Here is a 126,077-nt window from a genome sequence, read left to right as displayed (position 1 = left end):
ACAGGCGCCCGCCACCTCGCCCGGCTAGTTTTTTTTTTTGTATTTTTTAGTAGAGACGGGGTTTCACCGTGTTAGCCAGGATGGTCTCGATCTCCTGACCTTGTGATCCGCCCGTCTCAGCCTCCCAAAGTGCTGGGATTACAGGCTTGAGCCACCGCGCCCGGCCGTTTTTTTCTTTTTTATGACGAAGTCTCACTCTGTCACCCAGGCTGGAGTGCAGTGGCGCGATGACATTTTAAAAGCATGCTGCAAGCTTTTTCCCCTGCCTTCTTCCTCTCTCTCTCTCTCTACCTATTACGTCTTTCTTTTAATTATAAAGGGCCAGTATGCAAGAGACAACCCCTCCTCATACAGGCCACCATCTGTTGGCAGGAACACGATGTGCTCTGGCCGGGGTGGCCTCAGTTAACCAGTCTCCCAACTGCCAGTCAGTTGGAAAATCTCTTCAGCTTTCTCACTGGCCCTGCAGTGTCTGTCAAAGGCAAATACTGAGCCGGGGCACAGCAGTGTTTAAGTTGGAATCTGTGGTATGGGCAAGAATGCAAAGTTCCTCCAATCCACAATCCTCAAGTTCTCTGTGTGTGTCTCACCCCCAGCCAGTCAGCCAGCCCGCCAATGTCCCCTGGGTATCACCAGCCTCTGTTAACAAAACACGGACCCTGCCTTCCGGGGACTTACAGTTCACGTGGGGGGCCAGCCACGTACAAACCAGACTTCACACACCTGCCACCATGAGGAGTCTCCCTGTGCTCTGACCTGGCTGGGCAGGGGCACAGCTAATCAGGAATAAGAACGGAAGCAGACACTGGGAACCCGGAAGCCGTGGCGCAGAGGTGGCTTCGGCCGAGCCTGGTTTTCTGCTCCCTCCAGGGTCTCCTGCAATTCCACATGGCAGCTTGAGGCAGAGCGGGGGAGAGAATTCAAGATTGGCTGCTCTGCCCACGCCAACACCTCCCACTTCGTCAGGAGGGGTAGCCTGTCCAGACAGGGCTCCACTGCACATTCAGCCCTGACTAGGAGGCCTTGTTTCCCCGGGGTGGGCCTGAAAGGGGCCTGAATCCTAGAGGATGAGGGATGGAGAGGGGGCCCCAGCCACTTCCTCCCAGGATCCTCGCCTGACACCCCCAGCCCTGTGCTGTTGCCCATGTGGGCTCTCCCCCGTGGCTCTCATCACATTGCAAATGTACAATTCTGTGTGATGATTCCACGCCTGGGCTCGTGCCTGGCCCAGTCCCCAGCACACGGTGGAACCTGATACGTTGAGTGAATTAGTGGATGTGCTATGCTCTCTCTGGGATAGAGGGGGAGAAACGGGCCTGGCCCACCACGGGGTCCTGGTGGAAGAGTGCAGAACGCTACAAAAGCAGTAACTGGATGACTGAATCTGGGGGGCAAGGGGGCATCCGGGAAGGGCCCCCTGAGGACAGGAGATTTAAGCCAAGTTGAGATTTGAAGAATGGATTAGCCAGGCAAAACGTGGGCTGGGGGGCTGGGGAAAGAAGGTTTTCAGGCAGAGGGAAGTGGGGAAGAGGCTTTGCAGCGGTCAGGGGCTCAGGGAGGCAATGTGGACAGCAGAGGGGCAGGGGAGCAGGTGCTGGGACTCTGTGCGTCTGTGCGTCTGGACTCCCTGGAGCAGGGAGCGGCAACAGTGGGCAAGCTCAGGAGCCCTTCTGCACACTCATTCAACAAACAGCTGCTGGGCACCCACAGTGTGCCAGGCACCGTGCCAGGACTTACAGGCCACTCTAAGACTATGGCTCTGGATCCCAGAAGCAGGGAACACCCCAACAGCTGTGGGCCACCCACCCAGAGGAAAAGGTGAGACCAGCCGTGGGGCTTCAAAGTCTAGAATTAACAGCAACCGGCATCTGATAGGATGTGGGCAGGGCGAGAGAGACGTTCACGAATGGCCTGGGTGTCAGGCCTCAGCAGCTGGGAGGCCAGAAACCATCCTCATCCCAGACCCGGGGAGGGGACAGACCACAGTCGTGAAGTGAAGGAGAGTGCCCTTTGGGATGTTCAAGTCCACATGGCTCGGAGCCCAGAGCCCCCTTCGGGCGGGTGAGGCCAGGCAGTGAGGCGTTTACATCAACTGGCACCAACCACAAACAAGACAGGCAAACACCAGCCAAGCCCCAGTGGGTGAGAACTCTGAGCTCCCAAGGACTGGGAAATAAAACCACTGAACCAAGCTTATTATGAAACCAATCTCTGCGAAAATGGGACAGGCTAGGTGTTTAACAAAGTATCGCTGGCTCTCATTTTTTTCTGAACAGCTGGCAGCGATTATATTAAGTTTCCGTTTCGAATGGATTTCCTGCCAGTTACACATTTGTCTCCTCCCCTGCTGTACAACATGGGAAAAAACACGGGAGAATCGCGGGGCTGGGCTGGGAAGAGAGAGGGTACAACAGCCAGGTAGGAGCATGTGTGAGTGTGCACAGACCAGGGCTGCAAGCATCTTCACTCACTGCCGAAAGCAAAACCCCACGTGCAGTCTAATTTCAGGGCTCCACCTAATTACCAAACATCACGCTTCTAAAGAGAGTGGAGGCTGCATAGAGCTCAAGCTGGCAGGATCCTTAAATACTCTCTCTTCTCAGGCACTAAAAGGAGGCATCAGCTGCATGTCTGGGCTTTGAGGGAGTCATACCGTAAGAGCAGGCACACTGATGCTTTTGGAAGAGATTATTAATCACACCCTGCCTTGTAACAGTGCACAGAAGGACCCCAAGCAGGCCAGGATTCACAATGCAACGCAGTTCACTTTTCAACCTTTGTAGTTTAAGTGGAAAACCTAATGCTTCTAACAAAACTGCCTGATTTAAATGTTCTCACTTGCAAAAAACTAATAATGATTTTAAAAGGAAATACGACTCTCATTTATTTGCAAAGCACAGTACCAGCTGCTGGATGCGCCCTGTGCCCGAGCACCTAGGAGCCCGCCCTGGACTGGGCAGCCACATGCAGGCAGAGAGGGGAGGGGCCAGGTGTCCTCGGCCACTGACGTGGTTTCCACCTCGCGCCCTTTTCTGAAGACACACATCCTAGAGCCCAGAGAACTCAAGGGCTGGAGGGTTTCAGGCAAGGCTGGATTTCATTTCTATGTTAAAATTCTTAAGAACAGAAAAGTGGGCTGGGCGCGGTGGCTCACGCCTGTAATCCCAGCACTTTGGGAGGCCAAGGTGGGCGGAATATTTGAGGTCAGGAGTTCAAGACCAGCCTGACCAATGTGGTGAAACCCCATCTCTACTAAAAATACAAAAATTAGCCAGGCGTGGTGACGCGTGCCTGAAATCCCAGCCACTCATGAGGCTGAGGCAGGAGAATCACTTGAACCCAGGAGGCGGAGGTTGCAGTGAGCTGAGATCAGGCCACTGCACTCCAGCCTGGGAGACAAAGCGAGACTCCGTCTCAAATAAAAAATAAAAATAAAAAACAGAACAGTGGTCCTCAGCTTTATAAACACCTCCCTTAGCTGATGTGAAGGCCAGGATGTCAAGCAGCGGCCGAGGAGGACGCATCACAGCAGCTCAAGCCTGCTAAGGCAGTGTCTGCTGGAGGCGTGGCCGCTGTGTCCCCCCAGACCTGATAGGGCGTGGCCATTGGAGGAGGCGTGGCCGCTGCGGGTCCACCCAAGCGCGCTAGGGGCGTGGCCACCAGAGGAGGCGTAGCCGCTGCGAATCCACTTTTGCCCCGGAGAGTAACCGGACAGCGGAGGGGTCAGTTCCCGCCTTGCACGTGACAGGGGGTGAGAACCTGACCCCCAGCCTGACGCCGGACCCTGGCCTCCTGGGCCCACCGACGGCCTCCACTGAGGCCCGATCCCGCCCGCGACGTGGGGGACAGCAGAGGCCACCCCAACCCAAAGCGGCACCTCACAGGGCAGCCCAGCCTGCGACAAGCGCGCAAACTTCCTCAGCGGGACCGCAGCAAGGGCAGGCCTAGGGGTCCCTCGCGCTGCTCAACGCCGCTAACCGGCGCTCAGAAACCAGCGCTCTGCGGCACTGGAGAAAGCACCTCCCGCCCTCCTACAGGCTCTTGGCCAGGGACTGCCAGGGGAGGCGCCCCTCACGGACGCCCCGCCCGCCCCTCTCAAACATGGCGGCCACAGGCGCACCAGGGAAGAGCCCCTCACAAACATGGCGGCCACAAAGGCTTCAAGGGAAGCAACCCTCACGAACATAGTTGCCTGCCCCTCTCAAACATAGCGGCCACAGGCCCACCAAGAGAAGCGCCCCTTACAAACATGGCCGTCCGCCCCTCTCAAACATGATGGCCAAAGAAGCTTCAACGCAAGTGCCCCTAAAGAACATTGTGGCCCACCCCTCTCAAAACATGGCGGCCACAGGTGCACCAAGGGAAGCGCCGTTCACGAACATGGTCGTCCGCTCCTTTCAAATACGGCAAACACAGAAGCTACAAAAAAAGCACCCCCCGCAAACATAACCTCCCAGGCCTGCCATGGGCGTGGGAAACATAGCGGCTACAGGGGTGCCAAGGGACGCGCCCTCACGAACATGGCCTGCCACAGGACGACTTACTGCTCCAGTGTCCCAGCACTGGCCCAAAGCCCGCGAGCTGCGCCCGTCGCTTACGTAAAAGCCAACACTGTGGGGTCACATGACGAGGGCGCTGCGCTGTGATTGGCTCTGCTGACGTCGGACGCCGCCGCGGCGCGCTCTGCAGACTCCGGGTCGCCGCTCCGCCGGGACGCGTTGGTCCGGGGCGCGGGGTTCTTGGCTGCGGCGCTCACACTCATGAGGAGCCGGAAGGTGAGGGCTGGTACTGGGCTGCAGCTGCGCTGGACAGGGCGGGGACTCCGGGCCACCTGCTGTCTGGAGAGCCGGGGCGGGGTCACGGGGTGCCTGTGACCTAGGAACGGCCTCCGCTTGAGCCTCGCCCCCGGGAGAAGCGGGGGGCTCCAGGTCACACTCCCGGGAGAAGGGGAGCTCCCAGACCACGCCCCCGGGAGAAGGGAGGGGCTCCAGAGCAAGCTCCCGGGAGAAGGAGGGCTCCCAGGTCACGCCCCGGGGAAAGGGGGAATCCGGGCCACGCCCCCGCGAGGAGGGGCGCTCCCAGGCCACACCCCCAGGAGAAGGGGAGCTCTCAGGCCACGCACCGGGGAGAATGGGGACCCCGGGCCACGCCCTAGGGAGAAGTGGAGCTCAGAGGTCACGTCCCCGGGAAAAGGGGCCTCCAAGGTTATCGCCCCCCGCAGAAGGGGGGCTCCGGGCCATGCCCCCGGGAGAAGGGGAACTCCCAGGCCACGCTGCCGGGAGAAGGGGGCTCCGGTCCACGCCCTCGGGAGAAGTGGAGCTCACAGGTCACGTCCCGGGGAGAAGGGGGCTTCCCAGGCCACGCCCCCTTGAAGGGAGATTTCAGGCCACTTTCCCAGGAAGGTGGGGTGCCCTCTCCAGAACTGGTTTCAACTCCTGGTAGTGCTGGATGCTGCGGAGCTGAGTTTGTGCCCCTCAACTGCTGCCACTCCAGTGGAGGTCACACAGCGTGTGACCTCAGGTTGGCCCCATGTACTTAATGTGCTAAAAGTGGGGTGATGTGGGATCCACCCAGAGGGTGGTGAGGATTGAAGGGGGTGCCAGTGTCTGGCAAGGGTCAAGTGCTTACCGCGTGGGTGTAACAGTTAAAGGTGAAAGACCCTTTTCACAGTGCACTTGGCGCGGGTTCAGGTCCACCTGGGAGGCTCTGAGCTGCTTGGAGGCTCTCCTGGTTTGTTCAAATGGAGTGACCACTTGTGAATTCCAAGTGATCTTTGAACCAAAACTAGGCAGCATACACTTGGATCTTTTTTAAAACCCAGTCTGGTAGTTTCTGCCTTTTGATTGAATTGTTTAGCCCGTGCACATTTAATATTATTGATATACTGTAGTTAGGTTTACATATGCCATTTTACTTTTTCTTTACTTTATACAAGTCTGTCTTTTTCTTCCCCTATTTCTTCTTTAAGTGGATTAAAGTGAATATTTTCTAATGTAGCATTTTAATTTAATGATTTTTTTACTACGTTTCTTGAGTTTTTTCCAGTGCTTGCTCTGTGTTTTACCGTATACATCTTAATCTTCATACTCTCCATATACATCTTAAGCTTCAGATTTGTACTAGGTTAATTCCAAGTGATAAGGAAAAGTTACCGTTATAGGTTATTTTTGTGGTATTTTGTTATATGTATTACATCTGGTAATGTTACAAACTCAACAATACAGTGTGATCATTATTACTTTCTGTCTGTGGTCATTTCCTCAACCAGTAGGGCTTTGCCTTCACCCACTTTCTTTGTTTTGTTATTGGCAAATATAGTACATGTCTGTATATATTATATACATGTTATTGTATACAATTGCTTTTTAAAATTATGAGAAGGAGGTAGAAAAATAGGCATTCAAACTATCTTTATAAGAACATAATTACCTTTACTGGTGCTGTTTGTGTGGGCGTGTGTGGGTTTGAATTACTGTCTGGGGTCACTTGCTTTCAGCCTGACGAACTTCTTTTAGTATTTCTTGTAAAGTGAGTTTTTATTTTGTTTTTTTGTTTTGAGACCAGAGTCTTGCTCTGTTGCCCAGGCTGGAGTGCAGAGATGTGATCTCAGCCAACTGCAGCCTCCACCTCCCAGGTTCAAGTGATTCTCACCTCAGCCTCTGGAACTGCTGGGATTACAGGAGCCCGCCCCTACGCCTGGCTAATTTTTGTATTTTTACTGGAGATGGTGTTTCACCATGTTGACCAGGCTGGTCTAAAACTCCTGACCTCAGGTGATCCACCACCTCAGCCTCCCAAAGTGCTGGGATTACAGGCATAAGCCACCATGCCCAGCCCATTTTTGAAGTATAGCTTTGCTGGATATAGGATTCTTGGTTAACAGGTTTGTTTGAGTACTTTGAATATGTTTGAATATTCTCCATTGTTTCAGTCAGTGGTTCATTTATTGAGGTTCCCTTCTAAGTGGCTTTCTTCTTGTGGCTTTCAAGATTTTGTTCTCTTGTGGCTTTCAAGATTTTACCTTTGATCTTTGTATTTTTACAGTGATGTGTCTGTGGATCTCTTTGCATGTATCCTATTTGGAGTTCAGTTCATTAAGATTCCTGGATATGGGGTCAGGTACGGTGGCTCACACCTGTAATCCCAGCACTTTGGGAGGCCGAGGCAGGCAGATCACAAGGTCAGGAGATCAAGACCATCCTGGCTAACGTGGTGAAACCCCGTCTCTACTAAAAATACAAAAAAGTATCCAGGCGTGGTGGTATACACCTGTAGTCCCAGCTACTCAGGAGGCTGAGGCAGGAGAATGGCGTGAACCCGGGAGGCGGAACTTGAAGTGAGCCAAGATTACACCACTGCACTCTAGCCTGGGTGACAGAGCGAGACTCCGTCTAAAAACAAAACAAAACAAAACAAACAAACAAAAAGATTCCTGGATATGTAGGTTAATGTTTTTCTATAAATTTGAGAAGTTCTCAGCTGTTATTTCTTCAAATACTTTTTCTGCTCCTTTGTCTTTACATTTTTGTGGTTCTTATTATGTGTGTGTTAGTGCACTTAATGGTGTCCAGCATTTCTCTGCGCCTTGCTTTATTTTTCTTCATTCTTTTTATTCTGTGTTCTTCAGCGTGCATAATCTATTGATCTACCTTCAAGTCTGCTTATCCTGCCAGTTCATATCTACTATTGAGCCCTTCTAGTGAATTTTGTTATTTCAGGTTTTATACTTTTCTACTCCAGAATTTCCATTTGGTTTTTAAGTAATTTCTCTTTATTGATAGTCTCTTTGATGCAATATTATCTTATCTTTCTTCTTTATTCATGATCTTGATCTTTTTTTTTTTTTTTTGAGACGGAGTCTCGCTCTGTCGCCCAGGCTGGAGTGCAGTGGCCGGATCTCAGCTCACTGCAAGCTCCACCCTCCCGGGTTCACGCCATTCTCCTGCCTCAGCCTCCCGAGTAGCTGGGACTACAGACGCCCGCCACCTCGCCCGGCTAGTTTTTTTTTGTATTTTTAGTAGAGACGGGGTTTCACCGTGTTAGCCAGGATGGTCGATCTTGATCTTGTTTATCATGGCTAACTTGTCCTTTATATATGTATGAATCTAACATCTGGTCACTCTCACAGACAGCTTCTGTGGCCTGCTTTGATTCCAGTGTGTGAGTCTACTTTTCTGTTTCTTTGAGTGCTTCATAATTTTTTGTTGGAATTATGTCTTCATAATTTTTTTGACATTTTAGATAATATATTTTAGCAATTCTGGGTGCTGTCCGCAACCCTGGGGCTTGTCATTGTTGATATGCTTCTTTGTTTAGCAACTGAGTAGATTGTTTTGATATATATTTCCCCTGCCACAGTGTTCAGCCTCTGATATTGCTGGTGGGGGGTGGCACCCAGCTTTGGGTATGCCCACAGCCACCCTGGATGACAGTGGTTTTAGCGGGGTCCTTTTCCTCTTTCCCTGACCACATCCGGCTGTTAAACTTCACTAATGCCAGCTTATTGTGCTATTCTCAGCAACAGCCTAGGCATAAGTTGCTCTGCAAACTAATCCAATCAAATTGTGGCTTCTTTGAAGGGATATTTTCTAAGGTCAGTGTTTGATTAGTTTGTTCTAGGCCCAAGAGGGCTCCTCCCAGCCATGGTAGTCTCTGGTTCTCTTCTGCAAACTAGTTGGCCTACAACTTGGCCTATTGCTTGATTCTCCACTGCCCCCACCCCTTCATCACAGCCTCCGCTGTTCTTGAGCAAGTTCCCTTAGGCTTGAACTTCTCCACATTCCATTGCAGTGAATTTGGTGCCTTTGGGGAGACTTAAGAACTGTCTGTTTAGTTTCCTGCCTCTCACTCCAGGCAGAGCCTCTGAGCCAGGGCCATGCAGCTGAGGACAGTAATATGCTTCTCTCTGAATGGGGGTTGGGGGAGCCAGCAGCAGCCTGAGATCCCCCAAGTTTGCCTCCCCCGGCCTGGAACCACCTTACATCTGGGACAAGGTTGATGGGGCCCCAGTCTTCTTGGGTCACTGGGCGGAGCCTCCGGCAGAGGCTCAAACCCTGCTTGTAGAACGGAGCCAAGGTGACGCCTCCATTCTATCAATAGGGTCTGAGCAGAAAGGAATTCCCCTCTTCTCAATCCTACTCACTCAGGACCTAGTCTCAGCCACAGGTGGGATGAGAGCAGAAAGGGAGGCACTGCTGTCCTGCCTCTCCTGGGAGGAAACCCCGCCGCCTGGGAGCTGGGGAGGTGGCCCTGTGTTCTTGACTGCAGCAGGATGGCGCTTAAATGCCACAGACTCTCCATGTCCTTACCGAATGTATGTAGGTGTTCCGGAGCGAGTGTTTCTTCATTTGCTGGGTTCCCGTAGGACCATTTCCAAAGGCTCTCTAAATGGCTGTTGGGGGACTGCTCATCACTTTCTCTGAGTAGGAGGTGAGTGAAGCTCCTCAGGCCATCATGCTGAAGTCAGTCTCGGCCAGCCCTTTTGGGGAAACCGTGTTTCATGCTGAAGTCAGTCTCGGCCAGCCCTTTTGGAGAAACCATGTTTGTGCTTCTGACATACCAGTTATTAAACAATCTGCTGGAATCAGGAGAATCTCAATGATGAGAAAGTCTTTCCTTTTTTGGACTGCGAGAGCAATCCAAGCTGCCCAACTGCAGAGCAGGAATCTGCAAGCGAGACTGTGACCAATTCCTGACATTTTGGAGTTGACACCTTGGAGGTGGTTAATCCATGGTGAAACTGAAGCTAAGCTGCTCTTATATTTTGGCTCCTGTCAATCCGGAGGGGACAGCAAATGGCCTGCTCAGGTGTTTGTAACAGCCCATGCTTCCAGGCCCACCAGGTCGTCTGGCTTTTCTCTGCGGAAGGGGCCGAAAGGTCCACCTGATGAACCTGTTGCACGCAAAAAGTTCAGAACCACTGCTGCCAAGATGCTGACAGAAACTTGAGAAGCACCTGCTGTGGGAAAAGACCTGCAGGCCTAGAACACAGAGTGGTGACAGCTTCTTCATTTCAGTCCTCACCTCAGGCAGCTTTTGGGGGTCATATCTAGGGTGAGCTGTTGTGATGAAACAGAGATTTGGAGGCCAGGCATCACTTGTGTAACCTCATAAGCTCCTCACCCAAGTCGTCCTCATCTGAAATGTGCGTGCCACTCCTTTAAAGCTGCTCAGGCACCGAGGCGGGCTCCCCACACAGCATACTCCGCGCAGAGCAGCAAAGTGCCCGGAGGAGGACTCACAGCAAGGAGGAGAGGAGGGTCAGTGGCTTTCTAGGACAGAGATGTCTTTTCCCTACAATGGCGTTTTAGGGAGATGGGCTTATTTAGGACCCAGTGGGAGGATTTTGATGAGAGATGTTTATGGCAACTCTTAGCAAGTTCTGTAACCTCTGTTGTCTCAGTCCCCTTGGTGCAACTGTAACCATGACATCTGCGGGGCTCTCAGCAAAGCCCTGCCCTTGTAAGAGGACGGAGGCCCAGCCCCTCCGTGTGCTGTGGTAGCAGGAACTTCACCCAGCCTGTGGGTACCTGGTGTGTCCTGTGTACAGCTGGCAGGTGTCCTGGCCTCTGGTGGCTGCTGCCTGCTCTTCTCCCTCCTGTTTCAGACGCACACTCTGACTGCCACAGTATCACGAGGCCTTGGAGCTGCCACCCCATAGGGCTTCTGGAGCTGTCTTGGGCTATGGAGTGCATGGCAGAGACAGATTATTTCTATTTTTTTTTTCCTTTATTTCTCTTATCTGCTGTTGGGCAGGGCGCTCTTCATCCGTCCCCTTCTGGGTTCCAGTTCTAGGACCTGTTGGCAGCAGCTCCTGGGCCTTTCCTGGCCACGTCAACCTGCATTGCTCCTGTTTATTGCTTCTACTACTCACACTCCTTCCTTTCGAGTTTTCTAAGTGCAGTGTGATATTCTGGACTGGATTCTGGAACAGAAGAACATTTCATGGAGAAACTGATAAAATACAAATAAAATCTGTAGTTTAGTGAAGAGTACTGTACTGTTGCTTAGTTTTTAATGTTGACAATGTCCTGTAGTTGTTTAACATTAGTGGAAGCTGAGTGAAGGCTACATGGCAACTCTCTGTACTATTTTACTATTATTATTTTTTCACAGACTTGGTCTTACTCTGTCACCCGAGTGGAGTGCAGTGGTGCAGTCATAGCTCACTGCAGCCTCAAACTCCTGGGATCAAGCGATCCTCTCACCTCAGCCTCTCACATAGCTGGAACTAGAGGTGCACACCACCACACCTGGCTAATTTTTTTTTTTAATTTTTTTAAAGATGGGATCTCGCTGTGTTGCCCAGGCTGGTCTTGAACTCCTGGGCTCAAGCAGTCCTCCTACCTCAGCCTCCCAAGTAGCTGGGATTACAGGTATGAGCTATCACACCACTTTCTTTGTACTATTTTTTGCAACTTTTCTGAAAACTGAAAATTATTCCTCAATAGTTATTTTGAATGTTATGTCTTTAATTAATTTCTTTTTTGTTATTAGAAGAGTTTGCTTTGCATTCAGGATAAAAGAGAGGTGGACCAGTTTGTTAATGTTAAGATTTGTGAAACAGTAGCTAGCTGCTTTCAACTGATACAATAGAACTCTAATTTGAGGGAGAGAAACTTTGGTTTCCTCATGTTACCTTTTTCTAAGAACTTTGACAATGTATAAAAGTTGGAGATCCTTCTAAGGAAGGCATGTGCTGCTTATTCTAAATGCTTCGAAGTTGACTTAATTCCCACTAATGGACAAATGGTGGTTACTGGAAACATACAAGGTAAGGGGGACAGATTGTCCCAAGCCTCCGAGATCGTGGAACGAGTAGATCCTGTATCCTAATCCCAGGCACAGTTTGGTTTGGATTTACACATTCGGGCCACAGCTGTCTCCACAAAGATGATAAAATCCTGGAGTGGGAGGGGCTGTCTTCGGGTGTTTCTTTAGGTGGGAAGTTCTCGTCTGCACGGTCATGCCGCCTTCCTGCGATCGCTATCTGAGTGGCTCTCAATCTGTCAGCTCACAGGTGCAGTGCGGTCTTCGGCGCGCTTGAAAGCACGAAGTTGTTCAGCAGCCGGGTTGGCCTCTGCCCAGGAAGCCGCTGGTTCCACGTCTGCCAAGACAGCATGTCTGGTGAGCCCTGTTACCATGGAGAACGCCAAGATCCTGACTCGAGGGTCCATTTTTATACAAAATTGCCACTCCAAGATGTGTTGCTTTATAAAAATATCGAATGTTACTTGTCTGCCAGAGGGGGACTATTTCAGAAGAAAAGGTGACGGCACTGTAATTGCCTTTAGAGAAAGACACACTTGGCAGGCCGGGGCTGACTTTCCTAGCACCTCCCCACCCGTATGTGTGTCTAGACCAGGCTCTGATCCTAGCACCTGCACACCCGTGTGTGTGTCTAGACCCGGGCTCTGATGCTAGCACCTCCTCACCCGTGTGTGTGTGTCTAGACCCAGGCTCTGATGCTAGCACCTGCCCACCTATGTGTGTGTCTAGACCCGGGCTGTGATCCTAGCACCTGCCCACCCATGTGTGTGTCTAGAACTAGGCTCTGATGCTAGCACCTGCCCACCTATGTGTGTGTCTAGACCCGGGCTCTGATCCTAGCACCTGCCCACCCGTGTGTGTGTCTAGACCAGGCTCTGATCCTAGCACTGCCCACCCGTGTGTGTGTCTAGACCCAGCTCTGAGGCCACTTGTGCTCATTGCTCTGTTCTTAGGTGGGCTGTCGAGTCATGCTGGCCCATTGCCGTGCAGCCTCACCCCCAGAGGCTTGAAGAGAAAGGCAGAGTGGGTGGGGAAAGGAATCTCATGCCGTCTGCCGTCCACCCCAGCCCAGCCGTCACTTCCGAGGAGTGAGTTCCTGAACTTCCCGGTGAAGTAGAGCCGCTTCCCGGAGCCCAAGCTGAGGGGCTGGGGCTTGGCCATATGCCAGCATGTAGCACAGAGCTTTGCTCATAATGAGGTGCTTGGTAAAATTTTGTCAAAGTCAATTTAACAAATATTTCTTGAGCACCTACTGTGTGCCAAGCCCTAATCGGTGAATAAAGCAAAGACCCCTTCCTTCCCAGAGCTTATGCCCTGGCAGAAGTGAATGAAAGCTGGGCTCTTTTATTGTAATTGTGTAACATATAAATGTGTGCTTCAGAATTCGCCTCAGGAGCTGTAACACCACTAGGGAAACTGAAAGTGTAGGAGTGATGTGGGGTGTGTCTAAATTCAGTCTCCCTTGTATTTTGTCCCTTGGTGGCAGAACAGTGAAATGGCGATCTGTGAAAGTTGTGGTCACAGCATCTTCATCATTTCAGATGTGAGAAGAAATACTAGCCTCTGGATTGAATCCTGTTTTATTTGCTAGATGTGTCTGGTTCCCCTTACTTTTTTTTTTTTCTTGACAGACTTCCTCATCCCACAAAGCCACAGACAGGCGAACGTCCAAGAAGTTCAAATGTGACAAAGGTCATCTTGTGAAGTCAGAATTACAGAAGCTTGTCCCTAAGAATGACAGCACTTCTTTGCCAAAAGTGACACCTGAGGCCCCTTGTAAAAATGAGTTTGCTGAAAGCAGTGCCTTGCTTCCAGGCAGCGAGGCTGGCGTTTCTGTGCAGCGGGGGGCCGCAAGTCTTCCCCTCGGTGGCTGCAGAGTTGTGAGTGACTCTCGCTTAGCAAAGGCTAAAGACGGCCTGTCCGTGCCGAAGCACAGTGCTGGGTCAGGAGCAGAAGAATCCAATAGCAGCTCCACTGTGCAGAAGCAGAACGAGCCAGGGCTAGAGACAGAGGACGTGCAGAAGCCACCACTTCAGATGGACAACAGTATCTTTCTGGATGATGACAGCAATCAGCCAATGCCCGTGAGCCGGTTCTTTGGAAACGTTGAGCTCATGCAGGTAAGGGCGGCGCCTTCCTCCTCCCATGGGTACTCAGGCAGCCAGCCGCACTTTCAAGTCACACACTCCCCACTCAGTGCAGGTAAATAATGCCTCGACACAACATTAAACATAAATTAATCATTTTAACCCACGAGGAGAAAATGAAAACATTGGCTAATTGGGGGCCCTCCCTCCATCTCCCGAGCTGAGAATCACTGCCATGGGGAAAGGCGGCGGTGGGAGGGGGCCTCCCGCAGCCACAGGTGTGTTTCCATGAAATCAGGTTTGTGGTTTTTTTGAACATCCACCCCACGCTCGCTGTTGCTTTCTTTTGTTTTGAACCCAGCATCTTTCCTTTTTACCCGATCAGCCCAGTAGGGAGGAAGCTCTCATCTAGAGGTGAATGCTGGGACTCAGGCGTTTTCACGCGCCTGAAAGGGAAGAGCGGTCTGCGAGCCCCAGAGCTGCTGGATGGGGCACACTGCAGATGCGGGTGCAGATGTGTGTTGCTCGTGACTGAAGCCATGTTTTCTTCTCTAAGGACCTCCCACCTGCGTCTTCATCGTGTCCTTCAATGAGCAGACGAGAGTTCAGAAAAATGCATTTCAGAGCCAAAGATGATGATGATGATGATGATGATGATGATGCAGAAATGTAGAGACCATACAAAATGATGTCCTTGCCCTATTTCATACCATTAACAATTTGACAGTTTAGCACATTACAAGATTTATATAAAATGTATCTCCAAGAGAATGTCTTAATCAGACCTCAGAACTGACCCATCAAAGTCAATAGTGCAAAGCACTGAATACCTGTGGACGATACACTCGTGGGAACTCAAAGTCAGACAGTCTTTGAGGTTGCAAAGCTGCTGTACTGTGCCAATGTCCTTTCTTTTTTTTTTTTTTCTTGAAGACAGAGTTTCTTTCTTGTCGCCCAGGCTGGAATGCAATGGCGCCATCTCGGCTCACTGCAACCTCCACCTCCCGGGTTCAAGTGATTCTCTTGCCTCAGCCTCCTGAGTAGCTGAGATTACAGGCGTGCGCCACCATGCCCAGCTAGTTTTTGTATTATTAGTAGACACAGGGGTTTCACCATGTTGGCCAGGCTGGTCTCAAACTGCTGACCTCAGGTGATCCGCCTGCCTCAGCCTCCCAAAGTGCTGGGATGACAGGTGTAAGCCACCATGCCTGGCCAGTGTCCTTGTACACATACATACATGGTGATGGCTTGAGTCAGCTGCAGGGCAGTGGGCTCAGTGAGAGGGATTTTTGTAAAGACAGCTCTTCACTTCAGCTCAGTAGCTTTGGTCATAGGCAAGTTTGTTTTCCATTATCATAATTTGATCATACTTGTGATGAATTCAATGCTAGTTCTTAAAGAACTCTTATTTCTGTATGCAGAGCTAACGTTTACTTTGGAAATTTTGCAAAATACACGTAAGAAAGAAATAAAATATATTTTGAAAATATGTTGAAAGCAGTCATATGTTCTAAAACTGGATTCCTTTCTCAATGCCTGGGAGCTGAGTGGAGGAAGTGCATCCTGCCTCAGTCTTCTGCTCCCAAATGTTCCTAAGGCTGGGTCCATCTCTTTTTTTTTTTTGAGACTGAGTCTCTCTGTTGCCCAGGCTGGAGTGCAGTGGCGCGATCTCGGCTCACTGTAAACTCTGCCTCCCGGGTTCAAGCGATTCTCCAGCCTCAGCCTCTCAAGTAGCTGGGATTACAGGCGTGCACCACCATGCCTGGCTAATTTTTCATATTTTTAGTAGAGACGGGGTTTCACCATGTTGGCCAGGCTGGTCTCGAACTCCTGACCTCAGGTGATCCGCCCGCCTTGGCCTCCCACAGTGTTGGGATGACAGGCGTGAGCCACCGCGCCTGGCACGGGTCCATCTTTTAGACCCGTTCACCACTGAGGCCCTTGAGACAGGGCCTCTTCCCTTCTCTTGAGTGTACTTCCACGCCCACTTGTCTGCCGCAGAAGTGCCAGGCTTTCCTAGTGTGTGTGGTGGAGAAGGCCGGGCTCTGCTCCAGGCCATGGAGAGGTCCGTGTGCAGCTGCCTGACAGGAGCCGCCCTCCCCAGCCCCAGTGGCATCAGGGAGCACCTCGCTGCGTGTGCTCGCCCAGGGCAGTGGAGAGAAGCCGTCGGGAGCGCTGTCTCCATGGCCTCTTCCTGCCACCACCTGCACATAGAAGCCGAGTGGACCAACCAGGAGCAAGCTGGGGTCCCTGGGTGACGAAGGACGGGGAGAAGTTGCCTAGGATGCAGGAAGACCATGTGGGCCTTTTCATGAGGGAGCAAGTCAGTCTTGCTGGTTTGAGCTTTTATACGTTTCTAGTTTAATTACAAGAGCAGCTAGAATTAACGCTGTGAAAATGTCCTGTGAAGCACAGGAAGGATTTTCCATAATAGATGAATTGGAAGCAAAATACAGTTGAAGCGCCCTATGAGAAGTGTTTCTGCTCTTTACTGTTCAAACACTGCCCTCCCTGAAGGTGTCATTCTCCACTTCTAATGTGATCCTTTTCTCATGAGCTATGACCTTCACCTGCTTTGAATAACTTTGTGATTTATTGATCAACAAACTATAATTTGGAAATGTGTCTTGTAAAGTCATTTTATGATAACCAGGGAAATTAATTTACAACTTTTGCCAGGCACAGTGGCTCACACCTGTAATCCCAACACTTTGGGAGGCCAAGGCAGGCAGATCACTTCAGGTCAGGAGTTGGAGAACAGCCTGGCCAACATGGTGAAACCCTGTCTCTACTAAAAATACAAAAATTAGCTGGGCATGGTGGTGGGCGCCTGTAATCCTAGCTACCTGGGAGGCTAAGGCAGACACTTGAAGATCACTTGAACCCAGACACTTCAAGGCAGACTATTTGAAGATCACTTGAACCCAGGAGGCGGAGGCAGATCACTTGAAGGCAGGCACTTGAAGATCACTTGAACCCAGGAGGCGGAGGTTGCAGTGAGCTGAGATCGTGCCATTGCACTGCAGCCTGGGCAACAGAGCAAGACTCTGCCTCTAAATAAACAAATAAATAAAGTACAACTTTAGATTGCTACATGAATAACTATTAATAACAGCACCTATCTTGGTGGTGATGAGAATTTTGCCATCCTCTAAGCAGACTTCAGTGAGGTGCACGGTCCCAAACGATGATACACCTGCAGAGGAGATGCAGCATGCAGAGTGGAAAGTGCGTACATTCCTGGGGCCACCCCTGTTCACTCAGTTGTTAACCTGCACTAACAAGCACTCCCAGGTAGAAACTTTCCTAGTCTACATGTGGACTGTAGCCTGCACAGACCTAGGGGGACGGAACAAAGGGGGACAAATGAGGGAATAAAAGACAAGATACAAAAGAGTGTAATTGTGCTGATGCACAGCCCCTGGCACAGGCCGACTGTGGCTCTGCCTACAGTGCGCTTCCTCCTTAGCGGCAGGAAGGTCATGTCTTGTGGTCGTGTTCGCTGCAGCTTTGCTGTCTGGTTGGAGCCTGGCGTTGGGCTGGTTGAGGCTGTCCGCAGGACCCTACTGAGCTCTTCCCTTGGAAGCTTCTTATGGATGCCAGGATCTCCCGGCAGGTGACCCTCAGCCCCACAGAACACATAATTCCACACTCTTAGCTCCTAGAATTTTTCTCCCTCTTGTGTGAGAATGGACAGACCACACACTCTTTGTTGCAGAGGTTCAGCCATCTTTTCTAACCTGAGACTCTGGGTGACGTAACTCCTGATAGGCGATAGCTCGTTGTAACAATCACCAGCACCTCGCCCAGCCAAGGGCCCGGAAGCAAGAAAAAAAACGATGACCAAAACACCATGTCACAGCCAGGAGAGCCTTGCACACGTCACACACAGCTCAACAAGTCTGGGTTTCCGGTGTCTCACCTCCTGCAGAAATGAAGCCTCAAGTCAGAAAGGGTGACGAGGGGCACAGACAAGGCCCAACAGCAGCAGGGTGGCGCAGAAGGCCTGAGGGACACAAAACCTCCGAGGCCTAGTCTTGGGCAGTGGGGCAGCACTGTGGAGCCATGTGGTAGAGGGATAGCAGCCCTGAGTGTCCAGGGCAAGGTGGCACAGCACGCCCGGACTGCGGAGACGGAAGGACTTCCCTCAAGAATGCGTCTTGCTCCAGGTGCAGGGGCTCACGCCTGTAATCCCAGCACTTCAGGAGGCCAGGGGGGGTGGACCGCTTGAGCCCAGGAGTTCGAGACCAACCGGGACAACGTAGTGAGACCTTCTCTACAAACATAAACATAAATTAGCTAGGCATGGTGACACACGCCTGGAGTCTCAGTTACTCCGGAGGCTGAGGCAGGAGAATCACTTAAACCCAGAAATTCAAGGCTGCAGTGAGCTGAGATCACACCACTGCACTCCAGCCTGGATGACAGAGCAAGACCCTGTCTCAAAAAACAGACAGCGAAAGAATGTGTCTCTGAAAAAGGCCCACGTCTATGGCTGGAAAACAGAGCAGCTCGTCTCCTGAGGCTGGAGCGATGGAGCTGGAAGGGCCTCACAGCTGTCCAGGCCAGGCTCCTTGCTGCACAGGTGGGATCTGCTGGCTCCAGAGAGTTCTTCAGACCCTGCAAGAGGGATCTGAGAAGAGGAACCAGGCCCCCCGGTTCCCAGGCCTTGACTCTCCCACTGTTTGTCCTTCCCTGATCAGAGCAGATAAACACCACTGTACCATAGATGAGGCTTCTAGAAATATCCCACACAGGACTGGGTCATTTTAAGGTATTGCTTTAGCTCTGTGAAGAAAATGTAATAACGAAGTCAATTTGTAAAAGATCACGGACTCCTTATTTTTAATCCTTATTTTCAGCATCCTCAATGAGTGCAAACTTTTTTGACATGTCTATTTTTGAAAAATCTTTATTGCTTTTCCTGATTGTACAACAAATGTAAAAATTCAAATATTACAAAATGACTTAATTTAAAAAGTACATTTTAACATGTTATAAATGCCCATTTCAAAAAATTCAAGTACCATAAAATGCATGATGTAGAAAATGAGCCCTCTGTAATCCAGCCCTACCCCCGTATCCCCCAGGATTACTGCTGTTCAGATCCGCGTGTTTCCTTCCAGATCGTCTCTGGCACCTGCCACCCACATGGCTGACATGAGCTCCATATGATCTGAGATGATAGTAACGCTGATCAACGAGCAGGGTTCAGCTGCCAGTGCACTGAACAGCTTCCAGTTTCTACATAGAAACACTTTCCTCATAAAAGCTTGAAACTGCGACATAGTTTTGCACTATGTAAATCTATCAGGTTGAATCATGAAATTAATGAATGTTGACCATTTTTGGCCTAGAAAACGGCAATTTCATGTGGTTCAACATAATAGCTATGGCCCTACTCATAGGCATTGGGGGGTTTCCTACTTTTTGCCATTATAAACAATTCAGCAGGCCAGGTGCAGTGGCTCATGCCTGTAATCCCAGCACTTTGGGAGGCCAAGGTGGGCAGATCACCTGAGGTCAGGAGTTCAAGAACAGCCCGGCCAACATGGTGAAACCCCGTTTCTACTGAAAGCACAAAAATTAGCTGGCCATGGTGGTGGGTGCCTGTAATGCCAGCTACTTGGGAGGCTGAGGTAGGAGAATCGCTTGAACCCAAGAGGCGGAGGTTGCAGTGAGCCAAGATTGCACCACTGCACTCCAGCCTGGGCTACAGAGTGAGACCCTATCGCAAAAAAAAAAAAAAAATCAGCAGTGAATGTCCTTGTATGTTCTTTATGGAGCACAAACATCTTGCTCCCAAAGCATGACACCTCTCTTTTGGGCATATAGAAGCGTCAAGAAGGATGAAGCTGCCCATTTGCCATGGAAATGGAGACCCAGCAGAGAGCTGATGTATAAACAACTCGTCCCTCAAGCAAGAGTGGCCAACTTCAGCCATCACACCATTTCAGTATGGTGACCACGTTACGTGAGCAAACCCAACACAGGTAAAACCAGAGAACAGAAGAATTCCTCAGCTCAGAGACAAATCTTATCCCTACTGACCGGTATGACCAGGAACTCACAGAAATGCAGCGAGTATCCCAAAGCTGTCCTCTGGAAGTTGGGCTGTCAGAAGGTATAAAAAATGATTTCCAGGCTGGGTGCGGTGGCTCACACCTGTCATCCCAGCACTTTGGGAGGCCGAGGCAGACGGATGACCTGAGGTCAGGAGTTCGAGACCAGCTTGGCCAACATAGTGAAACTCTGTCTCTACTAAAAAAGACCAAAAAATTAGCCAGGCATGGTGGTGGGCACCTGTAGTCCCAGCTACTCGGGAGGCTGAGGCAGGAGAATGGCGTGAACCTAGGAGGCAGAGCCTGCAGTGAGCCAAGATCGCGCCACTACACTCCAGCCTGGGCAACAGAGTGAGACTCCGTCTCAAAAAAAAAAAAAAAAAAAAAATGAAACTCTGTCTACAAAACAAAACAAAAACAACAATTCAGAAATGTACTGAAATCAGATTTGCAGGAAACATGTTTTTAGGTTTTTTCCAGGACTACTGGAGTGACCAAAAAAAAAAAAAAGGCACCTGTTAAAATGACGCCCACATCAGGCCTGGAACCAAGACCAGAACATGGTGTGTACGTGTCACTAGCGTTTCCGCACAGGCCGCTTCCGCTTCAACCTTGGCTGGGGTTTGTAGATTCTGTTCGGGTCACAGTTGAGCTTGTGGATGGTTTTCTTATGGCAGACAATGTGCACTAGTTTTAGGTTCTCTGAGGTAAACAGCAGGCCATAAAAATACTCCCAGTCCACTTCTCTTCCGTCTTGTTCCTTAATTGCTTCCACCAGTGTAGGAATGATGGTGCGTTTCTTTTCTATTCTGCAAAGTAAGGTTAGAAACATCATTTTCTGTGGTCACGGTGCCACAGGCAACAGGTCACAGCAGCGCACTGCAGTCACAACTCTTCCCAAATTCCCCTAAGTGCCGTCACAGACACGCGGCCGAGCCAGCTGGCCAGGTCTGTCAAGCAGAGCCTGATGCAAGCAGCCTTGCTCATGTTACTTTTTAAAACTTGACTTGTGGCCGGGCACGGTGGCTCACGCCTGTAATCCCAACACTTTGGGAGGCCAAGGCGGGCAGATCACTTGAGGTCAGGAGTTCGAGACCAGCTTAGCCAATATAGTGAAACTCTGTCTCTACTAAAAATGCACAAAATTGGCTGGGCATGGTGGTGGGCACCTGTAATCCCAGCTACTTGGGAGGCTGAGGCAGGAGAATCACTTGAACCCTGGCAGTGGAGGTTGCAGTGAGCCAAGATCACGCCACTGCACTCCAGCGTGGGCAACAAAAGCAAAACATCATCTCACAAAAAAAAAAAAAGACTTGTGTCACTGTTCAGAATACTGAAAAGTATGTGGAAAATAAAGGGGGTCAACCACCTTCCCATCACTTACAGTCACCCACCATCAACAACTGGCTTAACTGACTCCATGTTTCATCCACATATAGATTTACCCCCCAAAAACATTACATGATAGGACATGAAAATTTTACAAACAGAGCCTTACAAAGGAAGCTGAAGTCACTTTTGATCCCACTTGTAATCTCATGTCCCTCCTTCCCCTCACAGGTAATCACTATTAAGGGTTTGCTAATGATCTTTCCAATCCTAATCTTATACCGTTATACACATATATGTGTGTTTAAAAAACTACATGAGGCCAGGCACAGTGGCTCACACCTGTAATCCCAGCACTTTGGGAGGCTGAGGCAGGCGGATCACCTGAGGTCAGGAGTTCAAGACCAGCCTGGCCAAGATGGCAAAACGTCATCTCTACTAAAAATACAAAAATTAGCTGGGCATGCTAATGTGTGCCTGTAATCCCAGCTGCCCAGGAGGCTGAAGCAGGAGAACTGCTTGAACCCTGGAGGCAGACGTTGCAGAGAGCAGTGATTGTGCCACCGCACTCCAGCCTGGGCAACAGAGTGAGATTCTGTCTGAAAAAAAGAAAACAAAAAACTACATGAGGCTAGGCGCAGTGGCTCACGTTCATAATTCTAACACTTTGAGAGGCTGAGGTGGGCGATCGCTTGAGGCCAGAAGTTTGAGACCTGCCTAGCCAACATAGTGAAACCCCGCTTCTACAAAAAATACAAAAAAATTAGCCAGGCATAGTACTGCACGCCTGTAATCCCAGCTACTACTCAGGAGGCTGAGGCATGAAAATCGCTTGAACCTGGGAGGCGGAGGTTGCAGTGAGCCAAGATCATGCCACTGCATTCTAGCCCAATTAGAGCGAGACTGTCCCAAGCACATACACACACCATGATATTGCTGTTTCACTTATAAACCATTTGGAAGACTGTGCAGTAACAAGCATAGGAACTTGCAAACTGACGAGGTGGGATTAGAGACCGCATAGCCAGGAGGGTTTATGGTGGGTGGTGAGCTAAACTGGTGCAGACCCCTCTCCCTGCAACCCACAGAAATGCTGAGCTGCAGTTGCCTTTTTTTTTTTTTTTGAAACAGAGTCTTACTCTGTCACCCAGGCTGGAGTACAGTGGCACGATCTCGGCTCACTGCAATGTCCGACTCCTGGGTTCAAGACATTCTCCTGCCTCAACCTCCTGAGTAGCTAGGATTATAGGCGTGCACCACCACACCCAGCTAATTTTTGTATTTGTATTTTGTATTTTTAGTACAGACAGGGTTTCACCATGTTGGCCAGGCTGGCCTTGAACTCCTGACCTAGACCTCCCACAGTGCTGAGATTACAGGCGTGAGCCACCACACCCGGCCAAAAGTCACCTTGTTAAAATACTTAGTTGAGATCAAAAGAAAGGGGCTCCCCAGCTGCCAGAAACCAAAGAGAAATTAGTGCACACAGGCAAGATATGGTTCAGGGGCTCACCAGGGTTCCAGTCCCTGATACAGGCCCAGGGGACCCTAGAAAGACAGGGAGGTGGGACCAAGACCCCTGCCATAGCCATTAAGGGGGATAGAAAAGCTTGAGCAGAGCCCGGTGCTTGGGTAAGAGGAAGGGAAACCCACTGAACCCATTCTCTAATGCGGTAGAAGCAGCCACCACAAAATGCAGTGGCTTCCGGGGGTTGGCCTGGGGGATCTTCTGCTGGTGTTGCCTGGTACACTCGGGGGCTGTGTCTGATGGAGGGTGGCCTACGGCTGGGCCCTTCTCCCCTGTCCTATTCCATCCCGAAGGGGTCAGGACAGGCTCCCTCACGTGGTGACGGCAGTGTTCAGAGGGGACAAGTCACCCAGGCAAGCAGGCCTCTGTTAGCTCCGTATTGCCTTCGCTGGTGTCACGTGGACAAGCCCGAATTCAGCGTGGGGAGAGAAGGCAGGGGAGCACACAGGGTGTGGACACCGGGAGTGCGTTCCTGTCCTCACCTTCAAGGTCATCTGCAGAACGCAGGGTGTACGGCCCAAAGTACACGACCAACAAGGCAGGGAACCACAAGCAAGAAATGGCAGGAAGTTGCTTCCAAACCACGGGGAAACCCTGGGCATCTGCAGGAATCAAATCCGAACCCACGAACAGCCACACTGAAGAGGCGCCGTGACATCCCGGAGCACAGAGGAGGCCTATGGGATACACTTCCCACCGAAGCCAGCTCCAGGCCCAAGCACACAGCAGCAGAAGCTCCACCAGAGCCACGCTGAAGGCGCCGTGACACACTGGAGCACCACGCAGGCCTACGGGATACACTTCCCACTGAAGCGAGCTCCGGGCCCAAACACACAGCAGCAGAAGGCTCCACCGGCAGGAGAGGCCGACCCAGCAGTGGCACAGGGCTGCCCACACGACAGGCCCTTTAGGAGCCCAGCACAGTCCACAAGGACCCTCGCTCCTGACACCAACTACAGCGGGGAGGTGTCCCTGAGACCACCTCAGACTCCATAACTCCCTGAAAGGACTCACAGATCCCCCAGGGAGCCGGTGGACTCAAGGTTATCGTTCCTTATAGCTGCAGATGAAAATCAGCCAAGGTTATGAGGCACAGAGGGCGCGGTCCAGGAAGGTTCCCATCCCAGAGCTTCCAGCTGTCCCCTCCCTGTGGGCTCATGGCCAGCCCTCACTTCCCCAAGCACTAACTTCCACAGCCCTCTGTGACAACACTGCCAACCGGGAAGCGCACCGGGCCTGGACGCCAGCCTTCACCGGGGCTCACACAGACGTGGCTGATGGCCCACGGGGCCAACCTCCGCCTCAAACCCTCTAGAGGTCAAGCTGCCCCAAAGCCCCCACCCTAAATCACCCCATTAAACTATCCAGTGACCCAAGGTCCCCAGGTGAACAGAGACACTCCTACCAGGCAGGACATTGCAAGGCATTGGAGTTTACCTCCCAGGGCTCGAGAACAAATGCCAGACCTCCCTGTGCGCAAGGCTGAATGCTTTAGTGTGTGACCATAAAACAAATATGCTTAAAATGGATGATTACTGAGTAAAGTGATTAAAAAGAAATGGAAATAATGAAAACAGACTGGCATAAAAAAGGCTTGTTTTATAAAGAACCCAAAAGCACTTCTTTTGGACTCTTTAGGAGCCCAGCAAAGGAAGTATGTATTCAGCGGACTGAATGGACACATGACAGCTGAAGAGAGAATTCCTGAACAATACAGGAGTGTCTTAGTGCGCTCCAGCTGCCAGAGGAAAGTACCACAGACGGAGTATTTACTCTCTCACAGTCCTGGAGGCTGAAGAGCAGGTGCCCGCAGGCCGGGTGCTGGTGAGGGTTCTCCTCCTGACTGGTAGATGGCCGCCTCCTCACTGTGTCCTTACGCGGTAGGGAGAGAGGGAGAGTGAGCTCCCTTCCCATTTTATAAGGACACCACTCCTACTGGATTAGGGCCCCACCCTCAGGACCATCATTATCTCCCAAAGACCTTACACCTGATGCAGTCACATTGGGGATTAGGGTTTCAACATACGAATTTTGGGGGACACGATGGAGTCCACAGCAGAAAGTCCCAGTGAGACAGCAGCCCAGACGCAGGCACAGCGTGAGGAGAGCAGAATGAGGAGGTCCAACACACAGCTGACGGGCACTCCCGGAAAACTAACTGCACAGGCAGAATCAAAGAGAAGCCACACCTCATCAACGTGGAAGCATTTCCCAAAACCAAAGACAAGCGTGTCCTCAGCACAAGGAATCCAAGTCCCAGGCAGAATTCAAAGGAAAGAGCTCTACCTACTTATCGTTTTCCAAGAGGAAGAGAAAAATCTAAAAGTACCATTAAAAAGGCAGAAAATTAGGCTGTCAACAGGCTTCTCACAAACAGATTCCAGAAGACAATGGAGTTGTTCTTCAAAGTACTGAAGGCAGGTATCTGTCATCCTAGAATCCAGTACTAACGAAATAGTTACTCAACAGTGGAAGCTGAACGGACCTTTTCGAACGCTGAGTAGAGTTTACCCCTCACAGCCACTCATAGAAGAAACACTAAGGGCTACACATCAGCAATCAGAAAACGAACCCAGAGGTGAGATGCAAGAGGCACTGGCAAATGCAGACGCGGGTGAATCTGCTGATAAATGGAAGTGTTGGCCATAAAACCACACCAGCACTTTGTGCAGGATTAAAATAAGGTGAGACAAGAACGCTGAAGAATACCGCAGAGGGTCACTACCAGGCCGGCCCGGGAGAGGGGACAGCAGCAGTGCCCTCTTCCAGTATCACTAACATTAGGGACACCAGGAACGTCAAACCACGCAAGGGTAGGGTGATGGGCAAGGGAAAGAAGGAAACTCAAGTCAGTCAAGAGAAGGCACAGAAGAGACCAGAAGAAACCAGAAGAAAGTGAAGATGGCGGCATAGTGGATAAAAACCCAGAGTAAAGCAGCTAAAATCCAATCTATGTATTCACCCAACAAAACGGTCAACAGAGATTCACTGAGTGGGCTCAGCGTGGTGGCTCACGCCTGTAATCCCAGCACTTCGGGAGGCTGAGGTGGGCAGATCACTTGAGGTCAGGAGCTCGAGACCAGCCTGGCCAACATAGTGAAACCCTGTGTCTACTAAAAATACAAAAATTAGCCAGGCGTGGTGGCGGGCACCTATAGTCCTAGCTACTCGGGAGGTTGAGGCACAAGAATTGCTTGAACCTAGGAGGCAGAGGTTGCAGTGAGCCAAGATTGTGCCACTGCACTCCAGCCTGGTGACAGAGACTCCACCTCAAAAAAAAAAAAAAAAAAGATATTCACTGAGTGGCCACCATGGCCAAACTCTATCCCACATCCCACACACTGGGGACGCAGCTGAGAGCAAGGGACCCCACAGAGTCATGTTCTAGGAGACAGTAGCTGTCACCACACCTGCAGCAGGTTCCCACTGTGGCTGAATGACAGAATCTCAGGTTAGATGAAGACAAAAAGGCCGTTACCCTTGGCTAACAAGGGATAAGCCCAAACCTAATGGCACACAAAGGCCAGAGGAAAGGGGTGGAAACGCCACAGGACCGAGAGAGAGCGGGCATAGAATAGAAACCCGGCACACCAGAACTGAGGTGCTGACTGTTATGAACACCCACAAACACTGACCAGTGACAAGGAAACAGACCACAACGAACGGCAGACAGGAACACAAGGCACCGCACACAAACACGAAAACATGTTCGACGCTAAAAGGACTTCTGAACAACCCATGGAGCGAAAACAAAATCATAACGTAAATCATGCAGTCTCAAAACAACTCCAGCCGGGCGCGGTGGCTCACACCTGTGATCCCAGCACTTTGGGAGGCTGAGGCAGGTGGGTCACTTGAGGTCAGGAGTTCGAGACCAGCTCGGCCAACATGGTGAAACCCCGTCTCTACCAAAAATACAAAAATTAGCCAGGCGGGGTGGCGCATGCGTATAATCCCAGCTACTTGGAAGGCTGAGGCATGAAAATTTGCTTGAACCTGGGAGGCAGAGGTTGCAGTGAGCCAAGCTCATGCCACTGCACTCCAGAGCCTGGGTGACACCGTAAGACTCTGCCTCAAAAAAAAAACAAAACTGAACTCCCAAGACACAGCTCATGCAGCCTAGGACAAACTACGTTAAGCATAGGTTAGATACAAAAGAGACACAAACTAATGAAGCAGCAAGAAGAAACCCACAAAGGTAGAAGGTAGGAATAAAAAAAAGCAAAGGTCAATAAAGTGAAGTAAAGGGCCGAAGACAGCTGTGAAGAGACAAAAAGGAAAGTTCTCCAGAGGCAGGGTTCACACAGGCCACGAGGACCCTGCTATGGTGCTAAAGACACGTCCCTAGGACTTCAGGAAAGGGGAGCTTTCCAGGCCCCACCCACCACAGCCCTCCCACCACAGCCCTCCCACCACAGCCCACCCACCACAGCCCTCCCACCACAGGCAGGATTCTTCTGGGCTGAGAAGTCAGGCCCACCCAGAGTCCACATGGACACTCCGCGTGCCACCTTCTGCCCAGGGGCCCCTGAACCGCACGGGCTCTGGGCCAGGCCATCCTCCTCGGACAGGCTGAGCCCCACAGCCTGCGCCCTTCAGCCCGAGAGGGAAGGTGTTCCAAGCCTGGATGCTCTCTGTGCAGGCCCCTGGTGTGAGGTGGCACTAAGGGTGGGAAGAGAAGGGGCAAGCAGCAGGTGGCAGGCCGTGTTTGGGCTCCACTACCGTGCACATCCTGGAAATGGGAGAGGCCTGCAAATTCTTCGCGAACCTTCCCAGCCATGATGCTACATAAGTCCAGGAAGGGGGACAGCATGCATTTTATTGCATCGTTAGCTTTTTTTGTTTTTTTTTTTTTCTTGAGACGGAGTCTCGCTCTGTCGCCCAGGCTGGAGTGCAGTGGCCGGATCTCAGCTCATTGCAAACTCCGCCTCCCGGGTTTACGCCATTCTCCTGCCTCAGCCTCTCGAGTAGCTGGGACTACAGGCGCCCGCCACATCGCCCGGCTAGTTTTTTGTATTTTTTAGTAGAGACGGGGTTTCACCATGTTAGCCAGGATGGTCTCGATCTCCTGACCTCGTGATCCGCCCGTCTCGGCCTCCCAAAGTGCTGGGATTACAGGCTTGAGCCACCGCGCTCGGCCTGCATCGTTAGCTTTTATTCTTAAATAGTTAAATATGTGGCACGTGGTGTCAACCCCCACAAACGTCAGGGCAGGCCTGTGGCAAACAGACCAGTGTCTCTGCAACCTTCTGAAGACCGGTGCTAAAAACGACATTTTTAATTAAAACCCAACGCACTTATCTGTGTGTGAGTATACATATTTAGGAAGCGTGAGAGAAAATATAACTGCAGCAAACACTTGGTGAAACATTCCTCTGACTCACGCTGTCCCGTCTGCTATTTTCATGTGTACTCTGTTCTAGGATGGCCTATTTCACTCTGTAAATGCTGGTTGTGTCCCCTAGGTTGACGTCCCCACCCACCATGATCTTGAAAGGGACAAGAGCATTTGGACGGCCGGGAGAAAACATTTTTGGGTACTTGGTGCACGTGGCAAGGGGCCCAACAAACCAGCAAAGAGTAGGAGAATCTCTTTCGGATAGACAGGGTAGGACAGGATTTCTTAACACACAAAAGGAACATCTGAGCACATTAACATTTAAAACCTGGGCCAGGCGCAGTGGCTCATGCCATAATCCCAGCACTTTGGGAGACTGTGGCAGGCGGTTCACAAGGTCAGGAGATCGAGACCATCCTGGCTGACACGGTGAAACCCTGTCTCTACTAAAAACTTCAAAAAAAATTAGCCGGGCATGGTGGCGGGCGCCTGTAGTCCCAGCTACTCGGGAGGCTGAGGCAGGAGAATGGCGTGAACCCGAGAGGCGGAGCTTGCAGTGAGCCAAGATCGCGCCACTGCACTCCAGCCTGGGTGACAGAGCGAGACTCCATCTCAAAAAAATAAAATAAAATAAATTAAACTTGTTGTGGGCCAGGCACAGTGGTTCATGCCTATAATTCCAACGCTCTGGGAAGCCAAGGTGGGCGGATCACTTGAGGTCAGGAGTTTGAGACCAGCCTGGCCAACATGGCAAAACCCCATCTCTACTTAAAAAAATACAAAAATTAGCCAGGTGTGGTGGTGTGCGCCTATAGTCCCAGCTACTCGGGAGGCTGAGGCAGGAGAATCGCTTGAATCTAGGAGGTGGAGGTGGCAGTGAGCCAAGATCACACCACTGCACGCCAGCCTGGGCGACAGAGTGAGACTCCATCTCAAAAAATAAATAAATAAAACTTATGAAAAAAGATATCATAGGATTAATGTATCCAGAATGTGTAAAGCATGCCCACAAATAAGACCACAGCCCAAGACAGAACGAGCAAAGGAAAGCAACACAGAAGACACAAGCGGCCACAGACTTGGAAAGAGAAGCTCAACCTTCCCAGTCATTGGGAAAATGAAAATTAGAGCAAGAGAATCTGTGTCTCACCTGTCAGGTTGGGGAAATGCAGAACACTGACACCAAGTGTCAGCAAGAACCCGGGAAAACATGAACTCACACGGATGGTGAGCATGTAGGCTGGGACACTCGAGAGCAGCCTGGCCAGGCTCAGAGAGGGGACAGCAGTGTCATTAGGACCCAGAACACTCCCTAGAGGGACTCACGCTCAGACACTGGGGGCACCTTACCCATGCTTGGATGCACACCCCAATCCCCGGGAACCTGGGTTATGTGTGGATGGGGCCTGAGAATCTGAATTCCCACCCAGCTCCCAGATGTTGCTAATGCTTGAAAGTGACCACACTTTAAATAGCACGGAACCAGACCATATGGGTTCATTCCATAGAGGGTTCATCCCAGGGATTTTTATAATGATGAGAAATTAGAAATAACCTAAATGCCTACCAGCATGGAAAGATGTTAAAATTAGAGCCTATTCAAAAAGTGAAGTGTTTTGCACCTGCTAAAATGAATGTGCCAAATCTAAGCATAGTGTGCAATGAAAAGGTATACTGCAGATGACAGCGTGGGCCATGGCGTAGGTGCATGTCAAACGCACACGCATGTGGTAAAGGTACAGCGACAGGGATCTGAAGGGCACACACACCTTTCACAAGAGCGTGTTCCTCGGGGTAAGGTGTAGGGGCTGAGTACGGACAGGGTAAAAGCTCAACTATGACCATAGTGTTTTACATACTTTAAAAATACCTCACTCCGAAAGCAATACAGGTTGAGTGTCCCCACCTGAAATGCTGAGGACCAGAAGTGTTTTTGATTTGGGATTTTTTTAGGATTTTGGAATATTTACATTACACTGACTAGCTGAGTATACTTAAAAAAATCCCAAATCCGGCCAGATGCGGTGGCTCATGCCTGGAACCCCAGCACTTTGGGAGGCCAAGGAGGGCAGATCACCTGAGATTGGGAGTTCAAGACCAGCCTGACCAACATGGAGAAACCCCTTCTGTACTAAAAATACAAAATTAGCTGGGCATGGTGCCACGTGCCTGTAATCCCAGCTACTGGGGAAGCTAAGGCAGGAGAATCGCTTGAACCCGGGAGGCGGAGGTTGTAGTGAGCCGAGATCGCGCCATTGCACTCCAGCCTGGGCGACAAGAGCAAAACTCCATCTCGGGAAGGAAAAAAAAAAAAAAAAAATCCGAAATCCTAAATGCCCAGATGAGCATTTCCTTTGAGTGTCATGTTGGTAAGCAAAAAGTTTTGAATTTTGGAGCACTTCAGATTTCAGATTTTCCGATTAGGGATGCTCATCCTGTACAGCCGTTTTAAGGGCATTTGAAGGCTTTTGTCTTCAAAAAGCAAGGGCAAGGCTACAATTATATTCAAGGAATGCATCTCAGTTTAAAAGAATGAAGTTTTCCAACCTGCCCATTTGTAAGAGCCACACAGCTCGTACAGCTACGAAACACTCCTGCCAGCTGAGACTTCTGCTCAGGCTGGTTCCACAAAACAAGCCAGCCAGGCATGGTGGCGAGCACCTGTAGTCCCAGCGACTCAGGAGGCTGAGGCAGGAGGATCGCTTGAGGCTAGCAGTTCAGGGCTTCAGTGAGCCATGATCCTGCCACTGCACTTAGCCTGGGCCACAGAGCAAGACTCTGTCTCTAAAAGAAAAAGAAAAAGGGGAAAACACCCTTACCTACCGTGACACCAGGAGCTCCCGCTTTCTAAGCTCGCCCTGGTTCGAACTCACAGAGGCTCAGAACCTCTGACGGCCGAGGGCTGGGACCTGTGTTCTGGGGAAGGATGCTGCCCACCAGCTCCATCCTCAGGGAGCACTGGCGGGGACAGGAGGGATGGCTCCAGGTCCAGCACGTGTACTGACAGTGGAGGGAATAGTGTGTGCCCACTCAGGAGCCTCCCATGCTGCCACCAGGCACCACTTCCCTAGACTGTAACACGGGCACAGCCCTTGAAACCCAAGGAGGCAACACCGTGGCAGGGACAGAGCTGTGGTAGGGACAGGGCCGTGGCAGGGATGGGGCCGCGGCAGGGACGGGGCCGCAGCAGGGACAGGGCCCCGCAGGCACTCTCAGGTCTGAACCTTGCTCTGTGAGCTTACATGTGATCCAGGTTCCAGGTGCTGAAGAGGATCCTGCTCTCCCTGTTACTGTAGGGGTTGATGGAGTGTCTTGATAAGCAGCTGTCCATGTCAAAGGGACCCTGGGGGCCAAAAGAGAACGAGGGAAGGCCAGAAAGTGAGTCTCTCTTTTTTTAGACGGCATCTCACTCTGTCACCAGGCTGGAGTGCAGTGTCACGATCTCGGCTCACTACAACCTCTGTCACCCAGTTTCAAATGATTCTCCTGTCTCAGCCTCCCAAGCAGCTGGGACTACAGGCGTGTGCCACCATGTCCGACTAATTTTTGTATTTTTAGTAGAGGCGGGGCTTCACCATGTTGGCCAGGATGGTCTGGATCTCTTGACCTCGTGATCCGCCCGCCTCAGCCTCCCAAAGTACTGGGATTCCAGGCATGAGCCACCGCGCCCGGCCGGAAGTGGGTCTCTTATACCATCTCCGTCACCAAGCAACATGCTCTGGATGTACAGCCCCAGCCAGAGTTCGTGTTGGAATGTCAGTCCCAGTGTGGGAGGTGGGGCCTGGTGGGAGGTGATGGATCCTGGGGGTGGATTTCTCATGAAGGGTTTAGCACCATCCCCTGGGTGCTGCCCATGCTGGAGTGAGTCCTCCTAGGATCTGGCTTAAAAGTAGCACCCACCCCTCACTCTTCTTGCACCTGCTTCCCCCACGTGAGACGTGCCTGCTCCTGCCTCCCCTGCCACCACAAGTGTGAGTTTCCTGAGGCCTCGCAGGCAGCTGAGCAGATGCCAGCACTGTGCTTCCTGTACAGCCTGCTGAACCGTAAGCCAATTACACCACTTCTCTTTATAAATTACCCACTCTCTATTTCTTTATAGTAAGGAGAGAATGGCCTAATACACCAAGGCAGGTGATCTTACTGAGAGGCACGCCCCTTGGGGGTTGGTCCCTGATCCAGGGTGCTTTAGGGAGATTCAGAGTTCTGCCTTGGCCGGGCGCAGTGGCTCACGCCTGGAATCCCAGCACCATGGGAGGCCGATGTGGGTGGATCACCTGGGGTCAGGAGGTTGAGACCAGCCTGGCCAACATGGTGAAACCCCATCTCTACTAAAAATACTAAAATTATCCGGGCATGGTGGCGGGCACCTGTCATCCCAGCTACTCGGGAGGCTGAGGCAGGAGAATCACTTGAACCTGGGAGGCAGAGACAGACTCATCTCAAAGAAAAAAAAAAAAAGAGTTCTGCCTTTGGAATCAGATCCTTCTTTTTCCCTCATTAACCCTAACAATATGTTCTGAGTTCCTAAAGAGGATAAGGTAGTTATTGTCACTGTTACCCCTGGGGTCACACACCAGCACCCCACCTCATGGGAAGTGAGGCCAGGAAGGTACTGACTTGGCAGGGCAGGGCCAGCGTATGAGAAGCAAGGACCCAGGCCCTAGAAGCTCCCTTTCCAGCCATTCCCCACAGCTTCCTGATGTTTCCCTGTGATCCCAATGCAGAGGCAGGGCTGCCTCACTGAAGGTGCCGTGGCCACGGCTTCCGTCTTCCCTGTAGCCCACAGCCCAGCACTCGGCACACTCATTTGTGCACAGACATCTGCAGAGCCTGTGCCTGGAGCCCCAGTGCCCACCTGCACTCTGTGCTCCCATAACCCTGGAGACTCGCAGCCTCCCCAGCAGAGCCCACTGCTTCCCACTGCCATGCCCGGGGCACCTGGTCCCTCCCAGCCCACTCCTGTGCCCCCACCTATCAGTCAACCCGCTTTAAAGCCTCATCGCCTCCCTGGGGCCACTCCCGACTAGCCCTCACACCCAGGACGCTGGCCGCGGCTCCTGCGGCCCCACGGCCTCCTCTGCCTCGCTCTTTTATGTGTCTTTCACCTTCCACTGTGCGGGACTCACCCTGCTGTCAGGGATGAGGATTTTTCATCTTTGCATCCCAACCCCTCCCACAGTGCCAGGCACAACGTAAGTACTCAGTGAGTGGTGAGCAAGCGCACTGCAAAGTCTAAATGTGAAGCTAACTTGGAAGAAGTGTTTTTGTGGTCAGAGCCCACCACCCCAGAAGGATCTGCCGGGCAGGAGCAGCAAGGAGCCTTGTCCCATGGAAAGAAGCCACTGGAGGCCGCGCCCACCACCCGGCCCCTGCCGCTGGACCCACTGAGCGGCACCCGGAAGATCACAGGCATCAGTGGACCTTACCGGGAATGCAACTGCAGTGTGCAAACACCAAGAGGCACCTCAAGTTGCTCCCCACCCCATGGGAGGGAGAGGGGTGTGCCCAGGACTCACCAGAGACACAGATGCATCGCCACTAAAGGCGACGCCTAGCATGGTGCAAAAGGGGCACCTGGGAAGGCAGTGGGGGAGCGTGGGCCTGATCTCGGCTTCCAGCTTCCAGAACTGTGAGCAGTAACTAGCTGCCGTTCCAGCCTCCCCGGCCAGGGTCATCTGTTATGGCAGCCGGGGCTGACTGAGACACCGCCCAGCCCTACCGAGACAAGCCCTGGGGCGGGGCCCTGCAGCCTTCTGCAAGCTCCCCAGGGACTCCTGTGTGCGCTGCAACTTCAGAGGCACTGGCTGAGACGCTGCTACCCTCCCTGGGAACATGAGGGCTGCACCTGTTCACAAGGCTTTGCCCAGGCAGGCCAAGGGCTGAAGGTCCCCACCCGCCTCGCCCCGGTGGGCTGCGCTCCACAGGCCAGCCGGGTGGCCCCAGGATAAAGGGCACACAGCTCACCTGGCAGGAGAACCAGCCTTCCGGTGTGCAGAGACGGCCGCCGCCCTTGGCTCCTCTGTCGAAGTAGCTGCCATTGTACTGCACGGACCGGAGCTTCTGGCACATGGAGCCGAGGACCCGCAGGAACTCCTCCTGAGCCTCCACACCCACCAAGGAGGGGCAGGAGCTCACCTGGGGGAACCAAGCAACATCGCTGCGCCTGGTGCACAGTGCCCCAAAACCCGCACTGAGGCTCGATCCATCCCACTCCACGGCCCTCTGAGACCCTGCCCAAGCCCAGTCCTGTGGTCAGAGGGTCTGAGTTCACATGGCCTTTCGGCCACTGCTGGGCTGTCTCACCCTGGGAGACTCTGACCTGTGAAACGGAGGGAACCACGCCAGCCCCCAGGCTGGGTGAGACTTAGATGAGATAACGGGCTGGGTGTGGTGGCTCACATTTGTAATCCCCACACTCTGGGAGGCGGATCACTTGAGGTCAGGAGTTTGAGACCAGCCTGACCAACATGGTGAAACCCCATTTCTACTAGAAATACAAAATGTTAGCGGGGCATATTAATGCCAGCTACTTGGGAGGCTGAGGCAGGAGGATCGCTTGAACCTGGAAGGCAGAGGTTGCAGTGAGCTGAGATTGCATCACTGTACTCCAGCCTGAGCAACAGAGTGAGACTCCGTCTCAAAAAAGAAGATGAGCTAACAAAGTCAGGCAGGCACGGCCGTCCCACCCTGGTCAGGCGGGGTGAAGAGTATCAGGATCAGTTAGCTCCGCTACAGGGAGCAGGCTGGGAAATGCACGGGAACATGGCCAGTCGCCAGGACCTCGAGGAGATGCAGAAAAACATAGGGAGTGCAGAGCAGCGTTAGCAACTGTGCCACAGAAAGGGGTGGACTGAGGGCACAGGGGCCGACCACGCAGGGCAGCACTGGGACAGGACGCCCATTACAGGGGCCTCCACAGCACCCTCCTCGTGCTAATGATGCAGCGTGGCATGGTGTGGCGTGGCATGGTGTGACATGACGGGGTGTGGCATGATGGGGTGTGACCTGGTGTGGTGTGGTATGGGGTAGTGTGACGTGTCATGCTATGTGATGAGGAAATCCACATTCAGATGGGGTGGATGGAAATGAGGGCAGAGCTGACTCCACCTTTGGGAGGGAGGAGGGAGAGGCGGAGAGGTTTGCAGACCAAGGATGGGCTCATGAGAAGGGCCTCAGCTCCCTGCTAGCGCCTGCTGACCTTGGTCACAGTTGGGCAAATGACAGCTCAGGCTCTGGGCATCCTCTCCCCTGTCTGCCCTGACGCTTGCCACTGCTGCCCAGGAAGAAGCCTCGTGGGGAGAGGAGGGGAGGCAGGCAGGAGCCACCACCGCCCCGCTCCCCAACCCCAGTGACCTCAAACACAGCTAAAAAGGCCCAGTGGGTGCTCACCCCCATGAAGGGGGAGGCACAGCGTCCATGCGCTAGCTTCCCTCACCAGAGCAGCCCCACCAGATCCATGCAAGCACAGAGTGTGGTCCTACCAACTGCCCATTGTGAGGACCACAAGCTTCCAGAGCCCACAGAGCTTGGCTTCAAAAACCCTCGAGCATACCCGGCCTTCACACAGGCTCACCTCTCTCAGGTAACTCCGGATCCGGCTCTCACAGCTGTATCTCAGATAGCCAGACTTATTCTGAAATCGGGACTCCAAGCCTGCAAGGAAAATGAGAAGACCCCCAAGTCCACAGGGCAGGCCAAGGGCCTCTAGATCTGTGTCCCACCCAGCTCAGGTGCCAAGCAGGGCAGAATATGAGGGTCATACTGCCTCAGCTTTTTGACAGGGTCTCGCTCTGTCCTCCAGGCTGGAGTACAGTGGCATGAACACAGCTTACTACAGCCTTGACCTCCTGGGCTTGGGGAATCCTCCTGCCTCAGACTCCCAAGTAGCTAGGACTACAGGCACGCACCACCACAGCTAGCTAACTTTTTACATCTTTCTAGAGATGAGGTCTCACTTTGTTACCTAGGGTGATCTTGAACTCCAGGGCTCAAGCTGTCTTCCAGTCTCAGCCTCCCAAAGTGCTAGGATTATAGGCGTGAGCAACCCCACCCAGCCAGATTGCATCATCTTGAGAAGTATTCTGATGGTGACACAGACAGTGTCCCTGTTTGGTTTTTGTTTTTAGAAGCATCTCAAATATCACCAAGGAGCTTCTGCCTGGCCCTCAAGCCCTCCTTTCCCAAAAAGGCTACAATCTCTCAGCATTGCCTCTGATGGGCTTACAACGCCAGGCCAAAAGCTGGAAGCAACCCAAGTGTCAGGGAATAGAGAGTGTGGTATGTACACACAGTGGACTGAATGGACAGAGCAGGGTATGTACATGCAGTGGAGTGAATAGACAGAGCGGGGTATGTACATGCAGTGGAGTGAATAGACAGAGTGGGGTATGTACATGCAGTGGAGTGAATAGACAGAGCGGGGTATGTACATGCAGTGGAGTGAATAGACAGAGCAGGGTATGTACGTGCAGTGGAGTGAACAGACAGAGTGTGGTATGTACGTGCAGTGAAGTGAATAGACAGAGCGGGGTATGTACACACAGTGGAATGAATAGACAGAGTGGGGTATGTACGTGCAGTGGAGTGAATAGACAGAGTGGGGTATGTACGTGCAGTGGAGTGAATAGACAGAATGGAGCATGTACACACAGTGGAGTGAATAGAGAGAGTGTGGTATGTACATGCAGTGGAGTGAATAGAGAGAGTGTGGTATGTACATGCAGTGGAGTGAATAGAGCGGGTTATGTACCTGCAGTGGCATGAATAGACGGAGTGTGGTATGTACATGCAGTGGAGTGTCATTTGGCCTTAAAAAGAAGGAAATTTTGATATATTCTATGACATGGAGGAACCTTGAGGACACTGTGCTGAGTGCAATAAGTCAGTTACAAAAGGACAAATACTATGTGACTCCATTCATATGAGGTCCCTAGAGTCATCAAATCAGAGAGACAGAAACCAGAACGGTGGCTGCCAGGGGCTGGAGGAGGGGGAATGGAGAGTGACTGTAACGGGGACACGGGTTCAGCTTTGCAAGGTGGAAGGAGTTGTGGAGATGACGGTGGGGATGGCCGCACATGTGACTGTCCCTAATGCCAATGACCTGTGCACTAAAAAATGGTTGAGATGGTAAATTTTATGTCATATGTACTTTATCACAATTTTTAAAATAATTATAATAGGCCAGGCATAGTAGCTCACACCTGTAATCCTAGCACTTTGGGAGGCTGAGGTCAGAAGTTCAAGACCAGCCTGGCCAACATGGTGAAACCTCATCTGTACTAAAAATAAGCCAGGCGTGGTGGCACGTGCCTTAATCCCAGCTACTCCGGAGGCTGAGGCAGGAGAATCGCTTGAACCTGGGAGGCAGAAGTTGCAGTGAGCCAAGATCGCACCACTGCACTCCAGCCTGGGTGACAGAGCGAGACTCCATCTCAAAAAATAAAATAAAAAGAATAAAAAGTCCCATCTGAGGGCTGCCCTGGACTCTGGCCCCACGTGAGTCCTTGCTGGGTGCCTTTCCCACGAGGCTGGAAAATGAGCACATTTTCTTCAGAGTCCCCCACCTCAACCCACAAGGGTACAGGCCAGCCCTTCGTTGGGGGCTTTTTGGAACCCAACTTCTCCTGGCACCTTAGGCTCTGAAAAAGGCTTTCCTCTGCCAGCTGCAGCCTCCACGCACCTTCAAACCACGCAGGTCCTCCGCCCAGGTGCAGCCCCCATGCACCTTCAAACCACGCAAGTCCACCGCCCAGGTGCAGCCCCCACGCACCTTCAAACCACTGCGGGTCCTCAGCCCGGGTGCAGCCCCCACGCACCTTCAAACCACGGCGGGTCCTCAGCCCGGGTCTCGGCTGCAATGTTCTGGCTGACATTGTGCAGGAGGTCGGCCAGCAGCCTCTGCCTCTGCGGGGCCTGCTCATCACACAGCAGCTGCTGGGCGGCCTGGACGAGCCCCGCGTGCGGCTCGTGAAATGCACTGAGGAAGCGCCCGATGTCACTTACATCTGCCACCAACGGGACAAACAAAAAGGTGCCAGTCCAGCAGAAGACACATCCTGCCCCGGTCACAAGAGCCTCCGACCGCATCTCCCCCCATTCCCCAGGGCCTGGCAATCACCAGGACTCAGACTCCCGGGTCTTTGTCCTTGCCCTGACACCAACGGCTGGGGACCACGCACCAGGGCGGCATGAGGACAGAGGAGGGGCGGGGTGTGCTTTAGAAGACAGACGAAAGCGCACTCAGAGAGACGGCTGCTTTCCCATTTGGCCTCCTCCCTCCAGACCACGCCGCCCCTCCTTTGGCCCTTCCTGGAGACCTTGCTTTCAGACCCTTCCAATCACTTTTCCTGCTCTCTCCTGGAGCCTTTTCACAACTCCCTGAAGCAGCGAGCTCTCCGGGCAGGCTCTTAATAGGGAGTCAGAGCAAATTCTACCCAGGACCTTAACAAAATGTTAGCAAAGAGAATTCAGTAACATGCAAAAAGAAGTATCACCACGGCCAAGTGGGAATGCAAGGCTGGTTCACACCTGAAAATCGATCAGTGCGATCCACCATGTGAGAAAAGTCTCATGATGACATCAGCAGATCAGAAGAAGACAGGAGGACACGCTGCAGAGTGAGGACTTGGGGGAAGCCCTTAGACCTAACATCAAAAGCACTGCATAAAAGAGAAAGTCCACACACTGAGCTTCCTCAAAACTAAAAACTCTTACTCTGCAAAAAAATGTTCTTAAGAGAATGAAAAGACAAGCCACAGGGTCAATATTTGCAAACCACATGTCTGACAAAGCACTCCTGTCCAGGTATTTTGGTGGCGGGGGAGGGTGACTTTCAAAACTCAACAGTAAATAAATAAATAAATAAATAAATAAATAAATAATCCAATTAGAAAATGGACAAGAGACATGAAACACTTCACCAAGGAGAATCTACAGATGGCAAATAAGCACATAAAAAGATATTTAGGACTGGGCACAGTGGCTCACGTCTATAATCCCGGCACTTTCAGAGACCGAGGTGGAAGAATCACTTAAGGGCAGGAGTTTGAGACCAACCTGGCAACCAACACTTCATCTCTAAAAAAAAAAAAAAAACGCAAGACCCCATCTCTAAAAAAAAAATAATTAGTTGCGCATGGTGGTGCACACCTGTAGTCCCAGTTACTTGGGAGGCTGAGGTAGAAGGATTGCTTGAGCCCAGGAGTTTAGGGTTACAGTGAGCCATAACTGCCACTGCACTCCAACCTGGGCAACAGAGTGAGACCCTGTCTCTATTTTTACAAAAGATATTCAGATAGTCAGCATTGTTAGCCATTAGGGAAATGCATATTAAGGGCGCAATGAGACATCACCACACTGCAATCGGAATGGCTAAAATTAAAAGTAGCGACAGCACCAAAAGCTGGCGAGGCTGCATAGAAACCGCACAGTGGAAAGGTAAGATGGCCACTCTAGCATACAACTTGGCAGTTTCTTTTCTTTATTTTAAGTAACTTTATTGAAATATCATCCACACTCCTTACAATTCACCCATTTAAAGTGTACAATTAAGAGGCCAGGCGCCATGGCTCATGCCTGTAATCCTAGCACTTTCGGAGGCCGAAGCGGGCAGATCACAAGGTCAGAAGATCGCGACCATCCTGGCCAACATGGTGAAACCCTGTCTCTACTAAAAATACAAAAATTAGCCGGGTGTGGTGGTGCATGCCTGTAATCCCAGCTACTCGGGAGGCTGAGACGACAGAATCGCTTGAACCCGGGAGGTGGAGGTTGCGGTGAGCCGAGATCACTCCACTGTACTCCAGTCTGGCAACAGGGCAAGACTCTGTCTCAAAAAAATAAAGTGTACAATTCAATGGGTTTTATTATATTCCCAGAGTTGTGCAGCCACATCCATAGTCAATTTCAGAACATTTTCACCACCTCAAAAAGAAACCTCATACTCTTTAGCTGCCAACCTCCCTCCCCTCCACCCTACCTCCAACCCTAAACAACCACTAATCTATTTGCAATCTCTCTAACATCCCCGTTCTGGAGGTTTCCTGTGAATGGAACCCTACTGCATGTGCGGGCTTCTTGACTCGGCATGGTTTCAAGGCTCGGCCACGCTGTGCTTCATTCCTCTTCATGGTGAGTAATTCCATCGTAGGGAGGTGCCACCCTTTGTTGATCCATGTGTGCATCCCTGGAGACTTGGGTGGTTTCTGCCTTTTGGCTGTTATGAATAAAGCCACTGTAAATGCTCACGGACGAGTTTTGGTGTGGGCGTGTTTTCATTTCTCTTGGGTACATACCTAGGGGTGGGGTTGCTGGGTCATATGGCGATTCTGTGTAAACACTATTTTCCACAGCAGCCGCACCGTTTTCCCTTCCCACCGGCGGCGCCTGAGGGTTCCAGCTGCTCCGCATCCTCACCCACGCTGGTTGTTATCCAAGTGGGTGTGAAGTAGCATCTCACGGTGGTTTTGATGTGCAGTTCCCTGATGACTGATGACCTCAAGCATCTTTCCATGTGCTTACCGACCACGTGAATATCTTCCTTGCAGACATTTCTTTCTATTCAGAACTTCCGCCCATGTTTAACTGGGTTATCTTTTCACTATTAAGCTATAAGGATTCTTTATATATTCTTTTTTTTTTTTTTTTTTTTTGAGACAGAGTCTCGCTCTGTCGCCCAGGCTGGAGTGCAGTGGCCGGATCTCAGCTCACTGCAAGCTCCGCCTTCCGGGTTTAGGCCATTCTCCTGCCTCAGCCTCCCGAGTAGCTGGGACTACAGGCGCCCGCCACCTCACCCGGCTAGTTTTTTGTACTTTTTAGTAGAGACAGGGTTTCACCGTGTTAGCCAGGATGGTCTTGATCTCCTGACCTCGTGATCCGCCCGTCTGGGCCTCCCAAAGTGCTGGGATTACAGGCTTGAACCACCGCGCCCAGCCGATTCTTTATATATTCTGATGCAAGTCCCTTATTAGATACATGATTGGCAACTATTTTCTCCTATTCTGTGGGCTGTCTTTTTTTTTTGAGACAGTCTTGCTTTGTCGCCCAGGCAGGCTGGAGTGCAGTGTCTTGATCTTGGCTCACTGCAAGCTCCACCTCCCAGGTTTACGCCATTCTCCTGCCTCAGCCACCCGAGTAGCTGGGACTACAGGCGCCCGCCACCACGCCCAGCTAATTGTTTTGTATTTTTTGGTAGAGATGGGGTTTCACTGTATTAGCCAGGATGGTCTCTATCTCCTGGCCTCATGATCCGCCCACCTTGGCCTCCCAGGGTGCTGGGATTACTGGCGTGAGCCACCGCACCCAGCCTGTGGGCTTTTAGCCTCCTTCATGGTGTCCTTTGAAGCAACAGAGTTCTTAATTTTTCTTTTTTGTTTTTTTTTTTGAGATGGAGTCTCACTCTGTCACCCAGGCTGGAGTGCAGTGGTGTGATCTTGGCTCACTGCAGCCTCCGCCTACTGGGTTCAAGCAATTCTCCTGCCTTAGCCTCCTGAGTAGCTGGAATTACAGGCACCGGCCACCACGCCCGGCTAATTTTTGTATTTTCAGTAGAGACGGGGTTTCACCATGTTGGCCAGGATGGTCTCAACTCCTGATCTCAAGTGATCTGCCTGTCTCGGCCTCCCAAAGTGCTGGGATTACAGGCGTAAGGGACTGTGCCCGTCCCAAAGTTCTTAATGTTGATGAAGCCCAATTTATCTGTTCTTTCTTCTGCTGCTCATGTTTTTGGTGTCAAATCTAAGAATCCTTTGCCAAATCCAAGGTGATGAGGACTTATCCCTATGTTTTCTTCTAAGGGCTTTATATTTTTAAATTTTACATTTAGGTCTTTCATTTATTTTACTTTTTGTATAAGGTACCAGCTAAGGGTCCAACTTCATTCTTTTGTATGTAAATACGCAGTTGTCCCAGCAGCATCTGTTGAAGATCCTACTCTCCCCTCTCCATTGAATGGTCCTGGCATCCTGACCATAGATACACAGATTTCTGAGTGCTCTATTCTATTCCATTGATCTATGTATCTGTCCTTGTACCAGTGCCAGTCTTGATTACTGCGGCTTTGTACTAAGTTTTGAAATCAGGATATGTGGGTCCTTCTACTATGTTATTTTTCACGGTTGTTTTGGCTATTCTGGGTCTCTTGCAATTCCATATGAACTATGGATTAGAATCAGCATGTCAGTTTCTACAATGAAACCAGGTGGAATTTTCATAGGGATTGTGTTGAATTTGTAGGTCAATTTGGGGAGTCCCCCCATCTTGACAATGTTAAGTTTTCCGATCCATGAACATGGGATGTTAATCCACTTATTCAAAACTTTAATTTCTTTCAACAACGTTTTGCAGTTTTCAGAATATAAGTATTACAATTTTTTGTTACACTTATCCTATTTTATTCTTTTTTTTTTTTTTTTTTTGAGACAGAGTCTCGCTCTGTCGCCCAGGCTGGAGTGCAGTGGCCGCATCTCGGCTCACTGCAAGCTCCACCTCCCGGGTTCACGCCATTCTCCTGCCTCAGCCTCCCGAGTAGCTGGGACTACAGGCGCCCGCCACCTCGCCCAGCTAGTTTTTTGTATTTTTTTAGTAGAGACGGGGTTTCACCGTGTTAGCCAGGATGGTCTCGATCTCCTGACCTCGTGATCCGCCCGTCTCGGCCTCCCAAAGTGCTGGGATTACAGGCTTGAGCCACCGCGCCCGGCCCCTATTTTATTCTTTTTGATGCCAATGTAAATGGGATTATTTTCTGCTTCATTTTCAGATTGCTCATTGTAAGCGTATTTCTATATTTGCGTATTGATCTTGTATCCTTCAACCTTGCTAAACTTGATGATTAGTTCTAATAGTTTTTTAGTGGATTCCTTAGGGTTTTCTACATACAAGTTCATATGATCTGCAAATAGAGATAGCTTCACTTCTTCCTTTCCAATCTAGATGCCTTTTATTTTTCTTGCCTAAATGTCCTGGCCAGACCCTGCAGTACCATGTTAAACAGAAGCAGCAGGAGTGGACATCCTTGTCTTCAGAAACTAAACACACACGACACAATGCAGCACTGCACGCTTGGGCATTCTCCCCAGAGGAATGAAAACCCACATCCCGCAAAAACCTGTCAAGAGGGCCAGATGTGGTGACTCACGTCCGTAATCCCAACACTTTGGGAGGCCAAGGCAGGTCGATCGCTTGAGCCTAGGAGTTCAAGGCCACCCTGGGCAACATGACGAAGCCCTGTTTCTACAGAAAATACAAAAACTAGCGGGGCATGGTGGTGAACCCCTGTAGTCCCAGCTACTCAGGGGCAGAGGTGGGAGGATCGCTTGAGCCTAGGAAGTGAAAGCTTCAGTGAGCTATGATTGCACCACTGCACTACAGCCTGGGCGACATGGGGAGAACCTGTCTCAAAAGAAAACAAGAAAGAAAAAAGAAAAATCTGCACATGGCCGGGCGCGGTGGCTCAAGCCTGTAATCCCAGCACTTTGGGAGGCCGAGACGGGCGGATCATGAGGTCAGGAGATCGAGACCATCCTGGCTAACACAGTGAAACCCCGTCTCTACTAAAAAATATACAAAAAACTAGCCGGGCGAGGTGGCGGGCTCCTGTAGTCCCAGCTACTCGGGAGACTGAGGCAGGAGAATGGCGTAAACCCGGGAGGCGGAGCTTGCAGTGAGCCGACATCCGGCCACTGCACTCTAGCCTGGGTGACAGAGCGAGACTCCGCCTCAAAAAAAAAAAAAAAAAAAAGAAAAATCTGCACATAATTAGCCAGAGCAGCTTTATTTGTAATAGTCAAAAGCTGGAAACAAACAAAATATCCTTCCATAGGCGAATGGCTGAACAAACTGTGGTAAAACCAAACCATGGAATACTATTCAGCAATGAAAAGGAACAGACTATGGATACACACAACTTAGACGCATCTCAGGAGCCGTATGTGGAGTAAAAAAGGCTTATCTCAAAAGGTCACATACTTTATGATTCCACTTACCTGATACTCTTTTTTTTTTTTTTTGAGACGGAGTCTCGCCCTGTCACCCATGCTGAACTGCAATGGGGCACTCTCAGCTCACTGCAACCTCCACCTCCTGGGCTCAAGCGATTCTCCTGCCTCAGCCTCCCGAGTAGCTGGGATTACAAGTGCCTGCCACCACGCCCAGCTATTTTTGTATTTTTAGTAGAAACGGGGTTTCACCATGTTGCCCAGGCTGGTCTTGAACTCCTGATCTCAGGTGATCCACCCGCCTCAGCCTCCCAAAGTGCTGGGATTACAGGTGTGAGCCACCGTGCCCAGTCCCTAATATTCTTTAAATGGCATAATTATAGACATGGAGAGCATATCAGCAGTTGCTACGGGCTAGGGATTGGTAGTGGGCAGAGGTAGGCAGGATTATAAAGGGGAGAACCTTGAGTGATGGATGGGAGAGGTCTGTACCTTGACCCTGACACTGGTCACAGGAATCTGCATGGGGAGAAATGACAGAACAACATGCACATTGCACTAGTGTCGGTGTTCCTGTTTTGATATTGTACCACGGCTGTATCTGATGTCCCCTTTGAGGGAAAGGGTAGAGGTACATGGGACCTTCCTATCTGTGCAACTTCCTGGGAATCTATCATTATTTCTAAATAAACAGTTTAGGCCAGGCACAGTGGCTCACACCTGTAATCCCAGCACTTTAGGAGGCCAAGGCAGGAGGACAGCTTGAGCCCAGGAGTGTGAGACTATCCTGGGCAACATGGCGAAACCCCATCTCTACAAAAAATACAAAACAATTAGCGAGGCATGGTAGCGCATGCCTGTGGTCCCAGCTACTTGGGAGGCTAAGGCAGGAGAGGATTGCTTGAAACATGGAGGTTGAGGCTGCAGTGAGCCATCTGCACTCCAGCCTGGACAACAAAGTCTCAAATATATAAAGAAAATAAAAGTTTTTTGGCCAGGCACAGTGGTTCATGCCCGTAATTCCAGCACTTTGGGAAGCCAAGGTAGGAGGACTTCTTGAGCCCAGGAGTTTGAGACCAGCCTGTGCAACAGAGCAAGACCCCATTTCAATGTTTTAATAAAAGAAAATTAAAAAAAATTTTTTTAAGTCTAACGAGGAGGAGGACTAGTGGTCTCAGGGAAGAGAGGGGGGATAAAGCACCAGAGAAAGGAGGGACAGAGAGACAGAGACAGGCAGAGAGAGCCAGAGACAGACAAAGACAGAGACAGACAGAGGAGAGAGCCAGAGACTGAGAGATGCGGGGAGGGACAGAAAGAGCAATGTGCTCTGCTCTCTTTCAACTATGCCCTGAAACAGGAAAGAAAGATAACATCCGGCCGGGCGCGGTGGCTCAAGCCTGTAATCCCAGCACTTTGGGAGGCCGAGACGGGCGGATCACGAGGTCAGGAGATCGAGACCATCCTGGCTAACACGGTGAAACCCCGTCTCTACTAAGAAAATACAAAAAACTAGCCGGGCGAGGTGGCGGGCGCCTGTAGTCCCAGCTACTCGGGAGGCTGAGGCAGGAGAATGGCGGGAACCCGGGAGGCGGAGCTTGCAGTGAGCTGAGATCCGGCCACTGCACTCCAGCCTGGGCCACAGAGCGAGACTCTGTCTCAAAAAAAAAAAAAAAAAAAGAAAGAAAGATAACATCCAAAGGTGAGGCATACCCTGAGCACACCCTGCCCAGCCCCCACCTCCCGCAGGGGCCACCCCCGGGGACATCACAGGGATACATTTTCTGGCTGCGTCCTCTAAAAGCACAAGGCCCAGTGGAAAAGGGGGCTTGCAACCTTGGAGCACACTCCAGAGGCGTCACCCGTCAATGCTGACAGCGGAGCCCCCAACACTGCAGCCAGGGAGGTGGCCACATGGACGTTACTCCTCAACTTCTCTCTTTCTGCTCCTTAGGCCAAGGAGCCAGAGTTCCATCCCTCAGAGCAGCCATGTCCTTCCTGGGGTACCAGAAGCATCTCCTGGAGCCTAACCTCCTTTGTACAACACTGGCCGACTCTCCCAGGTAAAGGCACGTGATGGCGTCTCCCGCCCCAGTGGCCAAAAGCTCTCTTTTACGGGAGTCAAACAAGTGCAGACCTTGGCATTCAGCTGGTTCTGAAAGGCAGGACTTTGTGTCCTGAGGCTTCAATACAGATACCCATAAAGAACCACCTCTCAAAGCAACTGCCCCCCAACATGAGCCCTGAGGACAGCATCTCAGCAAACATCAACCGAGAACAATGTGAGGGCATCCCACGAACCACCACCCCGGCCTTCCAGAAGGGTGCTCAGCCCAGCAGAAAAGAAGGGTATCTATTCCTGGCCCCACCTTCCCCACCAAACTGTGCAGGCCCCAACCCCAAAGCCCTCCCTCTACTCTTGGGAATTGCTAGGACACTTCAAATGAATGTAAATGAAATTACAAGATTTTTTGAAGAAAAAGACAACCAACCGAACAGCTGAGTTCATGAACCAGAGGACTGAGGACTCTGCCACCTAAGCAATGCTGACCGGTTCTGACTCCAGAGGGCTTCCTCCTTGAGACCGGAGAGTTCACAGTAAGGGGGACCCTTCCCCACCTTGATGGGCACCCGGAGCTAAGCCCCCAGGACCTCCGAGAGTGCCAGCTTCCCGCCCACCTCCAAGGTCCTTGCCACTCACAGCCCTGCCAGGCCTGCCCCGAGGTGAGCAGCACCAGCTCGGCGTTGTCGGGAACGCTGGGGAAGTAGTCTTCGGTGAGCTCCGTGCCATCCTCGTACAGGCACAGCCGGGAGCCACGCTCAGGGAGCTGCAGGGGTGGGAGAGGGGACAGGAGGAGGAAGGGTCTCAAGACGAGGGCTTTTCATCTGCAGGCCTCACAAACGACCAGAATGAGTTGTGTTTAAAGAAGCAGGCTCAGGCTGCTGCCTGTATACCACAGCCACGCCAACGCCCAGGCAAGGACAAGGGAGCGGAGCAATGGCGCCTGACTGCGGGCCGTTCTAAAATTCGAAGAGTCAGGAAAAACATACAACGGGTGGCGACTGCTGGCTCTGCAGGACTCACCCTTTTAAAATGAGCGCCTGAGGGTACTTCAAATAGAGCCTGTCTTTGACAGCGCGGCCTCCCTGCTACCAGGAGCTGAACACCACCACCCCCAGCACACAGCTGCCAGGGCGGTGCCGGCACACGAAGGAAAACGGTTGGATGCCTCTGTGCACAAGTGTGGCCAGCATGTGGCACTGTTAATTTGCTGGAGTCTGGTTCCCTGTTACTCTGCACTGGTCAGTTTTAGGCATTTTATGGCAACTCCCACCCAACCCGTACCGACCCCGGCAAAGCACACCTGGTAACCCTAGTACTGGTCCAAAAAATAAAACCACCCTAGAATAAGGTGACGATTGCAATCCCCAGCTGCGAGGGCTGCAAGGGCCTGCAGAGCCCACCCAGTCAAGGCTTTCATTTTACGCCAGGGGAAGCTGAGGCCGGACAGGCAGAGCAGCCGTGACCCCGCGTGCCAGCACCTGGCACTCAACCCGGGTTTCCTAGCTCTGATGCAGGGCTGTCCTGCCCGAGCGGTGGCAAGAGGGAAGGGGTGATCCAGGTCGCCCCCCAAGCTCCCTGCGCTCTGAAGCCAGGCTCAGGAACCCCAGGCTGCGGGGGCCCGGGGGCCTAGCGGCTGAGGCGAACGAAAACTACCCGCCCCGGGCGCCGCCCGCACCCTCCGTTTTGGAAGAGGAAAAGCAGCACCTCCCATTCTCCCCACACACCTCCCCGGCCGGCAGTCCCCGCCCAGCCCTGCGGGCACCTGGAAGCGGAGACAGCCCTTGTGCAGCACCTCCTGGCAGCTCCGGCCAGCCACGCCGAACTTCCTCGGGCTGCGCAGGGCCCGCAGCTTCACGCTCTTGGGCTTCTGGAGCATTGCAGATGTGCTCAAGGCCTCTGGGTCCCGCGGGTGGCGGCACCAGCTGGCTGGCTGCTCAGATCCGTCCTCGCCCTGACCGCAGGGGTCTGCGCCTGGTGAGCTCTGCAAGCTGGCACAGGCCAGGCGCGGGTCCCGGAAACTACATTACCCAGAAGGCCTGGGAAAAGTGAGGCCCGACGTGGTCTTGTGCGCAGGCGTCGCCCCACGGATACTACATTACCTTACCCAGAAGGCTCGGGAAGGCAAAGGCGCGACACCACCTGGTATGCCCCAGGTGCCGTGGCCCCGGAAACTACACAACCCCGAGGGCCCGCAAAGCGTGGGGCCTCCCCTTGTGCGCCGGCGCGGCCGGGGACGGGGCGGGGTCGCGCACGCGCAGAGGCCCCGGTCCAGGGCTGGGCTTGGTTGTCATGAGAGCGGCGGCTGCGGCCGGGGAGATGGGCAGAGGTTGCCGGGGCTGCTCGTTCCCTGTCACTGCCGCAGCAGCTTGGAGTGCAAGGCGGCCTGGGGCGGCGGAGGGGGCGCCCCTTGAGTTGCGTCTGAGGAAGCTGCGGCTGCCGAGGAGGTCCACGAGGGCCGGGGCCGGGGCCGGGGCCCGCCCGCCCCCGGGGTCCGGGTGCTGAGGCGCCGCCTGGCCGCTTCCCCGGGCCGCGGCACCGCTGCGACCCAGCCGCCCTCTCCACCGGGGCTGCGGCAGCGCAAGTCGGGGCCGTTCCCTCTGAGCAGGTACCTTCCGGGCCGCTGCGGCGCCGGGCCAGGGCCGGAGTGGGGAGCGGGGCACGGGCGCCGCGGGGGCGCGGTTCCCACCTGGGAGCTGGGTACGAAGCCTGGGTGCGCGGTGCAAGCCCGGACGGTGTGGAGTTAGATTCCGGCCTTGCTGTTGCCGAAGAGCCGGCGCGGCCCGGTAGTGCCAGATGCCGGGGAGCGCAGCATGGGTGCTGGGAGCGCCTGCCCCGGCCGGGACGGCCCATTTAGCGTGGAATATTATTTTCAGGTCCGGCTTTTCCTGTTCTGGATGCATAGCACATAGCGGGCCAGTTTCAGATGTGTTCTGCTGAGCAAAACTTTGAGGAAAGTTGCTCTGCCGCTATAGAGATTAAAGTTTGATGGTTGGTTGTTTTTTGTTTTGGGGTTTGTTTTGTTTTGTTTGCACTTGAGTTTCAGATTTCTCTGAAGCCCTTTCAGTCGCTAAGATGACTTGACCAGAAACCCATAAGCCTTTCAGACAGTCTCACTCTGTCGCCCAGGCTGGAGTGCAATGGCGCGATCTCAGCTCCCTGCAGCCTCCCCCTCCCGGGTTCAAGCGATTCTCCTGCCTCAGCCTACCGAGTAGCTGGGACTACAGGCGTCCACCACCACGCCCGTCTAATTTTTTTATTTTTAGTAGAGACGGGGTTTCACCATGTTGGCCAGGCTGGTCTCGAACTCCGTACCTCAAGTAATACGCCCTCCTCGGCCTCCCGAAGTGCTGGGATTACAGGCGTGAGCCACCGTGCGCGGTCACACTTAAGTCTTCTTAAAAAGATAATCAGAGCCGGGCTTAGTGGCAGGCTCACACAAAAATTAGCCGGGCGTGGTGGCGGGCGCCTGTAGTCTCAGCTACTTGGGAGGCTGAGGCAGGAGAACGGCGTGAACCCGGGAGGTGGAGCTGCAGTGAGCCTAGAGTGTGCCACTGCACTGCAGCCTGGGCAACAGAGTGAGACTCCATCTCAAAAAAAAAAAAAAAAGATAATCAGAAACAAGTTTTGTTTCCTACTCTTGTAACAAAATGGAAGTTGCTACATTGAGTTTCCGTTGAATTTATAGTTAATTGCCTTTTACCATGCCAGCACTAGGAAAAGCGTAGTGAGGGATGAGACCCCCATGGAATAATCGCTGCCGGGGGAGAGATGTACTCTGGCACTTGTTCGGATGCCGATGACTGTCCCTGGGACAACGGGGATCCCACATGCCTCTGGTGAGGAAGACTAGCCAATAACTGGACGTTCAACAGAGCTTTGCTTCTTCCCAAATTGTTAATGGTGACTTTTATAGAGCCTAAAAGTGGCAATCTTCAGTGACACTCCAAGTATCTTATGTAACACTTGAAGGTTTACACAGAGGGTACCCTAGGCTACAACTGGAAGGGCTTTGGGAGGGGGTAAACTGAAAAAGGAATCCTTTTCAAATACCAGACTGAGGTAATAGCATTGTCTCCACAGTGCCCGTACATTTCTCTTTGCTGGTTCTTAAATGCCAGTACTTTGTTTTAGATTTGTTGGGGGCAGTATAGCATACTGGAAACACCCTTCTGTTTGACAGAAAAGGTCCTATGTTTACGTCTTCGAGCCATAACAGAGAGTGTTAGTTAGGATCAGAGACTAGCCAGGCTTGGCGGCTCACGCCTGTAATCCCAACACTTTAAGGTGGGAGGATCGCTGAAGGCCAGAGTTCAAGACCAGCCTAGGCAACACAGTGAAACCCCATCCCTACAAAAAAAAAATTAAGTGGCTGTGCATGGTGACATGTGCCTGTAGTCCTAGCTACTCAGGAGGCTGAGACAAGAGGATCACTGGAGCCCAGGAGTTCATGGTTGCAGTGAGCTATGATCACGCCACTGCAGCAGTACAGCCTGGGCAACAGAACGAGAACCTGTATTAAAAAAAAAAAAAAAAGAAAAAATGGGGCCGGGCGTAATGACTGATGCCTGTAATCGCAGCACTTTGGGAGGCCGAGGCAGGTGGATCACCTAAGGTCAGGAGTTCAAGACCAGTGTGGCAAACATGGTGAAACCCCATCTCTACTAAAAATATAAAAATTAGCTGGGTGTGGTGGTGTGCACCTATAATACTGGCAACTTGGGAGGCTGAGGCTGGAGAATCATTTGAACCCAGGAGGCAGAGGTTGCAGTGAGCCAAGATCGCGCCACTGCACTCCAGCCTGGATGACAGAGTGAGACCTCCTCTCAAAAAAAAGAAAAAAATTGGAGACTGGAACCCAACAGCTTGAGCACAAGAGCTATTTTCAAGGTGGGATAGGGAGTGACAGGCCCTGCCCTTAAAGATGATGTAAGGGACCTGGCATGGTGGCTCATACCTGCAATCCCAGCACTTTGGGAGGCCAAGGCGGGGAGATTGCTTGAGGCCAGGAGTTCGAGACCAGCCTGGCCAACATGGCAAAACCCCATCTCTACTAAAATACCAAAACAAAAAAAAAAAAAATTAGCCAGGCATGGTGGCACATGCCTGTAATCCCAGCTGCTTGGGAGGCTGAACCACAAGAATCACATGAACCGGGAGACAGAGGCTGCGGTGAGCCAAGATCATGCCACTGCACTCCAGCCTGGGCGACAGAGTGAGACTCTGTCTCAGAAAAGGATAGAAAGATGATGAAAGGATTGGAGGGCTTCAGAGCTGAAGGGTATTAACTTAGAGCTTTGATTGTTTGGCTGGACTTCAGAATTGAGGACAAGAAGTGAGGGTCAGGGGAGAGTTGGCGCATTGATCCGTAGATGGGGAGCCCACCAAGAGCTCTGGAGGTGGGACGTGGATGGAGATGACTAGAGCTGGGTCTGAAGTGCGTTCACACAACAGGAGCTTAGGACTTGTCTGAGGGAGGTGCTCCAGGTAAGGACACCAGGCAGCTGCTGTCTAGAAAGACAGTGGGATCCGAAGGAAGGGTAGGCCTGATAAGACCTGGCACACCGCTGGGTGGGGAGTGGATGAAGACAGATGCTGTGGCCAAGGGAAAAGTACCTCTGGGCTCAGAGCCCGAGGGACCCAGAAGTGCTAGGTCACGAGGAAGGAGGAGCCATGGGCTGTGCGTTTCTGGCATAGGGTGCCGGGAGTGCAGGTGTGGCTGTGCAGCTAACAGTGGGTTGAATCACACTCATCCTTTCAAAATTCTTTTTTTTGTTGTTTGTCTTTTTAGAGACGGGGTCTCACTATCTTACCCAGGCTGGTCTCGAGCTCCTGCGCTTAAGTGATCCTCCCACCTCAGCCTCCCAAAGTGCTGAGATTATCGGTGTGAGCCACCACACCCAGCCTCATCCTGTTTTGGGGGGCTTTTTAAAAATTATTTTCTGGGTTGGTTTAGTTTTGTTTTCGTTTAATATACAGTAACATCTTGCAGTGAACTTTGTGCAAAGAATAACTAGGATCTCAATGATGGTTTGTCATTCTATTCTAGTGCTTTTGTTGATACATTCCAAGAAACATCAGCAATAATGCCAGCCAAGAATTAATATATTGAAGTGGTCCTCCTCAAATTCTCAATGAAAGTAAAAGAAAGATCTAGATCATGCATCAAGCATGTCAAAATACATAAAGTTTATATGTTTATATGTTACCTCCTATTGGGAATTTCAATTAATAGTTTATCTTATCCCAGATAACTTCTAATGGAGTCTTCTTTATCCTAGTTTAGTGAGGAGCATTTTTTTGTTTTCCTGATGATTTAGACCTAACCCAAATTGGCTTACTTAGGAAGAATCTGACTGGCTTAGTAACTGAAAAGTAACCCAGAGTCCCCGAGCAAACTGGGCTCAATGTCCTGTGAGTCGGTCCCTCAGCCTGACTCTGTGTGAACGTTTTTGTACTTAATACGCCTGCCTGTCATTCCTGCTCTTCCTTCTGCTCATACACATTCATTTCGCAGTTGTTAGGCTAGCGCCTACGTTGCCTTTTTCCTCTTGTTGTTGTATCACTAATTAATGTACTGGTTCTATTCGTTTCCTAACTAATAGAAATACATTTGTGTTTATATTCTAGACAAAAACTGTTTTTGCCATAACAAAATATAAACTAGATGGCTTAAAACAACAGAAATTCATTCTGGAGGCTGTGTGGGCAGGGCTGCACTCTCGCTCTGGAGGATGGGGGGATCCCTCCTGGCCTCTTCCTAGCCTTGGGTGCCTGCTGGCCGCCCTCGCCTGTCCTCGGCCGTGCTTGGCAGGCCCGCTCCCGCTTAGAGATGTGTGGCTCCGGTGCCTGCCTCTGTCGCCACATGGTGCTCTCCCTTTGTGTGGCTGCATCTCTTCCCTTCTTCTTAAAAGTCACATTGGATTGGGCCCACCCCGAGGACCTCGTTTTAACTAGATCACATCTACAAAGACCCTATTTTCAAATCAGGTCACATTCACAGGTACCACAGGTAGAACTTTAACGTATCTTTTTGGGGAATGCCATCCACAACACTGGTCAAACTTTTTGGACACATGTTTGGGAAAAGTCAAGATAACTTAAAAGATACCTTAAACAGAGTCAGAAGTATCTATACATTAAACAAACAAAAAAAAATAGACTCTTTCAAAGAGATGGGAAAATTCTGAATACTTAGTGCATTATTGTGTGTGTCAGCAAGGCATGAACTAACCCTTTAAATGTTCATGTGTTCATGAATTCCTTTGTTTTAAAGAAATCTTTCCTGCTCTCTTATAAACAGCCCAAACGCGCAGAATGCCCCACAAGATTGGATTTGTCGTCGTCAGCTCATCTGGACACGAAGACGGCTTCAGTGCCCGGGAGCTCATGATCCACGCACCGACCGTCAGTGGGTGGCGGTCACCTAGGTGAGGGCTGGACGGGGCGGGGCCTGGGCTGGGAGTCTGCCCCGGGTCCCTGAGGAGGGCACAGGGGCTCCTTTCGTTCAAAGCCTCCGATTTTACTATCACTCGGACATCAGGACCGAGGATGTCAGCGTGCGGTGCAGTGTCAGGCATCTCTTTCTGTTTATATTTTTAAATAAAATGTGTTGACCCTCTTTCACTTATAACATTCGTTCACACTCCCTGAAGAAAATGTGCAGATGTGGAGAAGGAAGAGAAATGAGGCCCTATAATTGTCTAACCGTATTCTCTGATCACACGCTGGGCTGCACATTCTCATCAAGTTTCTGTGCAGAGATGGCGCGTGCAGCTTTGTTTGCTTTTACAGTTGGGCTCCTGTGATGAAAGAGTGTGTGGCTAACTGCTTTTATATGACGCCAAGCTTTAACCAAAATAACTGCTTTTATATGACGCCAAGCTTTAACCAAAATAACTGCTTTTATGTGACACCAAGCTTTAACCAAAATAACTGCTTTTATATGACACCAAGCTTTAACCAAAAGATTGTGTCTTTCACATTTCTCTTAAACACACGTATACTTTTGTTAAAATGTTCAATTGGGCACAGTTGCTCCTGCCTGTAGCCCCAGCTACTCAGGATGCTGAGATAGGAGGATCCCTTGAGCCCAGAAGTCCAAGGCTGCCATGAGCTGTGACAGTCACTGCACCCCAGCCTGAGCGACCCAGTAAGACTCTGCCTCAGAAAAAATGTTCATTAGATGAGTGTTTTGCTTGATTCTTTTCCTAAAACATTTAAGTCTTTTTGCTTCTGCTGCTTTGGTCTTTACAGCTGAGCCCCTTCATGCACTCCCTTGGCATCTGCCCTCTGCCCTCAGTCATGTGATTAAAAATCCACTTCCACCCCATCCCACCTCATCAGCTCTGTGCTCTTCATGACTTGCTTTCAAGCCTGAGAAGTTACTATTTATTCCTAACTCATGAATGTGTAAATATGTATGGCATTTTAAATTCAATCATGTAATTGTGTCTTGCTTTTATTCAGAAGACATGTTGCTGAAAATTGAATGTAAAACTCATTTAAAATTAAAACTTATTTTCCTTTTGGGGTTTTTGAGGAGATGCAACAAATAAGACCCCCTGTCCCTGCATTTCCCAGAAGTGAGTTCTGAATGAACAGAAATGAAGCAAGAGTCAAGCAGAAAGGGCCAGACAGCACCTTTGTCACCCGTGGAGCTGGGATTACAGGCGAGCCAGCATCCTGATACTGCCCTGGCTGGGGCCAATGCACTGCCCATACAGGCAGCATTAATAGGGTCCAACCTATGGCTGGAGGGCAGGAGGAGGAGCACACCCACAGGAGCAGCCCAGCGCTCCACCCTCTCCTCCCAGACTCCCCATGAGCCTGCTCATGCCTCTCCCAGGCAGCAGCATCCCCTCTGCAGAGGTCCTGTACGCTCACTGTACTTGTTCCATGTTTATATGGGGATTGAAGGTTCTCCAGTATACACCCAGCCACGGTTTTTGGTAATAGTTATAGAAATCACACCCGTATGGTTCTCTTGTGCGTTGACATGGTATCGCTTTAAAGGGCATAACCTACACTCACTTCAGTAACGTGCTTTCAGAGGATGTACCTAAGAAAAGGATCCATGTGCCCTTGGTCACCACAGACTCCCACTGGGTTTGGCTCGGGGTCTCTTGACTTCCCTGAGGTCAGGCACATCGCAGAAAGACAAAGGAGGATACCCTGAAGCCTAGCCTCCCAACGGCAGGACGAGGCGCCCTGTTACCACAGGTCAGAGAAAATGTGGGACCCTCTACATCAGAGCTCAGGGCATAGATTGATGCAGCTCCAGGAGAGACACTGAAGTGGGGTTAAAGAGATCCAGGGAGACCCCCAGTGCCATTCATGTGACCTCAGAATTCAGAGAGCCTAAACCCTTCAGAGCAAGACATTTTTCCAAGAAAGCATAAAGTTTGCACCAACCGTAGCCTCTGAGCCTCCATTTTTTTGGTTGTCAAATTATTTTTATTTTTAAAAATCTGTACCTGTCAATGTATCTTGAAAGGATAAATACATACTAGCCTTTTTAACTGTGAGGTTTCTTTTTATATTCAGCTTGAAAGGTATTTTTGATTCATCTATAAACTGTTGATCAGCTGCATTTGAGTAGCTAAATCATAGGCCCATTTTGGAAGGATTTTTATTTATTTATTTCTTTATTTATTTATTTTTGAGACGGAGTCTTGCTCTGTCGCCCCCGGGCTGGAGTGCAGTGGCCGGATCTCAGCTCACTGCAAGCTCCGCCTCCCAGGTTTACGCCATTCTCCTGCCTCAGCCTCCCGTGTAGCTGGGACTACAGGCGCCCGCCACCTCGCCCAGCTAGTTTTTTGTATTTTCTTAGTAGAGACGAGGTTTCACCGTGTTAGCCAGGATGGTCTCGATCTCCTGACCTTGTGATCCGCCCATCTCAGCCTCCCAAAGTGCTGGGATTACAGGCTTGAGCCACCGCGCCCGGCCATGGAAGGATTTTTAAAAGTACAATCCTACATCACTCAATCATGGGGACATTCTGAGAAATGTATCATCAGTCGATTTCATCAAACACCTGGAGTGCCCTCAAACCCAGGTGGTACAGCCTGCTCTACACACCTAGGCTCTGTGGCATAGCCTGTTGCTCCCAGGCTGCAAACCTGTACAGCACGTGACTGTGCTGAACACGGTAGCGAGTATAACACAGTAGGTATCTGTATATCTAAACATAGAAAAGCTAAGTCAAAATACAGTGTTGTCATCTTATGGGACCACTGTCTCACGCAGTGCATGACTGTATACAACTTCAAAGCTTTGCTGGTTGTTTTGCTTTTCTTTAAATAGTTTTGGAGTTTTGTTTTGTTTTTTAATCAAGATTTTTAAATAATAGATTACTTATTGTCCTTATGTTCAGATAATCTCACCACAAATGATAATTTATGTGCCCTGCATTTAAAAGCAGTAACTATCTAAAGCAGCACTTTACTGACATGAAAGACTAAAGAATTTCATTTCAAAGTTGCTCGGTTTCCCAGTTTGTGCCAGCTGCCCTCCTGCCCCAAATGTGCCTCTCTTGAGCCTTTGCATTTTTGGAAGCGATGTAGGGTCTTTGCTGACTGCTGTGATTCTCTACCCAATTCTTAGTTTTTTAATATGTTATGTCACTTCTGGGCTGGCCACAGGGGCTCACACCTGTAATCACAGCACTTTGGGAGGCCGAGGAGGGAGGATCCCCTGAGCCCAGGAGTTCAAGACCAGCCTGGTCAAAGTTTTAGCCAGGCACAGTGGCACATGCCTGTGGTCCCAGCTCCTCAGGAGGCTGAGGTAGGAGGGTCACTTGAGCCCAGGAGATCAAAGATGCAGTGAGCCATAATCACACCACTGCAGCCTGGGGGACAGAGCGAGACCTTGTCTAAAAAAAAAAAAAAAAGTTATGTCACTTTTGAGCAAAGTTAGAAGCTCCAGCACGGGCCATACCATAGGCTTCTCTCCCTAGACCACTATGCATGAATGGCAGGCACTCCTTCAATATTGAAACCTTGGGGCCCTTAAGCATTTGAGTTCCCATGGAAGATCCTTTGGCTCCATCCTGCCCACTAGTGCCACCTCGTAAGATTGATTTATCTTATGAAGAACTTCAGGTTTCATGTCAGACCATTTACTAGCTACCAAGAGTATGATTCCTATAGGGTTACAGGCAGCTCAAGTCAAATTTTTAATCCCAAGCTTCAGCTCCAACATGACAAGCTCGAGAGAACGGGAATCATGTCGCAGGCAACTTTGTACCATCACTACCTACAGACTGTCCAGTTCAAAGTGGGTGTGTGGTTAATGCTTCTTACCTGCAAGAATGAGATGCTAGCATCTAGAAACCCTCTGGAGGAATTGTTCAGAAAAAATAAAAATGTGTTTGCTTTCAGATTTTGCCAATTTCCACAAGAAATTGTCCTTCAAATGGTGGAGAGATGTCGAATAAGGAAACTACAGTTACTTGCTCACCAGTATATGATTTCAAGTAAAATTGAGTTCTACATTAGTGAAAGCTTACCTGAATATTTTGCACCCTATCAAGCAGAGCGATTTCGAAGACTTGGGTAAGAATGAAATATAAATGTATAGTGGCGGCTTTTAGACTAATTCTACCTGAAAGCTCTTTTTTTTTTTTTTTTTTTGAGATGGAGTCTCACTCTGTCGCCCAGGCTAGAGTGCAGTGGTACAATCTTGATGCACTGCAACCTCCGCCTCCAGGATTCACAACATTCTCCTGCCTCAGCCTCTGGAGTGGCTGGGACTACAGGCGCCCGCCACCATGCCCGGCTAATTTTTTGTGTTTCTAATTGAGACAGGGTTTCACTGTGTTAACCAGGATGGTCTTGATCTGACCTCATGATCCTCCCGCCTTAGTCTCCCAAATTGCTGGGATTATAGGCGTGAGCCCCTGCGCCAGGCCCTGAAAGCTCTTAAAGATGAATTGTCCCTTAACTTTTGGTCCTATGTTATATACTTCTATTTGGTTCAAGAGTACATAATTTCTTAACACCTGCCTCTTATTGAACATGCTTAAAAAGCAGCGTTATGATTTCTATGAATTCTTCTGTTCAACTCTACTTTTCAGATGTAGAAATTTTCTTAAGAATACTAATTAGATGACCAATCTGGCCAACATGGTGAACTGTGTCTCTACTAAAAATACAAAAATTAGCCGGGCGTGGTGGCGAGTGCCTGTAATCCCAGCTACTTGGGAGGCTGAGGCAGGAGAATTGCTTGAACCCGGAAGGCAGAGGTTGGAATGAGCCAAGATCGCGCCACTGCGCTCCAGCCTAGGTGACAGAACAAGACTCCGTCTCAAAAAAAAACAAGAACACTAATTAGAATTTGAGTTCTAGGGGGTTTTCCTAGGTTTTTCATTCTAGACTTAGCTTTTATTCAAACCTATTGATCCTGCGTAGGGGTAGTCTAGCTTTAAAAAATAAAACAATAAAAATAAATAAGCCTCTTGAGTTCAATCAGAGTAGGGGGCAGTTTTATTGAACAGCACATTTTCAAATCAGCGTATTCTTCAGTTGTGTTTTGTTTTTCAGCTATGTGTCTCTCTGTGATAACGAAAAGACAGGTTGCAAAGCCCGGGAACTAAAATCAGTTTATGTGGATGCAGTAGGACAATTTCTTAAACTGATTTTTCACCAAAACCATGCCAACAAATACAACATATATAATCAGGTAAGATGCATGCAGCTTTGCCTTCAATCCTGCCCCTACCTTCTTTGTGGGATTATGTGGTCACATATCTTTTCTTAGATGCATTTTCAAGATGATCTTATAAGAGAGGATCTCTTCTGGGAGACTGCTGAGCTCTCTGAGCTGTGCTGTCTGATCCAGCAGCCTCTGGGCACACGTGGCCAGCGCCTACCACGAACTGGCCTAGTGCCCAGAGCTGCTGCCAGCATCACCAGACAGTGGGCTTCAGAGACTCAGTACAAAAGGAGAATGCAAAACAGTTCATGAGAACTTTTATGTCAATTGTATGTGATGAAATGATAATATTTTGGATATGTTGTGTTAACCTATATTATTAAAGTTAATTGCATTTTTTAATTTTTTAATGTGCCTACTTAACCTTAATAACACATGTGGCTCACATCCTATTTGTGTAGGACAGCACAGTTCTAAATAAACCTTCCCAACGTGCACGAGGTAAAGCCCCTAGTAAAAATTGCGGACACATTAATGTTGCGTGTAATCCAGAATCTCTCCAGCTCCAATCTGCTAATTCTTCATCTCTTCCTTCCTCCCTCCCTTTCTTTCCTTTTCTTTCTTTTTCTCACATGATTAGTGTAGTAGAAATCAGTTGTGTCCAAAGCAATCTTGTTAATTAGCACAAGTATTTACAACTCTCCCTGCCCCTTCCAAGAGGAATGCGAGCACCCAGCAAATCAAATCTCTAGACCAAGCGGGTGAGCTGGACCAGAGTGCAAAGGTCCAGTTAAGCTGCCTGGCGCCTTCAGCATGACACGCCAGGAAGCCAGAAGAATGATTGTTAACCCTCTTCCTTCCTCTCCCCACCTGCATGTGTTGACCAGCAATGACCTGGCTAAGTAGTTGGTCTACAGCGGTTGGGGGTGCAGGATGGAAAAGTGACTCCCCACCTCAGGTGAGACTTACCGACTTGGATATTCTGAGCTGTGTTAACTTTTCATCGTCTAAGTTCCCAAGATCCTTCAAAGATGAGCTCCATACTGAATCTCAAGTGGGTGTCTTTTTTTTCTTTTTTTTTTTTTTTTTTTGAGACGGAGTTTCGCTCTTGTTGCCCAGGCTGGAGTGCAATGGCGCAATCTCGGTTCACTGCAACTTCTGCCTCCCGAGTTCAAACGATTCTCCTGCCTCAGCCTCCCGAGTAGCTGGGATTACAGGCATGCACCACCACACCCGGCTAATTTGGTATTTTTAGTAGATACGGGGTTTCTCCGTGTTGGCCAGGCTGGTCTCGAACTCCCGACCTCAGGTGACCCTGCTGTCTCAGCCTCCCAAAGTGGTGGGATTACAGGCGTGAGCCACCGCCCCCAGCTAGAACATCCTTTAAATGGTTAAAATAACCATTTGGTTAAGCATTAGAATACTAACTTACATAATTTATTTAAAATTCTTTGTTAATTATTAAAAATTCTTTACATTAGCATAACATTTTAACAATTAATACACTTTGATATACATCATCCCATTTGATAACAGTATAGGTCAGTTGGTTATAAAGGAGTTAAGTCGGCCGGGCGCGGTGGCTCAAGCCTGTAATCCCAGCACTTTGGGAGGCCGAGACGGGCGGATCACAAGGTCAGGAGATCGAGACCATCCTGGCTAACACGGTGAAACCCCGTCTCTACTAAAAATACAAAAAACTAGCCGGGCGAGGTGGCGGGCGTCTGTAGTCCCAGCTACTCGGGAGGCTGAGGCAGGAGAATGGCGTGAACCCGGGAGGGTGGAGCTTGCAGTGAGCTGAGATCCGGCCACTGCACTCCAGCCTGGGCGACAGAGCGAGACTCCGTCTCAAAAATAAAAAAATAAAAAAAAAAAAATAAAGGAGTTAAGTCCAGCCTGGGCAAAATGGTGAAATCCTATCTCTGTAAACAAACACAAAAATTAGCAGGGCATAGTGGTTCACACCTATAGTCCCAGTTACTTGGGTGGCTAAGGTGGGGGAATCACTTGAGCCCAGGAGGTCCAGGCTGCAGTAAGCCATGATCACACCACTGCACTCCAGCCTGGGTGACAGACGAGACCCTGTCTCAAAGTATGTAAATAAAGGGGTTAAGTCATTTCAAACATTGTATATTTAATTTCTATTAATTTAACACTTTCTTAGGTTGCTTTGGTTGCCATAAATATCATTGGAGACCCTGCAGATTTCAGTGATGAAAGCAATACTGTAAGTTTGGAAAGTTTTAATTCCTAAGGAAGTAAATGTATTTCTAACTGGAGGGGGTCGTTTATTTTCACCCAAAAAAAAGTATCATTTTTATAATCTGCATAAAATTGACTAGTGAATAACTTTCAGATGATTTTTAGGAGCTATAGCATATTAAACTTTTCTTTAACAGTTTTAGCTGTCCCTCCGAAAGATGAGGATCACTGAACCTTGTTGATAGCTTTATGTGAAATAAGTCTTGTAGTTAAGGTTTTGTGCTGTTCCTCTTTCTCTCTGAGACACTAAGCAGATGTTTTGCTCCCAAAGGCCTCTCGAGAGAAGTTGATTGACCACTACCTTGGGCACAACAGCGAGGACCCTGCTCTAGAAGGAACTTACGCCAGGTAAGAGTCCTGCTCCCCAGCAATGAACTTCTGTTACTTTCCTCAGAATCGTGAAAGGGTCAGTCATTTCCAAAGGATTATGGACTTGGAGCCTCTAAATTCAGTTTAGAGCTGGATAAGCCACTGATTGGATTGTCTGAAAATTACATAAAGATTAAGGTCACTATTTTATTTAGCACACCTTCATTTATTTTTTCCCTTTTTTTTTTTCTCTCTTGAGACAGAATTTCACTCTTGTTACCCAGGCTGGAGTGCAATGGCACCATCTCGGCTCACTGTAACTTCTACCTCCTGGGTTCAAGCACTTCTCCTGCCTCAGTCTCCCGAGTGGCTGGGATTACAGGTGCCCGCCACCATACCCAGGCTAATTTTTTGTATTTTTAGCAGAGATGGGGTTTCATCATGTTGGCCAGGCTGCTCTCGAACGCCTGACCTCAGGTGATCCACCCGCCTCAGCCTCCCGAAGTGCTGGGATTACAGACTTTAGCCACCGCACCCAGCCACACACCTTCATTTACTCCCCAGCAGAGACTACTTCCTTTCTTGTATTCAGATATTACTAGAAGTTTCCTAAAATGCATTTAAACAAAGATCTGTCAGCCATCCTTTGATATTTTATCAGCACAAGCAAATTCATGGTAAAAATCAAAGATATTAATTGACCTAGGTTATCAGTTCTACAGACATCACCTTATGGCCTCTTCAAAAGTTTAGAGGAGTGAAAACTGTGTATCACATAGGTTTTTAACAACACAATTTTTACCAATCCCTCTCTACCCATTAAAAATATTTTTTCTCACTGCTAAGTTTAGCTAAAAAAAAAAAAAAGAAAAAAGGATACAGGGAAAGTTCTTCATGTTAACAATCGTAGGCTGGGTGTGGTGGCTAACGCCTGTAATCTTACTACTTTGGGAGGTCAAGGCAGGAGGACTGCTTGAGATCAGGGGTTTGAAACCAGCCTGGGTAACATGGCAAAACCCCATGTCTACTAAAAATACAAAAATTAGCTGGGCCTGGTGGCACGTGCTTGTAGTCTCAACTACTCAGGAAACTGAGGCAGGAAGATTGCTTGAGCCGAAATCATGCCACTGTATTCCAGCCTGGGTGACAGTGAAACCCTGTCTCAAAAAAAAAAAAAAAAAGTATACATATTTTTCTGCTGCTGTTGCCGCTTCCTCTTTTTTTTTAGCAGTGTAAGGACCGGGGGTGAATCCACCTTTGGAGAGCTAAAGGGCCCCACTGCGCCATCCTCGGTCACCCTGTCTGTCCTGGGCACCTCTTTGGGACGGTGGCTCCCTTGCCCCTACCTGCTGTGGATGACAACGAGGGGACTCCATTCCAGAGGTGCCTGGTCTAAAGAAAAGAAGGGAAGGGCTGGCATAGTTGCCGCAATGAGACAAAAGAGGAATTGAAATGTTTTTTAGGCCAGGCGTGGTGGTGCACACCTGTAATCCCAGCACTTTGGAAGGCCGAGGTGGGCGGATCACTTGAGGTCAGGAATTCAAGACCAGCCCGGCCAACATGGTAAAACTCCTTCTCTACTAAAAACACGAAAATTAGCTGAGTATGGTGGCGCACACCTGTAGTCCCAGCTACTCCGGAGGCTGAGGCAGGAGAATCCCTTGAACCTGAGAGATGGAGGTTGCAGTGAGCCAAGGTCATGCCACTGTACTACAGCCTGGGGGACAGAGCAAGACTCCATCTCAAAAAAAAAAAAAAAAAAAAAAAGTTTTTTAAAAATAAAGAGGAATCCCAAATAATCCTGGGTTCTTCTCTGACAGCAGCTTCCCAATAAAGATCAACTTTTTAAACTTTAATAGAAATTTCAAATTTGTCCGCAACGTTTGGTGTAATTTCACTTTTACCCGCATACAGACTGCTCGCATAAACTGATTTAATTCTTGATCCAGGCTCTTGTATTTGTACACAATGTGGATCAGATTTTCTCTGCAGTTGCTCAGGAGCCACATGCGATTTGCTGAGTGTGCACTGGTGGACAGCGAGCCTTCCCTCCTGCAGAGGCTGCCCCGCCTCCCCGCAGGCCTGGTGCAGACCAGAGCTGTCACAGACACTTGTGAGTGTGGAGAGTAGAGGCTATTCATGTAATGTCTATAAAAAAATCACACCAGCCTCTCAGTCTCTCCCTCAGATGCCTCCTTTGCCTAATAGAAAAATCACAGTACTCTTCCCATCCTTCAAGCTGGGGATTGGAAGCACTGTGGGGAATGAGCACTGAGAGTGGATGGCTGCCTCCCTCCTGCCAGCCTCGCCGCAATGACCGCGGCTGGGACTCTGCCCTCACTGAAGCAAGTGCAGCAGGGCAGGAACAACCAAACTGATTAAGTCTTTAGTGTCTCAGTATCTCCAATAAAGCTGCTTTCTGTCATTTTGATTTAGACTTTAAATCTGTTGCCTTAATCCAATCAGCCGGGTGGGATGGCAGGCTGTGGTTTGCCTGTCCTGCCCCACGCCCGGGGTTTTATGAAGGCTAAGTGCAAGGGCTGGGAAAAGCTGTGTAACTGGCATGTGCGGGCCTGTGCCGGACGTGGAATCCGGTCATTGCCACTGGGGGTTCTCTACCGAAGTGGGTAGACGGCACCCCACGCTGCTGCTGAATCAACAGGAGCTGGGACTGGGTGCCACAGGACATGATGTTTGCTTTGAAGGATTTTTACAATCAAATGAAGTCTTTGTGTTCATCTCTGGGACAGCAAGGCAACGTGACTTAGAGTGTCATATGTGTTACACTAAAAATAGTTAATGTGATCTTGTAGACACCCCAAAATGTTTCGCCGTTTAGTCATCCCTGGGATCAGATACAGTTCAGAGCTGCTGGTGCCGTCCCAGCCACCAGCCTGTGGTGCTGCTGTGAGCAAAATACCGTGACCTCAAGGGTGGGGAGATGCCAGCGGGGGCTGTGAGTACTTAAAGGGGGCCTATTCCCATACCCCACTTGAATTCATTATAATACAGATTCACCAACTACACTTTTATGACAAATGTTTTCCTTAAAACGTACCTGTCTCGAAGGATGTTCAAGTCACCGTAAGCAGCTGGCTTGTTTAATGGGTTTGATACAGCAGCTGGAACACTTCGATCCTCGTGCTCTAGTAAGGTTTTGTTGCTTGGTGAGACTAGCTTTATTGTTTACATTCTAGACCCTACCTAGAGCTCAAAAGGAGGAATAGAGGTCATATTTAATCAGAAATGAGTTATTCAGGTGGCTACAAAAGATTGCTTATTGCTGAAGGAATGTTTCTGATCTCCTCTAGGACATAGTGGTTGACACCATACAACTTAACCCTTTGAGTAAAACCTCAGTGGTAGCAATTCTTAACCTATCATGTTCATCAAAAATACTGTGATGTTGGCCGGGTACAGTGGCTCACACCTGTAATCTCAGCACTTTGGGAGTCCGAGATGGGTGGATCACCTGATGTCAGGAGTTCGAGACCAACCTGGCTAACATGGCGAAACTCCATCTCTATTAAAAATACAAAAAATTAGCCAGGCGTGGTGGCACACGCCTGTAGTCCCAGCTATTTGGGAGGCTGGGGCATGAGAATAGATTGAACCCAGGAGGCAGAGGTTGCAGTGAGCCCAAGATCATGCCACTGCACTCCAGCCTGGTCAACAGAACAGGACTCTGTCTCAAAGAAAAAAATACAGGCTGGGCGCAGTGGCTTACACCTATAATCCCAGCACTTTGGGAGGCTGAGACTGGTGGATCACTTGAGGTCAGGAGTTTGAGACCAGCCTGGCCAACATGATGAAAATGTGTCTCTCCTAAAAATACAAAAATTAGCCAGGTGTGGTGGCACACACCTGTAATCCTAGCTACTCAGGAGGCTGAAGCAGGAGAATCGCCTGAACCCAGGAGGTGGAGGTTGCAGTGAGCCGAGATTGCGCCACTGCACTCCAGCCTAAGCAACAGAGTGAGACTCTGCCTCCAAAAAAAAGAAAAGAAAGAAAAAATACTGTGGTGTTATAAAATACGGTGCCTGGACTCCATTTTGGGCCCGCTAGTCACATTTCTTAGGGTGGGACCTGGTCATCCATTTGTTTTTGGTTTCATTTTTGTTTTTCTCCTTGTTCTGCAGTTGATTCACATTCACCGTCCTATTCCCAGGGCCCACAACGAGGTGAGGCCCAAAGTCTGCACTCTGAGCAAATGCACTGAAGGCTCAGATGCCCTGAAGTGCAGTTTGGTTCATGGTCAAGAGCATGAGCTTTGGAGTCAGAAAGACCTGCTTGCAATTAGGAGCTCTGTGACCTGAGGCCCGTTACTTCTCTGAGACCCATTTTATCCTGCAGGAAATGCTCTGTGAACCATGATGGGGCGCGGTAGGGAGGGGCATTTTCTCAACTGTGCATCTTCAGCACGGAACTCCTAGGGCTTGACATTATCTCTAAAATATACATTTCTTCCCTTAGGAGATCTGACTATATTTCTCCGCTAGATGACTTAGCTTTTGATATGTACCAAGATCCAGAAGTTGCACAGATTATACGAAAATTAGATGAAAGAAAACGGGAAGCTGTCCAAAAGGAACGCTATGATTATGCCAAGAAACTAAAACAAGCTATTGCTGATTTGCAAAAGGTATGGCTTTTGGAGAAAACAGTTCCTAATTTATGCCTGTAATAGGTTTTATGTATACTTAGAATAACTACATGGTAAAAGAAACTGGTTACTAAAAGCTGTGAGGTTAGTGTGAGTTCAGAGATCTCAGCAAAATAAAGTTATGGAGACAGATAAGCACTTTAAAAATGTAAATGGCCGGGCGCGGTGGCTCAAGCCTGTAATCCCAGCACTTTGGGAGGCCGAGACGGGCGGATCACGAGGTCAGGAGATCGAGACCATCCTGGCTAACACGGTGAAACCCCGTCTCTACTAAAAAATACAAAAAACTAGCCGGGCGAGGTGGCGGGCGCCTGTAGTCCCAGCTACTCGGGAGGCTGAGGCAGGAGAATGGCGGGAACCCGGGAGGCGGAGCTTGCAGTGAGCTGAGATCCGGCCACAGCACTCCAGCCTGGGCAACAGAGCGAGACTCCGTCTCAAAAAAAAAAAAAAAAAAATGTAAATGGAAGCAGAAGCTTTACCTCAGACTCACGTTGAGGTGCCAGGGTCAGCTACCTCATTACTAAGACCCCGAGCACAATGGGAAAATAGGAAAACCAGCTATCCCGAAAGTCATGACGAACCCATGGGCTTATTAGATGCCAGTACAGCAACAGCAGCCAGAACTTTGCTATGAGTGTGGCCCATTCCTTCCGTTTCCCTGTGCTCGCTCCCTCTCCTCACAAGATGGTTCAAGCATGACTCTTAAAAATTAGCTCTGCATTTGATGTGAGTTGATCCAAATTTGAAACAAAAAGCAAACATTTTGTGCTTCAGGTTGGTGAGCGCCTTGGGAGGTATGAGGTAGAGAAACGCTGTGCCGTGGAGAAGGAAGACTATGATCTCGCCAAGGAGAAGAAGCAGCAGATGGAGCAGTATCGCGCTGAGGTGTACGAGCAGCTGGAGCTGCACAGCCTCCTGGATGCCGAGCTGGTGGGTGCAGGAGCCCGGACGGGGTGGAGGAAAGCCTAGGAGAACAGAGAGTCAACTGTGTGGTTCGCAAAGGTGGATAGATACCTTTGAAGTGTAGTGTAAAACACTCTGCAGTGCTCAGGGGACAGTTATCATAGATGGACTCAGCTCTGTGCCTACGTCAGGGAGGCTTTGCCTCAGCACGTTCTTTCAGGAAGCTCACAGTCGTGGGAAAGGGAACGAGCCAGGGTCAGGAAAACCGAGGCCCTGCTGCTTTTCCGCTGCATCCCTTCATCTCTCCAACTGCTTCCTTATTTGGAAAAGGCAGTGATGACCCTGCCCCACTGACCCCTCGGTGTTGTGAGGATCAAGTGAGAGCGAAGTACTAACAGCTTCAGTGTATTGAGAACATGTTTCCCATAAGGTGCTCTGCCTCTGATTTTAGAACTCATGCAGATGGGGCATTCAGCCCACATGACAGATTAGGAAACGAAGGTCCTGAGATAAAGAATAGTAGTTGAGAGTGCACACTCTCAAGGCCAGGCATGGTGGCTCATACCTGTAATCCCATCACTTTGGGAGGCCAAGGCTGGAGGATTGTTTGAGCCCAGGAGGATTGTTTGACCAGCCTGGGCCACATAGAGAGACCTTGTCTCTACAAAAAATAAATAATAGCCAGGCCTGGTGGCACACACCTGTAGTCCTAGCTACTCAGGAGAGTGAGAACGGAGGATCACTTGGGCCCAGAAGTTCGAGGCTGCAGTGAGCTACGATCGTGCCACTGCACTTCAGCCTTGGTGACGGAGCAAGACCTTGTCTCTAAAAAAAGAGAGAGCACACTCTGGAGCTGGATTGCCTGGGTTCAAATCCAGGCACCACCATTCCAGCTCTGTGATCACAGACTAATTCTTATCAGCTTTATGCCTCAGTTTTCCATCAGCTTTCAAGTGGGAGTAAAAAGAGTAAGCATGAATGAGCCTGCCTGTCCAAAACATTCAGTACCATGCCCAGTGTGCAGCAACTGTGCAGTCAGCTTTACTTGTTGGGTTACACAACATCACTTTCCTTTGTACACACAGTGAATAGCAGTGCCAGATTCTGAATAGAAGTCCACTTGGGTCCAGCCCAGGTGCTTTCTCCACACCACCGTGCTCCTTCAGGGGCACATATGTGTGGACATCTCCATGCACAAATGTTCATTCCTTCACTAGCATTTTGGGTGTGTGTGTCACTTTTGTAGTCCACACGGAAATGTGGAGAGACAACTGAGATGAGTGCTGCTTGATTGTGTGGGGCTTTCAAGGAGATTTCACTCTGTGGAAGTTTCTCTTTGGTTTTGAAACTTTTCTTTGTGCCAAGGAGCCTCTTCCAGCACAGCTTTCTAATGTCTTATTCATCCGGAGGAATGAGATGGATATGTCTGTCGTGGCAGTGGCATTTGAAATTAAATGTCCCTTTTTGTTCCCTAGATGCGAAGACCTCTTGATTTGCCCCTCCGGCCCCTCGCTCGTTCTGGCAGTCCTCGCCACCAAAAGCCAACGCCCTCACTACCACAACTGGAAGAAAGAGGAACAGAAAACCAGTTTGCAGAACCTTTCCTTCAGGAAAAGCCTTCATCATATTCTCTAACTATTTCTCCTCAGCATTCTGCAATAGACCAGTTACTCCCTGCCACAGATCCTCATCCAAAGATCAATGTAGGTAATTCTGTTTCAGATTGGCGTTCACTTTATTTGGATATTTGTAGAGGACCTGTGTTATGCCAGGTGCTGTTCCCATGCATGGAGTGCATGAGTGCACCCCAGCCAGACCCACCTCTGTTCCATTCTAGGAGCCATAGTGCTGAGTGAGAACATAGCCACATAAGCAATAGACCTGATGACACCTCGTGAGCATGTTTGTTAAAATCAGGCTTGATGCTTATTTCTTTTTTTTTTTTTTTTTTTTTTGAGGCGGAGTCTTCACTCTGTCGCCCAGGCTGGAGTGCAGTGGCACCATCTCGGCTCACTGCAAGCTCCGCCTCCCGGGTTCGCGCCATTCTCCTGCCTCAGCCTCCCGAGTAGCTGGGACTACAGGCGCCCGCCACCGCGCCTGGCTAATTTTTTTTGTATTTTAGTAGAGACGGGGTTTCACCGTGTTAGCCAGGATGGTCTCGATCTCCTGACCTCGTGATCCGCCCGCCTCGGCCTCCCAAAGTGCAGGGATTACAGGCGTGAGCCACCGCGCCCGGCCGCTTGATGCTTATTTCTAAGCAATAAACTAAGAACATATCAGAGATCTTGTCAGAAAAAAAGATGTAATAGCCTTTACTTTAGTAGTCTCCATCGAGGTGGAATCTACCTTGCTTTTATTAGGTCTGTAATAAGTTTAGAAAGGAACAGAAAGCCTCATCTAATCTTTTCAATTACATCTTCTTTGTTGTATAAATTATTCTAATCTGATGATACTGATATTTAGCAAAATAACATCTTGCAGATCAGGTAAGTAAGCGCAGTGAGCCTGCCCGTGAGAGGTGCCTTGGAGAATGTGACCCATGGAGCTCCCCAGCACTTTCCTCTCTCCTTCGCTTACTGCAGGCAGAGTCCCTGCCCTATGATGAGCGGCCTCTTCCAGCTATTCGTAAGCATCATGGGGAGGCAGTGGTGGAGCCGGAAATGAGTGATGCAGACATCAGCGATGCTCGGAGGGGAGGCTTGTCAGGGGAGCCAGAGCCCTTAACCGAGAAGGCCTTGAGAGAAGCCAGCTCTGCCATCGATGTGTTGGGAGAAACCTTGGTAAAAAAAAAAAACAGTGGGGGGCAGAGGGGAGGGAAGGCTATATGGTGTTCACACCTCTTTGTACTTACACATAAAGGAGGGAAAATGCCCAGGGCTTTGCATTTGTAATATTGTTCACTTCCCTTTGTTCTCGCTGGATTGGAAAGTCTTTTGTTAACTTTTTTTTTTTTTAAAGAAACAGTGTCACTCTGTCACCCAGGGTGGAGTACAGTGGCATGATCATAACTCACTGTAGCCTTGAACTCCTGGCCTTGGCCTCCCAAAGTGCTGGGATTACACATTAGCCACCGTGCCTGGCCCTTCTGTAAATTATGAATTATGTGAAACAGCAAAAACATGAGCTAAGATGTATCAATGGGTACTCATTTCACCCTGGGTGTCCTTCTGGCATTCATGGAGTTTATATTAAACACCTGCTGTCTTCTGAACACCAGCTAATTCCAGCACAAAATGATGGCATAGCAAAAAATGGAAGTATCTCCTCATAGAAATGAGTAGTGTTGGCCGGGCTCAGTGGCTCATGCCTATAATCCTGGCACTTTGGGAGGCTGCGGCGGGTGGATCATGAGGTCAGGAGTTCAAGACCAGTTTGGCCAAGATGGTGAAACCCCATCTCTACTAAAAATACAAAAATTGGCCAGGCATGATGGCAGGCGCCTATAATCCCAGCTACTCAGGAGGCTGAGGCAAGAGAATTGCTTGAACCCGCGGGGGGACGGAGGTTGCAGTGAGCCGAGATCACACCACTGCACTCCAGCCTGGGCGACGGAGTGAGACTTTGTCTCAAAAAAAAAAAAAGAAATGAGTAGGATTTTCACCTCATTCTCAGCTTTAAAATATTTCCCTTGGAGGCCGGGCTCAGTGGCTCACGCTTGTAATCCCAGCACTTTGGGAGGCCAAGGCGGGCGGATCATGAGGTCGGGAGATTGAGACCATCCTGGCTAACATGGTGAAACCCGTCTCTACTAAAATACAAAAATTAGCTGAGCGTGGTGGCAGGCCCCTGTAGTCCCAGCTACTCGGGAGGCTAAGGCAGGAGAATGATGTGAACCTGGGAGGCGGAGCTTGCAGTGAGCTGAGATGGCACCACTGCACTCCACCCTGGGCCACAGAGCAAGACTCCGTCTCAAAAAAAAAAATATTTCCCTTGGAGCATTTAATACTTTTTATATTTTAACGTCTTAAATTTCCTTATCAGAAAAAATTATTTCTCTAAATATGCGTATTTATTTGTAAAAGTTGTGTTACTAGAAATGAATCAGTTTATAAAAGTTCTGTTATTAGAAATGAATCATCTTACTTTAAAAAAAAAAAACAAAGCCTTCAAGTTGTGTAGTATTGGAGGATGGTTTGTGATGTCATGCAAATGCTGCCTGTTTTGTGGTAGGTTGCTGGGGCCTATTCTAAGACATGGTCCTACCGAGAGGATGCACTGCTTGCCTTGTATAAGAAGTTGATGGAAATGCCTGTTGGAACCCCAAAAGAAGATTTAAAGAACACACTGAGAGCATCCATCTTTCTCATTAGAAGAGCCATAAAGGACATTGTGACCTCCGTGAGTGCCCTCAGCTGGTGCTGGCTCCAGCATCCGTGGACGAGATCATGTGCCGTACCACAGAAGACCAGAGCAGCTTGAGAGAGGACCAGTTGGTCATTGACATGGTCACCAACTGTAACTCGATAGAATCACTAAGAAATGAGGTTCTCTAGCAAAAGCTATATTGTGCAACTGATCTTACATGAAGGGTCTGGGAAATCTGCCTTTGCTTGGGTCATTGTCTCTGGTCTCGAGCAACATGTTCTGCAAAGCCAGGTGTTTGTGGAGGCCTGGTTCAGTGCTACCACATCTTCAGTTTGTGTTCTCACTTTGCATGAAACCTGATGAGGTTGAGAGTTAGTGTTTTTCTAATGCTGAGTGGGCCTTAAGAATGGACATTGCACAGTTGGGCTTACCCATTGAAGCAGGGCTGTTAGATACTTGGTGTGAAGGGAAGATTTGGGCTTACCCGTTGAAGCAGGGCTGTTAGATACTCGGTATGAAGGGAAGATGGGGAGTGATTTATGACAGAGTGAAATAAGAGTATATGTCCTCTATATGCAAGGTACTACTGTGTTTAGAAAGCAGTTTTCAGTTTGCCATTTTCAGCCTTTCAGACGAGACGTCATTTTCAATATGTTCATATGTATTACTGATAGTAAATTCCATGTTTCCTCTTGGTAGAATTCCACTGTAGTAACTCATCCATGTTTATCCCTTTTCTCTTAGGTCTTTCAGGCTTCTTTGAAATTGTTGAAAATGATCATTACACAATATATTCCTAAACATAAACTGAGTAAACTTGAAACAGCTCACTGTGTGGAGAGGACCATTCCCGTTTTGCTCACCAGAACTGGAGATTCTTCTGCCCGCCTCCGTGTGACAGCTGCAAATTTTATTCAGGTCTGAACTTCACCACGGCATTTGAAACCATAGATGATAAACATATTCGTGTAGCTCTCTGGCTTTCTTAACACCTTACAAGATTCTGTCTCTACTCAGTTAACATTATTCTCAGGGATTTGCCATCACACTTTACTTATGCTCTAAAAGGTCAGTTTTGTCTTAGACATAAACTTCAGTTAAAATCTACAGTTGGGTTTTTCCAACATTTCTTTTATCCAACATATGCCATTAATTTTTTAAATAAATAGAAACGGAAAATGATATAAAAATAGAAAATCTGAGGGTAAAGAAATAAAAGATACAACTGTCTTAATCGAAATATTTTCATTCTTTCACCAAACGTGCCTCCTGTAGGCTAGATATTATGGGAAATGTTGAGATAGAGATAAATGTATGAATTTGGGGGCACAGTTATATACCATAATGTGAAAATATGTTTTGCTGTCTTTAAACTAGCAAATGAATTCATGTAGTCTAGGAGTTCTTAAGACTCTCCCTTTGGGCTTAAGAAAGCTTATGAATTAAGTTTTACACAAAATTTTGTGATGTGCAGATCCTTCTTAAAAAAGAATCCAGGCCAGGCTGGGCGAGGTGGCTCATGCCTGTAGTCCCAGCACTTTGGGAAGCTGAGGCGGGTGGATCACGAGGTCAGGAGATCAAGACTATCCTAGCCAACCTGGTGAAACCCATTCTCTACTAAGAATACAAAAATTAGCCGGGTGTGGTGGCACATGCCTGTTGTCCCAGCTACTTGGGAGGCTGAGGCAGGAGAATTGCTCGAACCCGGAAGGTGGAGTTTGCAGTGAGCCAAGATCGCACCACTGCACTCCAGCCTGGGCGACAGAGCAAGACTTCATCTCAAAAAAAAAAAAAAAAGAATCCAGGCCAGGCAGGGTGGCTCATGCCCATAATCCCAGCACTTTGGGAGACCAAGGTGGGCAGATCAATTGGGCCCAGGAGTTTTAGCCGGGTATGGTGATGCAGCCCTGTCGTCCCATCTACTCAGAGGGCCGAGGTGAGAGGCTTGAGCCCAGGTGGTTGAGGCTACAGTGAGCTGTGATCTCGCCACTGCACTCTAGCCTTGGTGACAGAGCAAGACTGTGTCTCAAAAGAATCCAAAGGGGTCATTTCTCTAAAATATGAGTAACCACAGATCTAGTTTCATTTAATAAACCTAAATTTTCAGAGTAAATAAGGAAAACAAATGCTAATAAAAAGTAAGAATAAATGCTGTCATGCTAATGTGCTACAATACACTCCTGGTTAAGACAGCTAGAATTTGGGGGTGGGGAGGCTCATCTTTCAAAAGATATGTCGCAGATGAGCACATGTTATTGCTTCATTTAATTGTTTTTAAGCCGCATTAATTTCTGAGCAGTTTGGTGGTGCTAAAATGTTCTATTTCAGATAACCTTAAGGCAATCTGTTGAGGGTTACAATTATTGTGCACCAGTGTGCTGGTTAGCCGACTAAATACACGCTCCCAGTATCTGTTTGTCATTAAGGAGTTTACTCTCCAGACTTCCCTGGAGAATGCTCTTCTTCTCTTAGCTTTTAGATTTATACAGAGTCACTCACAGGCCCAAATACAGAGTGAATTGGGCCAGCAAGATGAGAGATTATTTTAGATGATAGGACCTACAGACCTATTGGAAACAGGTTTATTTCTGATTGCAACTTAACGCTTCAACATCTTATTTTTTTCTCTGTATCTGGTTAATAAAGTGATAAATATCTTAATTACATAAAGACTTGTTTGTTTAGGGACATTAAAATATGTAATGGTACTTACATTTTTTTCCGTCTTAATCCACTAGTAACCATATCACTGCAGAATCATACACTCTTGGCTGACATTTAATAAATACTAAAATAACAATGATTCTAGCAACAACTATAATTTCTTTTAGAATTTTAGAGATGAGAAAACCTCTTCCTGGAAGCTGAAGAGTACTGAGAACAGGAACCTTCAAGTTTTCAATTACGCTTCTGAAGAGCTTTCATTACACATAAAATTGTTTTATTCTTCATGGTTTTATTTCCTGTGACTCAGGTTTTCATTTCTTTTTTTTTTTTTTTTTTTTTTTTGAGACGGAGTCTCGCTCTGTCGCCCAGGCTGGAGTGCAGTGGCGCGATCTCGGCTCACTGCAAGCTCCGCCTCCCGGGTTTACACCATTCTCCTGCCTCAGCCTCCCGAGTAGCTGGGACTACAGGCGCCCGCCACCTCGCCCAGCTAGTTTTTTGTATTTTTTAGTAGAGACGGGGTTTCACCGTGTTAGCCAGGATGGTCTCGATCTCCCGACCTCGTGATCCGCCCGTCTCGGCCTCCCAAAGTGCTGGGATTACAGGCTTGAGCCACCGCGCCCGGCCAGGTTTTCATTTCTAATCGTTGTTATGTTTTAAATAGAAATACAAGCTTACAGATCGGTGCTCTTATTGCTCTTTGTCACTATCATTCTGTATTTCCCTATTTTTTCCTTCAATGTTTAGTTTAAGATCATGCTGCATTGTACTAAACTGCCTCCAGCATTTTCCAGTAAAAATTAACAAATTACGTTGGCTTTCTTAGGAAATGGCCTTGTTTAAAGAAGTTAAGTCTCTCCAAATTATTCCATCCTACCTGGTGCAGCCATTGAAAGCAAACTCTTCAGTTCACCTGGCAATGAGTCAGATGGGCCTCCTTGCCCGGCTGCTGAAAGACCTGGGCACTGGGAGCTCGGGCTTCACCATTGACAACGTGATGAAGGTAAGCGGACCTCGCGTGTGACACACCACCTGGCCTGGCACTCACCACAGTGCCTGGAGCATGGCAAGGGTCTCATCAACGTTTGTTGAAGGAATGAGTGAGACTGATTTCAGAAAAACAGCCAGTATTTCATCCAACAAATGGGGGCCCCCACACGCGTCCTGCTGTCTAATGGTACATGGTGTGTACAGATCTTTATCCATGGAGAGAAACAAATCATAAAAAACATTTCTTTGTCTTTAAGAGACAATAACAGCAGTGTGATGGAGAATATCAGGCACAGGTTGAAGCCCCTGATCTGAAATGCTTAAGACCATAAGTGTTTCGGATTTCAGATTGTTTTCGGACTCTGGAATACTTCCATTATATTTACTGGTTTGGATCGCAAATCCAAAAACCTGAAATCTGCACATCGGCTACAGAGAAGCGCACACCTCCAAGGAGGATGAGAAACCATGGGCCCCGGAGACGCACGGTGGGGATGGAATTACACTATAGCCACAGCGTTCTGTTTCTTACAAAGATCCAAAACAAGCGTAATGAAAGTCTAACACAGCTTACATCGAGACGGTAGATCCGTGAGGTTTTAGGTTTGAAGTACCTCATAATACTTAATATGGATGTTTTCTCTTTTCTTTATTTTTCAAATGTTTATAATGTACATTTTTTGTATGCTAAAAGAAATTAATTTTATTTTAAGAATCAGTAACAAGAGCCCCTCCCAACTTTAGTTTTCAGTGAGTTCCCTGGAGCATAGAGTGTATGAGGTCCGCGAGACGGCAGTTAGAATTATTCTGGACATGTACAGACAGCACCAGGCTTCCATTCTGGAGTACCTTCCTCCGGACGACAGCAACACACGCAAGAACATTCTCTACAAAACAATTTTTGAGGGATTTGCTAAAATAGATGGCAGACCTACAGATGCTGAGATGAGGGTGAGTTAACTGTGGTGAAGTTATGACCTCATCCTATATTGAAGAAGTTACTTGATACATAAATAAGTAAATACGTAATTTGAAGGAGCCATGTGTATGGGAAGCTCAGGCGTACTGGCTAAGAACAGGTTCCTGCATTCGGATCCTGGCTCCTCCACTTTCTGCCAGTGAGAACCTCAGATTCCCAGGCTGCAAACGGAATAATGATAGCCGTGAGAACATGGCGGGTTTATCTATCAATAAACACTGACGAAATCAATGGAAAAGATTTGCTTCTAACTTGTTATTCGTCTTAGTGAATATTATGATTTATAAGAAATATAGTTGATATGCCATAGTTTGTCTCCCAGTTTCTGAGATTACCCTAACAAGCTATTCTAATAGACAAATAATTTTCTCACCAGGCACGGAGAAAAGCGGCTACAGAAGAAGCAGAAAAACAAAAGAGAGAAGAAATTAAAGCTTTACAAGGGCAGCTGGCAGCACTGAAAGACATTCAGGCTGAAGTTCAGGTTGGAAGTAAACACGTCTTTCACCTGTGTGCTTTTAGCTGCGATGTATTTTGCTGTATAGATCACATCATACTTGACTTATTTTTCATGGAATTATGCAAATGAGCATCTTGATTCCTTCTGTTTTTTTAGGTTAGTTTTGGGGTAGGTGACAGAAGCCCTCCATGGAGAGGTGGAATTGGGTGGCAGATACTCCTCCTGCCCCTCCATCCTCTGTCAGAATTGATGTGAGCTGCTGCATAGGTTTAGGGAGGGACCAGGGGTTGTGGGCACAGAGCTGCTCTCCTCCACAGCTCTCCAGCCACCTTCAGAGACAAAGGAGAAAAATCAGCTTGACTATAAAGGTCTGCTTCAGCGCATTAGAAAGGGAAGGTTTCAGGTAAACATTCTGTTTCCATGAACCCTTACTCTTTAAGCCTATGGGGGTGTTCTGTGTACTGGGAACAAATATTTGATTGAATATAAATGTGTTCCTTTCAACCTCCCTGCTTCTGGGATGTGAATTAGCTTCATAACACTAATTTTATGATGAAGTTTCTTTCAGTTGATAGAAAATTTCCTTTAAAAGAAGAAATAAGAGGCCGGGCGCAGTGGCTCAAGCCTGTAATCCCAGCACTTTGGGAGGCCGAGACGGGCGGATCATGAGGTCAGGATATCGAGACCATCCTGGCTAACATGGTGAAACCCCGTCTCTACTAAAAAATAAAAAAAAACTAGCCAGGCGAGGTGGCAGGCACCTGTAGTCCCAGCCAGTCGGGAGGCTGAGGCAGGAGAATGGTGTAAATCCGGGAGGTGGAGCTTGCAGTGAGCTGAGATCCGGCCACTGCACTCCAGCCGGAGCGACAGAGCGAGACTCCGTCTCAAAAAGAAAAAAAAAGAAGAAGAAATACGAGGCGGCAGAACACGGGGAGTTTCCGTGCCGCAGACCTGAGGTTTCAGCCATGCCAGGTGAATGAGTTCTGGGACCTGCTGGCACCTCAGGCCTGCAGCCCACTCGGCTGCACAGCTCACCCAGAGCTGCTCAGAGGGCAGAGCTCATGTCAAGTGTTCTTACCACAGATTTTTAAAAGAAGAAATGGGTACAAATGGGGAAAAAAAGATCAAATGTGGCTGAATATATGCTGAACTTCCTATGGCAAAAAGTCACAGTGACATTTCCACCAAATGTTGGAACGTCAGAGTCACAATCAGAAAAAGACACAAGAGGCAGAAGGAGGCAGGCAGACCTTGGGATGGGGGGTGAGCCTCTGGCTCAGGTCTGCATTGTGGTGTGGACGACTTTTGTGTGCTCAGTGACCCTCGGTGGCTCAGCACACACTCGTGATTAGTACACAAACAAGGACACGGATGTCACAAACTGAAGGGCTTTCCTCCAGCCATGAGCTAGCACATACTAAGCCCCTTGCCAGGCGCCTGCCTCCCACCTCCCTCACCACAGCCTAGGACCTGGTGGCCGTGGCCCCTGATGTAGCAGCCGTCCAGGAGCTGTTCCCAGCACTGTCTGTCCCGGGGTCGCCTGTGCTGACGGGCTGCACAGCACTGTCTGTCCCGGGTTCGCCTGTGCTGACGCCTGTGCACAGCCTCCACACAGCTGTCCGGAGAGCCTGCAGCTCCTGCTCATTGGCTCGGTGTTTATGGAGGCCTCTCTGTGCCAGGCACCATCTGGCTGTGGAAATACAGCAGGCAGCAAAGCAAAGTCCCGCCCTCATGGAGCTGGGGCTCCCGGGAGGAGCAGACAAGGGAGAAAGACCCAGGCAGTGGGTCCCTGCTGCAGGGTGCTAGGGGCAATGGGGCGCTGGGACCTCGAGGCCATTACAGGCCTGCGCCTCCACACAGGGCCTGGTGAAGGCCTCTCCCAGGAGAATGATGGGATGGGATGGTTTTTTCTCTTTTTAAATTATTGGGGTGAAATACGCAGAGTGTAAATCTTAGCATTTTAAATGCACACTGCGGTGGCATGGGGTGCTCTCACATTGTTGTGCAATCATCACCACCATCCATCTCCAGAACTTTCAGAATTTACATATTAAGTCCTTTTCTGGTTCTAAAATCATACTCTTGGCCACAGTGACTCACTCCTGTAATCACAGCACTTTGGGAGGCTGAGACAGCAGGATCACTTGATTTCAGAAGTTCAAGACCAGCCTGGGCAACATAGTGAGACCTCATCTCTACTAAAACTTTAGAAAAAAAACTTAGCCAGACATGGTGGTGAGCACCTGTAATCCCAGCTACTCAGGAGGCTGGGGCAGGAGGATGGCTTGTACCCAGGAGCCCAAGGCAGCAATGAGTTGTATTTGCACCACTTACAGCCTAGGCAACAGAGTGAGACCCTGTCTAAAAATAATGATAATAGGAATAAACCTGTGCTCTTTTGGGGGGCAGGGTGGGTGTCTGTGGAACTAGAATCGCACTGCTGCATGTGTTTTCCACAGTCAGTGGTTGAGTTTGAGAGAAATTACTAGCATGTAAAATTGAATTTTCTGTAAGTGTAGTAGACAGTATTCCTCTTTATAATGCATCATTTAAGTGCCATCTGTAGAACGACCAACTTGTTCCTGTTCCCCTCAAGCCTGAAAGTCTCAGGGAGTCCCCTCAGCACCCTCACACTGAGATGGTGTGTCCCCTGCGGTTTTCAGTGTTGACGGAGACTGCGGTGGTGCTGGGGAGTCTGAGGGGCAGGGAGAAGACGTGATGGGGTCTCTCAAGGCTAGGAGGGCTGCTGGGACGAGCTTAGGAGTTACCTGACTGAGAAAGGCGCCCAGGTGCGTCACGAGCCACTGGGAGGCCACGTGGAAGGGATCTGTGGCCACAAGAGTCATCTCTACAGAGTGGCAGGGCTGAGGGCCCAAGGGGAGGGGCTTACGAGAGAAGGGGAGACGGAGTATCCACGCCTCTTTTGAAGACAGGGCATATTGATTCCTCTTTCCAAAAGTTATTTTTTGATAGAAATTCTTTTTTTTAATTTTTTTATTCTGAGACAGGGTCTTACTCTGTCACCCAGGCTGGAGTGCAGTGGCATGATGTCAGCTCACTGCAACCTCCACCTCCCAGGCTCAAGTGATCCTCCCTCCCCAGCCTCCTGAGTAGCTGGGACTACAGGGCACACCACCACACCCGGCTAAGTTTTGTATTTTTTGTAGAGACAGGGCTTTGTTTGCCATGTTGCCCAGGCTGGTCTTGAACTCCTGAGCTCAAGCAATCCACCACTCACCTTGGCCTCCCAGAGTGCTGGGATTACAGGCGTGAGCCACCTTGCCCAGCCAGTAGAAATTCCAAAACAAAACCCAGAAATGTGCTTTCATGATCAAAACGTATCCTCAGCAGCCTCTCACTCACACTCACACTGCAGCCCTTTGTCCCTGACCTTACTGTTTTTGTGTCTTAGGAAAAAGAAAGTGATGCTGTGAAGCCAAAGAATCAGGGTATGTAAAGAACTGGGGTGCACAAAGAATTGGGGTGTGCAAAGAATCGGGGTGTGTAAAGAATCAGGGTGTGTAAATGCATGTCATGGAAGCTCCGTGTGGAAACGGCTTCCGTCCATTCAGCAAGTATCACTGGACACCTGCTGCACCTCAGCCATCTCCCAGCTGAATGGAAAACACTGCTACCTTTTCACTTGTATCATGGTTTTATAGCTCACATCAAACTGCTTACTAAAATTTTGAAAATCATTTCTATAAAAAGTTATTTAAATTGTTTTAATCTCTTCAGACATTCAAGGAGGGAAAGCAGCCCCTGCTGAAGCTCTGGGAATCCCGGATGAGCACTATCTAGATAAGTGAGTCGCGCTGTCTTCCACCCCCATATGACGGTCAGGCTGACGGGCGCTCTCCAGATAAGTGAGTCGCGCTGTCTTCCACCCACTGTACGATGGTCAGGGCGAGGAGCCACACAGAAACCCTGGAAAGGGAACACGTCCTCCCTAGTTGGCCCTTTGTAGTCATCATAAAAGGTAGGAAATGTGCCTTCTCCACTAACTAGCATCCACTCCGAGTCCGTGAAGACAACTTTCCCTCTGTTGCCCCAATGGAAGTTGCCAGTCTGTTTATCAAAACTGTTGTAACAGGCACAGAACATCACAGCAGCAAAATTCTCTTTACTCTACAGCAGCCAGGACAGATCTATGAGAATGTAGGGTCTTTGTCTTATCTTTTTATTGTAACTTAAAATATCCTTTCTGCTTGATGATGCTGAGTGAAAGTCTGGAAGGATCGTATGCCCGTTGATTTCAGGTACCTCCTTGGCGAGGGCTTTCCTATCGTGCTTTAACACATGGCACACCCAGCCTCCACTGCTGCCTGCAAGGGAGGCCCAGCCCAGGCCCCGCAGAGCAAACTGAGGCAGTTCGGAATGAGAGGGAAACTGCAAACAACACAGGGACTGCGGCAATTCAGAATTTCGGGACGTGGGAGCAGAACGGCCATCAGTGGAACTAGATCCTTACCTTTATTTCCTGCTTTTCTTTCCTTTCAGTTTGTGTATTTTTTGTGGGGAACGGAGTGAATCCTTCACAGAGGAAGGTCTCGATCTCCACTACTGGAAGCACTGTCTCATGCTGACAAGATGTGACCACTGCAAACAGGTCAGGCCAGGGGCACAGCCGCCCAGCTGCTTGCGTGAGCATGAACACCTGACTGTTGAAAGACTGAGTCACAAAGCTGTCCCAAGGCTTAGTATTTTCAGAGAGGTTGTGAGAAAAGTAACTGAAACCTAACACACCCCTGAAAAACACACGCGAGTCATTCCATATGACAGCCCAGTGAACCGTAAACATGCTGTGCGGCCACCTCCCCTCAGGGCTCTTCCTGGAGTCAGCAGGGGCCTGATTTCTGACACCACAATGCGTGCTCCTTGCTCTTTGAGCTTTATAGAAACAGCACCATGTGGTGTCATGTCGGATTTCTTGCTTTGTCGTGTCCACAGCACCTTCATCCATCTGCTGCTGGGCACGAGGGCTGTGTCCAGTTTGGGACCACGACGAGCGATGTTGCCACAGCGTTCTGGTGTCTTCCAGGATGCACGGGAATGCACTTTCTTGGGTTCACGATGTGTCGTGGGATTGCCGGGTGTGCTGATGCTCAGTGGGGCTGCCCAGGAGTGCTCCAAAGGGATTGTGCCCAGGCACTGCCACCAGCAGCATGGGCACTGCCTCCCTTCCCACAGTGCCCCTGCGGCCACGCTTCCTGCTGCCTTGGCGAGTTCCCAGTGTGCCTGTCCCTGGTGAAGATGAGGTGGAGCACCCGTCCTTTTGTCTGCAGGCATTGGCTGTCCTCCTGCAAAGCACCTTCTGGTTTCTCACCCATTTACCTCGGGTTGTCCATGTGATTTTATTGATTTGGGGCCATTCTTTATACATGTGGATGTGAGTGCTTGGTCAGTCGCGTGAATTGTGACCACCTGCTCCCACTGCACAGCATGCATCTTCACTGTCTTAAGTGTCTTGAGGAAGACTCATTTTTAATGTTAGCATTGCCTGCCTTACCAGTGTTTTTCATGGTTCGTGCTATTTGTGTCCTGTGTAAGAAGTCTTCCCCGATCGCCTATATTAGGCCTTTCTTACATTACTATAAAGAAATACCTGGCTGGATGCGGTGGCTCACGCCTGTAATCCCAGCATTTTGGGAGACCGAGGCGGGCGGATCACCTGAGGTCGGGAGTTCAAGACCAGCCTGACCAACATGGTGAAACCCCATCTCTACTAAAAATACAAAATCAGCCAGGCGTGGTGGTGCATGCCTGTAATCCCAGCTACTCAGGAGGCTGAGGCAGGAGAATCGCTTGAACCTGGGAGGCAGAGGTTGCAGTGAATCGAGATCACACCATTGCACTCCAGCCTGGGCAACAAGAGTGAAACTCCATCTCAAAAAAAAAAAAAAAAATCCCTAAGACTGGGTAATTCATGAAGAAAAGAGGTTGGACTGGCCCACAGTGTGTCAAGTCCTGCAGCCTGAAGTTATAGAGTATACACAAGTCATTCCTGCCAGAGACACCAACGTAGCAGGAGAATCTCTTACAACTCTTCTGTGGTCCTGTTTCTGTGCACATTCTTAGAAATAGCTGGGAGCCACGATATGAACCCAGGGCCACACGTATAACCACTGAGCCACTCTGTGTCCTCATCCAAGTTTCACACTCAGGTCGACCGTAGCTTCCCCCGTCCTTTCCAGCGGCCCCTGCCCGATGCTCAGGCGACAGGAAAGGAAGGACATGGGGTCTTCAGCAAAGTATCACAAGTGACTCCAGACAGTCTGTGGGCAAATGCCAAAGACAGAAGCCTGTGGCTCGCTTCATGCGCAGGTGACACAGATTTCCCTGGGCAGAGGGAGGCGCCCACAGGCTCTGCAGGCTGGCCAGAGGGCGCTTCAGCTTTCTCAGCAGCATGCTTCGCTCTGTATTTCAAAATCCAGGTGGTGGAGATATCCAGCCTGACAGAGCACTTGCTGACGGAATGTGACAAAAAAGACGGGTTTGGGAAGTGTTACCGTTGCAGCGAGGCTGTTTTCAAGGAAGAGCTGCCCAGACACATAAAAAACAAGGAGTGCAACCGTGAGTACCCCTTCCCAGGCTCCGTGCCCTCGGGTCACCAGGTGTCCTCCTGGAGGAAGTGCCCCTGCTCTTGGGCCTCTGCAGGGGCTTGGTGAATTAAAGAGCACCTGCGGGCAGGCCAGCAGCATGTCTTGTCACCTGTCATTCAGGGAGTGACTGAGTCTTTTTGAAATCATTTCAGCTGCCAAACCAGAGAAGCTGGCAAACCGGTGTCCTCTGTGCCATGAGAACTTCAGCCCCGGAGAAGAGGTGAGGGGCCTAGCAGGGGAGGGGCCAGTGAAGTAGGTGACACACCTGTGGATGACGGTGGTGGTGGCGGTGGTGGTGACGGTGATGGTGATGGTGGTGGTGTTAGTGCTGGACCACAGCCACAGAGTACAGCACATGAGTGTCCAGGGAGTGGACAGCGTCTACTGAGCCCTGTCTGAACAGTTCTTCCGTTTAGCTACGTGTTCACATGATTTCCTTCCCTATGTTTACAAATGGTTTATCGAGGAGCCTCAACTCACTGAGGCCCAGCCTGTGTCACCGGGATACAAGCATGAGATGGTTTTATTTTGTTCTGGTCATTGCTTTTATCCAGATACTGAGGCCCTCAGTGACACCTTGGCCAGATTCTGTAACACCGCAGTCCCTTTTGCCTAATAAAACCTAGGCCTATTTGGGTAAACGATTCTCCTTCCTACCTGATTCCAAGCTCTCCTCCCAGCCTCAGTGCGCTGCGCTGTGACTCCGCAGGCTTAGTGGGGACGGTCGGCTCGCACGTGCCCACCCTCCGCTTCCCCATGTGCTCGGCTCCTCTGGCATTGGAGGGGACGAGGAGGGACGTGGGCGTGCAAGGCTCCGTGGCAGTTATTCTGGCCCTGTCCAACACGATGGGCTGGCGGTGCCCTCTTTATGCCAGGCAGCGAATGCTGAGCCCTGGGGCCCTGCTCAGGACCCAGTTTTGGAATCTGGCTCAGCCACTTCCACTCCAACCTCCTTAGCTCCTGCCACCTGCTGCGTATCACTGTGTCCTGCTGCTGCCTCCCCTTGTCCCAGCTTTTCAGCAAGATGGCTCCAACCCAGCCACTGTAGCTTTCTCTTAACCACGGAAAACACACACACCAAACAGAGAAGACAGCCCCCAGCCACTCTCAGCCATAGTGTCTACCCAGTTATCTGGCTCTCTCTGTCTGTCTGTCGGTCTCTCTCTCTCAAAATTTGAAATGCATCACAAAGTACACAGAAAAGTACCAGAAACCCTCAGGACTCTCCCTTGTAGCGGTCACTGAGCTTCAGCAACTAGCAGCTCAGCCAGTCTTGTTTCTCCCGTGCCCCCACGTGCTCCCCTCTCGTGTAATGTTGAAGCCAACCCAGACAGCATGTTGTTTTATCTGTAAATGTTCCCATACGGAGCTTTTGGAATCGGGACTGTTTTACGTAGCCGCAGGCTCAGCCTTCCAGACATCGGTCACATTGCCGTATCTCATCAGCTCAGAAGCGTTTGATTACCGGGATCCATAGAAGGCCCACACGCGGTACCTGGTTGGTCTGTTTTGAACAAGTTCATTCTCTTCGTTTTTTTTCCTTATGATTCACTTTGCAAAGGAAGGAGGCTGTTTGCCCTATAGAGCTTACCATCGTCTGGATCTGCTGACTACGTCCCCTTGGGGGTGCTTAACGTGTTTCTCTGTCCCTGTACTTCCTGTAAATAGGAGGTTGGATCTCTGGCCTCATCAGGTGTGCACAGGCTCGGTGTGGGTGTGGCCGCTTCACAGGCAATGCTGGTGTGTCCCCCAGGAGGTGGGTGATGTGTATGACGGCGGCAGCTGCTGATGCTCAGGGCCTAACCCACTGGCTCAGGAGGGGCCTCATTCTGTCATCCCTCCTTCGTTCATCTGCTGGGATATTCCTCTAAATGGAATATCTGTGTCATCCACTCTGTGGTTGCCCTGGGTTAGACTTTCTGTTGGAAAGGTAGAATGAAGGTTTCATTCTTTTCCTTGGTTTACTGGTTTTCAGAATAGTAAGCTGGGTCACTAGCATCTTCCATGGCAGCTAATTGGTTTTGTTTTGTCTGTAGTGTCATTATGAACCATGGATTTAAATTATTTGATGTGTTCCAGTCGCTGCAGTTACCATGCTTAGTGATGCGTGAATTATCCCAGCTCTGGCCTATGGCAGACTCTTCAGCTGGGCCCCTGAGGCCTGGATGAGACCCATGCAGCCTCAGAGAGTTCCCTCCTGTTTGCCGCATTCCTGCCCCGGACCTGGAATCAGCCATCTGGTCACAGAGGCCTGGTGCCCGTTAGTGGGACTGGATGTCTCAGGACAGCGCTGGGGGCCTCATGCCCATTGCTGCTGGGTGGGTTGCTGTGGCTGGACTGTCAGTGGACACAGCCGGGAGAAATCAAGGGAAGTAAGCTCTGTCACTCATGCACACACACTTCCCCTTCCCGTTCTGAGCTGCAGGCTTTATTTAACCTTGTCTCTCCCAACATCTGTGTCTCCTTTCTTACATCCATGGGCCCTGATACCTAATGGCCCAGGAGACAGAATTCAGGAATTGCAAGCGACCAATTCACCTTGGCCCCCACTACACGTGGGGCAGCCCCAGCACAGGGGCACCTGCACCGCCGGCAGAAGATGCCGCCAGAAATCAGATCTGTTCCCAGTTCTTGTCCTGACCACATCTTCCACTGGTAACGGGGGGCCCAGTGGCCCTGTGTTGGAGGGACTTGGGCGAGTCCTGGCTGGCAGTGCCACCAACTGTAAATACATTCATTTTATATTCCATTTCTAGGGGACTTTAAAGAATTAAGTTCTGTAATTACCGAAGACATGTTTCCAGGTCGATAGAATCAGGCATCTTGGAAGAACCCTAGACAGAGGAGGCCACCGTCCTGCCCCGCTTCCATCCACCTTCCTTCACCCTGGACAGAGGCCGCCGTCCTGCCCCACTTCCATCTGCCTTCCTCCACCCCAGACAGAGGAGGCCGCTGTCCTGCCCCGCTTCCATCCACCTTCCTCCAGAGGCTGCTTTTCCTACGGGGCATCCTGCCCCTTTTCTACCCAATACAAGCAACTCTCACTGCACATACATCTTTTCCCCTGGTTATTTCCAGAATGTAGGGGCCTTTGTGTTTGCATTCGAGTTGTTACCTTTACTCGTCCTTCCGTGCGATGCCCATCGTCCCCTCTGATTTCAGTTATTACCATTGGTTCCCTACTAAGAGCAGTACTCAGATTCTCCAGTAACCACCCTTTCTTCCTTCCCTTCTTGTTCCCAACATCTGATTTGAATTGACATCCTCTTACAGGTAGTACCTGTAAGGCTGTCGGCAGGCGTATCTCATGTGTCATCTGCTTTCCCTGTATCTAATTATCTACACGGCCTGGCCCATCACCTCACACCCTGCAGCATGAGCAGATAACAGGCACTCACTTATTACCTCGTGGGTTCCCTGGGTCCGGAGCCAGGCTTCGTTCTCATCTGTGGGCCCTGCTAGGGAAGGACTCACTTCCAGGTTCATCCCAGCAGCTGGCAGTAATATGTTCTTGGGGGCTGTCAACCCGGAGCCGCTCAGCTCCTAGAGGCCCCCACCGTCCTCAGCACCGGAGGCCTCTCTGCTGGACAGCTCACTTCCTGGAAGCCAGCAGGAGACTCTGCCACTCCAGCCTGCTGAGACACGTCTTTCTCGTTCTGTGTGAATTGTTTTGTCATTCGTTTTCCAAATGTTTTTCCTCTCTTCAGCGTTCCCTCCCTTCTCTCTGCCTGAGTGTGAAGACTGCTGTATCTGTTCTGTGGGTCACGGGGCTTTGTCCGGTGTTCCCTTTCTGTTCTAGTTGAACGGCCCTGCGCCCTTTCTCCTTCCATCTCCAGTCCTCCGTTAAGTGAATTTTTCATTTCCAATCTTGTACTTTCCAGTTCCAGTGTTTGTATTTGGCTGGGATTTCTCTACAGGTTTCATTTCTCTGCCAAGATTCACCTCTGTTCACTCATTAAGATCACCTGTTTTTAACAGCTTTGCAGAGATCTAGTCTGCACAGCCTCTCCCCATGTACAGATAGTGGGTGTTCATGTATTCAGGGTTGCGCAACCATCCACACACGTTTGAACTTTCCCATCACCCAAAAGACAGCACTGCCTACGTGTCGCCCCTTTTCTCCCCAGCCCCCTCTCCAGCCCCTGGCAACCATCTGTCTAGTTTTGGTCTCCATGGATTTGGCTACTGTGGACATTTCCTGTAAATGGAATTGGACACTATGCGGCCTTTGTGTCTTTGACTTAACATGTTTTCAAAGTTTGCCTGGGTTCTAATAGATCAATAGTACTTCGTTGCACGTTTAAGTCCTCGAATATAGTAGGTATCTGCTTTAAAGTCCTTGTGTGCTAATCCTAATGCTAATCATTCAGAATTTTTCTGAATGATGTGAAGGGGGGTAAACAGTGAAGTTCGACATCCTCCACACTGCTCAGAAGAAAGCTCCGAGTGGATCTTAGATTCAAATGTGAAAGGCCCAATTATGAATCTCTCAGGAGATGCTGGAGATAAGAGAATAGTCTTCAGAATAGGAAGGGATTTCTCAAACAGGACACAGAAAGCTTAAGCCTTGATGGGAGAGGCTGATCAATTCAGTTAGATAAAATGGAGAACCTTGGGGCAGAGTTTGGGTTTTGTAAAATGAAAAGGGATCTGGAGTTAAGCATCATGAATGTGCTTAACACTACTGAACTGTATACTCATTTTGTAATAAAACTATTAAATCGTAAAAGGTGAGAACCTCCTCTCCATCAAAGGACATAAATAGACTGGAAGGCAATACTGGGGATGAAAAATCATTGACCGTTATTCTTCAAAGTGAGTGGAAGGCATTGCCCCTGCAGGGTTTGAGCGGAAGAGTGGGCATGACCTGGCGGGCCCCACGCCAGCCACTTTTGCTGCTCTGTTGAGAGCAGCCTGTGGGACAGAGAGGTCAGGTGGTAGCAGAGAGCTGAGTGGCAAGAAGGGGTCAGATTCTGGACACACATTGCAGGCAGACCCAGGACTTGCCGGTGGAGTCCTCATGACGTGGTGAGGCGGTGACTGCGGTCAGGAACCCAGGGCACTCAGGAGCTTAGCCTGGAGCTGTGGAGTGAAAATGCCTGTCAGATGCGCAGGCCGGTAGACATATGGCTGCAGGTGGAAATGTGGGGATTGTCAGCGTGTATAATAAGTGGGTTTAAGGTCATAATACTGGAAGCGCTCTCCTAAAGAGCAAGTGTAGACAGAGAAGAGGCCCACAGGCTAAGCCCCAGGTAGAGTGGGAGTAAGAAGGCAAACCAGGCTCTGGGGAAGAAACACACTGGGGAGGAAGCCTGACGAGGGTGACGTCCTGGAGGCCCCAGAGCACAGCCCATCAGAGACGATGCCCTGCTGGCCTGGCTGGGCTCAGCTGATCACAGGCGCCCAGCTCTTGCATCTGCACTTGGCTACAGGGCAGCCAGGTGGCTCTGCTGGCCCTGACTGGGCTCACACATGTGTGCCTGGGGTCCGCAGCTGGAGACTGATCTAGGATGGTCTTGGAGGCAGCTGCGGCACCTCAGCCTTGCTTATGTGTCTGACCCCAGCACGCCAGCCTGGGCATGACAGAGGGCAACAGCGAGACGAGCCCAGGCACATGAGTTCATTTCAGCCTGCCCTGCCATGTGTCTGCCACTGTCCCATTAGCCAAAGCAAGCCACAATCACCCAGATTCAAGGGATGGAGAGGGACCCGCCACTGCTGTGCTGGGGAGGGAGGAATTGGAGCCTTAGGGCAGGCCGTGTCCCTCCACAGGGGAGGGGGGAGCAAGTGCACCCCATGTGCTGATGGGCCACGTCCTGATGAGAAGGCACCCCAGCTTTAGGGACATGAAGGTTGCTGGTGGCCTGGAGAGATGAGAACCCAGGCCTGCCTAGAGCAGCTAAAGCGGGACAGGAGTGGGCAGGGCTGGGGCTGCAAGTGCTCCAGCATCCTGAGGGCTACCACAGGCAGCCAGAAACTGACAGCCACTGGTGACAGTGAGAGAGGAGCCAGGGAGAAGCAGGGCGACGTCTAGTGGAGATCCTGGTCCACCAGAGAATGGGAGAGCGGCTGGAGCAATGTCCCTGGGGAGTGTAGTTTGTTTTTGAGACGGAGTCTCACCCTGTCACCCAGGCTGGGGTGCACTGATGTGATCTCGGCTCACTGCAACCTCCGCCTCCCGGATTCAAGCAATTCTCCTGCCTCAGCCTCCTGAGTAGCTGGGATTAGCTAGTGGGGACATGAGATGCACCACCATGCCCAGCTAATTTTGTATTTTTAGTAGAGATTGGGTTTCACCAAGCTGGCCAGGCTGGTTTTGAACTCCTGACCTCAAGTGATCCACCTGCCTCTGCCTCCCAAAGTGTTGGGATTACAGGCGTGAGCCACTGCGCCCAGCTTCACGAGTGTTGTTTAAATAGAAGGGAAGAAACCAGGAACAACCCGAATGTCCAGAAGACTCGGGGAATCAGAAGAAAGGTCCCATGTTTATATCCAGCAGGGGGATGGGATGAGCTCCCTGTCCCCATGCAGACGGTCCCACAGGTGGTCCTGAAGGAAGGAAGCTGGCTGCCCAGGCAGTCAGGCCTGCGTGAGCCCCGCGTTCTGCAGGGCGAGTGCATGTGGCGTGGCTCAGGAAGAACAGGGATGAAGAGAGTGGGGACCCCACGAGGAACCGCGGGCAGCAGGCTGGCGGGGAGCCCGCGGGGCCTGGCGCCTTCTGTCTTCTGGCCTGGAATGTAATCACATGGGCACGCTGCTTCTCACCCTTGCATTTGTGTGCACGCTCTGCTGTGCTCAGAGACGCTGACGCCAAGAGCCCTGTGTGGCTGGGTGGGGACGTGAGATGTAGACTCCTGCTGTGCTCAGAGACGCTGACGCCAAGGGCCCTGTGTGGCTGGGTGGGGACGTGAGATGTAGGCTCGCCTGGCGACAGGACTTGGTGCTTCCTCAGTTGTGCCCCGCACAGATCACAGAGGGTATCATGACATATCCGAAGGGAGGTGCCCAGGTGAGGGAGCCCTTCTTCTGCAGCTCTTGCTGGTGCAGCCGCCCCTCGTTTTCAGCGTGCACAGCGAGTCCTTTGGGTCTGAGACAGCGCACCAGGCCCATCTTACCTGATTAACACTGATGCCTCCTCCGCTGCAGGCGTGGAAAGCTCACCTGATGGGCCCCGCTGGCTGCACCATGAACCTGCGCAAGACACACATTCTACAGAAGGCCCCGGCACTGCAGCCAGGTGAGGGCCAGCGGCGCTGAGCGGGTGGAGTCTGCATCCCTCCATTTTGACTTATTCAAACAACCATCCCCAGCCAGGGCAACATGGCTTTAAAAGCAAAAAAAATCCCTTTAAATATCCCTTTAAAAGCAAAAAAAAAAAAAAAACAGCATCCCAGCCTCTCTTCGTGTTCTGGTTCCTTAGTAAGCAGGCTAATAATCATAATCGCGTGACCAAAATCCTTCACCTGCAAACGGCCTGTGCAGTGCGAAGGCTCCGCGGCTGGCCTAGGATTCACACCCCAGTCCTCCGCTCTTTCTACATCACTGACACAAGTGTTTAGAATCAGGAAGCTGGCCAGGCACGGTGGCTCACACCTATGATCCCAGCACTTTGGGGACCAAGCCAGGCAGATCACTTGAGGTCAAGAGTTCGAGACCAGCTTAGTCAGCATGGTGAAACCCTATAAAAAATTGGCCGGGCACAGTGGCGGGCACCCAGCTACTCAGGAGGCTGAAGCAGGAGAATTGCTTGAACCCAGGAGGTGGAGGTTGTGGTGAGCCAGTATGGCACCACTGCCCTCCAGCCTGCGTGACAGAGTAAGACTCTGTCTCAAAAAAAAAAAAAAAAAAAAGGAAACTGAAGAGTAGACCCCACCAGCCTCAGCCCTGGCTCCTGTAGTCGGGTGACGGCCATCAGCATGGGCCCTCGGATGGTGTTGCTGGGTGTCTGATCACTCCCAGCCACTCACACTGTGGCCGCAGGTTCTGCATCTGGTCCATGGGTAGGAGCGCCCTCCTAATGTGGGTCCTGTGCTTGCTCTGCAGGGAAAAGCTCAGCTGTGGCTGCATCAGGCCCCTCGGGGTCAAAGGCCGGAAGCAAGATCCCCACCCCGAAGGGCGGGCTGAGCAAGAGCTCCAGCAGGACGCATGCCAGGCGCTGACGCGGTGCCCGGGCTCCTTTGTCTCTGTAAGGGACGGAGCAGGTCTCCTGATTCTACACCATTTCTCCAGAACTCTCTGGCCTTGGTGACCCCATGCTCTGGTTGCCGTCCCCGGGTCCCAGCCATGCACGCCTCTTACATGTCTGTGCCGTCAGCTCTCGTGCAAACGATATGTGTGGAACTAACCAAAGATCCTGTGTGCAGCGCCGGGACCCGGCCGCACTGTACGTTAAGCCTTCGTAAGGGCTGTCTCAGGCCTTCCTTAGAATCAGAAGAGGAGGCGTCCTGTTTGGAGAGAGCCAGAGAGCACCGCCCGGGGGGCGCTAGCGCAAGGCCCCGGTCAGCACAGGCACGGTCCCGCTTTCCTTAGTGCTTGGAGTGATTTCCATAAAACATTCACCAGAAACCTTTTGCACATCGGTCTCTGCCACACGCAGTAGAATTTCCGCAGGGCTGTGGCTGGGCCAGCAGTGGTTCCAGGAGAGTGGCGGTGTGCACAGGCCTCCAGCCGTGCCTTCTCCCTGCAGGCCCCATGCGCTAGGCCTGCTGCCCAGTGCCCTCAGTCCCAGGTAGCAGAACTCACGTTCCCACTACAGCAAGAAATAAAGGCAAAAGAGAACGTCTTTTTTTAAATTGTAGTTGTTTTGAGAATTGGTCCCACCTCAGCGCGCACCTTGCTGAATGCTTCTCCAGTAGTGCTGCCTCTGTGCGAGGCATCCGCTCCCTGCTGGAACTGAGGTGGACACAGGTGTGGGCCCTTCCCGTGCCTGTGCTCAGAGGCACTTCACGTTCTCCACACTTTGGAATTCCTGAAGACGTGGAGGAAGTCACTGTTAAATGAATTTCCACCTGATCACCCTGTGTTCACAGCAGGCAGAAGCCCGCTGGTGTGGGCCTCCCACCCCTTCCACATCCATGTTGTGATTGGACCCGTAAGTTTACTTTCTTCAAACGGTTCTAGGATGTTTAAAACACCAACACATTGCTTAAAATGATGAAATCAACCCTCAAAAAACAGTCTCCTAACTCATCCCCTCCTGTAGGAGTGAGCTGGGGGTTTCGTCCATAGCTTTGGTTGGGCCTGTGTCACATCCAGGCAGCCATGTGGAGGGAGTCAGGGTCTGTCTGGAAGCGTCCACGCTCTCCCTGCCCCAGCCTGTGCTCCCAGGGGCCTAGGCTACCATGGACTGAAGGGCAGTCCCCTCCCACCCGGTGCTCAGGGCTTATGCTTGCCTCACTGGTGTTGCATGGGCAAACTTGGAAAATGATAGTTAGAAAGGTTTGGGTTGATGCAGCTTGTATAAATGCAATGAGTATAAATATGTTTTAGTTGCCAACCGTGTGAAACAACAAAATATCTAAAAACTAATCCCTGTTTGAACAATGTACTCCCTGGCCTGGATACATTAATAACCATGAATTTGCATGAATTAATCTCCATGTTTGGTAAACTAATACCTCTGGTTGACTCAGAATACTGAGTAAGATATAAGACCTACCAAGAACCTTTCAGAATATGCTGTGCTTGGCTGGGCACGGTGGCTCAAGCCTATAATCCCAGTACTTTGGGAGGCTGAGGTGGGCAGATCACAAGGTCAGGAGATCGAGACCATCCTGGCTAACACAGTGAAACCCCGTCTCTACTTTAAAAAAAAAAAAAAAATACAAAAAATTAGCCAGGCTAGGCCGGGCGCGGTGGCTCAAGCCTGTAATCCCAGCACTTTGGGAGGCCGAGACGGGCGGATCACGAGGTCGGGAGATCGAGACCATCCTGGTTAACACGGTGAAACCCCGTCTCTACTAAAAAATACAAAAAACTAGCCGGGCGAAGTGGCGGGTGCCTGTAGTCCCAGCTACTCGGGAGGCTGAGGCCGGAGAATGGCGTGAACCCGGGAGGCGGAGCTTGCAGTGAGCTGAGATCCGGCCACTGCACTCCAGCCTGGGCGACAGAGCGAGCCTCCGTCTCAAAAAAAAAAAAAAAAAAAATTAGCCAGGCTTGGTGGTGTGCGTCTGTAGTCCCAGGTACTGGGAAGGCTGAGGCAGGAGAATGGTATGAATCCGGGAGGCGGAGCTTGCAGTGAGCTGAGACTGTGCCACTGCACTCCATCCTGGATAACAGAGCAAGACTCCGTCTCAAAAAAATATATATACTCTGCTAAATGTTGTTTGTCTGTTTGTTTGAGATGGAGTCTCACTCTGTCGCCTGGGCTGGAGTACAATGGTACGATCTGGGCTCACAGCAACCTCCACCTCCGGGGTTCAAGCAATTCTCCTGCCTCAGCCTCCCGAGTAGCTGGGATTACAGGTGCATGCCCCCATGCTCGGCTAATTTTTTGTATATTTAGTGGAGATGGAGTTTCACTATGTTGGCCACGCTAGTCTCGAACTCCTGACCTCGTGATCCGCCCACCTCGGCCTCCCAAAGTGCTGGGATTATAGGCGTGAGCCACCATGCCCGGGTTAAATGTGTTTGAAGTATAAGGAGAGAGGAGGGCAGGCGCGGTGGCTGCTTGGTGAAACCCCATCTCTACTAAAAATACAAAATTAACCAGGCGTGGTGGCACATGCCTGTAATCCCAGCTACTTGGGAGGCTGAGGCAGGAGAATGGCTTAAACCTGGGAGGCGGAGGTTGCAGTGAGCCAACATCATGCCACTATACTCCTGCTCAGGGGACAGAGCAAGACTCCATCTCAAAAAATAAAAAGTATAAGGAGAGAAATACTTTAAAGTTTATTAGACAAAACAGAGTATAGATGCCAAGATGTCTGTAAAATGACTTTTCTGGTTTCAAAGAGATGTTGGCCATTATTTTCTAATCAATTTTAAAAATATAGACAAAACATTTCTTTAAACAGAACAAGAATGAGAAAAGTTAACCAAGGAATTATTCTTTTCTCACCAATCAAAACTTCTAAGAAATATATATATACACACACATATATACTTTTTCTATATATTGTAACTTAAAGAAAATATTTATAAAAAGACTTCATTTTTAGTGATTGACAAGCAAACTTGGGTTCATTTAAAACAGGTTCCTCTTTTGTTATTTACAGAAGAATCATGGGTTTTTTTGTTTTTTTTTTTTTTTTGGCGGGGTGGGGGTTTGAGACGGAGTCTCACTCTATTGCCCAGGCTGAAGTGCAGTGACGTGATCTTGGCCCCCTGCAACCTCCGCCTCCTGGGTTCAAGTGATTCTCCTGCCTCAGCCTCCCGAGTAGCTGGGACTACAGGCGCCCACCACCAGGCCCAGCTAATTTTTTTGTATTAGTAGAGACAGGGTTTCACCATATTGGCCAGGCTCGTCTCGAACTCCTGACCTTGTGATCCACCCACCTTGGCCTCCCAAAGTGCTGGGATTACAGGCGTGTGCCACCACGCCCGGCCCGATCTTGTGTTTTTTGTTGAAATGATTCTACCAGTGATTAGTGGCTACTGAGAGTTTTACAGGGTTATACATTGTTAAGGGACCAAGAATCAAATACAAAAAATGTAAAAGGAACTGTAAAATCCCTTGGTCATTCATAAATAAATGTCTAAATTAGGAATACTAATTAATAATTGAATTTTCACTCATGAATATGTTCTGAATATTTAATATTTATTTCTATTATTTCTGTTAAGGTATTCCATTAAATCTAATTTAGAAGAATGGTATGTATAAATTAGCATTAGAATACAAATGTAAATACTTTTAATGAAATTTTGCAGCTTTTTAATATTTTAACATAGTTTTCTATTTGTCTTTATTTCAAGTACCAGAATTACAAAATATCTAAGTAATATATTTTTGTTGTTGTTTTAGGGCTTAAGGGTTAATTCACCCTGAGTATATTAATATAATAAAAAGATCACTCGATGTTTTGTCACTTTATTTCAACATTACAATTTAAAAGCAATTTGTCAATTACCTTTACTTTAATAAACATGCAAGTGTAGCCCATCCCTGAAACCTTAGAAAGCAGATTGAAAATCGCTGAAAAAAGACACAGCAAATACGAAGTTGCCCTGAGGGTTTGGTCCCTAGAATAAGTTATTTGTCAAAACAAGTTCACTGCTGAAGAAACTGGCTGATTTGAAGCCACATGGAGATGAGAGAAAATGACTGACCAGTTCGTCCTGTGGAATACATTCAGAATGTCCTGTGTGTTCTCTGACTGTGCCCAGGAGAGGATTATACTTCCTAGTCTCTTCACGGGTTTTCCCCCTTTGAACGGGATTTTACCAGCCCTCAAGGCTGTTTTGCTTTTCAACTAAGCACTGTACCGTGGTCACCCACCTACTGCCCCGGAAAGCCGGGGGTAGTGGCTGTGGCACCCTCGATTGGAAAGCTGGGTGGGCTGAGCCATGGGAGGAAGGTCATGGCCAGGGCTTGGGCTGTGAGCCAACCCTGTGGAGAGGTGTGGCCTTAGACCACCCAGCAGGATGGAGGCGGGTCTGCGGAATCCTCACCACAACCATGCAAGGCTGGTGTTGTCATCCTCAACAACAGAGCAGAGGCAGCTGCCAGGCACACACAGCCACAGCTGCAGGGCAAAGCTGCCCCTGCTGCCCTCTGACTGCAGAGAGGAAGGTGCTGGTCCAGAGGAACCTTGGCACTGTCTGGTTCTTGAAAATAGTATGGGGGATCCTGACTCCACTGATGGATCAGTTACCAGGGAGTGTTTGACCACACCTTGCCTCTGCCTCAGTTTCCTCACCTGTAAAATGGAACTGAGAGTCCCTTTGCTGTGCACTGAAAAGGACACACACTCTAGGCACTTTCCAGCCCTCTGCACAGCTGGCCTCAGGGTGTCAGGCACCTGCCCCTAAATGGGGAGCACTTCTGAGTGTCAACTGAGGTGAGGCCCAGCCGGCAGAGGGCAGTGGACAGCCCAAAGGCAGGGGAGCCCCCACTGCCCACCCACCCAGCTGCAAACACCCACCAGCGCATCTTCCAAACTCTGGTGTTCCCGGGGCATCCCTGCTTCCTGAGAATGAAGCCCTGGAGCAGGGCCAGGCAGGGGGAGGGAGGGAAATCTCTCACCCTAGGAACTTCGTGTGTGTGTGACGGAATCTCACTCTGTCGCCCAGGCTGGAGTGCAATGGCACAACCTCGGCTCACTGCAACCTCTGCCTCCAGGGTTCAAAGGATTCTCCTGCCTCAGCCTCCCGAGTAGCTGGGACTACAGGCATGTGCCACCACACCCGGCTAATTTTTGTATTTTTAGTAGAGACAGGGTTTCACTATATTGGCCAGGCTGGTCTCGAACTCCCAACCTCAGGCGATCCACCTGCCTTGGCCTCCCAAAGTGCTGGGATTGCAGGCGTGAGCCACTACGCCTGGCTTGGAACTTTTTTTTTTAATTCCAAAGACAGGGTCTCACTCCGTTGCCCAGGCTGGAGTGCAGTGGTGCCACCATGACTCACTGCAGTCTCCAACTCCTGGGCTCAAGCCATCTTCCCACCTCAGTCTCCTGAATAGCTGGGACTACAGGCATAAGCCACCACCCCCAGCTAATTTTTGTGTGTGTGTATGTGTGTATATGTGTGTGTGTGTGTGTGTGTATATATGTGTATATATGTGTGTATATATGTGTGTGTATATATGTATGTGTGTATATATACATATATATATATATATTAGAGGTGGGGGTCTCGCCATGTTGCCCAGGCCCCCCACAAACTTTGATCACCAACATCAGTGTCCTCAGCAGCCCGTTTGCCTCTGTAATGTGGATTTCACACCTCCTGTGTTGTGGCAGACTGCTGTTACTACTTGAGACCGTCATCATGAGACTGAAGGAAGGGGGACGAACATAGAAATGAAAACTTAAAACAAAAGGGACTATTTTAAAGGAAGGGTAACACGGGGAAGAAGGAGAGAGCTCCCTGCTTCTAGTGAGCAAAGGCACCGCCTGCCCGAGCTTCCACAGCCCTTCATATTTATTGGGTAGCAAGAGCAGGGAGGAGGAGGTAACAACTGGTCAGCTGCTTAATTGATCACAGGTTCATATTGTTACTAACAGGCTTCAGATGTACCTAATCACAGGAAACACTGCGCTTGAGGCATGACTGCCCTCCGCATTCCTTCTGGGCGGCAGACGCAGTTTGTGAGTTTGCCAACGTTCTGCATTTATGAGAAACAGTTTGCCGTTTACTCATAGCACCTCCAGTGCTATACTGAGTTGATCGCGACCCTCACTCTTTCAGCCTGCAACAGTGTGCTACTCCAGGTAGCAGCGTCAGGCAGCACTCTGTTGCCTGGTGCTTGGGGGGTGAATGTGCCCCACAAATTCACAGGCTGGAAACTCACTGCCAGGTGCAACAGTATAGGCAGGTGGGGCCTGACAGTAGGTGCCGCCCTCATGGTTGGATTTGTGCAACAATAAAAGGACTTGGGGCCAGACACAGTGGCTCACACCTATAAACCCAGCACTTTGGGAGACCGAGATGAGAGGATCACTGGCGTCCAGGAGTTCAAGACCAACCTGGGCAACACCGTGAGACCCTATCTCTACAAAAAATAAAAAATTAGCTGGGCATGGTGGTATGGGCCTGTAGTCCCACCTATTTCGGTAGCAGAGGCAGGAGGATCACGTGAGCCCTGGAGGTCGAGGCTGAAGTGAGCCGTGATCATGTCAGTGCACTCAGCCTGGGTGAAAGAGTGAGACCCTGTCTCAAAAAAAAAAAAGTGGGCCGGGCACGGTGGCTCATGCCTGTAATCCCAGCACTTTGGGAGGCTGAGGTGGGCAGATCACCTGACGTCGGGAGTTCGAGACTAGCCTGACCAACATGGAGAAACCCCATCTCTACTAAAAATACAAAATTAGTCGGGTGTGGTGGCGCATGCCTATAATCCCAGCTACTTGGGAGGCTGAGGCAGGAGAATCGCTTGAACCCAGGAGGCGGAGGTTGCAGTGAGTCGCGATCATGCCATTGCACTCCAGCCTGGGCAACAAGAGTGAAACTCCATCTCAAACAAAAAAAAGTGGGTGGGGGGTCTTGGGTGTGGGATCCCCTCCGCCTTCCACCCTGTGAGGACACAGCCTACCTTCCCTCTCTCCCTCCAGAGGATGCTTGGATTCCCAGCCTCCACGGCTGTTAGAAAGAAACCTCTGCTTTCTATAAATTAACCTGTCTCCAGTATTTTGTTATAACAAGCAGACTAAGACACCTGATCCTCTTTTTTTTTTATTGTTTGAGATAAGGTCTCGCTCTGTCATCCAGACTGGAGTGCAGTGGTGTGATCTCAGCTCATTGCAACCTTCAACCTCCTGGGCTCAACTGATCCTCCTGCCTCAGCCTCCTGTGTAGCTGGATCTACAGGCACGTGCCACCACACCCAGCTAATTTTTACACTTTTGTACAGGGGAATCTCACTATGTTACCCAGGCTGGTCTGGAACTCCTGAGCTCAACTGATGCCCCCACCTCAGCCTCCCAACATGCTGGCATTACAGGCATGAGCTACCACACCCTTGAAGGGGTGGCCTGCCCCTCCACACCTGTGGGTGTTTCTCGTTAGGTGGAACGAGAGACTTGAGAAAAGAAATGAGACACAGAGACAAAGTATAGAGAAAGAAAAAGTGGGCCCAGGGGACCGGCGCTCAGCTTACAGAGGACCCACGCCGGCACCGGTCTCTGAGTTCCCTTAGTATTTATTGATAATTATCTTTACCATCTTAAAGATAAGGGAGTGGCTGGACAATAGGATCATTGTAGGGAGGAAATCAGCAGTAAGATATATGAACAAAAATCTCTGTGACATGAATAAGTTGAAAGGAAAATGCTGTCCCTTGAGATGCATATGCAAACATCTCCATAAACCTTTTAGCAGCATTGTTTCAGCCTATCACATGGGGAGAAACCTTGGACCATACCTAGCTTTCCTAGGCAGAGGTCCCTGCGACCTTTGGCCGTGTACGTGTCCCTGGGTAGTTGAAATTAAGGGAATGGTGATGACTTTTTTTTTTTTTTTTTTTTTTTTTTTTGAGACGGAGTCTCGCTGTGTCTCCCAGGCTGGAGTGCAGTGGCGTGATCTCGGCTCACTGCAAGCTCCGCCTCCCGGGTTCACGCCATTCTCCCGCCTCAGCCTCCCAAGTAGCTGAGACTACAGGCGCCCGCCACCACGCCCGGCTAGTTTTTTTGTATTTTTAGTAGAGACGGGGTTTCACCATGTTAGCCAGGATAGTCTCGATCTCCTGACCTCGTGATCCACCCGCCTCGGCCTCCCAAAGTGCTGGGATTACAGGCTTGAGCCACCGCGCCTGGCCATGGTGATGACTTTTAACCAGCAAGCTGCCTTCAGGCACTTGTTTAACAAAGACACATCCTGCACAGCCCAAAATCCATTAAACCTTGAGTCACCGCAGCACATGTCTCTTGCAATCCTGTTTAAAATGCATTCAGTGGCCAGGCGTGGTGGCTCACGCCTGTAATCCCAGCACTTTGGGAGGCCAAGGCAGGCAGATTACTTGAGGTCAGGAGTTCAAGACCAGCCTGGGCAACACGGTGAAACCCTGTCTCTACTAAAAATACAAAAATTAGTTGGGTGTGGTGGTGGGTGTCAGTAATCCCAGCTAGTTGGAGGCTGAGGCAGGAGAATCGCTTGAACCCAGGAGGCGGAGGTTGCAATGAGCCAGGATTGCGCCACTACACTCCAGCCTGGATGACAGAGCAAGACTCCATCTCAAAAAATATATATATATATGTGTCTAGTGCTGGGAGTTGCCCCGTAAGAAGCGAGTGCCTGGTGCTCAGTGGAGGCACTCAAGCTAAGGGTGCCCTGTCCCTGACCCTAGCCACCCTGACTTTGGCTTCTCAGCTGTCTCCTCAACTCTGGGAGTCTGCTGGGCTCTGCCACCGAGGCTGGAGTGCAGTGGTGAGTTTGATATGGTTTGGATCTGTGTCCCTGCCCTCATCTCTCATAATGAAATGTAATCCTCAATGTTGGAGGAAGGGCCTGGTGGGAGGTGACTGGATCATAAGGGCGGATTTCTCATGAAGAGGTTAGCACCATACCCTTGGTCCTGTCCTGATGATAGAGAGTTATCATGAGATCTGGTGGTTTGAAAGTGTGTGGCACCTCCCCCTTACTCTCTAGCTCCTGCTTTGCCTCGGCCATGAGTAAAAGCTCCCTGAGGCCTCCCCAAGAAGATGCTCATGGCCATACTTCCTTCACAGCCTGCAGAACCTTGAGCCAATCAAACCTCTTTATAAATTACCCAGTCTCAGCCGGGTGCGGTGACTCACGCCTGTAATCCCAGCACTTTGGGAGGCTGAGGCGGGCAGATCACGAGGTCAGGAGATCGAGACCATCCTGGCTAACATGGTGAAACCCCATTTCTACTAAAACTACAAAAAAAAAAAAAAAATTCACCAGGTGTGGTGGCAGGCACCTGTAGTACCAGCTACTCAGGAGGCTGAGGCAGGAGAATGGCGTGAACCCAGGAGGCGGAGCTTGCAGAGAGCCGAGATCACACCACTGCACTCCAGCCTGGGTGACAGAGCAAGACTCCGTCTTAAATAACTAACTAACTAACTAACTAAATAAATAAATAAATAACCCAGCCTCAGGTAATTGCCCTTTACAAACCTTATCACAACCTACACTGACCATCTACAACATGTTTGACTTTCTGACTTGTCTGATATTTCTGTCTTTTCTAGTCATTTTACTTTAGGATAAGAATTTACCACATAATATCCTTTCTTACATAAAATTATTTTCTTTTCTTCCTATCCTTACCAAAAATACATCTTCATAGCCAAAACTTGTTTTATTACTCTCTCCCCTACTTATTAGTTTCTTTTTATGTTTCTTCATAAATAACTTTTAAACAACTTTCAAATGACATAAAATTATTTGTTCTCTTAATAAGAACACAATTTATAGAATTATATATTGATTAGAATTCCTATTCTTAGTACCTTAAATTTTAGTGAAAACCCAGGAAGCAAGAAATCTTGAACTATCAGATGTTATTTTGTAGATGAAACCATTCCGTAAGTTTTAGAAACACATTTTCCCATAGCACAGTCTTTTCTTAATTGGAAATGACCCAGACATCCAATGAGCATTTATTATTTAATGCAAAGTAATTTTAAGAATTTTTTAAGATGGAGTCTCACTCTGTTGCCCAGGCTGGAGTGCAATGGCATGATCTCAGCTCACTACAACCTCTGCTCCCGGGTTCAAACGATTCTCCTGCCTCAGCCTCCTGAGTAGCTGGAATTACAGACACGTACCACCACACCCAGCTAATTTTTGTATTTTTAGTAGAGACAGGGTTTCACCATGATGGCCAGGCTGGTCTCGAACTCCTGACCTCAGGTGATTCACCTGCTGAAGCATCCCAAAGTGCTGGGATTACAGGTGTGAGCCACCACACCTGGACAAGATATTAAATTACACAGAAAGTCCACTTATAAGCATTTATCTCACTTATACGTACTCAGTTTTTTCCAGTTTATCTAGATTACTTCTGAAAACTGAGATATTATACAAAGCTAGTCATGATTTGAAGTTATTTTCCTGTTAACCATTTTTTAAAGACAGGGTCTCACTGTGTTGCCCCAGCTAGAGTGCAACGGCACAGTTACAGCTCACTGCAGCCTCACTGGGCCCAAGTGATCCCACCTCGGGCTCCTGAGTAAGTTGGACTACAGACACGCATTACCACACCCAGTGAATTTTTTAAATTTTTTGTAGCGATGGGGTCTCACTACATTGCCCAGGCTGGTCTTGATTTCCTGGGCTCAAATGACCCTCCTGCCTCAGCTTCCTAAAGTGTTGGGATTACAGGGATAAGCCACCATGTCCAGCCCTTGTTAACCATTTGTAAAGTCTGCGAACATTAGATGTTCACCTAAGTAAGAATTTTAAAATTAAACAAATGGGCATTTTGCCAATAACTCAGAAGATTCAGCTGTTTCCATTGAATCAACAATCTTAGTCTTATTTGTCAAAAAAAAAAAAAAAAAGATTATTCCTGTTTTATCTGGATTTATAGTCTCATAACATTTGTGCCAAACCCTGACAGCTTGAAACATTTAGCAGAGGCAAATGTAAAACTTACTTACCCAGGCAAAAATGTATATTGATGATACTGAAGACATTTTTATTTTTCTTTTACCAATAATTCTAAAGCCAGCTTTTTTTTTTTAAAGTCAATTTTATAACTTTATTTGATTTATTTGATGATCAGCGATTAGTTCTCATTCACATTGACTGTCTGTAGATTTTTGAAAGTGGTAACAGGTACATAGGTAACCAAAGTATGGAACTTATTTGGTGGATCTTCATCCTCATTACGTTTTCTGGACAGCCGCACACAGATTCAGTATAGGACATTCCTTATTCCTTTGGCCCAGACAGCTTTGTTGAGCCTGTATCAATGCGCACATCTGGAGTTCCCATCTCCTTCATGGCAAATTTCCGAATCTCTTTGAGTGCCCGAGGGGCACGCTTCTTGAAGCCCACTCCATGGGTGCGCTTGTGAATGTCGATGGTGTATTCTCGGGTCACCACCTCGTTGATGGCAGAACGGCTCTTTTTCTTCTCGCCACCCTTCTTTGCGGGAGCCATTCTGCCGGGTCCAAGTTTTATTTATTAAAGACTACTAAATTCTTGTGAACCTGAAAGGCATTTGGACTTAATTTATGAGTACTCATCTACTTATAAGCCAATTTGGTAGCCTTCTAGACACAACACATAACATACTACATGCACATATACATAAACACATCTAAACAGGTATACATACACACATATATACATAAACACATCTAAACAGGTATACATACACACATATATACATAAACACATCTAAACAGGCATACAGACACACATATATACATAAACACATCTAAACAGGCATACATACATGCACACAGATCCAAGAGCTTTCACCTTGGAACTCCTGCCATGAGGCAGCATCACAGACTCACTGACCTATAAAAGACAGCTGGATCCAAGTTATTTCTGACAAAATTGGAACCTGTTCACATGGCTCGGCTTTGTTTGCCCTAATAGGTAATCCAAGAAAACGGTGGACCAAAATTTTGGATAAAGCAGTGTTCATGGCAGTTTTGATTTTAAAACCTTTTTTCCTTCAGTTTCAAGTAAGTTTCCAATGTTTATATTTTAGCTAGAACTGGCTGAACTGTATAAGAAAAACAAAATTTCCAAGTAACCTTAAAACAGTGAGTCTTATCTCAACACCAGTAACTTAACAGCAGATAAAAGGGAGAAAGAGAGAGCTTTAGAAGACTCGAGCTCTACAATTGCAGGTTAACCATGTGAGCTCTGAATTTTCCTTATTGTAGTCTGCCCATCGTTTTAAAACATGCATAAAATGGGCCACAATATGTAACCAGCTGGAGTCTCAGATAGTCTAGACAATAGTTTACATGCTTTTTCCACCAACAAAATTTGACACAGATACAGGAACTACTCTGGAGTTCCAAAGAGGATGACAAAATCAAAGGAAATTCCTGGAACCTGTTTCTCCCCTAGTGATACGGTTTAGCTCTGTGTCCCCACCCAGATCTCATCTTGAATTGTCCTCCCATAATTCCCGCGAGTTGTGGGAAGGACAAGGTGGGAGATAATTTGAATCATGGGGGCAGTTTCCCCCATACTGTTCTCAAGGTAGTGAATAAGTCTCATGAGATCTGATGGTTTTATCAGGGGTTTCTGCTTTTGCATCTTCTTCATTTTCTCTTGCCACCACCTTGTAAGAAGTGCCTTTCACCTCCCGCCATGATTCTGAGACCTCCCCAGCCATGTAGAACTGTAAGCCCAATTAAACTTCTTTTTCTTCCCAGTCTCGGGTATGTTTTTATCAGCAGTGTGAAAATGGACTAATACACCTAGTGAGGAGAGGGGCAGCCTCTCTTGCTGCTTTCTGACAACCAGATGGACCTGGTCTTGGCCACTGTGATGAAGACTGTGCCCAAGCACCCTCGGAGGGCGGTGCAACACTAAACAGAGACACAAACACAAACAGATCCAATGCAGACAGAGCCCTCCAAACAGAGGGGAGACTGCAGCAAAGTCCTGAGGTCCTGTCCCAAACCCAGAGAGCACCACGGAGTGACCTGCATTAGGTCCAGATGGCAGAGACCCAGGCGGCACCACAGACTACCAATACTAGCTCTAGACAGCTAGAGCCCCAGAGGGCAGACGCAGAGGATTTCCAGGTGCACTTCAGTTCACATCCCACATGCTGCTTCCCTCCCACCAGCAGAGGGGAGGGAAGGGAAAATCCCCAAGACAAAGGCAGCTACTAGGAATTCCCTAAGGTCCTAGCCCCGGGGTCAGCTGACCATGAGCAGTTGGCATTTGCAAGTGGCTGCTGTCCTGCCTGGTAGCGAGAGTGTGTAAGCCCTGGGACTGCTATGTCCGATCTCTGCATTCATTGGAAACCAGGCACACAGGCTGAGCCACTTACAACATGGTGCCTCACACAAGGCACCAGATATATAAGCTGCTCAAAGACCAAAAACATGAGAAGTGAGGTGTGGTGGAAGGAAAGCAGATTATTAAAAAAAAATGCCAGCAGACGGGACATGGCTGGGCTCATGCCTCCAAGAGACCCTCTGTCTTCTGGTCTGAGAGGTTTTGGAAGGAAAACTTGGTGTGGGAAACATGTAGGGGTGGTGCAGGAGGATGCACAAGGGTGCAGGGGGGTGCAGGGGGATGCACAAGGGTGCGGGGGGTACACAAGGGTGTGGGGGGTGCAGGGGGATGCAGAAGGGTGCGGGGGGGTGCACAAGGGTGCGGGGCGTGCAGGGGGATGCAGGGCTGCATGTCTTGTTCTGAAGGTGATCTCGAGAAATAGCCCATCTGAAGGTCCAGTTAGGGCCATCCTGACTTTGGCCCAGTAGTGGTGGGCTCACTGTTCCTAACTCCCCCAGAGCAGTAGGATTCATATCTGGGTCTCTGAGCCTGGTTTGCTTCAAAATTAGCCCCTGGAAGTTTTTTTTGTTTGTTTGTTTGTTTGTTTTTGAGATGGAGCCTCCCTCTGTTGCCCAGGCTGGAGCACAGTGGCACAATCTCAGCTCAGTGCAACTTCTGCCTTCTGGGTTGAAGCTCCTGCCTCAGGTTCCAAGTAGCTGGGATTACGGGTCCCACCACCCCGCCTGGCTAATTTTTGTATTTTTAGTTAAGATGGTGTTTCACCATGTTGGCCAGGCTGGTCTCGAACTCCTGACCTTGGGCGATCTGCCTGCCTCAGCCTCCCAAAGTGTTGGGATTACAGGAGTGAGCCACAGCACCCTGCCTGTAAATGATTTTTATTTATTTTTTTTATTATCAGAGTTGATTCTCTCCTGGATCAGGAAAAAGGCCCAGCAAAGCAAGGAGACGGCCTTCAGAATGCAGATTTCCCTCACAATAGACAGCCTTGCAGGACTATTTTAAGATACAGCAAGGAAATATAATTTGGGGTAAAATATTTCAATTTCTTTATCTGTCACATAATGCTCTACTAGAGGCAGGCTGGAATTGGTATCATTGCTACAGTCATTTGTCAGCCTTTTTTTTTTTTTTTTTTTTTGAAATGGAGTCTCGCTCTGTCACCCAGGCCAGAATGCAGTGGTGCAATCCTGGCTCACTGCAACCTCCGTCTCCTGGGTTTAAGCGATTCTCCTGCCTCAGCCTCCTGAGTAGCTTGGATTACAGGTGCCCACCACCACGCCCGGCTAATTTTTATATTTTTAGTAGGGACGGGTTTTCATCATGTTGGTCAGGCTGGTCTCGAACTCCTGACCTCAAGTGATCCACCCGCCTCGGCCTCCCAGAGTGATGGGATTACAGGCATGAGCCACTGGCCTGGCCTGGCTTTGTCAGTCGTAAGGTCTGCGTTGATGTTAATGATGGTCAGGTGGGCCTGAATTCCCACAGGGAGGAGTGTATAATGAGGCATGTCCAACCCCCACCCCCCACATCCGACCCTTCCCATCATGGCCTGAACTAGTTTTTCAGGTTAACTAGGGAATGCCCTTGGCCCACAGGAGGGGTCCACTTAGGTGGTTGGGGGGCTTAGAATTTTATTTTTTGGCCAGGTGTGGTGACTCACACCTGTAATCCTAGCAATTTGGGAGGCTGAGGCAGGTGGATTGCTTGAGTTCAGGGGTTTGAGACTAGCCTGGGCAACATGGCAAAACCCCAGCTCTACAAAAAATACAAAGATTAGCCAGGTGTGGTGGCACATGCTTATGGTACCAACTACTCAGGGGCTAAGGTGGGAGGATCACTGGAGCCACGGAAGTCGAGGCTGCAACGAGCTGAGTTGGCACCACTGCACTCCAGCCTGGGTAACAGAGCAAGACCCTGTCTCAATAAACAAACAAACAAATAAATAAACAAATAAGAATTTGAGGTCTGGGTGCAGTGGTTTGTGCCTGTGAGCCTACCACTTTGGGGGGCCAAGGCGGGCAGATCACCTGAGGTCAGGTGTTAGAGACCAGCCTGGCCAACATGGCGAAGCCCGGCTAATATAAAAATTATATTAACCCAATTAATATAAAAATTAACCAGGCGGCCAGGCGCGGTGGCTCACGCCTGTAATCCCAGCACTTTGGGATGCCGAGGCAGGTGGATCACGAGGTCAGGAGATCCAGACCATCCTGGCTAACATGGTGAAACCCCATCTCTACTAAAAACACAAAAAAATTAGCAGGGCGTGGTGGCGGGTGCCTGTAGTCCCTTCTACTCGGAAGGCTGAGGCAGGAGAATGGCTTGAACCCAGGAGGCAGAGCTTGCAGTGAGCTGAGATCGCGCCACTGCACTCCAGCCTGGGTGACACAGCAAGACTCCGTCTCAAAAAAAAAAAAAAAAAAAAAAAATTAACCGGGCATGGTGGCGCGCACCTGTAGTCCCAGAGGGAGGCTGAGGCAGGAGAACTGTTTGAACCCAGGAGGCGGAGGTTGCAGTGACCCAAGATGGCATCACCGCACTCCAACCTGGGCGACAGAGCGAGACTCTGTCTCAAGAAAAAAAAAAGAATTTTGGTTTTGGTTTACACCACTCAAAAGTGCAGAAATTGCCAGGCGCGGTGGCTCAAGCCTGTAATCCCAGCACTTTGGGAGGCCGAGACGGGCGGATCACGAGGTCAGGAGATCGAGACCATCCTGGCTGACACGGTGAAACCCCGTCTCTACTAAAAAATACGAAAACTTAGCCGGGCGAGGTGGCGGGCGCCTGTAGTCCCAGCTACTCGGGAGGCTGAGGCAGGAGAATGTCGTAAACCCGGGAGGTGGAGCTTGCAGTGAGCTGAGATCTGGCCACTGCACTCCAGCCTGGGCGACAGAGCGAGATTCCGTCTCAAAAAAAAAAAAAAAAAAAGTGCAGAAATTCCAAAACAAGCCGGCCAGGGCACAGTGGAGGACAGACTCTGGCTCTTCAATCTGCCCACACCCCACCCTGTGAAAGGAAAATAAATCTCAAAACCCCACAATCACTAAGTCAAAGGAAAAAGTCAAGTTGGGAACTGCTTCAGGCAAATCGGCCTCCCATCTTATTCCCAAATAAGATAGTTACAAATATATATTCTTAAAGCTACACACCTCCCTCACAATTTGCCCACAGAGAAATTCCCAGTGGGCCTCAAGATCTTTACCTTAAAACAGTTTTGTTGAATTCCACCCTGGCAATGCAAATTGATAGCTTCCCTTCACAGATGCGGGACAAAGGACTGAACTCAAAGTCATTCCTCTGCTCACCTGGACAAATGCATTTCTGATCGCTTCCTTTGTTCTATCGTTTATGTAGAAATGCAGATTCAATGAGCCAGACTAAAGCATAAGCGACTATTCCCCTACCTGCGTCTCACACGTATAATAAATTGCGTAGTCAGTGAAAGGCTGATCAAAGACTCAAAACAATTCACCCTCCGGCCTCTTCTGTACCTGTGACCTGGAAGCCCTCTCCTGGAATTGTCCTGCCTTACTGGACCGAACCAAGGTACACTTGCAAGTGTTGATTGATGTCTCACGTCTCCCTAAAATGTACAAAACCAAGCTGCACCCCATCTTCCCTGGGCACCATCGTCATGACCTCCTAGGGCTGTGACAATGGCGTGTCCTTAACCTTGGAAAAATAAACTTTTTACATTTCATTGAGTCCTGTCTCAGATACTTTTGGGTTCATAGCCCCCACCCTCACCCCTGCCCGCGGAGAGAGCGGGCCGCTGCCCAGCCTCTCCCCGGCTCCACGCAGGAGACGCCCCTCTCCGATATGGCACGCGCGGCGGCACTCTAGCAGCCAGGCGACTTCTCTATGGGCTTTCTCGGCACAGGCCGGAAGTGGCGCGCGCTGCCCCGGAAGCACCCTGGTGGGTGGGTGCCTGCCAGTAGCTGAGGCGCCATGGCGGCGGCGGCGGTGTCCGAGGCCTGGCCGGAGCTGGAGCTGGCTGAGCGGGAGCGGCGGCGGGAGCTGTTGCTGACGGGGCCCGGGCTGGAGGAGCGAGTGCGGGCGGCGGGTGGGCAGCTGCCGCCGCGGCTTTTCACCCTGCCGCTGCTGCACTACTTGGAAGTGAGCGGCTGCGGGAGCCTGCGCGCGCCGGGGCCTGGCCTGGCGCAGGGCCTGCCGCAGCTGCACAGCCTCGTGCTCCGGCGCAACGCGCTGGGGCCCGGCCTGAGCCCCGAGCTAGGGCCGCTGCCTGCCCTTCGGGTACTCGACCTGTCGGGCAACGCGCTGGAAGCGCTGCCGCCGGGCCAAGGCTTGGGCCCCGCCGAGCCGCCTGGCCTTCCGCAGCTGCAGAGCCTCAACCTCAGCGGCAACCGGCTGCGCGAGCTGCCAGCCGACCTGGCGCGCTGCGCCCCGCGCTTGCAGAGCCTCAACCTTACCGGCAATTGCCTCGACTCCTTCCCCGCCGAGCTCTTTCGCCCCGGCGCGCTGCCCCTCCTCAGTGAACTGGCGGCTGCTGACAACTGCCTCCGAGAACTCAGCCCCGACATCGCCCACCTGGCCTCGCTCAAGGTCAGCGGGAGCTGCCCGGGCGGGGCGGGATGGGGCCTTGGAGTAGCCCTGGAGAAGGAACCCCTTTCGGGACCGAGCCCTTCCTAGTGACGCCTCCTGGGGCACTGGGCCCAGGGAATTCCTGCAAGGCTGAAAGGAGCCAACTGCGGGGGCATCACCCTGGGAAGTAGTTGCCGCCTTCCAACTCCCCCTTCTCCTGGCCACACCAACATACTAGGTGGTCTCTGAACTCCCCCTCATTCTGTTAACAACTGGACTTTTACACGTGGTACGCTATTTTGTAATTGTTAGCAAACTTGGCTTCTCCCGTAGGTCGGGCGTCGAAACCTGTCTTTTTTGTATCTAATACTTGTGAAGTGACTGGAGTCTTGTGGTGAAGGGGGCACCCTGGGTTTTGCATAATGCCACATGCTGTGATCTCAAAGATTGTATTTCACTTCATCCTAATAGCATCATCCTAATAGCAGCTTTCCAAGGTAGGGGTGGTTATTGCTGTTTTACAGAAAGTCAAAGGGCTTGCGCAAAGTAAGCAAGTAACTTGGGTTTTTCTCCAGACTAGATTGTCCAGGGTCTGTTTACTAATTAATCTGGGATCCCCAGGCCCCGGGATAATGCTTGGCCTATAACAGGTGCCCGTTAAATCTGTTGCCTAAAAGATAGTGGGGAAGCCACATGGCAGAACCACAACCTAAACCCAGCCGGATGGTCTCTGCATCTCTGCATCTTCTCTTTTGGTTTCATCCTTAAGGCAGTCCTACATTTCTTCCTCCATTTTTTTTTTTTTTTTTGAGATGAAGTCTCGCCCAGGCTGGAGTGCAGTGGCGCGATCTCAGCTCACTTCAACCTCCGCCTCCTGGGTTCACGCCATTCTCCTGCCTCAGCCTCCCAAGTAACCGGGACTACAGGCGCTGCCACCATGCCTGGCTAATTTTTTGTATTTTTAGTAGAGATGGAGTTTCACCATGTTAGCCAGGATGGTCTCGATCTCCTGATCTCATAATCTGCCCATCTCAGCCTCCAAAGTGCTGGGATTACAGGCATGAGCCGCCACGCCCGACTGAGTTTTATTACTAAACCAGTTTCCCCAAAAATTTGGAGGCTGGGGTTTTTCAAGGATAGTTTGGGGGAAGGGGAGGGTGGCTAGGCAATGGGTGCTTACTGCTGATTGGTTGAGGTGCAATCATAGGGGTGTGGGAAATGGCCCTCCTGCTCACTGAGTCACTTCTGGGTGGGGCCCCAGGAGCTCATTTTGGTTTCAGGTAGTGCCATTGATCAGACATGCAAAAAACCTGAAAAAGACAGCTCCAAAGGCCAATCTTAGGTTCTACAGTACTGGTAGTGATGTTATCTGCAGGAGTAATTGGGGAGGTCACATATCTTGTCATCTTCAGAATAATGACTGACAGTGATATATGTTTGCACTTTAGCAGAATTCAGGCTCCTCCATCCTCCTAGCCTAGTGGACCCTCATTAGCTTTACAAAGGCAGTTGAGTTTTACAGAAGGACTATTATCATTTAAACTATAAATGTCTCCCAAAGTTAGCTTGGCCCAAGCCCAGGAATAATTAAAGGTAGTTTGAAGGGCCAGGCCTGGTGGCTCATGCCTATAGTCCCAGCACTTTGGGAGGCTAAGGCAGGCAGATCATCTGAGGTCGGGAATTGTAGACCAGCCTGACCAACATGGAGAAACCCTGTCTCTAGCTGGGCGTGGTGGCACGTGCCTGTAATCCCAGCTACTCGGGAGGCTGAGGCAGGAGAATCGCTTAAACCCGGGAGGCGGAGGTCGCGGTGAATCAAGATCATGTCACTGCACTCCAGCCTGGGAAACAAGAGTGAAACTCTGTCTAAAAATAAAAATTAAAAAAAAAAAAAAAGGTAGTTTGAAGACTGAAGATGGGGATTGGTCAGATCAGATCTTTTCCACCACCGTAATTTTGTCACTGTTACAGGTTTTGCAAAGGTGGTTTCATTGGCATTTCCTGGAAGAGGCAAGTTCACTGGCATTTTCCTTGGTCCTCGGGGCTGCAGGCATCCCTCTAGGACAAAGGTGTGATGTTGGGTACAACACGGTCTACCCCCACTTTCCCACCTGACACATACTTTTGGTTTTCCAGAATGTTGATGTAGTAGGCCTATATCTTAACATTGTACCTTACATCATGTAAGCGCCCAGTCAGTTACAATCTTTCTTTTCAAATTCATAGATGTCTTTCAGTATTCAAGCTCTTAAAGTGTTGTGGGCTGGCATGGTGGCTCACGCTTGTAATCCCAGCACTTTAGGAGGCCGAGGCGGGCAGATCATGAGGTCAAGAGATCGAGATCATCCTGGCCAACAAGGTGAAACCCTGTCTCTACTAAAAAATACAAAAATCAGCTGGGTGTGGTGGTGCATGCCTGTAGTCCCAGCTACACGGGAGGCTGAGGCAGGAGAATCGCTTGAACCCAGGAGGCGGAGGTTGCAATGAGCGGAGATTGCGCCACTGCACTCCAACCTGGGTGACAAACTGAGACTGCGTCTCAAAAAAAAAAAAAATTGTGTTTACAGCTCTCTCTAGCACCTGCCCAATAAAGCAGTACTCTTTGTGGTGGCCAAAACAATGTCATTCAAGTCAAAGAGTGTGTCTTGTTTTCTAAATCCCAAAAGAGGTGACCAAGTGCCCTTTCCCCTGGGCCATTCTGTTCCTAAATTTTAGGCTTCCAGTGGCTGTCAGGAGACCTGTTTCTTGGAGGGTCATGCAAGAGGTATTGGAATCCTTGTTGGACTCAGATGTCCTTTTGGGGACCTTTCTGAGGAGTGGCTACCAGAACTGTGCCCAGCAATGTAGCTACACACACTGGAGTTTTGCACACAAAGGCCAATGTATTTGATGTCCTTCCTGGTGCTGTGGGGAGATGGGGAGTGTAGAAAACCAAAAAACTGAGCTCAGAAAAGAAAGGCAGGCTGGGTGCAGTGGTTCATGCCTGGCATCCCAGCCCTTCAGGAGGCTGAAGCGGGCGGATCACTTGAGCCCAGGAGTTTGAGACCAGCTGGGCAACGTGGCAAAAACCTGTCTCTACAAAAAATAGAAAAATTAGCTGGGTGTGGTGGTGTGCCCCTGTGGTCCCAGCTACTCAGGAGGCTGAGGTGAGCTATGATCACACCACTGCACTCCAGCCTGGGCAACAGAGCTAGACCCTGTCTTAAAGAAAGAGAAAGGGGCCGGGCGCGGTGGCTCAAGCCTGTAATCCCAGCACTTTGGGAGGCCGAGACGGGCGGATCACGAGGTCAGGAGATCAAGACCATCCTGGCTAACACGGTGAAACCCCGTCTCTATTAAGAAATACAAAAAACTAGCCGGGCGAGGTGGCGGGCGCCTGTAGTCCCAGCTACTCGGGAGGCTGAGGCCGGAGAATGGCGTGAACCCGGGAGGCGGAGCTAGCAGTGAGCTGAGATCCGGCCACTGCACTCCAGCCTGGGCGACAGAGCGAGACTCCGTCTCAAAAAAAAAAAAAAGAGAAAGGCCAGGCACTGTGGCTCACGCCTGTTATCCCAGCACTTTGGGAGGCTGAGGCAGGCGGATCACCTGAGGTCGGGAGTTCAACACCGTCTCTGCTAAAAATACAAAATTAGCTGGGCATGGTGGCGCGTGCCCATAATCCTAGCTACTTGGGAGGCTGAGGCAGGAGAATTGCTTGAACCTGGGAGGCAGAGCTTGCGGTGAGCCGAGATGGCGCTGCTGCACTCCAGTCTGGTCAACAAGAGCGAAACTTCGTCTCAAAAAAAAGGAGAGAGAAAGAAGGGGGAGGAAAGGAATAAAAACAGAAGGCATGGGCTCCAGCCCTGCCTCTCTGTAACTGCGTGCTGTTGGCTCTTGAAAGCTCTTTGCTCCTCTGTAGGAAGGCTGGAAGGGTAATGCAGGACACGAAGAGGGAGGGAGACCGGAGGTGGTGCTGGGCATTGTGGCTGCTTGACTCTGAAACCACGAGGCTTAAAGCAGCAGCAGCCCTGCACTCTGGGCTGGCTCCGCTGGACAGTGGACAGTGCAGCTCTTGCTGCTGGTCGTTTGTGTGGCTGTGCTCAGCTGGCATGGGCTCAGCGCTGGGCTGCTGGGGTGGGTGGGCTTCTCCATGTGTCATCTCGGGGCCTCTCCCTCCCTTTCTGTCGCAGGGCTCAGGGCTCCTCAGCACAAAAGCAGCAGCTGCCAGCTCTTCAGGCATTGACCTGGAACGTGCCTGCTGCCACTTTCCTGCGTTTTGTGGGTTAACTAAGTGCAAGCCCAGTTCCGGTTCATTGGGAGGGCTGGCTCTTTAGAGGCCGCCAGAGTAACAGCACAGAGGCTCCTGCCTGTCCTTCCCCCGCCCAGAGGGACGAGACTGCAAGTGGAAGCAGCTCAGCCTGGTTCCTGGTGCTCATCCCCACACCCATTCCCCAGGGAGCACCCCCAAGCCTGGGCTGGGACCTGCAGTGCAAAGGCCCTGACCCTCTTTCCTCCCAGCCCCTGGGGACGAGGCCTCTGCTGTCCTGTGGCCTCACCTGTAGCTCTGCCTGCGTGGAGCCTGGCTTCCCCAGCGTCCTGGCCTCAGAGCCACGTGACTTGCTGAGCTCTGAGAGCACCTGGCTGGCCCTCCCTGGCTGCTTCCCGCTGCTGTGGCCCGTGGGGTTCACCTGCCAGCGCTGTGGTGAGCCAAGGATGGGGGCACGTCACACCTCTCCTGACTGCATTGTAAGTGGCCATCACGCAGGCCTGTGGTGCTGTCCGTGTGGGAACGAGGGATGGGTGGGACAGATGTTACCTGAACAGCTGATGTGGGCAGGACGGTGCCTTAGTAAAGATGTCCTTTCAGGCCCTGGGCCACTCCCCTCCCAAGGCCAAGCTGCACAGGGAGTTCAGCCTCAACGCGAACCCTCCTGAAGCCAGACCTGGCTCTCCCCTCCGCTTCCGAGTTTCTCAGTTGCTGCCGGAGGGAGTGGGGCTCACTCAGGGACTGGCGCTCTTTGTTGGGTTGGTTTATGTAAGCCTGTCGCCACCATGAAGTTAGGATCCTTCCCCAGCAGCAGGTCCCCTGCAGAAGCCATAGGCCCGGAAGGCAGCCAGTGTGCCAGGCCAGAGTCAGGCCCCATGTTGCTGCCATCAGCTTAGCCACCACGGGGGTTGTGTTTCCTGCAGAAGAGTGTCAGCTCCAGGTGACAGGTGATGGCAGTTCGTCCCATCAGGTGTCAGGACGACCCCCAGCCACCCCGTGTAACTCATCCTCCCTGAAGCCAGTGTGCACCTCACATCCTTGCAGGCGCTCCTGCTTACTCCCTCGCACAATTGAAAACTGATGCTACCCTCATCCCACCCTTCATATGTGAAACCTCTGGCTTCATTTCCTGCTGAGGCTGCCACTGGGTGCCCAGCGCTGGGCTGAGGGGCCAGCGTGTGACCTCGTCAGCAGGGCTTCGCATTTCTGACAAGGACTCCCCAACATCTGCGGCTTTGCACCCCACCCAGATGGTGACTCTCTTGCCCTCCCTCTTGCTTTCCTTCCCCCGCTTCCCTTCCTGTCCCCCAACTCCCACAGAGCCTCCAGGCAGGTCCTGAGCTGCTCAGATGCCCTTTCTCTGACGGTCTTTGCCTGGAAGGAAGACCCTTCTCCGAGTGCCCGCCATTGTCATTCTGGGGACTTACTGCAGGCTGTGGGCTGAACCTGGCTGTGGCTGCAATGGGCGCCCCAGTGGGGCCCTGCCTGCCTCCTTTGCCTCTGCTGCTGGTCCTGGGTCTTAAGGAACTTGCTCTTCGTCAGCTGGGGGAGACGCTCCACTGCGTGTTTGCAGGCAGTAAGGAGGTTTCACTTGAGGGGAACTCTCAAGCTTTTTGACCAAAGCCCTTTAGGGCAGTGCAGAAGCCCACAGAGCAGAACCTCAGATGCCCGCACCCACGACCTTCCAACCCGAGAGTTTCCCGTGGCCTCTGCCAGGCGAGCTGTGCCCTGGGCTGCTGGCCCAGGCTGGTTCTAACGCTGGAGCCAGGGCTCTTGACAGGGAGGCGAGGAGCTCTAGAAGCCTGAGCTCACGGCCACGCTGTTCCTGGTGCTGCAGGCTGGCGACAGTGTTGGTGATACGGCTCCTGGTACTTTGTGAGACCACCTGGATTCCAGGGGTAGATTGTCTCCCGTCCCATGTGGGGCTGGAAGGGAGGTCTGGGCTGGAGTCACCAGTCCAACCAGTTCACACCAGCCCAGCCCATCCTGTCCTGTCTGGAGAAGCACAAAATTGTAGCAGTTCTGTTAGAGCCGATGGACGCGTAGCTCAGGTAGTGCTCAGCAGCTGGGCTTGGTCTCAGCCCCCGCCTCCCGTTCTTCCCCAGCAGGCACCACTGCTGCTTAGATTGCCCCTTCTCTCCCAGAGGGCACTTGATCCCTTTTATTTTACACACGCTGTTCTTCCTTGACTGTTAAGTTGTCCGCTTCCTCCCTGGGTCTCTGCTCCCCCTGTGGGAACTTGTCCAGTGCACCCTCCCATGTTTGAGCCGTGCCGCCCTTCCCGCTTGTGAGCACCGTCGCATTTCTGAGCCATGCTGCCCTTACCTGCCGCTGAGCAGCTTGATTGCTTGAGCCAGAGGATTCCGGCAGGTTCCTTTTTTCATTTCCTTCACAACTTGGGGCTTGAGAAATTCCGTCACCCCTGCCGTCCATTCCAGGCGAAGCAGAAGGTGTCCTCTGGGTAATCAGCCCCTCCCATCTCTGTTCAGAGTCAATCAGGTCCAGCCCCACCTGTCTCCTCCACACACAGTGTGACTGGGACTCACCAGCCACACCAACCAAGGGTGAGTGCTGGCTTCCGGGGGCCCACATGCTGTTGCCTCCTCTCTGGGGGCAGAGCCGGCACCCAGGCTGCCAGAGACCCCTGAGGGTCAGGCCTCACATCCCTAGCAGGGTCTTCCTCCAGCCCTAGAGGAAGCTGGGACAGAAGAGTTTGCTGGCAGTGCCTGCTCCTCCACCCCGGTGAGGCTGTGGGGCCTGGGTACCAAGCCAGGAAAGAGCAGAGTGGAGGCGGATGGGCCCCTTTTGCCTGAACCCGCAGCGGCAGCCTCATGTCATGGAGGTGGCTGACCTCGCACACACGTTCCCTGCACTGCCCAGACCCTGGGAGAGACATCCTAAGAGTGCATCAGGTGCCACTGTACCCCTTCCATGCTTTCAGTGAGGTCACCTGCATGTTTTGCCAAAGTCTGATCAGTCATGGTCATAGAAAGAGCTTTCCCGTGGGCCACGGGGCTTCCTGGGCATCTGTGTGGCACACAGTGGTGGCCCCGATGCACCTGCCCTGGGTCAGACGAAGGCTGAGAACCCATCGCCATTGAAGTCGGCTTTCCCCTTTCCTTCCCCCCGAGAGCACTGCGTGTGTCACTGCGGGCAATTCTGTACTTCAATATGAAGAAGAATGCTCTTGAGAGATTTTGCTGTATTTTTTTTTTAGCTCATTTAATTAAAAAAAAAACACCACTTTGGGGAACCTGCTTCTCACCTGAGCAGTCCTGGCTAGGTCCTGACACGAGGTCACGTTTCACAGCCAGACATCCCTCATCCCTTGTCACCTTTCTGTTCTCTAACCTGATGATTGATCTCAGTGCTGCTGTGGTTGTTGAAGAGAGTGACATGTTTGAGTCAGAAGCTTTTGCAGAGATCACTGTTAACCATGGCTGACAGCTTCCCCTCGGAGGGGCTCCTTGGATAGTGCCTTTGATGTGGGGGTGCACAGCTGGGGAAGCGACTCACAGGTGAATAACTTGTGGTTCCCCAGGGACGTCCCCACAGACAGGCCAGTGGTGGCTCTCGTGAGTGATGAGTGCTCCCCCTGCCTCTGGAGCTGACCCTGGACTCTTTTCCCAGAGTCTGGGGGTCTGACGCATCCTCATTTCTCTTTGCAGACGTTGGACCTTTCCAACAACCAGCTGAGCGAGATCCCTGCGGAGCTTGCGGACTGCCCCAAGCTCAAGGAGATCAATTTCCGCGGGAACAAGCTGAGAGACAAGCGCCTGGAGAAGATGGTCAGCGGCTGCCAGACAAGATCCATCCTGGAGTACCTGCGCGTCGGAGGCCGCGGTGGCGGGAAGGGCAAGGGCCGTGCCGAGGGCTCGGAGAAGGAAGACAGCCGAAAGAAGAGGAGGGAGAGGAAGCAGAGGCGGGAGGGCGGCGATGGGGAGGAGCAGGACGTGGGAGATGCCGGCCGGCTGCTGCTCAGGGTCCTGCACGTCTCTGAAAACCCCGCACCCCTAACAGTCAGAGTGAGCCCCGAGGTCCGGGACGTGCGGCCCTACATTGTGGGGGCCGTGGTGCGAGGCATGGACCTGCAGCCAGGGAATGCGCTCAAGCGCTTCCTCACCTCACAGGTGGGTGCCCATGGGGTCCTCAGATGACGAGGACAGAGGTGTGGGATGCCGCAGGCCGGGACACATCCTGGGGCGAGCGTGTCCGAAGGAGCAGCAGTAGAGTGTGGGGCCCAGCCAGATGTCTGTGTGCCTCAGTCTCCTCAGCTCCAAAGAGGGAACAGAGCAGGTTCTGGCTCAGGTGTTGCTGAGGAAGGGGTGAGGCCTCAGTCCCCTCCAGGAGGCAGGTGTCCCCAGCTTGGAGATGGCCTCTTCCCAGATGCCCGCAGCCTGGCCTGGTTAGTCCTGGTCACTGGCCCTATCCCTTGCTCCTCCACATATGGGGTTAATGGTTTATCCTAATTTTTTTTTTTTTTTCCCCAGGAGTCTCGCTTTGTCTCTACTGCTGGAGTGCAGTGGCACAGTCTAATCTCACTGTAGCCTCTGCCTCCTGGGTTCAAGTGATTCTCCTGCCTCAGCCTCCTGAGTAGCTGGCATTACAGGCGCCCGCTATCATGTCTGGCTAATTTTTTTGTATTTTTAAAAGAGACAGGGTTTCACCATGTTGGCCAGATTGGTCTTGAACTCCTGACCTCAAGCAGTCCACTCGCCTCAGCCTCCCAAAGTGTGGGGATTGTGGGCGTGAGCCACCACACCTGGCCTATCCTAATCCCTGGATAGCTTTATTGTAGTTGAAAATCAGGGTTCCAGCTGGTGTGGTGGCTCATGCCTGTAATCCCAGCACTCTGGGAGGCTGCAGTGGGTGGATCACCTGAGGTCAGGAGTTCGAGACCAGCCTGGCCAACATCGTGAAACCCCATCTCTATTAAAAACACAAAAATTAGCCTGGCATGGTGGCGAGCACCTGTAATCCCAGCTACTGGGGAGGCTGAGGCAGGAGAATCACTCGAACCTGGGAGGTGGAGGTTGCAGTGAGCCGAGATCACACCACGGCACTCCAGCCTGGCTGACACAGCAAGACTCCATCTCAAAGAAAAAAAAAAAGGAAAAGAAATCAGGATTCCTTGATTTTTTGATATTTTGGTGCATCTTCTGACTTCTGCAGTAAATGACACATTTTGTTTTATGTAAGATAGTATTAAAGTCATCATCTCTTGCCAGCACATTCTTCTGTGAATTGTTTAGGTTTTGGCAAGACTAACTTCCCAGTTTGTTGTTTTTCTGTGACACCTGACCAACTTTTAAAATATAAACCACATCTGTGCCCAGGGGAAAGTCCCGTGTGCCCCGCAGTGGCAGTGACAGTGCATGGCAGGCCGAGAGTGACTGTCATGAGAGTCCTTCTGCCTGCAGTTTAGGGAGGAAGGGAACAGGTACCACAGCCAGGGCTTTAAAACTTAAAGCTTAGCCTTTATTTAAAGTTCAAGATGGATTCTTTGAAATCTCAAATATTACGTCTAGAATTAGAGAAGGAAGAAAGTCTGCTGATTGATAGGTTAAGATAGTTTTCCTGATGGTGATTCCACAAAGTGAGTGCCTGGCTGGCCGGGTGGAGAGGAGTTGGAGGGGAGCCCCGTCTCGGAAAGGGGTGTGGCGGGGTTTTGAACCTTGGACTGGGAGGGTTTCCTGGTGCACAGCCCGGCCGAGGGTCAAGCGTGAACCCCTCGCTGGGCACAAAAGACCTCGCTCATCACTGCTCCTGTGTTACAGACCAAGCTCCACGAAGATGTCTGTGAGAAGAGGACGGCCGCCACCCTTGCCACCCATGAGCTCCGCGCTGTCAAAGGGCCCCTGCTGTACTGCGCCCGGCCCCCGCAGGACCTCAAGGTGTTGCAGCCTCCTTTGCAGGGTCTGCTCAAGGGTCTCCTTGGTGTCGAAAGACGCTGTGCTGATACTGGAGCCTGAACCTTTTCTTTTCTTTTCTTTTTTTTTTGGAGATGGAGTTTCATTCTTGTCACCCACGCTGGAGTGCAATGGCATAATCTCAGCTCACTGCAGCCTCTACCTCCTGAGTTCAAGTGATTCTCCTGCCTCAGCCTCCCGAGTAGCTGAGTTTACAGGCATGCGCCACCATGCCCAGCTAATTTTGTATTTTTAGTAGGGACGGGATTTCTCCATGTTGGTCAGGCTGGTCTCGAACTCCAGACCTCAGATGATCCACCCACCTTAGCCTCCCAAAGTGCTGGGATTACAGGCGTAAGCCACCATGCCCGGCCTGAACATTTTCTTTCTTTTTTGTTTTGAGACGGAGTTTCACTCTTGTTGCCCAGGCTGGAGTGCAATGGCACAATCTCGGCTCAGCACAACCTCTGCCTCCCACGTTCAAGCGATTCTCCTGCCTCACCCTCCCAAGTAGCTGGGATTACAGGCATGCACACCACGTCCAGCTAATTTTGTGTTTTTAGTAAAGACAGGGTTTCTCCATGTTGGCCAGGCTAGTCTCGAACTCCTGACCTCAGGTGATCCACCCTTCTCTGCCTCCCACCGTGCTGGGATTACAGGCATAAGCCACCGCGCCTGGCCTGAACATTTTCTTTAGAGTAGAATCCGATGCTGTTCTTGCAAAGACATGAAATAATGAAACAGGCCACGTTTGCAGTTACTGGAAGCGGTGCACAGCTGTGAGAGGACTCGGTGGAGGAGCAGTCGTGGGAAAATGGTTTCCTTCACTTGCTCACTACCCTTTAATCAGAAATCTTGGTCTTTGTCCCGATTGTAAAACCCTTTGCGTGGGGTTGGCAGTAGTGTGAGTTGCTGTATCGTGGTGCTATCCTGGATGTTGAATTCTGTGCAGTGCATGCGGTCCCGGCTGCTCAGGCTTTCTCTCCTCTTTTGGCCTTGTGAGGATGGCAGACCTCTGGAAACGGTTGTGCATGGCTGGGTTTGAGGTTAAGTCCTGCCTCGGTAGGATCGGTGTGTTTGGGCGTCAGGTCTCCCAGGGATGCTGCGATCGCAGCCTGCATGCAGCTTCTTGCTGCGTGGTCCCGTGGGATGCTCCCTGCCTGCTGTAGAGATGAATGAGGGTGGGAGTCGGGAGGGCTCGTGGAGACTTAAGGCTGTAATCGACAGGACGGGCGAGTTCTGTGGCTGTGACCCTAGTGGAGTTTATGGGTTTCTGCCCGATAGATTGTTCCCCTGGGGCGGAAAGAAGCCAAGGCCAAGGAGCTGGTGCGGCAGCTGCAGCTGGAGGCCGAGGAGCAGAGGAAGCAGAAGAAGCGGCAGAGTGTGTCGGGCCTGCACAGGTGGGCAGCGCGCCTGGTGGGGTGGGGCCGGGCGTGGGGGGTGCAGCATGCCAGCCTCCACTGAGTTAGTTTGTGCTCCTCAGGAACACCTAATGCTACCAGAGCCGGAAGCTTCTTACAGGGTAAAAAGAAAGAAAGCATTCTCTTCTGAAAGGAGACGTTGTGGAACCAGTCTGTCATCTAGATGGCCCTGACGTGAGGGAAGTGGAAGGTGTTAGAAGCGGAGGTATTGGCCATTCCGCAGGAGGCGGGTCGCCCTCGGGATGGGACAGGACAGGATAGAATAGAAAGTAGCCATTAGGAAACGGACATAAATGCCAGCCCAGTCCGTGCCCCGCGCTGCTGGGTGTCCAAGTCAGGGTCCTTGGCGCTGCTCTAAGCAATATGATCATCCATAACTAGCCCAGCGATTTCTGTAAACACAGGCTGCAGAATACTTTGTTCTCTGAGGCTTGTTATGCTTTGGCCCTTGATATTACACTTCATTTGTGGAAAGAACTTTTTGATTCGTTCACTTTACCCTTTAGGTATGTTTTCAGGTGTGTGCCTTTTTTTTTTTTTTTTTTTTTTGAGATAGAGTCTCACTCTTGTCACCCAGGCTGGAGTGTAATGGCACAATCTCAGCTCACTGCAGCCTCCATCTCCTGGGTTCAAGCGATTCTCCTGCCTCAGCCTCCTGAGTAGCTGGGATTACAGGCGCCCACCACCACACCTGGCTAATTTTTGTGTTTTTAGTAGAGACGGGGTTTTGCCGTGTTTGCCAGGCTGGTCTTGAACTCCTGACCTCAGGCGATCCGCCTGCCTCGGCCTCCCAAACTGCTAGGATTACAGGAGTGAGCCACTGCGCCCAGCTGTGCCTTTTTTCTTTTTTGTTTTTAAGATGGGGTCGCGCCATGTTGCCCAGGCTGGAGTGAGGTGGCCAATCATAGGTGCAATGCCACTACTGATCGGCACCGGGGCTTTTTGTCCTGCTCTGTTTCTGACCTGGGCTGCTTCACTCCTCCTTAGGCAGCCTGGTGGTCCTCCGCTCCCAGGAGCTCAACATAGTGATGATGGACTTAGTGTAGACACTCCATGGGCGCAGCACAGCCCAGCAGACTCCTGGGCCCATGCAGCCCTCCTGTCTCAGCCTCCCGAGTGCTGGGACCACAGGCACATGCCACCACACCCTGCACAATATATCTTTCATAGTTAGGCCTATCATTTGTATTTCTTCCCACACAGATACCTTCACTTGCTGGATGGAAATGAAAATTACCCGTGTCTTGTGGATGCAGACGGTGATGTGATTTCCTTCCCACCAATAACCAACAGTGAGAAGACAAAGGTAGGGTGGCATGTGTGTGAACTTGGTGTGTCTTCTAGGTTGTTCCCTGTAGAATTAACACAAGTCTGCTAGGTGCAGTGGCTCACACCTGTAATCCTAGCATTTTGGGAGACCGAGGTGGGCGGATCACCTGAGGTTGGGAGTTCAAGACCAGCCTGACCAAAACGGAGAAACCCTGTCTTTACTAAAAATACAAAATTAGCTGGGCGTGGTGGTGCACGCCTGTAATGCCAGCTGCTTGGGAGGCTGAGGCAGGAGAATCGCTTGAACCCAGAAGGCGGAGGTTTCAGTGAGCCGAGATTGCGCCCTTGCACTCCAGCCTGGGCAACAAGAGCGAAACTCTGTCTCCAAAAAAAAAAAAAGAAAGAAAAAGAATTAACACACACAAGTGTCTGCTGCATTGTGAGGTCTCATTGTGTGCAATAGAAAACGCAGCCCGGAGGTGACAAAGGCCCTGGCTTCTCAGAGCCATGGCTCACTGTTCATTGTTCATGCTCGGTGCTGCGCGACGTCCTGGGATGTATTTTTTTGTAGAGATGGGGTCTCGCTGTGTTGCCCAGGCTGGTCTTGAACTCCTGAGTTCAAGAGATCCTCCCACATCCACCTCCCAAAGTGCTGGGTTTACAGGTGCGAGCCACTTTGCCTGGCCACACAGTTTTGTAGAGTTTTCCTCAGAACAAATGATGCAGTTGCTGATGTGTACATTTGATAACTGTCTTTTCTGAAATCTTTCTTTAAGGTTAAGAAAACGACCTCTGATTTGTTTTTGGAAGTAACAAGTGCCACCAGTCTGCAGATTTGCAAGGATGTCATGGATGCCCTCATTCTGGTGAGTGCGTGGTGGCTCCTCCTGAGAAACGCGTTTTGAGCGTGAGTGGTGCTCTGCTCTGACTTAACCCGTCCTGATTGCCTCTTTCTTGCTTACTGCATTGGCTGACAGCAGCATGTCTTCCCTGGGTCACCTCTCATCTCCAGGTTAAAGAGGTATTTTTCATTTGCAGAAAATGGCAGAAATGAACAAGTACACTTTAGAAAATAAAGAGGAAGGATCACTCTCAGATACCGAAGCTGATGCAGTCTCTGGACAACTTTCAGATCCCAGAACGAATCCCAGTGCTGGAAAGGACGGGCCCTCCCTGCTGGTGGTGGAGCAGGTCCGGGTGGTGGACCTGGAAGGGAGCCTGAAGGTGGTGTACCCGTCCAAGGCCGACCTGGCCACCGCCCCTCCCCATGTGACTGTCGTGCGCTGACGCCAGGACCGCCTGTCCAGCCTGTCCGCGTTTGTTTGGCCTGTTTTACCGAGGTTTCTATGTGGCAATGCTGAATTATCCATTAGATTTTCACCCGTTTTTTTTGGTTGGTTGGTTTGAGATGGAGTCTCACTCTGTCGCCAGGCTGGAGTGCAGTGGCATGATCTGGAATCACTGCAACCTCCGTCTCCTGGGTTCAAGCGATTCTCCTGCCTCAGCCTCCTGAGTAGCTGGGACTACAGGTGTGTGCCACTAGCCCAGCTAATTTTTGTATTTTTAGTAGAGACGGGGTTTCACCATTTTGGTCAGGATGGTCTTGATCTCTTGACCTCATGATCTGCCTGCCTCTGCCGCCCCAAAGTGCTGGGATTACATGATCCTCCTGCCTCAGCCTTCCAAAGTGCTGGGATTACAGGTGTGAGCCACTGTGCCTGGCCCGCCCCAGCATTTTTTAAGATGTATGTATTCGCTGTTCTGTTTTTCCAGGTGATTCTGTCGTAAAGTGATGCTATGTTGTTGTGACAACACCAAACTGATTTTACGGTTTTTATGGAATTATTCAGATGTCAAAATTAACTGTTCAAAATGTTCTGAATCATGTAGCTACGTGGCAGGTAACTGTTTATGGGAGAAAACACTGTACAGTCATGCACCACATAACAGCGTCTGGGTCAGCGATGGACACTTCCCTGACAGCGGGCCCACGACATTCTTGTGCAGTGTTTGGAAGCCTGGCCTGGGCTCTTGGCGTTGGCCTCTTGTAGATCAAGTAGGGGAAGTGATTGATGTTCAGTCATGCTGCTGGGACACTTGCTTTTCCAGATGAAAAACACATAAATAAAACTACGCGCACCATCGAGGCTTGTGTAAGGACACTCTATGATCACACAGCAGCGGCTGACACATTTCTCATGTCACTAAGCGACACATGACTATCACTGGTTTGGAGACCCGAAAACTTAGGAAGCTAACCAATGTGCATTTCCTTGAATGGCACAGTCAGTTTCTATGACACAGCATCTTTTAAAACCATATCATGTCAGGATGCAGCTTGGCTGGGCAAGGACATTGGGTTTTTCAGCTGGCAGTGATCATAATCTCTGGGGAAAGTTTTAATGTGACCTTAGAATTGGCAGAATTGCGTCTCTTCATAGTGCTGCTGGATTGCCTTGTGGGGGTGGAGATGTGGAGACCCCTCCAGGCGAGCAGCCCGTAGGCCGAAGGCAGTGGCAGCCCCTCACGCTGGCTCAGCGGGGCCGAGCAGAGGAGCACGGCGTCGGTGGGCTTTTCATCGTATGCACGCTGGTGCCACAGTGACAGGCAGTTGGAGCCCCATGAGTGGACCGGACAGCTCTGCTTGGGAAGCATCGGCAGTCGTCAGCTGAGGGACAGATGGTAGCAGTAGCTGGAGGACGCTTAGGTTTTTGAGCCAAAAATCTTCGTTTGTGCGCCAGATGGATGGGTCCTGGGCACCTTCTGTTGTAGACGTTTCCGTCATGAATGTCCAGGTCAGACCCCCATGTCCACGTCTTCATGTATGTCCAGGCACATGTGCGTGCACACCACTCGCGGGAGTCAGTGTGCTTGGCTCACGAGGACCCGGCCAGCCACTGCGATGGCTTTCATAGACCCTACTGCTTTACGGTCTGGGTGCCATGTGAGAAGCGGACTCATCAGCTTTATCGAATGACACCATTTGTTCTCTGTTCAGTGTCTCCATTTCTGTGTCTGTAGAAATGACTGGCGATTTTGGGGAGCAGCTGCAAGAGCCCCACAGCCCACACACCTATAGTCGTCAGAACCAGAGAGGCCCAGGGCCCTGTGCAGTGGGCAGACTGACAGCTGGGGGGCTCTTCAGAGCCTTGCAGGATGCGGGCCAGGCTGCCTTGAGACCTGGACCCACTTATCTGGTCACTGCCAGGCCTTCCTGTCTGGCCCACTGTGGGAGGGAGGGGACTCCAGACAGGATGAGGCCCACACAGTGCCAGCTGGACTGCTGTGGGTGTGTCAGACTACTGCCTTGCCTTGTGTCCCCCAAAACCTAATTTCCTGCTGCTCTGGGCAGTCAAGGCAGATGCCACAGTTGGCCAGGAGCCTGCCTTGTTGGAGGCTTGAGGTGGCACAGGGGCTTCCCCAGGCCAGGACTCTGCTGGAGCTCTGGGGCTGGGGACCCCAGACAGTTGCTCGGAGAGGTGATTTTGGGCTGCCATGGCAGAGGCTGCCCTTTCTCTGTATGGCCCGGCCCAGTCCGGGAGGGAGGGATGCTGGAGCTGCTATCTTGGCTCCCAGGGACTTGGTGTCCATGCTGTAGCACATCTGTCACTGTGTGGACAGATGAGGATGAGGCTGCCACGTGCTGTGCCCTTTCCTGATGCAGCTCGTGATGCGTGAGATGCTGGAAATGTATTTAACTCGCAGCACAGGTGTCTCTGATGTTTTCTTCACCCCATCCCACCCCCCCACTCGCTAATAAAAACAGCTCCGCTCCTGGCCCAGCAGATCCTTTCCCACCGGCGTCGCCAGAGGCTGTTGCTCAAAGTGTCACAAAACTCACTCTAGCCCAGTGGTGGCTTCCATGTGGGGAGGCTGAGGGCCTCCTGTGCCCACCCAGATCTTGCCAGCAGGGAGCACGAGGCACCTGCCACTGTCACGGGGAAGCTAGTACCCTTGACCAGGGGTCCTGGGAACCAGCCCCACCCTGCTGGGTCCCTGCCTGGAGCACGAGATGGACCAGAGGTGTCAGGCTGCCTGGATACCCCAGGTGCACACTCAGAGGAGCCCAGGCCTCAGACGCACCCACAGCAGATCCTCCTGTTCACAAGTCTCTGGGAGGGGAAGCTAGGCGGCCAGTTAGCAGGGTCCTGTCCCATCGTCTCCCCAACCCTCCCAGAGCTGTAAGGACACTGCCCAGTTCAGCCTAGGTCCATGACCCTGGGATCCT

At 50.4% G+C, this 126,077-nt stretch overlaps 4 protein-coding genes and 1 pseudogene across 4 annotated transcripts; 3 read left to right on the top strand and 2 right to left on the bottom strand.

Annotated features, from left to right (window-relative positions):
- The first annotated feature begins 4,658 nt into the window (after positions 1–4,658).
- On the top strand, positions 4,659–15,345 carry C1H1orf174 (chromosome 1 C1orf174 homolog). Its single transcript, XM_025404180.1, has 4 exons — positions 4,659–4,775; positions 12,013–12,126; positions 13,401–13,889; positions 14,413–15,345. The coding sequence occupies exons 1-4, from the start codon at positions 4,761–4,763 to the stop codon at positions 14,527–14,529; spliced, it is 735 nt and encodes a 244-aa protein (XP_025259965.1). The 5' UTR covers positions 4,659–4,760; the 3' UTR covers positions 14,530–15,345.
- Positions 15,346–18,760: 3,415 nt separating this feature from the next.
- On the bottom strand, positions 18,761–48,300 carry DFFB (DNA fragmentation factor subunit beta). Its single transcript, XM_025404165.1, has 8 exons — positions 47,873–48,300; positions 46,747–46,873; positions 37,932–38,120; positions 35,687–35,766; positions 34,078–34,248; positions 31,356–31,456; positions 20,434–20,727; positions 18,761–19,135 (listed from the first exon to the last, which is right to left on the bottom strand). The coding sequence occupies exons 1-7, from the start codon at positions 47,984–47,986 to the stop codon at positions 20,496–20,498; spliced, it is 1,014 nt and encodes a 337-aa protein (XP_025259950.1). The 5' UTR covers positions 47,987–48,300; the 3' UTR covers positions 18,761–19,135; positions 20,434–20,495.
- An 80-nt stretch (positions 48,301–48,380) lies between these two features.
- CEP104 (centrosomal protein 104) lies at positions 48,381–91,683 on the top strand. Its single transcript, XM_025404151.1, has 22 exons — positions 48,381–48,715; positions 53,411–53,537; positions 57,489–57,662; positions 58,650–58,788; positions 60,926–60,988; positions 61,295–61,371; positions 65,806–65,974; positions 66,770–66,925; positions 68,374–68,601; positions 69,481–69,678; positions 71,069–71,236; positions 71,948–72,121; positions 74,694–74,870; positions 75,602–75,808; positions 76,213–76,320; positions 79,709–79,745; positions 80,035–80,101; positions 80,797–80,905; positions 82,731–82,869; positions 83,051–83,118; positions 90,045–90,135; positions 90,942–91,683. The coding sequence occupies exons 2-22, from the start codon at positions 53,425–53,427 to the stop codon at positions 91,055–91,057; spliced, it is 2,778 nt and encodes a 925-aa protein (XP_025259936.1). The 5' UTR covers positions 48,381–48,715; positions 53,411–53,424; the 3' UTR covers positions 91,058–91,683.
- A 10,522-nt stretch (positions 91,684–102,205) lies between these two features.
- LOC112605674 lies at positions 102,206–102,635 on the bottom strand (annotated as a pseudogene).
- A 5,735-nt stretch (positions 102,636–108,370) lies between these two features.
- On the top strand, positions 108,371–125,621 carry LRRC47 (leucine rich repeat containing 47). The gene is made up of 7 exons (XM_025366458.1): positions 108,371–109,025; positions 116,919–117,380; positions 119,028–119,144; positions 120,444–120,559; positions 121,784–121,886; positions 122,626–122,715; positions 122,888–125,621. The coding sequence occupies exons 1-7, from the start codon at positions 108,411–108,413 to the stop codon at positions 123,134–123,136; spliced, it is 1,752 nt and encodes a 583-aa protein (XP_025222243.1). The 5' UTR covers positions 108,371–108,410; the 3' UTR covers positions 123,137–125,621.
- Positions 125,622–126,077: the final 456 nt, after the last annotated feature.

The sequence above is a fragment of the Theropithecus gelada genome, chromosome 1 (assembly GCF_003255815.1).
Source record: "Theropithecus gelada isolate Dixy chromosome 1, Tgel_1.0, whole genome shotgun sequence".
In the NCBI taxonomy this organism is placed as follows: domain Eukaryota; kingdom Metazoa; phylum Chordata; class Mammalia; order Primates; family Cercopithecidae; genus Theropithecus; species Theropithecus gelada.
The sequence above is the reverse complement of the archived record's forward strand: the minus strand, read 5'-3'. Positions and strand labels throughout refer to the sequence as shown.

Excerpts from the sequence above, each read along its gene's own strand:
- C1H1orf174 (XM_025404180.1), top strand. Across the intron at positions 12,127-13,400 it reads CTGCCAAGACAGCATGTCTG|ACTTCCTCATCCCACAAAGC; the intron begins GTGAGCCCTGTT and ends TTTTCTTGACAG. Across the intron at positions 13,890-14,412 it reads GAAACGTTGAGCTCATGCAG|GACCTCCCACCTGCGTCTTC; the intron begins GTAAGGGCGGCG and ends TTCTTCTCTAAG.
- CEP104 (XM_025404151.1), top strand. The coding sequence starts at position 53,425 with ATGCCCCACAAGATTGGATTTGTCGTCGTCAGCTCATCTGGACACGAA. Across the intron at positions 79,746-80,034 it reads TGTGAAGCCAAAGAATCAGG|ACATTCAAGGAGGGAAAGCA; the intron begins GTATGTAAAGAA and ends TAATCTCTTCAG. Across the intron at positions 80,102-80,796 it reads GATGAGCACTATCTAGATAA|TTTGTGTATTTTTTGTGGGG; the intron begins GTGAGTCGCGCT and ends CTTTCCTTTCAG.
- LRRC47 (XM_025366458.1), top strand. The coding sequence starts at position 108,411 with ATGGCGGCGGCGGCGGTGTCCGAGGCCTGGCCGGAGCTGGAGCTGGCT. Across the intron at positions 119,145-120,443 it reads GGCCCCCGCAGGACCTCAAG|ATTGTTCCCCTGGGGCGGAA; the intron begins GTGTTGCAGCCT and ends TCTGCCCGATAG. Across the intron at positions 121,887-122,625 it reads CCAACAGTGAGAAGACAAAG|GTTAAGAAAACGACCTCTGA; the intron begins GTAGGGTGGCAT and ends TCTTTCTTTAAG.
- DFFB (XM_025404165.1), bottom strand. The coding sequence starts at position 47,986 with ATGCTCCAGAAGCCCAAGAGCGTGAAGCTGCGGGCCCTGCGCAGCCCG. Across the intron at positions 38,121-46,746 it reads GGGGCAGGCCTGGCAGGGCT|ATGTAAGTGACATCGGGCGC; the intron begins GTGAGTGGCAAG and ends CGTTGGTGGCAG. Across the intron at positions 20,728-31,355 it reads ACCTGGAACCTGGATCACAT|AATAGAAAAGAAACGCACCA; the intron begins GTAAGCTCACAG and ends CTTACTTTGCAG.